Here is a 144,179-nt window from a genome sequence, read left to right on the forward strand (position 1 = left end):
GCATCTCAAGTCCATGTCATGGAAGGACCTCTGAGGAGGCCCCTAGACACGGCAGGGCCAGGTTCTGTCATTACTCCCCCTACCCCCCACACACAGTACCTGGGAGACACTGAGCTCCCTGCCTTAGGGTCATCAGAAGCTCTGGGTCTGGAGTTCTCCATCCCACAACGGTGCAGCTCCTTCATTCCCAGCTTTCCAGGTGCTGAACACCTGGCCCACCAGATCTGAATAAAAAGTGGATGGAGGGCAACTGAGGATGGGAAGGGAAGCACCTCTGAGGACTTTGTGAAGGCAGTTTCCCCCTCCATCTCTGCTTCTGACAGCTCCTGCTGGAGTACAGTTTCTTTTCACCTGCAGTGAGCAGTGCAAAGATGCTTCCAAGGTGTTGCGTGCACCCCACCGAACACACAGCGGGGACCAGGGGAGCCCATCACGTCCTTTGTCCAGATAAAGCACTGGAGCCTTCACCCCATCTGCCCCATGGTCTCCCTCTCCAACACCTCCCACCCCCCCTTCCAAGAAGGCTGCTCCATTAGGAAGGGCTGGGCTGTTTTCACTTAAGCCCGCTTTCCCCCCGAATTAGGTCTCAGGTCCCTGGGGACTTTGGCGCGTCTGTGAAAGCGACTGGGGACTGGCTCCGCAGGCAGGAGCGCCGCTGTGTCCTGCAGGAGGCGTTTTCCGGGACGACGGGGCACCGGCACGTAAGGGCGGGGCGGGGAGGGGTAACTGGCGGGAAGACCCGGAGGGAGGGCGCGTCTGGCCCGTGCGCGCCCAAGTCCAAGGGCACCCGTCCTCCGCGCGCCCGAGGTGGAGAGTGTGGGCCGAGCCCAGGGAGGGAGTCTGATTCAGGAAGTCGAGCCTCTGACATCAGGGGCAGGACGGAGTTGGAGTGAAACCTCAAAAATGCGAGGCGTCGGCCAGCGGGAGGGCAGAGAACACAGAGGGCGCCTTTCTCGCAGCAGCCGCCGGAGGCAGGTACGCGCGGCGCGGGGCGGCCCGCGCTGACCCTCCACCTGGGCCTGGCCCACGCGGGGCCCGCAGAGGCTTCCGGCCGGACACCGGCGCCTCGCCCCTGCGCCCGAGTGCTGTCGCACCGGCTGCACCCGGGGGACCCCCGGGTGCCGTGCCTGCGGGAAGCCCTCCGGTGGACTCAGGTGAGTCTCAAAACTTTTTGTGGTTGGTGTGGTGTGTGTGTGTGTGTGTGTGTGTGTGTGTGTGTGTGTGTGTGTGTGTGTGTGTGTGTGTGTGTGTGTGTGTGTGTGTGTATGTGTGTGTGTGTGTGTGTGTTTAATATACATTTTAAGCTGCCCTCCGTTTGCAAGGGGACTTCTCACTCACTCCATTCTTTAGAAGGATGAGAACAGCCCCAGAGAGAAATGAAATGTAAGGATTGCTTCCAAACAGCCTCTTGCCCCTTCACAACTTCACTTCCAGCGTGCGCCCCGGCTTTGCGAGGATTCTCAGCAGCTTACATCTGCTTCTGGGCTGAGTCCACATGGGTTCCTAGCATGGGGTTTGGGGTGGCGTTCTCAGACTCCAGTTGACAACAGTTGCCGGCAGGAGTGGCTTGAAAGGGACAGAGGGACCTCCAATTTGCTACTGAAAAAGTCAAGACCTGAGACCCTCCAAAAAAGCATCCCTGATTCAGAGCTTTCTAAATAATTCTAGGTGAAGCTAAATTTTCAAGGGGGGCTAAGAAACTGGCTACAAGGAAAATACGGTCTGGAGCGAGGGCTGGAATGGGAACCTGTCTTTTATTGCCTGGGCCTCGGGGGTATTTGCTGTGACACAGGTTGCTTCCTAACTTCCTTGCCTCTCTCGACGGTTCCACTCCCAGCCCCCAACCAGCCCACGAAGGTAGAATGGAGGCAACGCGATGTTTCCCTAGTATTTTGAAGAGCTGCACAGGAATACATTATGTAATAGTAGAGTTAAATAAAGCATAGACATTAGCTAGTGCGAACACCAGCCCTGCCTAACCGAAAGGGAAACTGAAGCAGACAGGCACAGCCCTAATCTCTCCGAGAACACTGGCAGCCCCATGCTAGCTACCTTGCAGAACTGCTCCAGAGATTCTGTTGAATGAGGAAGGGCGGTACACTTGAGCATCTGAGAAGCATGTCCTTCCAAAGCTGTTGCATTTCATTCACTCAGCTGAAGTTCATAAGAACCTGAAGCTAATCTGAAGGGACCCTCATTCTGAAGTCCTGTTGGAGAAGGGGAAGCCCTGAGTTACATGGAGCAGGACTTGAAGATAGCGTTGAAGCTAGGTTGTTCCTAACCTCTGTACAAATGGTTTGCAAGTTCCACCTACAGAATTCAGCAACGATGTCACCATCCACCTCCTGGTCTGATGTGTCTACCTTTTCTTTTGCCTGTGCTGGGCTGGGGAGGCAGCTGTATTGAAAAATCTGATCAACTTCTTCATTCCGTCTGAAATTCTGGCTCCCCACCCCCACCCGAGATACAATTTTAGGAAAGAAATGTATTGCAAAACAAATGTTTCTCCACCCTTCAAACTTTGTTTATATTTAGCCTGTGGAATAAAGGATGTTTTCTGCCCTCTTCCTTGAAGACTAACCCCAAGAGAACACTCAACAAGCTGAGTCACTGCTTTCATCAAAGAGGGAGGTGCAACCATGCCATCCATTCATTCAGCAGTTACTGCAGCCACTGTGTGCCAGGCAGTACACTGGGGCCTTGGAGTCCCAAGGTGATGATACGGTTTCTGCATCTGAGGACAAGAAATCTGGTAAAGGAGACAGAGAAACAAACTATAGTCCAGAATAATACACATCACCGTGGCAATAGCGACTGGACACTGAAACAATCCAAAAGCGGGGGGTGAATAACTCCCTCAGGAATTATCTGCAGTAGTGCTGGATGAGCAGGTGTTGCAAATGATTAGACGTTCCCATGAAAATGGTATTTCAGGCCGAGGAAAGAGTATCTGCAAAATCAGTGGTGGGTTGGGGGAATTGCAGGTAACGGGGATTACAGTGCTGTACAAAGAACCCTGAGCTCTTCCCTGTAGCAGTGGGAAGTCATTTTTTAAACAGGGAAAGAGTATGGTCAGATTTGTGTTTGGAGAGAGCACGAATGGCCAGATGGAGGCTGGCTTGGAGAGATGAGGAACAGAGATGAGGAAGACCTCAACTAAGACAATGGCAGAGGGAACTGAGAAAAGGGCACAGACTTTAGTGGGTGTTTAGGATGCAGAGTCAAAATAGCTGGTAACCAAGTGAATGTGGCTAAGGAGGAACGAGTGGGAACAGGATTATAAGGTGTTGAGCTGGGGATGGCGAGGTGCATTGGGGTGATTGTAATGTAAACCACATGAACACGGGGAGTGGGCTTGGGAAGCAGATTTTGGAAGAAAACAATGAACACTTTAGACACACATTTAAGTTGGACGTACTCAGGAGATGTCGAGGTGGAGATATACGGGAAGAAACGGGTACACAGGTCTGGAGCCCAAGGAGAGGTGGAAACTGCTCCAATGTAAATTTTCTCAGGTGCTGTACCGAAAAGCAGTGTTGAGGGAAGCTAAAGAGACCTGATTACACTATCAGTGAGACCACCTGACCCTGAAGACTCTTTGTCAGTAATGGCCTACAGATATTATTTTCATATCACATGGTGACTTCCAGATGACTCTCTCTAGACTCCAAAGGTTTCCCCCAGATGCCTTGCAGGATGATACCTAAAATGTTAGCGAGGACCCAGGGTAATGGCACACAGATGTATTTAACCAAACAAGTAAATCCCCAGGAATCACTCCCCCATGTGAGAAGTGAATACTTTAGTTGAATTGTAAGATCTGCCGAGACCTCTCTGGAACTCATACCCCAAGTCTAGTCATGGCACCGGTGTGGGAGAGTCCTACCTTCATTAAAACAAGAAGGACGACTTTCTCAGACTAATTCTAAAGCTCTCTGGGGTGGTCCTTTAGGTCTGGCTCCCAATGCCCAGATCAGGATCTTATGTGACCTGGTGTGGAAGAAAAAAACCTTGAACTTGGAACTAGACAGACATGGGTTCAATTCTTGCCTTGACCACTTATTAGCTGCCCTTGAACAAGTCTTTGAATCTCTCAGCTTCATTTCCCTTGTATTTAAAATGGAGATAATTATATCTCACCAGGGTAATGGTTAGAATCGGAATCAAATTGAAAAAGAAAGTACAGTTAATGTGCTACATAAAGTGTAAGGTTCTATAAAAAGGTAAGGGGGTTTTAATATTATTACTAATCTTTTCTCTTGAAACTACCAAATCAGCTGGACTATGTAGGTGTAGAATCTGGGCAGCATCTTAGGCCCAGACTAGCAGCTTTTTAACTGCATGAAACATTTTATGGCAGTGATTATAAAAGTCTCCTTCCGTCAGAGTAATGATGTGCATCTACTCTGGCCACTTCTCCTTTTACTCCTTACCTAACGTGGTCAGAGACCAAAGAAGTGAATGCTCTCCTAGAGCATATCCAGGTTGTACAGTGCACATGGACTCCTGGGAGCTTATGAGGCTGAAAGCAGCCAGGATTCCACTTGCTGAGGCACGGACCCACCCCATTTGCAGCCAAGTCCACCCAGAGGAGACAGTTTTTTCCTGATCCTCACCAATGTGCTAGTCGAACCAGTCGTAGCCCTGAATCTGAGCATCTTTTGAGGGCTTAGATGTCTCTGTGGTTTTCCTCTCTCCCAACCAGAGAAGCCTGACATATTCCAACCCAGGGAAGCTCAAGTTTTATGCCAGCATCAAAACTTTCAAGTAAACAGTCTCCTGATAGGGGCTGGTTGTTGAATGAAGAAAAGGAAGTAACCACAGATTCAGAGACTTCAAATGAAAAAACACTTTAGAGATGAGCCAGCCCCTCCCCCTCACTTCACAGATGAGCTAACGTAAGTTCAGGGAGGGAAGTGTGTGCCCAGGTCAACAGCTGGTTAATTCTGGTTAACCAGAATCCAAGTTCAGGGATGGTGAACACTCTCTGGGATCACCTGGACCTTCTGTGCTTCACACACCAGGACACACAGACACTCAAGTGCTGGCAGAGAGGAAAAGTGAAAAGATCGTACTTGAAGGCTGAATCTTCCCCAAGTGGTCTCTGGGGATTACCAGGAGCAGACGTTCAGGAGATGTGGGCAGACCTCCTCCTTTAAGACAATCTCCATACCACATCCATCCCTTCTATTTCCTCCATGTCAGTCCTTAAACTGTTCTCAAGAATTCCCAGAGATCCCTCGAGAAGGGAAACAGCAGTGGGTGCCTTATGAACTAAAACCTGTTCCGTATTTCATGAAACTTGTTGTGAAGACTGTTTCCAGACCCGTGGGTGGGTCAGCATTACACATCGAATATGATATTCAACTTACCATTCGATGAGAAAGGCTCTAAGTGAATCACAGGAGCTCTTGAGACTCATCACAGGCACAGTAAGAGATAAAGCAGTGGCCAACAGACTTTTTCTTTCTCCAAGCAACGAAAGGAAAATCTACAGCAAATTTTTAGAAGGGCAATCCCCAGGGCCACCGACCAGCTCAGGTTTCTGACATTTCCCCCACATCAGCCCGAGCCATCTGAACAGAGCACCACCTGGGGACATGAGTGGCCCTTTAGTGGAGACCGGGCAAGGGTAGCTGAGTTCCAAAGCGAATTTCACACAAACACAAGATTCCTTTCTTAGGCCAACTCCCAAGGGGCTATGGCAGTGTCCGAATCGAATCCTGGCCCTGGGAAGAGACTTCCTCCCACGCTTGTAAGCAAACTGCTCCATGGAATTTGTTGCTAAGAAATGAAGAAAAACCAAATCATAGCCACGTTTCTCGGTCAAAATTGAAGATTGTGTTTGTAAGTCACTGCAGACTCGCCCTTGCTCTTAACTATCTATAACTCCTTCCTGTTAGGATGTTTTTCAGTAGACTTTTATTCTCCTCAAATACAACCCTAATTTCAAGCCAGATAGGCTTAAGTAAAGCCCGCCAGCAATTTTTTTTTAGTTTTCCAGGCAAGATATAAAAGAAAATTGGCAGAAGAGAGGGGGAAAAAATGTAATAGCGATAAGGATAGTTGTATGTTATAGTACTTTTAGTCTTCACATTGTCCTGAGAAGGAAAAGTCAGGGGTACATAGGTTTAGAGATGGGTGTGGAGGCTCAGGGTTGGGGGCAGAGAAAGGGCCAAGGGAAACTGGGACATTCAATTAGCTTTACTCTTAATTACGGTGCACATGCTGGGTCTTAACCTAAATGAGACGTGACTGTGGCCACCTTAACTAAGAGAGGAGGAAAGCTGCATGTGAGTCCGGAGCCTGCCTTTCCCACCCCAACCCAAGGAAGATCCTGAGGCTGTGTCCTCTTGAGGTTTCTAATCTTAGGTTCCTACGCCGCTCCACCAATGGGACAAAGTGCCAGCTTTCAAAAGCCCTTCTGCTGTAAAGGCCCCACTGTGGCCTGACAGGCCACACTGGCCCCAAATCACCCAGGAACCAATGCTAGGGTCGAAGTGACCTTCCCAGTGATCAGGGACCAAGAGTAAACAAATGTCCATCCAACTGTTCCTGTTCCCACGAATCTGTAGTATACACACTAGGCTCTCCATAGCTCGCTGTTGAATAGCGGTGCTAAGAGCTTGAGGCACACAAACGTGACAGCCACTGCTGCCTCCCGCCCACCAGGTTGCTTTACGAGCACATCACGGTTGTTTACTCAACGTTCTGCTGGAGAGAAGTGGCAAGGCTGGAAGAGAACACGCCACTCTCAGGGCCAGCCCTGCAGACATACCCCGTCTCTCAAGCTTCTTTCTTGTCAGTGGCTGATGGCTCCCACCTTCCCCTCCCTCACTCCACCTTCCACTCCTGAGCTGAAACATCCCCTCCTGCCCAAGGCCCACAGTCTGCTGAGTAGCAGTTGCCAGGGCAGCGTGGCCATGACCTAGATTAAAACCTCCAGACGCATTACGTGGGTGACCCACCCCATCCCATAATGAGAGCTCCCCTGGGAGAGGGGAGCACACTTGCACAGCACACCACCCAGACATGACCTGCTTGCTCAGAGCTCTCCTGGTTTCCAAATTAGAAACTCAGACCCTGCCCTGTGGGATATTTGGCCCAAAGCTTTCTCTGGTTCAGGAAAAAAGCAGTGATGCACCAGGTGCCTTAGGACACGTGCTGATTTCCAGCTGCTGTGTTCTTCATAGTTTTGCAAGAAGACATTATTGACCCCTCTGAAGAAAGAGCTGATTTTTACTGTGTTTTCAATGAATGGATGCACAGGTTTCCACAGCTGGATGTGGAAAGTATATCTCATTTCCAGACAGAGACACTGCATTTCCCCCTCCCTGTCTGGGATGAGAGGAAGGGACACAGTCACAGAGCATGTGACACACAGGGAAGAAGGTCCGATGCTCCTGACTGATGTTTTCCAGGAATAAGTCTTCAGTGGTTTAAAAAATATAATTCCTTCAATAAGGAATACTTCAGCCACTGAGGTATGTGGTCATTCAACATTTGGTATTGGAGTGAATGAATAAATACACACTAAAAAGATAATCAATGATGTTATACTTCTTAAACCATCAATAATGGGAACTATACCATTCTTTTCCATTTAACCACCTATCAGCTTTCAGGAACTTTTCCGTTATCTCCTCCCACTTTTTTTTATTGAGGTGAAATTCACATTACATAAAATTAACCATTTTATTGTGAACAACTCAGTGGCATTTAGTACATTCATGATGTTGCAGAACCACCACCTCTATCTAGTTCCAAATATTTTCATCATTGCAAATATTCATCATTGCATCCCCACATTCATTAAGCAGTTACCTCCCACTGGTCCCTCTTCCCAGCCCTTGGCAACTACCAATCTGTACTTATGGATTTATCTATTCCGATACTTCATGGAAATGGAACCATACAATGTATGCCCTTCTGTGTCTGGCTTCTTTCATTTAGCATAATGTTTTCAAGGTTCATTTATGTTTTAGCATTTACTGGTACTTCGTGCTTTTTTGTGGCTGAATAATATTCCATTGTGTGTATATACCACAATTTGTTTACTCATTCATCTGCTGATAGACACTTGGGTTGTTTCTACCTTTCGGCTATTGTGAATAGTGCTGCTGTGAACTTGCAGGTACAAGGATTTGAGTACCTATTTTCAATTGTTTTGGGCAGATACCTAGGAGTGGAATTGCTGGATCATAGGGTAACTCTATGTTTAACTTTCTGAGGAACCACCAAACTGTTTTCTCTTCTCCCACATTTTAATCAACATATTTATAAATTCGCTTTCCTTTCTTGAGGATAAACTGAATATTAAGTGGCATGCTTTCCCACACCTGGTCCCTTATTTTGCCTTTAATCTTATGCTTTAAGGAAAGATATTAAACCCGGCTTCTCGTTGTCCTAGAGATGCAGAGTTATTCGGATGTTTGAGATAGATAATATTTGGGTAAACTATAAATCCTTCTTGGTGTAGCTGAGTAGAAAGCAGCAGATAACACCAGCAACAGTTACAGAGGACTGTGTGTGTGCCGGGCATTGCATTAAGAGTCACATACTGCTTCTCACTGAACCCTCGTGACAGTTCAACTATGATATCTATTTTACAGAAAAGGAAAACTGAGGTCTCTAGCAAGAGCTCAGTTCTCTTCCTCTGGCTCCAGAGTATCATCTATTAGCCTCTCCTACAGAGAAACTCTGCAGCTGCAGCTGACGATGCATCAGAAGCTGTTCTATATCTTGGGAGCTTACGGTCTACTCTGGCAGGTGGATAAAGAGGCAATTATAATACAGTGTAATCAATACCATGACAGCTGTCACAAAGGGAGGATGTGCACTTAGCCCAGCTCTAGGTGACAGACTTACCAGAGGAGACAAAAATAAGGCTTGACCCTCCCCTATCCTCCCTTTGGCAACACCACCTCAGCATTCCCAGGGGCCCTGTGTCTGCCATATAGTAGCTGCTCATTAAATACAGGTTAATAAACACGTGTGCTTCTGCAGATGGACCTTCTCGCCCCTGTCACACTCTTACGGGACTCCAATGCCTGGGACCCAACTCACACACTTTCTCAAAACAGCTGTGGCCCAGGCATGAGGAGAAGGAAAGGAGAAAAAGCCTAGGATGGCTTCCGTTGTTCTATGTCTGAACAGGCTCATGTACGTGAGGAAACAAGAGAAGAGGGGACAGGAGGGTGGGGAGAGGGGCGGGACTGTGAAGACGTCTCCCCATGCCTAGGTGAGGAGTCTGTAGAGGCGCCTGGGATCCTGAAGCAGAAATGGAATGAACTGCTAAACCACTTTCTAAAACTGTACATTCTCCATTTCATCTCAAGGTTGTATTGTTGCTTCAAGACTCCTAGCTGGTGGCTATCTGGTATCTGAGACAGTTCACCTCCCCAGCAGGGACCAGAATCAGTAGCCTCACAGAAAGGTCTAGACTCTCCCCAGTTGATAATTCTCGCTTCTCTTCCCCAGGGGTTTTCAGTGAGACTGGTTCACGTTCAGCTCCTCTCTACAAAAGGAGAACTGTAAAAACGCTTAGGAGCCCTGCTGGCCTTGCTTTAGAAGTCAGACGCTGTCCCAGCGTGGCTTTGGCTGCATTTTTTTTCATACACATCTCTTACATGTCTTTGTGTGTGCCAGACACTATACTGGAGGCCATGGGGAATTTAAAAAACAAAAACAGGCACAGATCCTACCTGCAGGGCCCTACCTCCTATGCCTAGGAACCTGCCAGCCCCCAGCCACAGTCCTGCTCCCTCATCCAGAGGTAGAAGAAACAGCCTCGCCCCTGGAATTAGAGCCTGTCCTGGGGTCTCTGCTTGCTGGTGCCACCATCTCTTAACCCACCACCCAGGCTCCACACGGTATGGCTCTCAGCATCCCTGACACCTGCTTCATCCCTGCTCAGCTGGCTCTCCAGGCTCTGACCAACTTACCTAAGCCATAAGCTGCTGCTTCGGGCTCCTACCCCAACTGTGAAAGCAAGGCCTTCTTGTTCTGCATGGGCCCCAGTCCTGGCCCCCTCCATGGCTATAGCCCTACCCTGTTACAGCACCTGTGACCTGGCCCTGCAGAGGCCAATGCAAAGCTTGTGGAGAGATGACAGTTCAAGCTCCCAGGGATGACTGTGGGCACCCTGGCCTGGAGGAAGTAACATACAGCCTCACACAGACACACTCAACTCTGGGTCTTTTCCATCCAACAACCTTTCAGTCAGTTCACTAATCAATCGACAAGCATTTATTGAGCATGTACTATGTGCCAATACTGAACTAGGCACAGGGGATTCCTAGAGGAAAAAGCTCTCAAAGAGTCCACAGTCAAGTGGGAAAGCAGATGTGAACAGCATTTGTACCAAAAGTCGACAATAGTAAGACAACATTAGCATCCAACAGAATCTTTCACGCGTTGTCAAGGAGGTGAGGTAGGAGAGAGGGACAGAAATTTTCAACCATGATGATCTCTATGTAACCCGTGATTCCAGAAAAGGCCCTCAGGCCACTAAATTCTCCTTCCTCTTACCCTGTCTGGTGGGCGCTGTACACGGGTAAATCTTTGCTACAGTTTTACAGGTCCAAGCATCCCTCCCTGGCTCTGCCTGAGATAACCAAAGGTGTCTTGCCATGCTGCACACAGGAGTCATCAATCACCGTGGTCCCTTCTGCATCCTTGAACTTTCCACCGCTGGGTCACAGCAGGGGTCGCAAGCTCAACACCCACAAGGTCTGATGGATAAACCTAACATCTATGAATACTTACTCTGTGCCAGGCTGCTTTAACTGCATGATACAGATGATTTAACTCATCTGATTTCCATAACAATTCAATGACATAGAGTCTATTCTGATCCTTCTTTTATACTTGGGGAAACTGAGGCACAGAGAGGTTAAAGGGAATTTCCAAGGTCAGACAGCTAGTGAATGGGGGAGGGGCAGCCTTTGGCCCAAGCTGTTCCACCTAAAAGAGTAACACAGGTGGTGTGTGAATATGGGGAGGACGGGCTGTACTGGAAGCTGTGGCACAAACAACCTCTCTTCTCTGGTCACATCTACCTCACGGGCTTCCAGCTTGCAACCTGTGATCTAGGTTTGCCCTTATTGCACAAAAATCTCATTTGGTTTCTACCAACCTCGGGCTAAATGTTAACAGTATTATTACATGGGTAGGCTGAGTGTGTGTGTGTGTGTGTGTGTGTGTGTGTGTGAAAGAGAGAGAGAGAGGAAGAGAGGGAGGGAGAGATTCCTTTGAACTTGCGCCACATGGAACCGGCTTTGGTTACCCTTGTGGCCCCAGATTTGAATTCAGGATTATCACCAAATTTAAGAATATACAAAGGAATAAAGCATGTTTGGAATTGAGAGGGAAGGAGGCAGAAAACTCACTCTCCACTCAAATTTTCTCACACAATAATCTGCTTTCATGGTTAAACATGAAAAACATCCTCTGCAGGTCCTTGGCCCAGCGCACCATCAGTCACCCCCGGCCCTGTCCTTGGACATTCAAGTCATAATAAGTAAGGAGGTGAGGAGAGAGAGAAAATCTCCCAGTATCGGCCCTTACCCTCAGACCACAACCTTGAGGAACCCTCACCTTGGGCCAGGCTGTTCCCTGGAATGCCACAGCTGAGAGCAGCTGCCTGGGAGAGGGCTGGGCAGGAGTGAGCTGTTTGTTGCCATGGTAACAATGGGAGATTCAACGTCCCCAGATCTGGGCCTGGTGCCTGGGCCACCTTGATTGGATTCTTTCTCTGAGCCAGCTGTGCCTTCTTGAGCAGCCTGGTATCCCTTCATTCTCATCCTCTCCCTGCAGGTGCCAACTCAAATCACACCCTCCTTGAAGCCTTGCCTAGATTGCTCGTTGGAATTAACAGCTTCCTCCAGGCTGTTCCCATACCCGTTTGTTTGTATTTCCCTTGGGACACTTAACTAGTCATGCTTCATAGCTCCCCCGTGCTCATCCATTTCCCAAACAAAAAATTAAATTCCTTGACTTCACAGTCTGTGTCGTTAGTTCAGTTTGGAATCCCTTACCCAGGTAGTTTGCAGGTTTCTACATCTTGTTAGGCAGCGTTAGCTGGGAGAGCCTTAGAAAAGAGAGAGGTTCCTTGTGCACATAGTAGGTCCTCAGCAAATGTGCACTAAATTGAATTGTCTGCTGCTGTGCTGCAGAGAGGGGAGAGGGCAGTTCCTGGCCTCCTTGGATTCAATTGTGTCAACAACCCAGGCTCAGGGAAGGAAGAAAAAAGCCAGCAAAGGGATGTCCTCCCTTGGGAAAAAAAACGGGGAGAGCTTTTTGCAGTAATTAACAGTGAGATAGTGAGACGCTGAATGCTACACAAACGTACTCTACTCAATCAGCCTGGCATCTGAAAATTACCAAATGGTATGATATCAATTCATGACACCACAACATGTTAGGAACACAGCCAATCGGGCTGTCCAGAAACGAGGCGACAGCCTCGCTCTCAGGAGATACAATCATAATATTCAACATGGCACCCTGTGAGGCAAAGGCCCACACCCACTGGCGGCCGGCGATCTTTGGAAGTCAGGTCTCACTGCTGTCATCTCAGTTTCTTGGCCCTGACAGCCTCACTGGAGATTCAAAAGTAGCCAGTCACCAAAAGAGGCCTGCAGAGTGTGCCTGCAGTCTGGAATGTCCCAGAATATCTGGCATCTGAGCACACTCTGAGCCCAGGCTGAATGAATTCTCCAAACCCAGAATACTGAAATTCCAACTGGTAGATTTTTTCTTTACCTGAGTGTCTTCTATCTGGCCACAATGCTGGGTGCGAACCCAGAAACCAGCGTGGCAGGGCGGAATGAGCACTGGGTATTTAGGGCTAGAAGAACTGCCACATCCTCCATGATTAGCCCTGAGACCTTGGGCAACTCATTTAATTTCAGTGAATCTCAGTTTCCTCGTCTATAAACATGGTCATTCATTAATTCAGCAAATATTTTCCAAGAACAAAACAGGTCCCTGGATGCCCTAGTGGGAACAGATTCTGTCTAGCAAGGAAGAAAGATGATTAAATAAAATGATGCCTAAAGTGGGTTGTGGGCTATGGTAATAGTATAGGGACAATGACAGGGCACAGGACAGGAGCTCTAACCATAATGAGGTCACGGAAAGTTTCCCAAGGGAGATGATATTAAGTCTATGCTGAGACTAAATGCACAGAGACCCAGAGATTGGGGGGGGTATTGGTTGAGGTGGGATTGGGGGAGAGTGGAGGTTTCAGATAAAGAAGCTTGCCTGAGGCCCCAAAGCAGGAGGCACCACAAATCTCAGGGAGTCAGAAATGGAAGGCTTTGTAAACTGGAAAAGTAACTGGTTGCCATTGTTTGCTCCTCTTTTGCTGCTTTTTAGGAGTTAGTGTAGTAAGGAAAGTATCATTCTGGGAAACAGGAAAGCTAGAACCCAGTCTGCCCTCGGCCACTGACCAGCTTTACAATTTTAAACAAATTTTGAACACCCATTTCTGCTCTTTAGTTTATTCATCTGTGAAATAGGGCAAGAAATCCCTTCCCTCCTCACATTACAGTGGATTTAATGAAGAAATGTTTGCAGAAGCTGTTAAAAAATTAAAATGAGTTATAAGTTCAGGGTCTTTGCTAGGACTTTCCCTAATCATAAATAAATGCAAGCCCATTCGGGCATCATTTTGAAGACTGGAGAAGTGATTGCATCGGGGTTTTTTTCCCCTGCCTCCCTTCCCAAGGGATCAGGAGATAAATAGCAGTTTCTTTCTGATTGGTTTGGTGATATTTCATTTCAGTTCATAATCCGATTTTGTCTAAGGAAAAAGTTACGCTATTAATAAAAGGGGGTTTTTTAAAATTGTAATATTTGTGCTTACTGAGCCTAGCTGGTTAGGGCAGACTGCCCATGAGTCCAGGGTGGGGCTTAATCCTGCTCTGGCGAAGGCATACTTCAAATTACAAGGGATCAGGTAAGAGAATGTAACCTCTGAAACACTGACACTGCTACGTCTCTTCTGCTCACCTACTTTCAGGGCTTCCTTGGGGCCCGTTATACCACACCTATGTTGAGCCTTCCAAGCCCCCTGAAATCTCAGCAACCTTGCCTGTACCACCTCATCTCCCACTCTGTCCAGGAGGTTTCTTCACTGCCTTCCCAGTCCCAAACGCTGTATGTGCTGGCCTTTATACCTCTGCTCTTACGTTCCCATCCTACCAAACTCAGCCCACCTTCCCTTCTCCCACCCGAACGCCCAACCTCCATGTGATAACACCCAGCACAGGGGCCCCGCACAACCTCCATCTCCTCCAGGCAGCTTCTCCCTTAAAACCTAAGCCAACATCCATCTCTCTCCTTTCTAACCGTGCACACTTTTTGGCACTTTCTTATATTTACCTTAGCCTTTGCTTTTATTATTTTTGAAAATTAAGCTGTGAAGAGTATTATCAGTTTATAAAGAATCTCATGTGTATATTATTTGACGTTCACAACACTGGATGGTGAGTGGAGTCAGTGGGGTGATTACCTTTCCATCCAAGAGATGGGGAACCTGGGATTTGGGGATTCAGGGACCTGCATTGTCGCCTGGCAGGACTTACCGTGTTCTAAGTTTCATTAAGAAACTCTCCTAGGATGGGAACCAGGTCATACACTTCTTTTTTTCCCCTCAGCACCTTGTTGATCAAACAGCAGATACTTAACTAACATTTTTTGAAATGAAATCCATATGCGACTACCGGAAAAATAACGGGAATGGCATATTTCATTGATGCAAATCATTGCTATTAGCATTCTTAGCCTCTTCATGTATAAAGAACCTGCTTACAGCATTATTTTTTTACTGTAGTGACCCAGTAGACAACCTAAGGGAGGCTCTCACATGTTCTGTACACCCCTCCCCACCCCTGCCCCCAGCGGTCAATCAGAGGGCAGCCACTCACGCGGGTTCCGCGCCCTCTGCTCACACCAAGCAGCATGGCCCCGCCGCCTCCTGGCGAAGGATGGAATGTGCTTATCAGAACTTGCCTGGCAGGGTGGATATGCTCAGCTGGCCTCTGGAAATCTGGGGTCATTTGGGCACCTGGATGCAGGTGCATGGCCAGGTGCAAGAGCCGCATAGGTTGGGGTGGGGTAAAGGTGGGGTCCATCCATCCATTCTGGGTTGGAGGCAGGAAGACCTCCCAGCATGGGAGCCAATTTTCCAAGAATTTCAGGCCACTCTACCTGGCAGAACTGAGGAGTGATGTTTGTTGCCGTGTCCCTACATCTGCCTTGAGTAATACCAAATATGACTCTAATTATCTGTACAGTTCCTCACAGCCTAGGAGCACTTTCACATGCACTGCTGCTTTGATACAAGGACCTTTCCTGCCAGGGAGGTACTCACTTCCAGTTGGTTGCTGACTTTGAAAAGTGCCTGCATACACTCAGACCTTCAGAACTGTACCAAAGGACTGAGAGGAAAGCCAAGCTCCCTCCCACCCTGCCCCCGATGCCTTTCCGTAGAGGCGAGCGATGCTATCTGTTGCTTTCCTGTGTCCCTTCCCAGATTTCCCCTATTTTGGAGATGAAGAAGCTGAGCCCCAAAGCAACTGAATGACCTTCCCAAGGACACACACTAAGTTACGGGTGAGAGTTTGAACTGGCTTCTCACACCACTATGAACTTCCCCTGCACTCCCAGGCTATCTTTTAGCCAAGAATTCAGCTCATGAAAATCTACAAGACTGTAAACAAATAAAACCAGATAAAAGTCAAAGCCAGAATTGGACGCCTGGAGCCCCACTGGCTGTCCACTGAGGAGCAGAGCTGCCTAACCCTTCCTCTCAGGACATTCCAAGGGCACTCCAAGCCCCTTCTCTGGCTGCTCCAAGCCAGCTCCCATCTCCAGGACCCTCTCCTGCTTTCCAACTAGCAGGGGCGGGACCATACATCCTGACCGTTTTGCTCTATCGAAGTGTTCCCACCCAATGTCCTATTTCTTCAAGACCCTGATAGTTTGAGGGTTGGTCTGATAACAATATATATGTGCAAATATATATATATATATGCATGCACGCACGCGCACACACACACACACACACACACATATTCTGGGCTGCTAAGGAAAGCTAAAGCTTAAGGCTGGTCCAGGCCTGAGGCCACAGGTGGAGAGCTGGGAAACAAGGTCAGAGTTTCCTGGCCTCTCCCACCATCCCCCCACCTCCCAGTGGCCCCATGTGTTTTCCAGAGAGTCTTCTATAAAGCTTTGAGGTCTCTAGGCAAGGACAGGACAGAGGTGGTGGATGGGGAGGAGTGAGGGGGTGGGGCCAAGGGAAGAGTGAGAGTGTGAGTGTGTGTGTGTGTGTGTACACTTTAGTATCTATGGGGAACTCCCCTACCCCCACAATCTGCAGCTTAAGCAGTTTCTTCCAGCCATACTCCCAAATCCCTAATGGGCAATACCTGCAGCCTCCTTTGGGAAGGTCATTTCAGGGGTGGAGAGGAAGAGAAGATATTTGGGGGCAAAGGCAGGCAAATTGAGGGCATCAGGGGTGAGATGAAGCCAGTGGCAATTCCAGAATTTCTCTAGAACAGGGGCTTAGGGGTAACAATCTATTTGCACAGAAGCACCTAAAGATGCATTTGATGAGACTGAGCAAGTATCATCTGTATCAAAGAAATAGGGTACTGAGGCAAGGAAAGGGGTGCTACTTGCCTGAGTGGGTGCTCAGTAAATACTTTAGCAAACTCATATATGTCCTGTGCATTCACCAAGTTATTTATCAAAACTGTAAAAAAATATCTACATGCAGAGTTAGGGACGCAGATGTAAACGCATACAGACAGGAAGTGACGGTTCATTCTCCAGCAACATCGACTCTGCCCTACCCGCCCTCTGGATGGAGCCTGTGGCCCAGAGTCTGATGAACCTGAAATATTCCACACTGTGCATTCCACAGGGGTGAGTTATGATTGGAATGAGAGTATTTCTGCTCACTCCCTCTATGGCTTGGCCTTCACATTTTAAGCCTTAATATTACAGTAAGGTAGCTCTCAGTTTTTAATTGGCCTGAACTTTTGTTAACATTAAATGGAGGAAATGGAAAGGAAAATAAAAGCGTATCTGTATTGCTTTTGAGTTGCATAATTGTATATTTTTGCCACCCCATTAGTTTTCAACTATTCCAGCCTAAAAACCTCTCCCCCGCCACCACCGAGGAAAATAAATGTCAGTCATTTGGTTATTGCTGCAAAGTCTGCCAAACTCTAAGTTCTCTAACATTAAAGAGAATGATGCAACTTTATAAATTCAGAGTCTATTTTTTAATTACCACCTGTGGGAGACCCTGAGTCACACAAGTGCTTCGTTGTCTTGCTTTTTCAAAAAACACACCTTCCCTATAAGCAGATATGGCGTTTGAAGACTTAAACATCAGTTATTGGAGTCAGCCACAGAGTGTCCCCTTTATTTGGGGACCAGAGAAGGCACCGCCCCTCCCCAGCCACTTCTAACTCAAAGATGACCTCAGAGCCTCAGCTCACACTTTCCAAAAATAAAACTTTGCCTCGGTGCTTTACCACACCCACAAAAATTGGCTCCAAAATCTTTTACCAAATAGTTTCGAAGAGTGAAAATAAGAAGAGTGTAACCCAGGTATGTCACTGTAACCATGGCTACAGGTTTTATTAGCACTAATACCAGGATGTGGTCAGATTGGATATATACAGACGGCAAACACAAGCCTGAGTGTTGTCAGAATGTGGGCCCGTAAATTCTCCAAATTGGAAACGTAGCCCTTAATGACTATGATTCACAAAGGACCTGGGGCGGACAGAGCTGGGGATGGCAGCAGGGGTGGTGGAGGGAGGAGAAGGTTTAGGGTGGAGGGAATCATCAGTGAGAGAAGTCAGGGTTCTGATTTTAGCTGAAATTCAGCTTTTTCATACAATCTTCTAACATGCCACAACCTTGCATTCAGATTGCAATTTTCTCAGTGTTCTTTCACACATCTTACCTGTTCTTCACAACAATCTCGAGAGATATCTGAGATGGCTAATAGCCTCACTTCTCAGATGAGAAAAGGGTTCAGAAAGCTTAACTGATTTGCCCAAGGTCAGAGGCTTGGAGGACTACTGAACCGGGACTAGAACTGGGTCTTCTTAATACTCTTTCCACTGCACCGCTGGGCCAGCATTTTGTTTTCTGCTTGGGACATTTTTTTTTTTAATTGGTTGCGTTGGGTCTTCGTTGCTGCACATGGGCTTTCTCTAGTTGCGGTGAGCAGGGGCTACTCTTCATTGTGGTGCACGGGCTCCTCATTTTGGTGGCTTCTCTTGTAGAGCACAGGCTCTAGGCAAGTGGACTTCAGTAGTTGTGGCACATGGGCTCAATAGTTGTGGCTCACGGGCTCTAGAGCACAGGCTCAATAGTTATGGCGCACGGGCTTAGTTGCTCCAAAGCATGTGGGATCTTTCTGGAGCAGGGATCACTCGTGTCCCCTGCATTGGCAGGCAGATTCTTAACCACTGTGCCACCTAGGAAGTCCTGCTTGGGACATTTTGATACGTATTAATTCCTCTTGCAAACGTCCTTCATCCTTATCATTTGTCTAATTAGCCAGAGATCAGGATCAAACTGGAGGTGACAGCTGGAAAGTAAGGCTTGCCTTTTTCAAGCCCCCTGCGTGGTTCTCCCCTACACAGATGACAGCACAAAGAGTAGGTAGTGTCATCCCTATTCCGGAGAGAGTGTGTGGTCCAGGGGCTACAAGCTTAGCATGCCTCCAGGGGCCAGGTAGATGTCAGGACTGGGTGAAGCCAACAGGATGGGGACTGGGGTACAGGATGGGGGAACATCAGTCCTTCTAAAACTCCAGGAGATTGTGGCTATGTGGGAGGTTGGTGTGGCCAAATTTTAGGCCTCGCTAAAGATTGAGAATTTTATATGAAATCAGAGGAGGAAAAAAAGTAAAGTAAAATAGAAGTATCTGTGGGTTGGATATAGCTTCTGGGCTGCCAGTGAGCACTCTAAGGAGTTTTATGCCTTTGGGTCCCCAGTGTCCACTGTCATATGTGACATATTGCACTTCTTATATTTTTGGCCCTATTAAAATGTGAGCTCCTTGAGGTCACAGAAAGTATCTTAGGTCATCAAGAGTGTATCCACAGGGTTGGCACACATGGCAGGCTTTCAAATGCTTAACGGATGAATGACTGGTGAATACTCCTTCATCCTAGAAGAGAGGGTCCAGAGACTGAAGTCCTCAGCGTCCGGAGAATGGCAGCTCTAGAGCATAGTGGTTACAGCAGGATCTTTTGCACTTTAGTAGCTCCATGGCCTTGGGCAAATTACTTAGTCTCCTGATAGCCTCAGTTTCCTCATCTGTATAATGGGGATTAAAAGACACACACCTTCTGAGTTGTTTAACGAGGTCATGTCTGTAGAGCCTTGATTACCCATGCAGAGTTGCGCACTTAGTAAGAACACAACAAATGCTGGCTTTCGGATTCAACAGATCATGCCCTGTTCCTGTGAAAGGTGATAGGATATTATGCCAATCCTCTGCTTTTGAGGCTTTGGCCTCCTGAGGTATCTATGTCAAAAGATGCCAGTCAAAAGAAAATAAGTCGGCATTCTAACTGAAATGAAGAGGAGAAAGTTGATAGTGACGGACAAAACAAGGCATCACTAAGAAACTAGATCCTGGAGGTCAGGAGGGCAGAAAGAGGGGTGGCAGCTGAGAATGAATGGAAATAAAATTAGCAAGAAAGCAGGGGAAAGGCAAATGAGTCTGCCCTGATTCCTAGGACTGGCTGACTCACTCTTTAAACTGGTTCACAGAAAAACTGATCAAACTCTGCTTACGAATTCTGTAATGAATGGCTGTTTTTGCCTTTCACACCATATGAGTAGTATGATAATAAAGTGAGTGCTGTATGGTTTTCTGGGCAATTCTGAGGCACCCACTGTATGAACTGTACTGAGGCTACAGGCTTTACACACATTATCTTTACACGTGTTATTCATTCACTCCCTCATTCATTCATTCATCCAACAAATGCTCATTGCCAGTCCACTTTCTGCCAGGCACTGTGCTAGGTATAAAGGATAAAATGATGTAGCACAATGGAAAAAAACACCGCACCCTCTGAGAAATGTACTAATATCTCTGTTTACAGAAGAGACACTAAACTCAAAGTGCTTAAGTGGCTGTTGCCCAGACTCCACACCAGTGTTAGTGAAGGAGGCAAAATTCTTGACTGTGTGTCTTCTGGTTTAGGAGAAGAAAAATCAGGAAGCTTCCTTGATGACCTAGGGACATTAATATGAGGAAGTTTGTAACTTGCTACCAGGATGGGGATATTGCATTCCATCACATGTAGCACAGCTGGAATGTTCAGAGTATCACTGAGACGTGATTTTTAGTGTTAAATCCTAAGAGTGACTGAAAACGACTAATTATTGTCAGAGTCTATGACATGGACCCTTTGGAGACAATGTAATTAGGGATGAGAATAGAGAAAAGGAAGGGAAGGGGGAGGAAGGAAGAGTAAAGGAGAATAAAGGGAATAGAGATTTTGGCCATCCATAACAGAAAGCCCAGATGAAAACCCTTTTAAACTCTTTTCATTGTTCTTAGATTATTCGCTAATTATTTTCCTCGCATCATCTCTGAGTAGAGAGAAGGTGTCTTTTTCCTCCCCTGTATTTCCTAGCATAGCTTAATTAATACTTGATTGATTGAAAGATCGACTCATTTGAACCTGGAGTGAAATGGAGCTTTTTAATTTTCTTTTCTGCTGAACCTGAAATAGAGCATATAGTAATTAGGAAAGGATCCCTTGTTATCAGAAAGTCCCAGCCACAATGAGCTCTTTGTAACCGAGCAAACGGAGGGTAGATGATTATTTAGGAGCTGATAAAGCACACTCCCCACTCCCTCCTGCTTTCAGTGATATGGGAGTTTCTTAAATGAGTTACTGGGCTGGAGGATCCGTCTGGACGGTGGGCTAAATGGTGGATAACTGTCATCAAAGTCCGGCCACGGATGTGACCAATGGCCTCATTTCTATGCCTTTCTTGCCCCTGCCCTCTCCCCAATGACCTGGGTTGACTACTTTACACTTTTTTTCAAGATTTCTTTTCTTGCAGAACCCTCAGGTTAACCAGCATGGCTTTGTTCATTCATCCAGGGACATGCCTGACTCTGGGCATCTAAATAGAATAAGACAGGCAAGGGCCCAGTTCTCACTGAACTCATTCTCCAGAGCAGGAGGACAGTCCATAAATGCATACACTACAGGGACGAGAGCATCACGTGTGAACGAGAAATTTCAGAGTGGGAAGAACTACCAAGGCCATAACACAGGATGGTGTGGCAGAGGTTGATGGGGGCTGGGCTTCTTAGATAACTTGGTTAAGAAAGGCTTTGTGTTAACATCTGGGGTTACAAGTGAGTAGAAATGCCTTTATGTGGAGCCCTGCATGTTGTCAGTCATGCCAAGATCTGAGAGAACACGTACCAGAGGGACAAACAAGGTCCTGAAGGGTGGACAGCTCTGAAGCAGGTGTGTCCAGCGCACGGTGAGTGAGAAGGGGGTACAGGATGAGGTTAGAGATGGAGGCAGGGCCAGCTGATGGAGGTGCCTTTGGGGTATGGCAAGGACTTTAGACTTTACTCCACAGGCATTGGGAAGCCGTGGGGGTGGGGGTGACGTGATCTGGCTCGTGTGGGGAGAAGAGGCTATAAAGAGGGAAGAGTAGAACCAGAGAGACTGGTTAGGAAGCTGTGCAGTAATCCAGGTGAGGGGTGATGGTGACCTCGCCACGAAATGGAGAGACGTGGATAGATGCAGGATATAGTTTGGAGATAGGGGCGATGAGAGCAGCTGAGGGATGGGGGTGGAGTGAAGCAAGAGGGGGATGTGAGTCTCCCGGGGCTACCACGACAAGTGCCACAGGCTGGGTTGGTTGAACAACAGAAATGTATTGCCTCACAGTTCTGGAGGCTGGAAACCTGAAATCAAGCTGTTGGTAGCAGGGTTGGTTCCTTCTGGAAGCCGTGAAGGAAGGATCTGTCGCAGGCCCCTCTCCTTGGCTCCGCAATGGTCATCTTCTCTAAACGTCCCCTCCCTGTCTTCCCTCTGTACAAGCTACCTCTGTGTCCAAATGTCCCCTTTTCGTAAGGAAACCAGTCATATTGGATTATGGACCCACGTTACTCCAGTATGACCTCATCTTAACTAATTACATCTGCAAAAATGCTGTGTCCACCTAAGGTCATATTTTGAGGTAGGGGTTAGGACATCAACATATAACTATATCCTATACATGCATATATATATGATTCTTTGTGCTTTGCTGCATTCTTTTAATTTTTCAAAGGAAACAAATAATTACAATATAGTCAGACAAGGGCTGTGATGGTAGGTTATTGGCTCCATGAGCGCTCAGAAGAGAAAGAAATGGATTTGGGGAGGTTTTCGGGCAGAGGACTGACTGTCACAGAAGACCTCCCAGAGGAGGCTGCAAGGACAAGGCGTTTCCCTGTGAATGGACCGAGGGAAGAGGTGAGAAGACACTCCCACAGGTGGAACAGCACGTGCCAAAGCACGGCAGCGCGAGACAGCAGGATGCTTAGGAGACTCCGAGGAAGTGTGGCGATAAGGTTGGTGGTGGGAGGCGAGTCTGGGATGAGAGCAGGGACCACCAGCTCCCAAGAGATCTGTCCCCCTTGCTAAGGAGCTGGGATGAGCACACAAGTGGTGAAGAGTCAAAGGCAGGCTGAGCAGGGGGAGCATGACCCCATCTGGATTTCAGAAGATGAGCTGAAGGAAGCAAAGCTAGAGACCAGTCGGAGGGCTCAGATGGACGCGACAACAACGAGGGTGAAGAGGAGGGCTCCCGGGCGTCTTGGGATCCTTTCTCCGCTTCTCCACTCTCTGCCCTCTGTACTCACAACGCCAGAGCTGCCTGGCTTGCACCTGGCTTCACCTGCGGTGCTCTCGGGCTCCAGCTCTCTCCTAGACTACGCCACGCTCTTTCCCACTTCCGGGCCTTCGCCCTGCTCTTTCTGCCACCTGCGCACAACTGGACCCTTGTCATCCCCCTGACCTCAGTTCAAAGTCACCTCCGCAGAGGCCTCACCGACTGTTTCCTTTATAGCCCCAACAGCATATCTTGGTTCCTTTGTTTGTGCACCTGTTTACTATCTGCCTTCTCCCTGCAGAAAGTAAGCAGCTTTACCTTATCTGTGTTATTCATGACTATATCCGCACGCAGTGCCTGGGAAGGAACTGACACACACGAGGAGCTCATTAAATTGGCAGAAGGAAAGAAGTGAGAGAAGGAGGGAATGAAAAGAGAGTTTGGTGTTGAGGAAGGATGGAGGCTTGTGCCCCACTCTGCCCAGTGATGTGAGGTCCACAGAGCCAGGGTGGAGAGGCTGTATTCACAGCCTCATAGCACATATTTTAATTCTGAAATGGTTGCTTTGAAAAAGAATGATGACTGGAATGGAGTAAGAGTCTCCTTACTGCAGGAAAACCAGAGGAAGGAGGAAAAAATGCCTTTAAAGGAGATCTAAAAAATTAAAGTCATGACTCCAGAACTATCCCAAACTCCTAAAAAGGCACACAAAATCATCCTTAGCTGAGAAGTCGAGGGTGTTTCTTTGGCCGGTCTGTTCATTTGGGATCAAATGATAAGCGCACACATCTATTGCCAGGAGTGGCTCCAAGAGGCTCTACATCTACTGACTCGTTTAGTTTTCACAACAGCCTACTATTATCAGCTCCGTTTTACAATGAGGAAAGTAAGCCCCCAGGTTAAGTGACCCGCCCAAGGTGACAGACTTAGTGAGTAGCAGCATCAGGATTCAAACCCAGAATATTTCGTCCCAGAACCAGCACTCTGAAGCACTTAGCTAAACCCCTATTGGGTCAAAGCTGCCCTACAGGAGAGTTGTTAAACATATCGCATATTTGTTATAACCATGTGGGTGAGTCAGGATGGGCTCACTGCTATAGCAAATCATCCTTAAATCTCAGTGGCCTCCCCCAACAAAGGTTTCTTTCTCATTCTTCCACTGGTCACTGTGGCCAGCGAGGTGCTCTGCTAAGACAGTCGAGGAACATCTTCCACCTCTGCTGTTCCGGGGGCCCTGGAGTCCTCTCCTGGGCCCTCTGCATCTGGGCAGCCAGTGAGTAAGCAGAGAGAGAGCGTGGAGGACCCTGGGGGAGATTTCAGGGGCCAGGCCCACGTTCCCTTGGCCAGAGCTCAGTCACACAGCCCCAGAGGTGCAGAGGCTGAGAGGCATAGACTAGCCTGAGCCCCGGATGAGGACGTGGTGGGCATCTTGCCGAGTGCCGCCTCAGTGCTTACCTGTAAGGACCTTTTCAGGGGAAAGCTGGCAGGAGGGGGTGCTGGGAGTCAGAAGACATAGGTTCTGGCCCTGACCTTACCCCAGCTGTCAACTGTGTGACCTCCAGCAAGTCACAGCTTCTTTTGGTCCCAGATTCCTTATCAATAAAGTGAGGGAACCCAACCAGGTGACCCATCTCTGGATTCTTCCAATTCAGGATGTCTATACGGCAAAGCGTCATTTTATTATTTTTAATAACCATGGTGCCTTAATCATTTCGGTACTGATTTGTACTGTACTATTTGTGCTTTTGTTCAAAATTGCAACCATAATTATAACATTGATTCTGAGGGAAAAGACTATCTATTTTCCTCTAATACTCAATATCTAGTTCCACACCATATATGCATACTCTGGGAAGGAAAAAAAAAAAAAAAGAGGATCCAACTTTGTATTTACACTAGTTACTTGAAGCAATTAATTACATTGGGGGAAATACAGATTTCATCACGCCTTGAGCCAGGTTTTAAGTTCTAAACATAATGCTCCACTATCCACTAGCAGGTTATTTTCTGTTATTTGACAATTTTTGTACAAAACAGTACTTACATCTATTAGAGGGCATCTGAGCATGCCAGGTTAGCAAGGTGAGGACCATCAAGAAAATATTTATGCAGAGCGGCCGAGTTAATAACTGCTGACTGAGGTTCCACCGGTGCCCTCGCTCCAGAGCCTTGGTTTCTGAAGTGTGTGATATTGTCGTAACCACAGGGATTTTGCAAGGACTGCAGGGTGCTTTTGAGAGCTGGGGCAAGGTTTGGGCAGGCAGGGTGGAGAGGCCTGAGGCTGAATAAGAGGTTTTAAAGCCTCAGGAGAAATGGCGAAAGTCAGGTAGAGCCTGTAGGATGAGATTCCTATCTCAGTAAAATATACCAGAGTCAGAGATGGGAGAGGAGACTAGGGCCAGAAGAAGAAGAGCAGAGCACAGCCTGACACAGTCCTCACGTCCCCCAACCTGACCGTTCTCTCACCACATCTGCTGGAGAACACCCAAGTCAGCCGGCTTGTCCCGCCCGCAGCCACCACCCTCACCCTCGTCCCACTGCCATTTCCCCGGAACGACTGCAATCGTCTCCTCCGTCTCCTGCCCTTGCCGGTCTGTTCTCTCTCACCCCAGGGACCGTGTGCTTTATGAAACACAGGTCGATTCTGTCCCCTCCTTGCTTGAAACCCCATGGCCCTTACAGCACCCAGCAGACACTGACGTGGCTCAGCAGGCCCGGCAGGTATTGGGCCACCTGCCTCGTGGGCTTCCCGTCACCCCGTCACCCCCACTCACTGCTGCTGCATCCAGCCACACTGTCCTTTCAGGTCCTTTTCAGGAGAAGCAACAGGTCCGACTGTTCGTCTGCAGAAAAGCACAATGAACACATTATTTCCTGTGTTTCCAGACTTTGGTGGGAGGACACTTTATTAACAATTGAACTCATTGCTTTAAATTCAGAGGCACTCCATCTGAAAGGTGTTGGAGAGTTGAAGGAAAACACATCATGCATATTACCTGAAAGTGCTTTAGATAAGTTTAGTCTATGTCTCGAGACTTTTCAGACACCCTGACCACATGTTTGCTGTTTTTGTCATTTAGATCTCAGGGAAGCCATCCCCACCCAGAGCCTGCCCTGGCTTCCGTGATGGGTACCACTCCCTTTCACAGCATCCCAGGCTTCTCCTTCATAGCACTTGCTATGATATAACTTGCACACCTGTCTGCAGGGTTCTTTGATGAGTGTTTGCTTCCCACACTAGACTTTGACACCCAGGACCCAACACAGTTCCTGGCGTGTACTAGCTGCTTCATTAGTAGTCACTGAAGGGATGACCGAGCAGACTCTGTCCTGACTGTCACTTCCTTTTCACCTTTTAATCCCCTCCAGGCCAGCTTGCTTACTCCTTCCCCTGTGCTGCTCCCATGCCCTTCACACAGAGTTGGACCACAGGACTCGTGATCACACTGTGCTTCTGCTATTTTTGTTTCTGCTCCTTACTAGACAGAGAGGCGCTTGGGATCTGAATGCACAGTACCAGACACATAGTGGGTGTTCCGTGAATGTTTATGGCATTGAACCGTGATCTCCAGGAACGTAGCTCTGGCCTAGATGCCCTAACTACACAAGAGCAAGAAGTAACACCCAAGGAGCCTTCCCGCAGCAGGCCACAGTGCTGCTGAGTATGAAGATAAACCTCTTCCCCACCTCTCCTCGCCCACGATCCACCCATTCTCTCACCCAGCACATGGCTTCTGAGCTTGTGGAAAGGGTCATCAGCTCAACCTGCTCATTTAGCAGTTTTTGAACCTGATAATTGTCCAGAAAACACTTGCGTTGTTTGTTACAGACATAAATTCCTGGGCGTACCCAAACCTACTGAATCAGGGTCTCTGGGAGTGCAACTCGGGAACCTGCATCCCTTGGCGACACTTGGGCAGCCAGCCTGGCCAGAAGGCCATCCTACCGTCAGCTGAGATCTTTGGGTGAGGAGAAAAGGCAAGCACAGTGATGACCACAACCTAAGGCGTGGGCTCAACGGAACATGTGAGGGAAGGTCTTTGCCCCCGACGTACAGTTCTGAGGTGGCCCCCACGCACACCCAGGAGTCTGCAGCTGCAGCAGAGGCAGCTTTCAAGGTTCCGAGAGAGACCTGAGCCTCCTGCTTCACCCCACCCCCTACGAGAAGGCCAAAGATTGAACCCATTTGGAAATCCCTCCGGAGAAGGTCTCAGGGATTTCAACTGGGTGCCATCGTGATCCTTATTAACTTCTGCAGAGAGCATTTGCTCTCCGACAGACACTACTCTCCAGCTTTACACGTATGATTTCACCTCACAGACAGAAACAGCAAGAGGCTGGTGCAAAGCAGAATGCCCTTCCCCCTTCTCGGGGAGCTCCAGAAGGAACAGCAGTCGGAGGGCCAGCCCTGGACACGACTCCGGAGCAGCTCTTGGCTCTTAGGGATGGATCAGACATCCCTGTGGCAGGAGCCATCCCTGTCCATTTCCAGGCGTCCCAAAGCCTGGAGGGAGGCTGGGGCCTGCGGAGGGTGAGGTGCTCTCCCCAGGCCTCACTTTATGAGCTCAACAGTCCTCCAGACACCATCAGATGTTCCCCAAGCAACCCTTCTCCATCCCTGTTGCTGGATGCCGGTCTAGAATTACAGCCACAGAACTGCAGACCAGCTCTAAGCGGGGAGGTCACCTGTGAAGCCCTTTTCATTTGAATGGGGTAGGGGTCCATGGTTCTCTGACTATGAAGACTAGGCTAGAGGGGAGGGGTGGGGAAGAAAAGCTCAAGGCTAGAATTAGTCCATTCTTATCTGGAGATCACTCACTGTTTTACAGATTATGTTTTATAGTGTTTTACAGTTTACAAAATGCATTAAACATATTGAGCTCTTAATCTTCACAACCTCATTACAAGGGAAGCTCATTAGCTTCATTTTCTAGCTGAAGTCTGATAACTGGCTGAGGTCACAAGAGTTGACCCAGGGCCCAAACCCAGGTCTTCTGGCTCCAGGATTTGGTTCTCCATCAACACGTCACCTGTGGGCAGATAGACGTTCATGGGAAGAAAGAATGAATGGATGACTCTCTCCCCAGCTAGACAGTACGGAGAATACAGAGATGAATACTGCTCGGTTTCAAGAAAACCGAAAGGAACTTTTCCCCTCTTCTCTCTCCTCACAACCACCCCCACAACCACAATCAAGGTTGGTTAGCACCTACTGTTGGTTTTACAAGAACAGATGAATTGTTTTTCAAACACTGTCAGCAATACTTGAGAGCCAACAAAAGGATGGGGTCCCCCAGAGAGCACTTCTAAGTCCCAAAGTGTGGTTTCTTTTGCAAAAACATTCGTAGAAGCTCTAACTTTTAATTCATACCACCAAGGAGATATTTGATTGTTTCCTGGAAATGCTAATAATGCAAAGCTCATAAATACTAATGAAACACTATAGATTAGCACAGCTCAGCAAGTGACCTGGGGGGCCTAGAAGAGAATTCTTAGATTAAAACATATAAAGAATACCTTTTAATCGAATTTTCCCCAGACAGGGTTCCCAAATGTTAATGAATACTCTCTTTGGCTGTATGGAGGATAGACTCAAATAAGTACCTTTAGGAATCCAGAAGTGAATTATTGACTTAGCTTTAGCTTGAAAAGAAATCTGTTTATTCGCCGGCTATTTTAGGTGCCATGGGATGGATGAGTTTGAGACAAAGGTTAGGAGGGGTGGGAGGGCCTGGAACATTGAAATAAAGACGTAATTCAAATGCATGCTTTTATTTCATCCAACTAAGCAACCTAAGTTGGAATTTGCTTCTTCTATTTGTCAACTGACACGATCCCTCAATGGTAATAAGACCCCTGGAATGTATGAGGCTCCACGTTATCAGAAACCGTCCTTGTCATTCATTCCCAAATCCTCAGTACCTAACACAGTGTGTGGCACATACTGGGTGCTCAATAAGTGTTTGCTAAGTGGATGAAGTGCTCTCTTAAAACATCTTCCAGAGTTTCTCAGATGCTGTTTTCTTTTCCTGAAGGGCAGCTCTGATCACACCCTCCTGTTATAAAGCCGCCCAAATAAACACACCCCGTAAAGGCCCTCTCTACCCTGGCCACAGCCTACAGTCCTTCCCTCTCCCACCCTGAGCTCCAGGCTCACCAGAAGTGCCCCCCCCCCCCAGTCTCCTGCTGATGTTCTAGAAGTTTCTCTGCCTGGAATCGTTGAACATCCTTTTCACGCATGTTTCTCTATCAAGATCCTACTCATCTCTCAAGGTGCTCTACTGTCAAGTCGCTCTACTTCCATGAAAACAGCCCTAATATTCTCCAGGGGCTCGATGCCCTTCTTCTCTCTCCCCGGCTGAACCCAAGAGTGGGCCCTGATTCACATATGCTCCCCACAGAGACCAGCATGACCCTGGGCACAGAAAGTTTGTCAGCAAGTGTGGTCTGTTGTCATCTAATTTGAATCACAGAAATGCAGTGCAAGGAGCACTGGGTCCCCGAAAGTGTATGTGTAGGGTCAGGTTAGAGAAAAGCACCCAACAACAGAGCAGCAAAATCCCTCTGGATGGGCCAAAAATATGGGGCTGTACAAGGCTGAGGTCAAAGCAAAGGGTATAGCAAAGGGAGAAGGAGAATCCAGAGGAGAGGAGAGTGGTGTGAGAGGAGCAGGCAGTGAAGTGGCCCCGCTGAGGGGCTACGGGGAGACCAAGGGTGGGTTTCCTCTGTAAGGAGCCTGTGTGCTTGATGGTGTGTGGGCAGGTCCATGGCGTGTGATGCTCCCAGACACTCAGAGGGGCTCAGGCAAAGCCTCCAGAGGGGAGACATAACTTCTCAGGATGCTCTTCTTTGCTGCATGTTGAATTTAAGTTCAGGTGTCATATGCTTTCCATAAACCTCCACTTGGGCAGGACTGGATTTTTACTGTATGTATCTTTATGCATTTGTGAGGATCTGACAATGGGAGATAAATCTCTCTGTAGTCTGTTTCTACAGCAGACTGGGATAAATGTTTCAGTCAACCTGGGGGATAGCAAAGGATCATAAGATTCTATAAATCCTAGGCTACTTGCCAAAAATGGGTAAATTCCACACGAAGGAATAGGAGGCCCAGAGCAACACCTGTGAACAGCTCATCCCTTGGGGATCCAGAGCCAAACTTCCCAGAATCCGTAAGGCCAGCTCTGCCGCTCACTCCCCGTGTGACCTGTGCCTCTGTCTCTTCAGCTGTCGGATGGGGAAATAACTGTACCCACTTCATAAGGTTGTGATGAAGACTAAATGAGCCAATGGGTGCACAGTGCCTAGAGCAGTGCCTTGCATGTAATAAGTGCCATCTTATAGCATGATGTCGGCTCCATGGGCCAAACGGCACAGAAGCAGGTGCCAGTTTATACAACTGCATAAACCGTATAAGTAATGCTATGAGGGGATGGTCCACATGCCTGCAGACCAGGACGGAGACCCTGGGTGGGGCTTGGATGGACACAATGGGCACTGGGTATGTGGGACACTTATAGACTGTGTTATCCAAGGAATTAGACCCCCAAGGACAACCGCTGGGACACCAGCCAGGTGTGTAACACACGTATTTATGCTCCAGTGCAGGACAACACAACGAAGTCCAGATTTCAGAATGATTCTGGACCCAGGTCCCCCAGTGCCTCCCCTCACAGTGCACCATCCCGTTGCTTACTTAAAAGATATAATTCCCATGAAGATGACCTAGAAAAGTATCAAGTAAAATACCAATATAAAGTAATGTCATCATCCTTAGTTGTTCTGCTTGCCCAGCAGCCTTGGGAGACTGCTGGACCCACTGTTCAGAGGTCTGGGTGTTCATCACAGCTCTGTGTGTTCTCAGACATGTCACCTCACCACTCTGGGCCTCAGATTCTGCATCTTTAAGTGAGAGAGTTGGTCAGGATGATTTATAAGGTCTCCACCCTGAAAATCAATGACTCTTTGATCTTTGGGTCCTGGGCAATGTCTTCTTCTTTCCTGAGCAATGTCTTATGCCAAGGGGTCTCTTCAATTTGTTTGAATCATGCCTGTCCTCCAAGTCTTGTTCAGACCCAGGAACCTGTGGATTCCAGAACTGGAGGTGCCTCTAAGACCTTATACTTGAGAGATGAGTCCTGGGATATATGTGGAGCATTGGAGAAGGTGCCACAGGAAGAGGGGCCACTCTGGACAAGCGACCAGAACAGCCCCAGCTGTAAGCTGAGCTCAGGATAGGAGTAGAGGGGCATCCGGGGACCCCATCCCAGTTTCTAAGCACCATCATTGATCAGCCTGCAAAACTCTTTCCACTGCAGAGAAAGGGAACAGGCAGGAGAGGAGACTTGGGAACCTTTGGTTGGGGGACAGAAAGCAGGGACAAGGGTAATGAGGGAGAGGAAGGCAGAAACAGAGAGAACTGGTTGCCCAGCCAAAGCCCCACGAGTCCTTGCCAGGCACAGGAGTGGGGTATAAGGAGCCGGGAGACAGTGGAGCAGGGAAGAGAGCGTGAAGGGACAGTAAGGAAGGCAGGAATGAGGCAGGATGAGGACCGATGACCTCCTAGCCTGGGGAGGTCCAAGTCCCCTGGGACAGCCAGCAAGACTTGGACATTCTGTCTTTTGCTTAAGCTTTAATTAGGGTTGAAAATGGCAAGCTGTGTTCACAGAAGGTCAGATATTGAGCGCTCTTGTGGGGAGCAGGTATTCAGCACCCATTAGGTGAGCTGCAGTGGAGAAAAGCAGAGAACTACTCCTGTAGAGGGTCCAGGGAGCCAACCCCCTAAGCAGAACGCTGGGAATACACACACTGATTTATGTATCTAACAACTGTGGAGCACTTACTATGTGCCAGGTCTGACAGACTATTAATTTTTGTATCCTAAGCCCCATATAGTGTGTACACAGCAGGAATTAGTTAACCCTTAATTGACTGAATGCATGCGTTGATCTTGTTTATTGAGTCTCAATACAATTTCAGCTAACTCTGGAAGTCTCTGATTTCCTCCCCTTTCCTAAGCCTAAAATCAATGATGTTATTAAAGACTGCCGACCATTCCCACTGCATATCTCCTACATTATCTGCTTTCCTCTTTAGGTGCTATCCGTGGCATGCCCAGACCCAAGGCTAGAAGCGGAATAAGTTACACGTGGGCAAGTCGGCATCCTCTCACGCCCAGGCCTTGCGGGTGAGCGGAGAGGCTCCCCCGGCCCCGTCCGGCCAGGCGCCATGGAGAAAATCAGCGCCTTCCTCAGCGCCCTCTGGGACACCGTCTCGGCCAGACACCAGGAGGGCCTCTTCAACAGCATCTGCCTCGGCATCCTCCTGGGGCTGCCCCTGCTGGTGGTCCTCACCTTCCTCTTCATCTGCTGCCACTGCTGCTGGAGCCGCGGGGGCACGCGTGGCCAGCCGCCCGAGCGAGACAAGGGCAAGAAGAAGAAGAAGAAGAAGAAGGCCGAAGAAGACCTCTGGATCTCTGCTCAGCCCAAGCTCCTCCAGATGGAAAAGAGGCCGTCCCTGCCCGTCTAGTGAGGCACGAGGCAGACGTGTCCTCCCCTGGGGGCTCAGCTGCCTTCCAACCACACACAGGGTAGGGAGCACAAGTCCCTGAAGTGATGCCCTCACGTCCACAGAGGAACTACTCAACCAGGGAGCAAACCTCAGACTGAGTGTCCCCGTGGAGGGCATTCCCGGGGTGCTGTCTTGGGTGCTGTCGCAGCATCTCTGTTCCAATAGCAATGCTCTTTACTACAGACTCAGGCCTGCCTTCCCCCCATCTCTGGCACACTCCACATGCAAAAGCACAAGGAACATTTATCCACACACCGTGACGTATGCCCCACACGCACGTGCACACACACAAAGTTAGGCAGCAGGGACCTGGGCAAATATATACCGTTCATCAAATGGTCACCAAATGTCTACTTTGTCCAAGGCACTAAACAAGGCAGTACATTATCTGCTCTTGGAAAAACATCTCATAGGAAAGCCTGGCAGATCCGGGCACACACGCACAATTACATATAACAAGAAGCCTGCGCACGGTCAGTGCCACACACCACTCAGGTTAGAAAGGTATGCTCTTCTGTTCCTGTCCCCACATAGCCTTTTACTGGAGATCTTCATATTTGGACATTCCAGCAACCTGGTACAGTCCCCATTCCTGTATACTGATAATAGACACACCGAGTTCCTGTGCGTCTGACCTCTCACGCAGGTGGGAAAGTTTAAAGTGTGATGGATCAAACGTCCTCAAAAGCTACTGTCTCGCAACTCATGACAAGGTCCTCATCACCACGGATGAGTGTTTAATGTAGACCAAAACCTCTCTTTGAGACGCTGCCCCCAGAACCACTCAGCAAGGCTCCCCTCTCCAGGCGAGACCAAAGGGCTCCTGATGGTGACTGCTGGAAGGCTGTGGAGACCAGGTGTGTGCCGTCCGCTTCAGTGGGCTGCCGCTGTGTACTTGTGCAGTGTATGTTTCACAGATGGAAAGGGGATGCTACTCCGAGCTAGGGATCACCTATGAAACCGAAGGTTTTCAGCGGGGAAGGAATTAAGACAATCACAGATACAGTCCCACAGAAGGCACACTGGAAACAATTTCATATGGTTGTCATGGGTGCATGGTATGTTGAAGATGGGATGTAGATGTTACAGAGATTAAACGAAAGTAGGGTGAAGCCATATAGAGGTTAATATTTATCTTGAAGCTCAGGCAAGTGCCTTGCACACAGTCAGTACTCAACTGTCTGTGGAGGCTGTCAGATGTGTGATGATGTTAAGGGTAAACTTGTAATACCTCGCCCATTCCCCCAAGTGACCTTCACTTCTAAGTGAGCCCACTAATTGCTGCAATGGATGGAAGTTAGGTATTGAATTCTGCAGGAGGGGGGCGCATGCAGGACCAAAGGTCGGGGTGACAGGTGTGCCCTGAGATGCACAAGGACATGTAAGCTAGGTCCGCGGTGAGTTGAGGAGAGCATCTCCCCACTGGGCTGAGGTTGGGAGGCTGAATTAATCCGCTCATAGGGTGAACTGGTTGGTACTTTGATTGTATTATGACCATATCGCAAAGATGGGTAACTCCCAGCTTGGGAGCAGGTTGGGCTCTAAAAGTTCATTTGCAAATCTGCTGGGTAGCTCTCTTGAAATATTTTCCCATGGAAACTCTTCTAAATGGTGGTGAAACTGCAACTTAACAATGTAGCTAAACTATGATATTTATAGAAGCAAAAGCTAAATTCTGTAAGATTGTGTTCATGGAAAAATGTACTCTGCTCACTTGGGCTAGCTGGTACTCACCTGTCCTCCAGGTAAAGTCCAGGTCTAGTCCTGTGGAGGGGAGGTATGTGGTGGTAAGTGCTGTACCAAGGTCTTCTGTCAGGTGACCCTGTGGAGGATAATTCAGGCCTGCTTATATTCTAAAACCAGTCATGTTCACCCTCTCACCCTAAGCGGCCTTCAGTACCCTGGGCACTCAGGCTCCTCATGCATAAACCCCAGAGATCAGACAAAGAAGCACCCTCTGATGCTCTGTCCCCTTGTCATATGGAGAGCTTGTCGTGGAGCATCTAGCTGTCCCCTTCACATCCCAAGATGACTTATTATCTCCCCACATAACACACACAGGCCTCCCCACATCCCCTGCTGCCCAGCAGGGTGAGTGGCTCTGTCTCCAGCTCTAAGCCCCCTAACACTGATGACTTGGGGGAAACAGGAGATGTGGAGGCTGATGGCTGAGACTGGTGTCAGATATCATCTAGGAGAGCAGATCTCCGAGATCAGGGACCTCACACAAGTACCATGGTTGCCATGGCAACCGGCTGCTAGTTTGAATTAAGACAGCAGTCAGTTGTCATCGCCATGGCAAGGCATCTGTCTCCAAGTGCAGTGCCCCACTGTCTCCTGACTGAATGGACCTGCTCTACCTCCAGGTGTGAAACACCTGGAAACACACTTCTCGGTTGCTTCCGTACCCAGATTTGGAGACCCAAACCCTGAAAGAGGCTTATCTTTTCCCCACCCAACCTCCCCCAACAACTGTCACTGGAGTACCCAGAACAGTCCTGGTGTGTGATACAACCTCAAATCTCTGTTGAGTACGTGCGTGTGTGAAAGGAGCTCGAAGAAATCATTGGCGTCCAGTACCTTTTCTTCCCACGTCATTCTCATCTTCCTCTCCCGTTTTCTTCTCTTATTCCCCTCCTCTCTGGGCACCACCCCAGCTCCATCCCTCTGTCCCTCTCCATTTCTACTCCTTCTTCTCAGCCTCTGTCCCAGAACTGCCACTGGCAGCCAGGGGTGCCTCTAGACTGGAGCCTGCTTGGCCCATCTTGGGGGGCTTAAGCTAACAGAGGGCAAAATGGATGGTAAAGAAGAGGCCTCCTAAACCAGCCCAGGCCTGGGAAGGAGCCCCCAGGCCCAGGACTTCTGAATGGTCAGAAGAGGTCTTTCTCTCGCTGCTTAATGGATTTGCTTTGGGTTTCTTGTGGGGAGGAGGGAGGGATAGATGTAGAAAAAGGGCTGTCACCTTTTCAAGAAGATATAAATGATCCAAGTTGTATAGTATTTGTCAGTATTTTTTTTCTGGAAAATTCAAACACACCAAGAGAAAAATTTATTTAAATAAAATACTTTGAAAATGAAAAGCCATGCCTGGCCTCCTTACTTATAGAATCAGATAGTTATTTTCTTGACATTAGAGATCACCCTCTCTCAGACATCACTCAGAATGATGGATGCAGCGACTTCCTCTGGGACACCAAAGGCCCAGCCGTCCCCAGGCACTGCCTTCCCCGACAGAGTCAGAGGTCCGAGGACCAGGGGTGAACTCTTGCACCACTGCCTGCAGAGCAGACACCTCGGAGACGAGGCACCCTCAGAGGTGCCAAGTGCAGAAAAACACACTGATGTTCCTTGCCAACACTTCGAGAACATTCCCATCAACGAGGTCAATCAATGTCCTCTTCAAGGAAAAAGGGGAAAACAGCGAAGACTGAGTAAAAACAGACATCGGCGTTACATCCAGTGCTGGGAAGGGGAGAGACTGAAAGCCTCTATAGTAGCTGCAAGGGAGACAGATAAATAAATGAGAGTAGACAGACAATGGAGAGACAGACAGACGTGTGTGAATGTATAAATGTACATCTTTTTCAAGTCACCCGCAGCTTTGCATTGGTGAAGACATGTAATGAGTTGGATGCTGCTGACTCCCCCCTTGATGAGGCTAAGCGGCCACTGAAGCAGAAACCACTGAGAGCAGTGCTGTCCACCAGAACTAGGAATGGTGGAAATTTTCATACCTTGTCCAATATGGTACCACCAGCCATATACACCTATTTAAATTAATTAACATTAAATACAGTTAAAGCTCCAGTAGCTGAGGTACACCAGCCACATTTCAATTGCTCAACAGCCACATACAGCCGGTGGCTACCATCCTGGAGCACACGGACCTCGAAGCTTGTGGGGGGAGCCGTCAAACACGCTGGCAAAGCACCATGTTTACTGCACTTCAAGCACCCAGGCAGCCCTGCACCTCATCTCCCCCAAGGCAGGCTGATTATTCCTGTAGTTGTAGTTGATTCCTCGGCTCCCTTCCCCATCACCACAGATTCCATGACCACCTGAGGACAGAGACCCTTCACTCAGCTCTCTGCTCCTCCCTCCAGGACTTCCAAAACTTTCCACTGTAGAGGAGGGAATGTTGCCCAGACAGCATCTGGGGGGAGGGGCAGCTGCCGCACACCTGAGCAGATGCCAGAGCTCAACGCCATCAGCTCCACCTGCCCAGGCTCAGCCCTGACCTTGGGGGAGTGAATGTAAATTTGGACAGTGCTACGGGCGTTCTCAGCTCACCAGAACACTCTGCACTGGCCCCTTGCCCTCTGCCCTTAGTATTGTTCACAAATTCAAAGCCACAGGATTACAAGCCTGAAGAGTCCCTTTAACACAGCCTGCCGTCTCCACCACAGGTCCAAAGGGACGTTTACAAATACCCGTGATGCTTCATTCTGGAACGGCCACGCATGCAGGTACCTGACTCCCTCCTGAGGTTAGGCAGCAGCAACAAAAAGTCATCCAGAGGGGCTCACAGCCTGGCTGCAGGGACAAGCAAAGAGGCCATGATAATATGGTGTGGTCACTGCTCCTGAAAGGGGAGTTCCAAAGCTGGAGTCAGGACGGGCTGGGGGTGGGGGAGGCCCCCAGAAGCTGTCACCCAGAAGAGAGCTGCAGAGGAGGAAACTGGGAGAGGAGGGCACCATTTGCACGGCCTGCAACCTGAAGGTGCCGCCTGGTGAGGGCCACCGTAAGGGCGGGAGGCTAGGACTGGGGTTGTCCCGGTTCTGAGGCTAACGCCAGCTCCCGCTGCTGTGCGGTTTAGGCCCGTGACTTAACCTCTGTGCAGAATTAATGACAGTACCTAGCTCACAAGGATGAGAGGATTAAATGAGATAATGCAAACAAGCATTTAGCACAGGGACTGGCTTACTGTAAGTGCTCAGTAGATGTTCATTGTTATTAAGGACAGAAGGAAGATCCTGAGAGAGTTGTGTCCTAGAAGTCAAAGGAGAAGAAACTTTCAAGAAGAAAGCCAAAGTCCGTGGAGTCAAATGGTGCAGACAGGTCAAATGAGATAGGGATTGAAAATAATGTACATCTTCTATTCCTGTTGATGTAACATGTTCCCTAATTTCACTACACACTACCTTGTCTACAGTACCATCAATACTCTTTGAGTTAAGGGCTCCCACTTTGCAGTATGTGACAGGTGAACTTAAGCAGCTATCCTGTCTCACCTCAAGCCCCTCAGCCCGCAACCAAGCCACCTTAGGGTGACAGTGCCTCTAGGTGGCCAGATCAAGAGAGAGTTTGTGTCAACATCTTTTTCACCTTACAACATCATCTTAGAACATCAATCCAGCTATGTCACTGGTCCTTAGACTAAATGTGCTCAAGACTCACTGGGTTTTATGTGACAGTCACAAATCTGTAAGGGTCAACAATGCCATGCTCATTTGCTAGATAAGGGATTTTCATAACCCTAAGTCTAATAGCTGTTACAAACACATTTCTGATGAAATATTCCAGATTTCACATCACTGCCTAGGAAAGCTTCCCTAACCACACAGGTCTTCCCAATCATAAAAAGATCACACTATCTGGTAACCGTGTTCCTGTGTTCCCAGCACTCCACACCATTCTCACCTGCATTAAGAGTTAGCCTTTATGAGGCCAGACTTCCAACTGTCTTATTCACCACGTATCTTCAACACCTAGCATGGAGCCTGGTGCATTCTATACACTAAACAAATGCACTGATTAGGGGAAAAAAGAGAAAGAATCACTGGGTGTTTCTCATAAGTGCAGAGCCCCAGGCCCTTTCTGTGTTTCTGCTGGATTTATTACATCTTGGACGGGACCAGACAACCTGCTCTTCTAACAAGCACTGTAGGTAAATGACAGCGGTCTCTGAACCATACCTTGAGAAATATTATCTAGATATTCAGAAGCCAAAAGCACTCTATGGTCAAACAAATTTGTACAGCACTGCATACCATGATTTTCCCACTCCTCGTTGCAATGTGCAATGCAGGTATCACATTAAAGGTTCTAATGGGTACTGGGGTAACTCCGCTGGACTCAGTTTTCCCAAGCTTATTTGACCATGAAACCTCTTCTTTGAGCACATCTGGAAGAGCAAGGGCTCCAAGGAACACCGTTTGGGAAATGGTGCCGTGGGGGGTTTGCATACCCCCATGCTTCCTCTGTTCGTCTTTTACTGCTAACACCTCAATTCATATCGTCCCCAAGGAAACCGTTTTCAAAATGTAGACAGATTCTCCTTTACCTTTACTAACCTTTCTTTCTCACTCTGCCCTTTCTTTCTTCTGTAAGCTGTAATAATCCTATTGGTGGTTATTCATAGCAAATATACCTTCGAGCTAGCTAGAGATACACTTCTCTCAAGGAAAAACAAATCCAAAAGTTTTGAGTGAGGTTATGGAGTGAAGACTACAGATGCAAGGCCTCTATCTTACCATTCCAGAGTGCTTCTACCTCATAAGGGCACTTTCAATACCTCATTCGACTCCTGCAGCATCTGACGCAGTGAGTAGATCGGGACTGACATCATCCCCACTTTATAAAGGAAGAAAGTGAGGTCCAGAGAAGGTAAGCAATTCACCCAAATGTGGAAACCTGAAGACCAAAGTCTTCAGACTCCTGTCCTAGTGCCCCTTGTGTACACAGGGCCTTGTGATTCAAGCCAGTCTGCTGATTTGGGCTCCTCAGAGACTGTTAACTTGCAGAAGCACCTCCTTTGGGTCAGAAACTTATAGAATCCAATAAAGGGCTCTGTCCACAAGCCTTTAGACACTCAGTTGTCTCCTTCAGACGTTCCGCTGTGTAGTGTGAACCCTGACAATTCTGTGCTTTCTTTTTGGTAATCCAAGTGCCTGACTTAAGCTTTGATTGCAGAGGCATCCATTTCAAAGAGGCACCCACTTCAAAGACCGCTATGCAGGATAAACACATTGCCAGCCACACAACCAGACAAGGACCCAGGCCACCTCTCCCACCGCGGCTTGTTTTAGAGATCCTGGTTGATTTCAGTAACTGACCGTTTGGGCCACTTGATTTTTTTTTCTTTTCTTGTGCTTTAAATTCCCGCTCCTATGTTTTCAATTCACCAGTAAAGAGTGTGCCCTGGAAATCCTAGGCCCCCACCATGGACCCCAATAAAAGCAGAAACCGAGGCTCGTTTGCTCTCCTGAGCTCGTTTCCACTCTCTCTCCCCCACTTTGCAGCACCTCGCTATGTGGCCCCAGGTGTGTGGTGTAATTTCCAGGTCTCATAAGAAATAAACCTTTCTCTTTTTCAAAGTTTCCTGATGGTTATTGCTGAAGGGTGTCTTACGATCATAATAAGAACTGCAAGGGCCAGTTCAACCAACACACTGGTTCTTGGCAGGCTAAGACCAGCACAGAACACACCGCCGGCCTCTTCTGCCTCCTTATCCATCTCTAATCAAACCTAATTTTCTTCACTTGCCGAAATGAAGAACTGTTTTCATTCCATTTTGTTTCCTTTTTTAAATTTAAACTGCAATACTACGATACCTTTGTTTTCTATTTCTGTCATTATAAACCCCCTGAAATTTGTATTATAGGAGAACAGGCTTTTCTGGGCTAACCTGAGAACCTAACGTCTTCATATACCACTGTAACCGGAACGCAGCCCATCTCCCCTGTAGAAACCACCAACTAACAGAAGGACTCTGGGAAGTGGATTCACCTGCACAGTAGGAACTGCCTAAAACCCCTCCCGGGGTTGTCCCCATCCCCTTGCCGGACCACCAGCCCAGGAGATCAGGTGGGGGGACAGCGTCCCAGTCTCACTAGGTAATCTCTTCAGGGTGTTTCCCAGTTACCTGTTTTGTGCAGCAACACTGCCTGCGCAACCACCAAGCACTGGCTGGAGGCTCAGCCGTACCCCACAGGCTGACTCTCAGGTCATTTCACCCAGGAAGGAAGAAAAGTGAAGACCCCCCAGAACTTCGCTTCCTGGAGGAGAGGAGAGTGGCTTTGAGGCTAGAGGTTCCCGGCAGGCCCACACTGCCACCTGCTGGCGAGGCCGGGTACAGCGGGCCCCCTGCGCCGGGCCGCTCGCGCCGACCGCATTGATTACTCCGCGGTCTTTATTGAGAGAAACGCCTTCAGACCCTCTCCACCGCCCCGGTGAAGGGCTTAAGGGAAACACCTGGAAACTTTTTTAGCGGAAGACTTTCTCCAGTAAATGACTACGTTTCGCCGACAGCATTTCATTACTTATACTTGTTTTTCCACTGCCCAGCTGTACCCCTGACACCACCCGGCCCACAGCCTCCCTCTCTTCCTACACCACACCTGGTCCTTCACCGCATCCCTTTGATCACAATTCCTTGGGTCCTTTTTTCTCTTTCTCCCTGGCTCCTTCAGCATTTTCTGGCTTTAATGATTCTTGAATTCCTGAGAATTCCACGGTAAAAAGCAGAAGTTGGCCTTTCTCACCTTCTGAGATGGCCCACACTCTGTCTGCAGAGTCTGTTTCTCTCTAAATCTCTAAAGAAAATTCTTACCTATCAAAAAAAAAAAAAAAAAGCAGAACTCTTTTGTTTGTTTTGGTTTTTTTTTTTTTTTTTGGCCACCCAGCTTGAGGGGGGATCAACCAGGGATTGGACCCTGGTCCTCACCAGTGAAAGTGCAGAGAGGCCTAACCAGGGAATTCCCGAAAGTAAAACTCTTGACATCATGTGACAAACACAACCATTGGGATCCTTTTCCCAGAGGAAGCTACTGTCAAGAACAACCAGCACTAAACTCTGCCATGAAAGGATGCCTCCCCTCCCTTTACCACCCATCCTCCTCAAATCCCGTCAATCCTGCCTCCTAAATAGTACTTAATCTGTGCCCTTCTTCCCTTTCCCATCATTTCTGCCACAGGCCAAGAAAGTCAATACCCACTGCCTACTGCACTAGCCCTTAACTTGTCTGTGAATCTCCACGCTTTTCCCAAAACTTCCCTCCACACCTCCGCCTTTCTCTATGCTGTCATTAGACTGATGTTTCCAAACTACAAGCCTCACTACAAGTGTCACTTGAAGGTTTAAACACCCCTGAGTGTTCTCCACTGCCCCACCCCCCCTTTCATCTTAGCCGTGGTACTCAGCCCCAGTTGCATGTTAGAAGCCGCTGGAGCTTTAAAAAGCTCAGCTGCACAGGACTCAGCTGAGACCCATTAAAGCAGCATCTCTGAAGGTGAAGTAGGATCTGGCTCCGTAACAGCTCCAGCTGATTCTGATGAACAGTGTGCGCTGAAACAACAGTGTGAGCTGAGACCACAGGGCTCACGTGGCTGAGGCCAGTCCCTGCCCATCTCTCCAGCGTGGCTCCCCACCAGTCACTCCCCAGCCCACCAAGAAACCATCTTCCTCCAACACACCACACTCCATCCTTTCTCATCTTTGCCATCAAGTATCCTCATCCCAAGGTGCCCTGCCTCCCCCAGGCCTTTCACTTCTCTCCTGGCAAACTCAGATTCATCCCTCCAGACGTAATGCTGACACCACACCCGCGACGCTTTCTGCGGCACCCCGCTCTGCTCACAGCACTCTCCCCATCACAGTGCCCGCTGTCATGGTCTGTCCCCATGGCCATCCCCACCACGCTGCCACAAGGGGCTGTGTTCTTCTCATCAAGATGTTGCTATTCCCTTGCACAGAATAGGCAATGGCTCAGAGACTTTATCAACTGCTTGTGATACTTCTATCCTCACTTTTACCCTAGTGCCTGGCTAAGTTGCCTGTCCCTTCCATGACAGTTTTTGTTTTCTTTGGTTTGTCCTAACCAGTAGGAATTGTCCCTTAAGCTTCATGGCTAAGTTGCCTGTCCCTTCCATGACAGTTTTTGTTTTCTTTGGTTTGTCCTAACCAGTAGGAATTGTCCCTTAAGCTTCAAAACCTGATGGCTCTATAACCTGGCTCTCAGAAAAGTGTCTGACCCTCAGAAAAGCAGGTCCATCTAGAAATCTATGCAGGGGCCTATATTCAGCTACCAGAGCAGGAGCTGCCAGAGCTGGTCACGTTAAAATGAGCTTAGGCACAGAGGCTTAGGTCTGGAATGTTCTCCTGAGTCAGACAAACATCCTTTGAAAATGAGCTTCCCCCTACTTCCTTCTTTGCCCCAGTGGAATCCTTGAAGGGGCAACGGAGGTTTTCTCTGCCCTGTCCCTTCAGGGCAGCAAAGATCCTAAAGGAGAAAGAATGCAAGAAACAACTCCAGTTTCCCACAAGTCCTCTTCTTGGCCCGCGGTGGGAAAACGCCAGGGTTGGTGAACACAGGCCTGTGCTGCTGCCTTTGTAGACACCTCCTGAGCAAACAGGCCATCAGAGGGTGGCCCCCGACGCCAGAGCTACTCAGAGAGAAGTCACCCACCCAGCACAGCCCCTGTCCAGACCTGCTGAGTCAGAAGGGCTGGGGCCCAGCAATCCTGCTTCCCCAGACACGGCTGAGAAGCTGGTTAAATTTGGGAAGCACCGCCCACCATGCACCCCGCCCCCACCCCCGCTCTGAATCATGCCGGGGTTTGATCCACTTTGCAAAAGAGGCTCTTCTTTCTAAAAAGGCTGCACCCACTGGGATGAGCGCAGGGCTTCTGAGTCACCCAGGTGAGGACTATGTGCAAACAGGAGCCCAGAGGCCTCGGAACTGAGAAACTGTGCAAAAGGAGCTTTAACACCGATGAGGAAATGAGCTCAGGCTCCAGCCCTGGGGAAGCGGGAGCACACTAAAGACATCCGTCTGGTCTCTGCAAATACCTACGCCACAGAGAGGCCCGCGGAGTCCCCCACTTCTACCACCAATCTCCACCTCCATCTCTTATTCCTGCTATACCTTTCTTCCGTGGCACTCATCACTTCTGGGAATTGTACATGTATCTGTTATTTATTGTCAGCTTGCATCAATAGAATATAAGCATAAGGGGAGGAACCTTGTGTTTGGCTCACTTCTGTAGCAGCAGGGCTTGGAGTGGAACGCAGCCCATAAGAGGGCTTAATCAATATTTGTTGAATAAATGAGTGAGGGAATGAATGAAGGGATGACAGCACACATAATCCAGTCGTGCAAGGACCATGTCTGGCTTGCTCACTTCTGTGAGCTCACCTGTCTCCCCAGTGCCCAGCACGCTGCCTGGTAAGCAGGCAGACACAAATTCTCCTTGAATCAGTGAGCGAGGTGCAAGCATGTTTTTTAAGGATCAGCCCGAACACGGACACCATACTTCATCCAGACCACAGGTTTTCAGACTGAGCAGTTACCAGGGCATTGCTGAGTGCGTGTGTATAGGGAGCCAAGGGGATGCGGAAAACTTTAAAGGTTGACAAGCACTGTTTCGAAAGTATGGCCTGGCATCCGGCCAGAGGTTAAAACCTGGAGGACCCGAGGCAATAAACGCCTCCAGCATCCTAAAGGAGGACCTCGGCTTTTAGGGCATTTGTCTTCCTCCCCACTCATCCACTTCTCCTGGTTCCAAATACCATTATTTGCCATCAGGCCAGTAAGAAGACACTGCCAACCAAATTCCACTGTCATGCACAAATTGTACCTTTGCTTACACTTAGGTTCAATTTAGAATTCAAGTGTACTCATGTGGGGAAAACAACACACGGCAAATTTTTTTTAATCAAGTGTTTTTTTTTTTCTTGAATAGGAATTTGTTTCTTCAATGGTCACTGACTTTGCTACAGGAAAACCTTCCAAAGTGATAGGAAAATAAGCCAAAAGGATCTGACCTTGCCAAGTGTCCATTCAAACAATAAACCTCTGGTGCTTTCAAAAAACAGAGCCGGGGGTGGGGGGAGGAGAAGTGCGGGTGGGGGGCGAGGGGAGGCTGAGGACTGGAAAGTATGAAAGGGAGTCACAGAAAAGAGTCTTTGGGAGGAACCAATTAGCAAGAGAGTCAAATTATTTAAAGTTGAAATAAGTGAGAATTTATTCACAACATATGAAGATCTACAAAAGTGATTATGCAGATGGCTGGAAAGGGGGCACGTAAAAATAGTAGTAACATGGAAGCCGGGGGTTCCAGTATGCCCGATACTAGTCAGAACTTAGCAAAATTCAAATCCCTCTTGGTCCCTTACGGTTGCCTTTATTCTTCCCCATAACATCAGCAATTTTTTTTTAAAAAAAGAGGAAGATTTATGCCTTTTTCTCCATACCCAGTAGTAATGGAAGGTAAGTTTCAGGCTGCCTCAGCCCCTTGTCATCAAAGAGAACCCCTCTTTGGTGCTTCCTTTTAGACAGAAGATTTGCATTAGCAAAGCCCTGAGTATACATATACCAATTTCCAGAGATTTCCAATTGATAAAGTATTAGGTGATTCTTTTTCCACTTTTTTTTTTGCCCTAATCCCGTATATTTGTTACTGAAGATAGAATAGAAAACCTTGCAGTTCCAGTGCTGTCTCTCCTATATACACTGTGCAGCTACTTTTGTGTTGATTTTCAGGCTCCCAAATATAGGTGGGCAAAATGTGGGTGACAGGGAAGTGAGCTATATGGTTGGAAGCTTGGTGACATGCTTTGTCCTGCAGGTTATCCAGCCATCTCAGAAGCCAGGCGCTATGAGCAACCTCAGACTTCCATCAGCCAGTCATCACTACCCACCCCACCCCACACTTACACAGCCCCATCCCTGGGCTGCTCTCCTCTTGTGTGATAAGTGCACAGATGGGCCATCAGAACGTTCTGGAATTTTCTCCCAGTGTCCGCTTCTTTCTGCCCAGGACATGCTCTGCCCTGTAGCCATGAGGGCGGATCTTCAGCTCCACAAAAGGAATGGAGAATTCATGTCCTTTCCATGGCTCCCAGTTCACCCCCTACATTAAACAAACAAACAAACAAATAAGCCAACATCAAGAAGAGGCACCTGGGAGAGGGTAGGGTGGGTTATGGTACCAAGGAATGTTTCTTGCCGGGGGAAACCACGCCCTCTCTGCTTAGGGGAGAGACAGAGAGACTGGGGTAGTTATAAAGGATGTGAGAGAGGAATCTGGAAGTGTGCGCCCTCTGCAGGGCAGCTGAGGTTAGACAGGCTGACAACGGTGTGAGCCCAGGAGGTGGGTGAGGCCAGAGCAGTGGCAAAGATTACACGGGGCCAACCTGGCCAGCAATGATCAAATTATCTTTGCCTCACTCTTTTCCTTTACAAAAAATTAAAGGCAAAAGAAAGCATATTAATTGGTCAATTGTGTAAAATCATTTTCAATTTAGACTATTTAGATATTAGCTCTGGGGTAATGAATAGCCTGCTGAAAACTAAATTTCACTTTATGACTTTTGACTGGTAAGCACAATAATATTTAATTCACTTAATAACCTTGCAACCTGGCCAATAAAGAGCCCAAGTGACCAATTTTGTGTATTTTAATTTGTGAGGTAAATAATAAACAAGAAGCTAAATGCCTTGCAGACTGTGAAAAGCACATTAACCAGATGAATGTCTTTTATTAGCAAATGCAGGGATGGTTTAGGGCATGCTGGCTGCTCATTTCAAATATTTGATCTCTGATCACAGGCTTCCCTGAGTCGGCCCACATGCTGCCACTATGATTCATGGACCCGCCCTCCTTGGCTCCCCTGGGGGCGAGTTTCTTCTTCCCTTCGAAAAATCACAGCAGGATTGAGAGTCCCTGCTGCCTGGTTAGGACCAAAGGAATCAACATGTACCTGGACTCTAGATGTACAAATAATTACAGTCATATGGGTACAAGGTGAGTTCTGGGGAGAGGTCACTCCCTGAAGGCTGGGATCAAGACCCAGAATGGGAAATGAGAAACCCAGGAAGGGCTGAGTTCATGGAGAGGATGGGTTAATGATGAGTAGGGACGAAGATGCGATTTTCAAGACGCTGTGAGGGAGCAGACAGAGGATGCCTGGTAGCTGGCCAGGAGTCCAGATGATGTTCACAGGGCATGCGGATTCAAGAAGGCACTGATGGGAAAGTTTCGGAACAAGGCAGGGGCGGGGAGCCCTCGAGAGCCGTTGGCCCTGTGTGCACACTCCTGAAGTGGAGAAGCCGGTTTAGCACAACACTCTGGGCAGACTTTGGGAGGCTCTGCGTGAAGCGGATCCAAGGGTGGGTCTGACCTAAGGCAGGAAACTTTGTCTTCCCCATGATCAAAAGGACTGAGAAAAATAGCTCTGGTCTAACTGGATGAACGACTAGAAAGAATTCTGAAGCATCCATTACAGATAAAATGCTTGTATTCCCCACCCCCCAAAATGCACATGATGAAGCCCTAACCCCCAATGTGACAGTGTTTGGAGGTGGGGCCTTTGGGAGGTAATTAGGGTTAGGTGATGTCATGCGGGTAGGTCAACCATGGTGGGATCAGTGCCTTTATAAGCAAAGGAGGACAGACCAGAGCTTTCTCTCTCTCCACTATGTGAGGACACAGTGAAAAGGTGGCCATCCACAAGCCAGAAAGAGCTCTCTTCAAGAACTGAATTTGCTGGGAACTTGATCTTGGACTTCCCAGCCTCCAGAACCATGAGACGTGAACGTCTGTCGTCTAAGCCACCCAGTCTATATTGTTTTGTTACAGCAGCTTGAGCTGACCAAGACAGTGTCCATGTGTGAACTTGTAAAGTGAGAGTGTATGTATCCCATATCATCCCTATTAAGCAGTGGGCAGCCTGAGTACCCCGCCTGCACTGAGTAAGGGTGCAGCACTGGTGGGAAGGCAGAGTGGGGAGGGGCTGCAGCAGATGGGCAGGGAGGGCCTTGACCTCAAGGTCATGGAGCCTGGAGAAGAAGCCCTACCGCCCTAACTGCTGGCATCAGAAGGAGAGAGGCAGCCAAAGCAGCATGGAGGGTGTTCCCGTACTCTGGAAACAGAATATGGGCAGAGCATGGGCCAAAACAGGTGTTCCCCTGTCACCCACCTCACTGTGCTTGGTCTCCCCGTATCTGCCATTGGGGTTGGCCAAGTGGCAGTTCTTGTACCACCAGCCGCCATGATGCGTCAGGGCACAGTTGCTCAGGGCGATATCGTTGTCTCTGTCAAAGGTTGTAAACTTCCATCCATTGTGGTAAGTAAGAGCGTCGCCTGCAGGAGAGAAGACATGGAAGGGGAGAGCCCAAGTTTCCCCGATTAGGGCCTGATCAAACTCTGGCCTGAAAGAGGACTCGGCAAGAAAACCTCGAGGCATGAAAATTCCAGGGATCCGGTCAGTTATGCCACAAGGAGCCACTCCTTTCTCGAAATCACCAAGATGACAACATGATACAGATGAACAGACTCTCTCTCCTGGCATGTCACCCAGACTTCAGGCCTGTTTCTCTAATAGCTTTAAAAGCATTTTCATGTAGAGGCTTCACAGTAAAATATCCAAATATCCAAACCAAACTCCTCAATGCTCCTCACAGTACCTGATCACCCTCACACAACTAACCCCCTTTCTGTGCCTGTCTCTGCTCAAGCATCCTCCCAGTCACCCAGACTGGGTACCCCTGAGCCACGCTGGCCATCCAGTTGTACCTCATTATCAAGCCCTTCCTTCTGCAGACCAATCCTATATACCCCTGCTCCCACGGCTGACACCCCGGGCTGTGATCTCTCCAGGGCTGTGATCTCTCCAGGGCTGTGTTAACACAACGGTCTTCCTAGCCCTTCCGAAGCTCACGCATGCATTTACCTCCTCTCAGGCCTACTTCCTCCTACATGGAGTGAATTACTCCTCCTGGCTTTGCAGGCCTGTACCTTGGCTGCACCCTTTGCACAAGCTCACAGCCCACTGTCCTTACAGGCACCCTCCACGTGTGGAGTGGACGAGTCCACCGTCCATGCCTCTGCTCACCGGTTTCTCTCTGCCCTTCATCAGTCCAGATCCTCACCATTCCTCAAAGCCCAGCTCAACCCCACTCCTGAGGAAGATACTCCTTATTAATCCTCCCACACGCCCTCTTAACACACACACCTGAACTTCCAGAGCCCTTCTGGGCACATAGGTACAATTAAGCATTTCATTAATCCTATCTAGAAACCTGCCTTAATTGTTTTACTCACATTCTATTATTTCCCCATCACATTTGTCATCCTTTTATAAGTTTACTTTTTAATTCAGCTCATAAAAGGCAATAAGGGTGCACATCAATCCCAAGCTTAATCAAGTTCTGTTCCTACAATGACAATACTTCCACTGAATCTTATCTCTGAGTTACCCATCACCTTCACATACACATTCTCATTTGATGCCCACAACAAGCCTGAGGGGTGGGTCAGACAGCTCTTAATCCCAGGAGGAAACAAACTCTCAGAGGTTAGACTCTCCAAGGACTTGTCACGGTCCCACAGTCCACAAGCAGCAGAGCCAGGACTCAAATCTCCGACCTGAGATTCCAAGCCCAGAGTTCTTTTTGAGACACCGATTCCCCTCCCTGCAGCTTCCTTATTTCAACAGCAGGCTTTGATTATGTCTAACAAGAACAAGCCGTCTCTGACCATCGACAACAATGGTTCTCAAAGTGCGGTCCCTGGACCAGAAGCATCAGCATCACCTGGGAACTTGTTAGAAATGCACATTCTCAGGCCCGCCCCAGACCTACAGAACCAGAAACTCCAGGGTCGTACCCCACAGTCTGTGCTTTAACAAGCCCTTCAGATGACAGCAAGCCCTTCTGATGCAGCTAAAGCTTGAGAACTTTTGTCCTGCAACCTCATTCATTCATTCCTTCAGGAAACATCAGGTATACATGGCCCAGCACCACACTAGGCTCTGGGAATACAAACAGGGGTCCTTGCTCTCAAGAACTTAGTTGCAGGTGGCTGAGGGCAGATATATAAAGAGCTGACAGCACACTGTATGAAGGGAAGGTTCCAGTTTGTCCCTCTGACTTGGGAGCTCAAACAGTGGCTCCTTCATGCCTCACTTAAGACACAGCAAAACCTCTGCCCCCATTAATTTTCTCCAATCAATGAAGGGCAAATTGTCACGTCATCCATATACACTTCCTCCTCTCCTCAGATTTCCTGCAGGCAGTTCCCTACAGCTCGAAATACCACACAATGGCTCCCTTAGCAACACTTGCCATGAAAACAGCTTACCTAACCTGCACATAAGTTCCCAGAGCTGTTTTCTAAGAACCCGTGCAGAGGCTATTTCTCACGGATCTCTTTGTGGTTATCTAACCTTGGGCATTGGGATAAAGAAAGGTAAAACAGGTTGTGGCCTGAGTGTGAGAGTTTTTCCCCCCACAAATGGACTTTCTGCCTTCTAGAAACTGAAGCCACACTAATGTTCCAAGTGTAGATAATGCGTGTTCTCATAAATCAAAAACTAACTTTTCTTTGGTCCTCAGGCCCTGACCGAGACAGTATTCTAATTTATTAAGCTTATCTCTGCAAGAAAAGAGAGAGTAGAAAAGTCAGTGGTGGTTAGACTCCCTCCATTCTGCTGGCGTTTTAGGAGAAAACACTGATGAGAGATACGCACTCCACTTCTAGTCTAATGGCCGTGGGTGGGAGCTCACTCTTCTCAGGTGGTGGGTGGGAGGGGTTGGTGGCAGGCCCATAACAGATCTGAACCCAAGCTCAGCTGGGGCTGCTGAGCTGGTCAGCACCCATCTCATCAAAATATCACTGTGGGACCAACTCTTCTCCTCTCGTACTAGGAAAGATGCCCCAGGCAGCTGAGCCATCTCAGACCAGAAAGAGCTGTTAACATCATTTCCCTATAAATCACACACAGACACGGGACCACGCGTCTGGACCTTGAACATTTTCTACCCTGGGACCAGGAATGGGCCAATGAAAGAGTGACCCATACCATCTCTAGCTTTCCCTTCTGTCCACGTGTTCAACAATTTTTTCTGTCTTTTCAAGTGCCAGTACTTAAAAATCCACTTCAAAGCTCGGAAGGTACTGGCACTTGGGGTGGTAGCATTCTTCACTGTGGGTATTTAGCATCCCTAGCCCCAGCCCACTGAATGCTGGTAGAGTTCTCCAGTCACATTTCCAAGTGCCCCCAGGGGTGGACCATCCCTGCTTGAGTGGCTCTGAGTCTCCGGCAAGTGGGACTTGAAATCAGCTATAAATGATTGGCTAGCCCGTGGAAGGCCTTTGCACCACTCCGAATGTCTACCGATTTATGTTTTCATTATAATCTCCAAACAGATGAAGCGCAGCACCTTGAAGGCAGGGTTCATAGAAAGTCCTACCTGTCTCATGCCAAGATTCAGAATCAGAAAGTCAATTTACACGGCATTACCTTGCTGGAGTTTCCTTCAGGGAGGAATAATGGGCTTTTTGATTTGACTTCTGTGGAAGCAAAAGTGCAGGGCCCACCTGGACAGTCTGAGGAGGGGAAGAGTCTAAAACCACACTTTTCCATCAGAGCTGTACATCTCTAGTTCCAAAAAGAGCAATAACAGGTTTAAAAGCTGGGGAGAACTGGCAGGTGCCTGGAGATATCAAAATGTTCCGTTTCTATTTGAATGCCATGTCCTCTAAACAGTACCTCATCATCTAGGACATAAGTAGCCAGAAGCTTCCTAAATTTCAAAATCCTCCTCGGGGACCAATCAGCACATATAAGGAAAGCGAAAACTCCACTAACCTCACCACTGTAATTCCAAATTTAAAAGTAAGAATGATCGTACACAGGGGAAGACTAGACTGCTGCCTAAATGCTGCATGAACTCAGTCTCCCAAGGCTTCCTGTTAAAAAATACAACCTCCACTGACCAGCACTGTTGGCCTGAACAACCTTAGAATGGGAATTACCCCCTAATCACAGTTAAAATGCAAATAGAGTCCCCGGGAGGAGAATCACAGTAATTCATGAATATGTTGACTCCTTTTCACTCATTTTCTCATTAGCATCAGTTCATTTACTGGATTAAGACAGACCTCAGAAAAGGTACATTTGAATAATAGAGGGAAGGGGACTGGGTAGCCTGGGAGGGCAGGCCTGAGTGAGGTCCCCAGCAGAAGGCCTGTGAGGGCAGTGGGTTTCAGGAAGAGATGTGCACACAGGTGCCAAAGGGAAACAGCCCAACCCCATATGTCTGCAGAAGGTCCCAGGCAAGGAGTCTCTGAAGACTGGGATTCTTCAGCCTGAGAAAGGAAGGCTGACTGATCACTGTGGTCAAGACTGAATGGGGTATTGGGAAGAAAAGGGATGACCAGATATTTGCCACGTGGACTGAGATCAGAGCAGGAGGAGGCCCAAGGGGTCTGATGAAATAAAGTTCATATTTTACGGCAAGACACGAAAATTTTTTAAATAAAATTTTTCTTTGCCCACTTGGGCCTCTTTCCTCCCCTTTAGCGTGTACCGTGCATCTGCATCAACCAGATCTCCTCAGGAGATAACACGCCTCTTAATCTCACCAAGGGGCCATCATGACCCTTGACCCACTGCTTTGTACCTGTAGATCTGGATTGTGTAACCTGTCAATAATACATCTTTTGAGGTATAAGCCTTTGTCTCAAAATTTATATAACTGTGCTTTGACCTCACAGAACAGTCCTTAGAGCTTTCCGTAAGACTCCCTCCCAGGTTAAAATCCTCAGGTTGGCTTGAATAAAATTTTCCATTTCTTTTTTAGATTGACTGTTGATTACTTTATTTCATTGACAAGTCTAAGGGAGATTGCAACGTCCACATCCCTTCCACCTACCGGCTGGGAGAGCCAACGCAATCTGATCTTAGCTACAGCTGGGGGGTTGGGGAGGGCAGGCAGTGTGCTTAGTCTTACAAAAGGGCATCTTTAAATCCCCCTCGTTCGATTAATATCCTTATAATCATCTGAATGTCCCTCTGTTTCCCAACTGTATTTTAACTGGCTTTTTTCAATGCCCGACTTGCATGTTTTATATGATACTTTGTACACTATAAAACAGATGCCCAGCTTTTTTCCAGCCTATGGAGACCAAGACCAGTGTGGAAAGAAAGGATAGAACCCTAAGCAGTGCAGGCTCTTCTAGCTGCAGTGGCTTTTTTCCCAAGGATTGTTTTTCCCTGAATCAGCTCTTTGCACACTTTCCCCTACCCCCGACCCCTACTCGGAAGCCTTGAAAGTTTACCCACGTCTGTCACCCAAACTCCTCATACTCTGGCAGGTGCCTACCCCTCCCACTCTGTCTCCTCCCATGTCACCATGTCACCAAATTCATCCTTTCACTGACCCTCTGAGAGCTCTTTTGGGTCTCAGATTCTATTCTTTACAATATAAAACATCCATAAGATTATATAGAAAGGTCATACAAGCAGGATCATCTTTCAAACTCACCTACTCTGTGCCAGGCTCCACACTAAGCACTGGGAAACAAGAGCAAATGCAAAATTCATGTGATTTTTTAAAAATTAAATAAATTATAAGACCTGAAAGAAATTTTGCATCAGTAGTTGGCCACTTCCGGTCATGGCCCCAGACACTCATGAGTGTCTGTTCACAGTCCTCCACCATCAGGGGGTTCTCAAGTAGACAATTTTGAGATGTCTTGCAGGCTTCAAGGGTACATCTCAATGTCCTTGCATCTGCTTAGCCTTTGCTCACCCCTGGACTCCCCCAGGCCTGGAGAGCACACCCCCTCTTTGCTCCTGAGTTCTATCCTTTCAGACCCAACTCCAGCCCACTGTCCCACAGGAAGCTTCCAGCAATCACTTCAGTCCTCAGTGCACCCGTACCTCTCCACACTCCTGTAGCTCTTTATTCTCCTTCCCGTGTATCTGACTCTTTGCAGAAGTTATTAATTTGTATTATTTATGTATAATAATTATAATAACTAATTATCTATTTACATGTGCGTCTAAGGAGAGAGACCATGTCTTACACAGTCAGTCAATTTGGCTGCTAACACATTTCTACATAGTTCCACCAACGTCAAAAACTTACTAAGTCAAACACCAGACTTACTTGTTAGGGTTTAAAGACCATAAATATAGGTTTAAAGTAAACTATTAAAACAATAACCACGCCTTGCCTCTTAAAGAAAATACTCAGTGATATAATTCCAGTATTTCTGTCACGTTGCTTAATTTTGTTCTTTTCCTTCACAGTTGAACACACCACCAACTGGCTTAAATCCAATGAGCAGCTAATCAAGGCTAACATTCCCCTAACATCAGCTCAACTGCTAATTTCTGTGTTATCATAGTTGTGTGGAGTTAATGAGACCCATACTTCTTATCGTTTGAATCAGCACTTTCATTCTTGGTCTTTATTTATAGCAAAGTGCCATAAAATACTTAAATAATGCACGCGCGCGCACACACACACACACACACACACACACACACACACACACACACACTGCTGTGCAGGAATGGCAGTCACACTGCTGAAGCCGTAAGAGTGGTGGGCAGACACCACGAAATCTCTCAGCATGTGGGTTCATCAGCTAATGTACAACAACCCGAACTGCGGGGGTATAACAGGAGGGATTTTACTGGCGGGGACTCCGTGTGCAACGTACAGAAGTTCCACACTGTAAAATCCACACCTCGATTTTATGATGGTCAAAGAGTGCTTTAACGATTCTGGTTAAACCCCTGCAGGGAGCGGGGCCTCAACTGTCAGTGAGGACCATTCCCCTTCGCAGAACAATATCCCATCCCCCAGGCCCATGGCAGGTGGCCAGCCCATCCTCAGACACACGGAGCAGGAGACCCTAACAGGAAGGACACGTTTCGTCTTACCTGCCGTGCCTGTGTATTTCCCCACTGTGAGCCTGTACCGCTCCTTGCTGGAGGCCACTTGGAAGGAGTCGTACACGGCATAGGCAGATTCGTTGGCCGTCTGTAAGTCCACTCTCACCTCATAGCGGGTGGGCGTGCCCATGGTGAGGTTGTGTAGCTTGTCAAGTCCTAAGAATAAGGAATGGAATTTCAGTAACCAATCAACTGGTGTGTGTGTGAGCACCCACTACTTTTATCTGAGACTTTTAGCCTCCAAAGCTGCCTTAGCCTTTACCTCCTCTGCTCATGGGGGCCTTCCCTACACCGTCTCTTCTGGGGGCTCATTTTCTCATCCCATTATGTCTTTTGCTCAGTCATGCTTCTGAGTGTGGAAACCACGTCCTCTGGGAGGGAGCAGTGGTGGGGGTAACCGTGGGGTGAATCTGCCCCCATGACTCCTTCTCTCTCAAGCAGAGGCAGTTCTATTTATCACCCATTTATCTCACCAAGTGGGAGAGATCAACTACTGACTCTGAGGTCACTGAAGGGATTTTGGTACCCAGCAAACCACAAACATCATCTACTCTATCAGACACTGAGAATCCAGATTATGATGTCTTAATTCTTCATTTCCCAGTTGCTGCTTTTGGCTATTTCGTTCTCTTTGAACATCTGCCCCGGAATAGAGCAGAAGGAAAAGGGAAAACAATACCATCATGACTGGCATCACTAGCAGAATTTAGGGACTTGTATGACCTCCCAGGGAGAGCCCAGGGTCCCAACCAATCAACTCCTTTTCTCCTCCTGTGGTTCTGGAGAAGTTCAGGCTGCAGGCAGATTGTGCAGGGCTTAGACGCAGCATAAAGCCCACCCACCTGTGACAGTCCCACCCTCTCACACGCCCAGAGCACACGAGAACCCCCCCAGAGACACGGCCCCACCAACACCCTGGTGGGCAGGTTCCTCCGAGAGTCCCTGTCGCTTGGAGCGCTTCCTGAATGTGGTGAGCTTCCTCAAGCTGCCTGACCCGCTTTTCAGGGGGAAAGCTCCCCTCTGCACCCCAGCCTTCACGGATGCTCAAAGGTCATACCAAGCCAGAACTCCTTCATGGGGTTCCCAAAGCCTTCCACGTAGGTCCGCCAGCGCTTGAAGAAATCCAACTGCCCGGTGTTCCTCCTCTGGAAGACCTGAAGAGGGAGATGGACATTTTCCCCTGACACACCTGAACAGACGTGACTGAGTGAGAGAGGACAGCACAGTGGACTGGGGGCTTCCCTGAGGATGGACAGAGTGGACAAAAGTAAAACCGACAGATGTGCTGATGGACCAGAAGTAGAACTGAGAGAGAGGAGGATGTCAAGACTGCCCCTTGTGGTTTGGGCTCACAGCCCTGAGGGTGATTCACTCAGCCGATCTCTGGGAAAGGGGCTCTGAGAGAGGACAGTTTCCATGAGTGCAGTGGAGCTCATCTGGGGACCTGGTAAGTGTGATGTATCCTGGGGAATGAAGGTGCCACAGGAGCTGCTGAATGTAAGGGCTAGACTTCTCAGGAGAGAGCCAGGCTGGACTTAGAAGGTGAGCATGTGTCTGAGACGGTGCTAGGTGCTCACCACGTCCTGTTTCATTCTCCGCTCCCCCGGGACACTGGGAGACTCTCCTCCTCAGCCTTTCTTATGGTTAGGCTAGAACCATGTGACTTGTTCCAGCCACAGGACTGTAAGCTGCAGCACTGGGTGCGGGGTGGAGGTCTCCCATTGCCCTGGGCCACGCGGCCATGGTGAAGGCCACGTGGTGACAGGGAAGAGCCGCAGGCTGGAATCAGCCTGAATCCCTGAGTCACCACTTAGAAGTGACTGCCAGACCCATAGAAGACATTGCACATGCGAGAAAAAACCTTTAATGGGTTCAGTCATCAGAGTTTGGTATCAGTTTGCTACTACAGCGAAGCCCCTTCTGTCCTAACTAATATAGAAAGCCACCTGGACGTAGAGAGGAGGATGAAGCCATTGGAAGGATGAGACCACCCCGGAGGCAAATAGGAACTGAAAAGAGAAAGCGGCCTAGAATGAAGCCTGTGGACCCCAAGATATAAGCGCCAAACAGAGCGGGAGAAAGAGGAGCAACGAGTGATGTGACGGACAACTGGGAAAACGCGGAATCCCAAAGAGCACGAGAGAAAGGCTGGTGAGAAGTCAGGTGACGGGGAGAACTCAGGGACCGTGAAGCCCTAACTGTTCACAGACTCTGGTGACATGATGCCGGCGACTTGCGCACAGGCTGTGCTTGTGTGTGACGAGGACAGAAGGCAAACCAGACCGGGCTGAAGCGTGAGTGAGAAGGGACAACATGGAGACGGAGTTGGAACTGTTTCCTGAGAGTACAGGCTAGTTTCTTTTCAAAAATTCCTCTATCTGGGGAAGGGAGGCAGCTCCAGTTCAGAGTACATTGGATTCTTTTCTATGAAGTAAACTTAAAAAGCACCTAAAAGCTAAACACACCTATGCATGCTAACCCCTCCTGGCCTTGGGGGCCGCGCTAGACACCATCCTAGCTAACCGCACAGGGGAGTCTGGAACTCCCCAAGGCTGCGGTGCCCTCTTCCTCGCCACCTACTTTCCATTGTGTTCATTCAAAGGCAGGCGCCCCAGCACAAAACCCACCCCCCCCTCCTTCCCACCATGCTTCACAGCAGGTGCCTTGAAGTCTAGCACTTTATCTTGAATGTGATGAGGTCAACCTCCTGATACTTGAGCATTCTTGACACTTTTCTCTGGGAAGAGATGGGGAGGGAGGAGAGAGCAGGTTGAAGCCCCAAGCCCTGTCTGCCGGCCTGGGAGGCACTGAATGAAGGCGGCAATGGCTGGGGGTCCTGGCAGGGAGCTGGCGCGTCAGTCATTTCTCTTCCTGAGCCTCAGTCGGCCTGCTGTCCACCGGGGTTAGCAGTGGGAAGCAGGTGTCTGCCTCAGAGGTGCTGGGAGGACGCATGAGACGGGATGTGTGAAAAGGCTGCCGTCTCTGAGCGGAACTTAGCGGTGGTCGAGGCGAACAAGGACCCGCTGCACTAACACTGCTCTTCCCTTTCCCCTCTTCTCACCTGTCCATCTTTTCGGGACATCCCCTTCCTTTCCTGGCTTCCTTCGTTTCTTTTTTCATTTACTCACTTAACGTAACAACTGCTTGTGGAGAGTTGGTTACGGGCTGACTCCAGGGCAAGAATATACAATGCCATTCTACAGATGTGAAAGTTCAGAAAAGCAAATAGCCAGAGTCACACAGCTAACTATTCAGTGGCTGATGCAAAGATAAAACACTGCCTCCTCATCTTTCCATGAGAAAGTTTGAAAACACCAGCTCTACGGAACCTATTGTTCAAAAAGCATGTCTTAAGATTCTGAGGCTGACTGTTAATTTCCTAGCACGGCACCCGGGACTACTGCTGTATCACCGACAGTGGGATCCTAGGGCAGATGTGGGCACTAATGTTTGGTTCCACACACCTTGCGTCAAATTCCGTTCCCACTGATGTAATTAGTTCCACTGTAAGGTCAGGCTCAAATCTGATGCTGTCCTCCTAAGACAGAAACTTTACAAAGCCATTTGGTCTCCATCTCCAATCAATGAATGTAGTGCCCAAGCATTTTTTATTTGTCTGTCTGTTTTAACAATGCTTCAGCTTGGCTAGGGAAACTCCAAAAACATGGCTGTGATGCTCTTTACAACACAATTTAGACCCACCTATACACTTACTAGTGGTGTCCTTGGGCAAGTTAGTTAACCCTGACAAGCCGCACTTCTCTAAACTATTAGATCAAGATGTTAATAGCCCATTTGTCATTCTCTTAAATCAAGGCTTCAGCAAGGTCATTAATCATGATAAATCATATAAAGTATGGAGGCCAGTGTCTGGCACATACAGATATAGTAAGTGATTATTGTATCTCAATAAATGTTAGCTTGCATTTTATGATATCAGATGCCAAATGAACTCACCCATGGGGATCATTTGTACATCTGGATCAGGCAGCCTTAATTGACTCACTCAGAATCTAGTCCAGTCACCTCTGAGGTGAGAATATCTTATGTTGACCATTTGGGATAACAAAAGCCCCTTAGCAAATAAGTCTCAAAGGAGAAAAAAAATAATCTCTTCCTGTCTGGTTCTACAAGACAGTGCTTCACTGCACTCTAGAACTTACAGTCCTGAATGACTAAACCGAGAAGAAAAATAAAAATCTCATTTAAATGCCTGTGGAAAGAGCCTCTCATGTAGTCCTTAGGACTTGCAAGATGGAAAACAAAGATGGAAATACTTGAGACACTTAAGTGTTGCCTAATGGTCTTCACTCCAGCCTCCCACCCGTAGCCTCGGTTTCCTCAGGGCAGAGTTCTGGCCTGTGAATCAAAGTGGGTTTCTACTGCCTGAGATGGAGAAGAATTTCCTTAAAGGGATTTGAGAAGCTCAATTTATAAGAGCAGTATATTGATACTAGGATCATCTTTCAATGACAGAAGACTCTTGAAGCCCCCAAAACATGGAAACTGTCAGTAAAAAATTTAGTGGAAAAGGTTTCACGACTCTATGCATTTTCTGGAGTGTGGTGGCTTTGAGAAGAACCCTACAGAATCTCAGTTCATGGACTATCTTCAGGAGTCTGGGTGAGAAAACAAGACTTGGGAGGGGGTGAGGGACTGGCATTGGTTAGAACCCAGAGTGATCCTGTTATTTCTGGAACTGACCTCTGTGTTCCGGTAAAAGTCACTTTGCACGGGCAAGATGTAGAAGGCAAGGTCCTTGAGGTCAGGGGTCTGTTCGGTTCACTGCTGGTTCTCAAGTATACAAAACAGTGCTTGACACATAGTAGGTGCTGAATAAATATTTGTGGAAAAAATCATGGGTACTCCCAGGCAGACAGACTAGCAGGTCTCTTTCAAAAGGTCCTCCCCTATTGGAAGCTGGCTTTCAAAAAGGCCACACTGGACAGTACAAACACCCTGCCCTTGGGCAATTACAGGGACAAAGGCAGGGACTGGCTTCAAGCCTGAAGGGACAGAATGCTTAGAGTTACAAGGGAGCTGATGAGAAGCAGCGGCTACAGCCCTACGAGTCTGGTCGGGGGAAGGCCTCCCACGTTACATTCTGTTCCATTATTTTTATAAATCAATCAGGAATTTCCCCCATCCGATCCCATTACTGCCTCTCAGCCATCAGATGCAACTGTGTGGATAATAAGTTTTCTCCTTTGCTGCTTATCAGATGGTATCATTTTATCCGTGGCTGCTCAAGTGTCTTTGGTCTCGCAGGACCCTGAGCGACTGTGTAAATGAACATAGTTTGAGCTCTGTGAGACTGTGCTTTCTCCCGCAGTGAGTGGTGGAAGCACAGCAGGTAAGGCTGCAGGCTGGTTTGGAGCAGTGAGAGCCTCTCTCTGTTCAGGTACAGGGAGAAAGGGGGTGGGGGGAGATGGAAAGATCAGACTGAAACTCTCAAAAGCAGCTCATCATATAACTGGATCAGGCAGATGCAATCAAAGAAGGTACCATGTGGTTTAATGGCCCACAGAGAATAAAACCTCCACGCGCAAGAGGGACGATCAGAACATTGCCAAGTTTCCCTCTTTCAGGTTTTAGCCTTTCGTATCAAAGTTCCAAAGGCCTTGCCTCTGCACTGTGGAGCGAGGATGCAGAACTTGGACAATGGGCTCCAGTTCAGAGGACTGAGCCCCCAGAGAGGCCATGTGTTTCCATCTTGGATGACCTGAGGTGGCCCATGGGGAAGTCCAATGACCTAGGAGGCTGGAGTTCTAAAATCTGGTCCCAAATCTGTTATTAACTCCCGTGACTTAGCCAAGGCACTTTTCTTTCTGGGCTTCAATTTACCTACCTATAAAGCATGAACAATAATCTCTCTCACTTACTCTGCAGCTTATACGTGAGGGTCATGTTTCTGAGAGTGCTTTGCAGAGAGTAAAATGTAGGTCACGCATGTGTAAAGGGCATTAGCAGATGGTGGTAAACCCACAAGCCTTCCCAATCGTCAGCCTCAGTTTACAAAGCCTGCTCTATCCTAGGAGCGAAGTACTTCCGGCTCTATTCTTACAGTGGGGAGGGATCTCTTTAAAAACAGCTGCAAGCCACCAAAGCTCCCCTCTCCCACGGATGAAGAAGAAATAAGAGTCCCCTGGGCTGAGGACACTGCCCAGGGCTCTGTGTGACTCACAATCCAGCCGCCTCCATCCGTGTCCATGTCACAGTACACCTGCAGGGGCCGGCTGGTGTCCCCGTTCAGGTAGATGGTGTAGAGGCCACTGGCGACATTGCTGTTCTGCTGAACTTGACTGCAGTCTGAAGGGTGTGGAAAACGGGCACCAACTGGGAGCCAAGCAGAGGGACAACGTCATTAGGAGAAAGGCAAGGGAGGAGGGCAGCGTGGCTAGTCCCCTCTTTTAAGGTAATTTATTTTGTTTAGAAATGATTTCGGAACCTCCTACTACTTTGCTTCTCCCAGCTCTTCACTCACACCTTATTTTTCTCATTCACTCTGCTCTCATCAAAACCTCCAAATGAACCAGAAATAAGGTCAAGTCCACATCACTTCCTCCTCTGACTCAACCCCCTCCCCGCCCAAATAACACTCCATTTCACTCTTTTCCTTGGTCTCTCTACCACGGGATGAGTTTCTTTTGAATCCATGACCCCATGTCCATTGCCCCATGTCTAGAGGGATCCAGACCCCTGTAGCCACTTGCGCTACCTTGGACACCTTTTCTGGCCTCTCCAGTGCTTGCCATCTACCGCATTCTCACTCAGAGTGCACGAGCCCACATTACCTGTGGAAAAGGTGGTGGACACACTCCTGCTCTGGCGATCACCCTTAAATGCCACCAAGGAGACGGGGAGGGTGACACCCTGCTCAAGGCCTTGCAACTGAAACCTCAGGTCCCCTCTTCCAAGCTGCACCTCCTATCAGACAAAGGAGACAACAGACAGTCGTCACCCTCAGCACCCTAGGCGTCAACAGCAGCTCATGCCAGAAGCTCCCTGGGAGGGTGGAGTTTTGTCTCTTTGAGGGCTCAGTGGCAACTCAGAATCCAAGTAGGTTCCAGCCACTTCTCTGAAGGGCTGTGCCGCGGAGATTTGGCACTTCTGGGAGCTCCAGCTGGGAACCAGCAGCTGGCACTGCCACTGGGGGAGCACCCGCTAGGTCTCCTGGTGACCTCTGTCCCCCAAATACATGCTGAGGCACCAACTACAGCCACCACTGGCAGCAACCAGCGGGCAGCACCAGGCTGAGAAGTTAAGGGGGATGGAGAAGCTGGCCACTGATATCTGTGAGGCAGGGAGATAGCTGGTTTTTCAATAATCTTTCTTCTGGATCTGTCTTACTCCCTCTGTAAACACAGGGTGAACTTTCCTAGCAGGGACGTTTCGTAAGCATGAACAGAGGTGATGAGTAAATCAAGGGGCCCTTCCTTTCTTCCTTCCTCCCTTTTTTCTTCCTTGTCAAGGAAAGAGAATAATAACTTTCCACTTGGACAAGTTACAGAAACATGCTGACCTTCAGGTTCCAGGTGGGAGGTACCATTCTTGAAATAAGGGGTAATTGGTCCATTCAATAAATACTTACTGAACACCAACCGTGCTCAAAGTTCCAAGCACTTTAGATACAAGAATAGGCAAAGCAGACAAAAACTCCCTGTCCTCATGGAGCTAGCATTTATTGGGGAAGACAGACATTAAACAAAATAACATGGGGCAGATGTGTGGACGGTGGATACGTGACAGTCAGCTAGGGAGGCGCAGGCACAAAGGTTAGTCCTATAAAATGAGACCATATGTATATTGTTCACAAATGACCGAGTTTAGCATTGTCCCTTGCACACAGCTGGTGATCAATAAGGATCAGTGCATTTATCAGCAGGTTGCCATGGGACCAGCTATCACGCTGGCTGTCCCCAGTGAGTTGCTTCATAGGGAGGCTGGGCAGGGGCAGAAGAGAAAAAAGACAAGGAACATCCAGTACCTTGACAGTTCCATCTGGCAAGTGGTAGGTCAGAACATAGCCATCGATCTGAGCAGAGGGTGGTGTCCAGGTCAATACCCCACCAGACTGTGTTACAGCAGACGGATGGAGGTTTTGGGGAGGGTCAATGTCTGTATATAAAACATCAGGTAATTATTATTACTAAGGTAATGAGGTGAGGTGATTTTTAAGGTGTCGGCTTATATTTTTCTCCCTACATATCCTCCCATTTTTCTTCCTCCTGTCAAGTAGGTAGCAGGCTCCACTCTTCCTTGCCACAAGGCTTTTAGGATCTGTGTTTCTTAAAGTATAAACCCATTGAGGACAAGCAGGTTAAGGAACAGGGAGTTGGGTGAGTCCCAGGGGGAGTGAACCTGGGCTCCCACTTCCCCACCAGATCTCCAGAGAGCAGTGGGTGTGTGCAATCTCGACCAGCAGACAGATTCCCTGAGACGGCAACACTCCCGGAGTGCCAAGGAAGGATGAAGAAGAGCAGATCCGAAAGCATCCTGCACACAGAACCAGGGGCACTCTGCGCCGCCCGCCCAGAAAGATGCCCAAAATACTTGATGGGACCCCATGTCTGGCCTTGGAAAACCACCCAAGACTTTACATACAGCCCTGGGGAAGGAGAATGACTCCCAATAAACTGAGTTTGCCAAATAACAAGCGGAATGGGAGCTTATGATGGAAATTGTTAGTACAGAAATATAAAACTCTATGTCTTACATAAGTACACAGCCTTCAATGCATACCCCGTACAGAATGGGGAAGCAGGGGAGGTACTTGTATAAAGGAGGAGAGAAAGGAAGAAAAGGTAGTAGAGGTGTAGGAAAAGCAGAGATTTCTTCTGGTTCCTACGCACTTTCCCATTCAAACGCCAGAGGGAAAGTGTGGGTACGTGTGTGCACTGTAGACCAGGAAAACTAAAACTCAGCAAAAATTCCAGTCGACACCACAATAATTGGTCTGACGACTCATTTTTTTTAACCAAACAAGATATGAATGGAAATTTCCATTTTGAAAAATCATTATCATAGAAGGTGATTTTAATTTAGAAGTTTCCAAAAAAGATGTCTCCAGGCTATTTTCTACCCGGTAGCATTTCAGCTGAGAATTGAATTGCAGTATTTTAATAGACATCAGGCAGCTGTTGTTTTGAATTAGGATGTTTTGACAAATTTTGAATTTCTGTAACAGCAGCTTGGTGTGAGTTTCTAAAGCATAACTTCTGGTATGGATTTTATTCCATTCATCACACGGAAAAACTGCATTTCCTGTTTTCAAAATCAAAGCAAAACCTTAACTACTTAAATATCTGAAGTTGGATCCTGCCACTGCTTTGACTGCCCACCCACCCCAGGGTTATGAGCTTGAGATGCGTCTTAGTTATTTCCACATTTCTACAACGTGGAAAGATGGAATATTTTTGTGTTTAAAAACGGGGAAAGTGAAGCAAAGAGAAGATAAAGAAGGAAGAGAGGAAGGAAGAAATCGAGGAAAGAGGAAGAGAGAGGGAGACTGAGAGAGAGCGGAAGGAGGAAGGGAGGGAGAAGAAGGGAGAAGGAGGACGGAAGATGCTGGTTGCCCCGGGAGAGCAGCACTGAGTATCAGGGAGTCTAGGATGTGGAAAAGAGTTTCTCTTTCTATACGCTTTTGTTTAGTTTGAAAATTTTTACTATAAGCATGTGTTACTTTTTTGATTAAGAACTTCTGTTCATTGTAACTAACAAAAATAATAAAGAAATTCAAGGCACCTCTAACTCCAGTGGCCACACATGGCGTACTCAGCCACACAGGGGACGGCCCAGGCCTTGCCCAGACTGTCTAAAGTGGCCCACAGACATCAGGATGGGCTCAGTGATCCTGTCAGGTCCCTCTGAGGCCTGACCTCTGTGATGCCCAGCGAGACCAGGGGCCTCATCACACACATAAAACACAAGCAGTCCAGGCCCCTTTGGTCGCCAACGGGAGACGGACAGTGAGAGGCGATGCCCCAGTCTGGAGGTGGAAGTAGAAGAGGCTCCTTGCCTCCCTCCTCTCCAAACTGAGGCCCAACCAGGTTCTCATATCCAGGGCAAAGAGCCTGGGAGCTGGGCTGGGTGAGGGGTGGTAAGGGAGGCTACCTTTCACACAACCGTCTTGAAGAGTCACACAGTCCTGCTTCACACTAAGCCTTCTAACACGCTCTCATTTTAATCTAAACGGTCCTGCCAACGTCCAGTAAGTCCCCGACATACGAACGAGTTCCATGCGTAAATCCAATTGGTTCATAAGTCCAACAAAATTAGTCTAGGTACCCAACGAACACAATCAGCTATATGGTACTGTACGGTCATAGGGTTATAACACTTTTCACAGAAGTAAGACATAAAAAACAAACACAAAAAATAAAGAAAACATTTTTAATCTTACAGTATAGTACTTTGAAAAGTACAGTGACGTACCAGCCACATCACCACCACTTTTAAGCTTGCTTGCAGACATCCTGGGCTTGAAATAAAGACACTGTACTACTGTACTCTATACAGAACTGCACCATAAGGCACACAAAGGCACAACCACTTGTAGAGGATGCACGCACGTGACAATGTACACCAGACACGTGAACTGACTTATGTGATTGGACATGTAAATGCAGGTTCACATTTTGAAAGTTCACACCTTGAAGGTTTGTATGTAGGGGACTTATTGTATTACCCTAAGAAGGTGAAAACAGAACCACTTTGAAGGATGCCCTCAGATGAAACACTGTGCTCCCTGCTCCCCTCCCCAGCCCAGATGTGGAGGAAGGCTGCCTCCTGTTAGGTGTGAAGAGTTCAATGTCCCCGTCCTTCACAGTACCTGTCAGGGCCTTGGTGTCAGCCTTCCTGCTCTCCCAGTCCCCCTTCTGGGCCCACACGTGGACCGTGTACTCCATGCCTGGCCTCAGGCCCGTCAGGACGGTGCTGCTCTGCTCCTGCCCCACCGGGACCTCCCTGGTGTCTCCATCAGCAGAGGTGTAGCGCACCATGTACCTGTCGATCACGGCCTGCACCGGGTCCCAAGAGACAGTAGCTGTGTGCTCTGTCACGCGGTTGGTCACCAGGTTTTGGGGGCTGTCAATTTCTTTTCAAAAAGTAAAGACTAAATTTTAGAGTCAAGGGGGACATCCCACCTCCCCATCACCATTCACATTATCTTTATTAATCATATGATTCCATTGAAAACATTTTCCATATCATCACTCTGGCCCAAATAACCTTTTAAAAATGAGGGAATTCCTGGCTGTCCAGGGGTTAAGACTCCATGCTTCCATGTCAAGGGGCACGGGTTCTATACCTGGTTGGGGAACTAGGATCCTGCATGCTGCACAGCATGGCCAAAAAATAGAAATAATAATGATAATAATACCACATCATGCCACTATCCTTCTAATAGATATAGCATGCTCCCTCTTCGAGGCACCATGTGATCCTTTATGATCTGAACTTTCCTCCTCTCCCCATCATCTCATGCCACTTTCTCTCCCACCCTCTGTGTTCCAGCACCAGCCTCCTTTCAGGTCTTCAACCACCTCATGCTGTTCTAGGCTAGGGCCATCACACATATTCCTCCCTCTGCCCAAAATGGCTAGTTTTCCAATACCCATGCTGCCTTTCCTCTACAAGCATACTGTCCAATAGATCTCTCTGCAGTGATGGGGACAGTCTATCATCTGCACTGCCCAATACAGTAGCAATTAGTCACACGTGGCTACTGACCATTGGAAATGTGGCTAGTGCGACTGAGGAAATAATTTTTAAATTACTGTTAATTAATTAAAATTTAAATAGCCACATGTAGCTAGTGGCCACTGTGTTGGGTGGAACAGTGTAACAGAATTGCAAGCTGGGCACACAGCCCACCGGCTAAAGACTTCATTTCCCAGCCTCCCCCTTATAGTGAGATCTGGAACTGTGTCTTGGATCTGGCCAGTGGAATGTGAGAAGTGACGTGTGCCTTGCAGTCATGCTCTTTCCTTCTCATGCCCCTTTCCACTGGCTGGTGTAAGGATAGGTGATGACCACATAGATGCAGGCAACTCTCTAGGAATGGCTGAGCAACAATATGGAAGGAGCCTGGGTCTCCTGTACCATGGAGCTACCCTATGAGCCTTGGTCCCTTACACTCTGACCATTCCAGAAGAGAGAAATAGATTTCTTTCTTGTTTAAGCCACTGTTATTTGGGTGTTTCTGTCAATGTGTATCTTAACGAGTACTCCCCCATTCCATCCTTGCCCTGATACTCTCTACATCTACACCATGTTCATCTCATTCACAGGACTTATTATATTTTACACTTATAAATATGTTTGCTTATTGATTGTCTATCTTTCCCACTGGACTTCAAGAGAGTAAGAAGCATATTTATTTTGTTCACTGCAAGAGAGTAGGAAGCATATTTATTTTGTAGCCCAGGCTTGGCTACAAAATAAATACAAAAGGTTCATTAAAATTTAGCTGCATGTTGAAACGAACACAGAGCTCCAGCTGCCAGGGGTAACACTTGTTCCTTTAAACTAAACAATATATATTAAGTAAAAATTAAAATAAAAGAGCTTGCCACAAAAAAGTACTTTAACCCAGTGTTTTTAAGAATTTCATATTGGCTTTACCTTATTGCCTATGATTTTCTATAACTGAGAGACACAGAGATTAAAACCACAGGCTTGGGACTTCCTAGGTGGTGCAGTCATTAAGAATCCACCTGCCAATGCAGGGGACACAGGTTCAATCCCTGCTCCAGGAAGATCCCACATGCCGCAGAGCAACTAAGCCTGTTAGCCACAACTGTTGAGCCTGTGTGCCGCAACTACTAAAGCCCACGCACCTACAGCCTGTGCTCTGCAACAAGAGAAGCCACGGCAATGAGGAGCCCATGCACCACAACGAAGAGGAGCCCATGCACCACAACGAAGAGTAGCCCCTACTCACCACAACTAGCTAAAGCCTGTGTACACCAACGAAGACCCAACACAGCCAATAAAATAATTAATTAATTAATTTTTTAAAAAACCCACAGGCTTTGGAAAACAATTTTAAGACATTCTTGGGACCACTCAGTACTGAGCCCATTACTATGCTTTGTTCTTTCTTTAGGTGAACCAAGTTTTTTTACAGCAAACTCTCTTAATATAGTCCATAGCTCTGAAGGTCACGGGCCACAAAAGCAGCAGTGCCATGGTTCAGCGGCAGCAGACCAGCCCACAGCGAAAACCCTGCTTTGTTGCTCTCTTCCCTCCTGTTACCTGTCGGGGTCTTGGTGTCGGCCTTCCTGCTCTCCCGGTCCCCCTTCTGGGCCCACACGTGGACCGTGTACTCCACGCCCGGCCTCAGGCCCGTCAGGACGGTGCTGCTCTGCTCCTGCCCCACTGGGACCTCCCTGGTGTCTCCATCAGCAGAGGTGTAGCGCACCATGTACCTGTCGATCACGGCCTGCACCGGGTCCCAGGAGACGGTGGCCGTGTTCTCTGTCACCCGGTCGGTCACCAGGTTTTGGGGGCTGTCAATGTCTGAAAGGAAAAATGCTGATCAATTGCACTACTAATAGGCCACAGAGTGCAGAATAGGCTCACAGCCTATTTTGCTTGGGGTGACACCCCTTCATAGTTTGTGGGTCTTCCACCTTGCATGCGCTAACTGTGACATGGACATATGTCTTCTCTCCCCAGAAAGATCTTGACTCCTCAAGGAGAAAACACAGGAGACCAAAATCTGAAAAATACTATTACCTCTACCAAGAGTTTAGCAAAACAAATTTCTTTATTCATTTAATAAGCATATACCAAATGTCTACTACATGCAAGGCATGGGACCAGGCAGTGTGCAGGGTCCATGTGAAGAAGACATGGTCTCTGCTCACAAGCAGCTAATATTGATAATTTTGTTCCTAGCATCATGTCAACAAAGATCTCCCATCTCATACAAGAAGATTCTATCAGTCAGTTGCAAACATAAGCTCCTAGAGGAACAGGGTTGTATTCTACTCCCCTCGGGGTTCCCGCTGCCTGGTAGGGAACAGGGCCCATGGAAAACGCTCAATATGTGTTGTTAAATGAATCAGCAAAGTTAACATCCAGTTTTAATATCTGTTAGCATATGACAGATTCACTTGTAATGCTGGATTGCTGGCTAAATCACAGTACAGAAATATAATCATACATCTCTTTCACAATAAGATGAGAATATACCCTAGAAATTACACCTGACAATAACACAATATTGTTACTCAACTATACTTAAATCAGAAAAAAGAGCATGACATAGATGTTATCCTTACCCTCAAAACTAGTATTATCATATGATTCATTTATAGTAAAGAAAACCACATACAACTTACTCTGGTAGATGTAAAGTCTACTTTTTTGAAGCTGAATTTTGAACATATTATGATTAATATTAATGACTTGATTTTCATTTCCTGTTTCAAATCACAAACTCAATAGGAGACCCTCATACAGAGCAAAAGATTCACACACTCAGAGGAACAGTGGCTGGATGTGACTTTCCAGTCATGGCAGACTTCCAGCTTGGAGACTGCCAGGTGGACCTGATTTGTAAAGAAACCAGTGAAAGGGAAACGAGAGACGGTGTGTGTGGTCCATGACGAAGGAGGGCCATCATAGAGCTCTTCAATAAATCATCAACTTCCAGTGTCAGTTCAGGAAAACAAAACTTGACCAGCCATAGGCTTAACAGGACAGGGCTTACATTCCCAAAGAACGATGCTCCATTACCTGTCAGGGCCTTGGTGTCGGCCTTCCTGCTCTCCCGGTCCCCCTTCTGGGCCCACACGTGGACCGTGTACTCCACGCCCGGCCTCAGGCCCGTCAGGACGGTGCTGCTCTGCTCCTGCCCCACCGGAACCTCCCTGGTGTCTCCGTCAGCAGAGGTGTAGCGCACCATGTACCTGTCGATGATGGCCTGCACCGGGTCCCAGGAGACGGTGGCTGTGTTCTCTGTCACCCAGTCAGTTACCAGGTTTTTGGGGCTGTCAATGTCTGAAATGAAAAATGTACTATTAATAAGCACCAAAGAGCTAGACCATGTTGCTTGGGCCGAGGCAGTCTCCAATCTTATGGTTTTCTCATCTCCTTTGTGGATTTTCCGTTGTTTCCTGGACATAGATCCAAGCTCTGTGTCCAAGACCTAGGACCTGGACTCCTGGATCCTCAAGGAGGCAGCACAGCACAGCAGAATGAGCACTAGATCCAGAGTCAGAAGAGCTACATTCCAGTCCCAGCCCAGAGAGGCAGAGTGGAGGAGCAGGAGGAGCCTTGGGCTGGAGCCAGCAGACCAGGGATCTAGGCCCAGCTCTGCCAGCCGCCAGCTGCAGCCCTGGACAGCTCTGCTGCCTCTGGCTGGGTCTCCGTTCCTCATTTGTAAAATGTAGGCCTTGCCAAATAGATCTTAAGGTACCATGAATATTCCACAAGTCTGACTCCATGAATCATCAGCTAACTTTGTGACTTGTGGAAATCATTCACTTCTCTGTATTTGAGGTTTTGCAACCGTAAAATGGGGGTATTGATTCCTGTTCTACCTGTCTCAACAAATTCCTCTGAGTACCACCTAAATGAGGAATATAATTCTCATTCATTGCTGGTAGGAATTAAAACAGTGCCAGCACTCCGGAAACAATTTGGCATCTCCTCAAAAAGTTAAACATAGAATTATTACATGACTTAGCAATTCCACTCCTAGGTATATAGCCAAAAGAACTGAAAACATATGTCCACACAAAAATTTGTACACAAATGCTCACAGCATCATTATTTACAATAGCCAAAAAGTGGAAACAACCCAAATGCTTATAAACTGACAAATGGAGAAACAAAATGTATTATATCCATATAATGGAATATTATTTAGCAATAAAATGACATATTGACACAAGCTACAACATGGATGAACCTTGAAACTATTATGCTTAGTGAATGAAGCCAGTCACAAAAGGCCACATATTGTATGAATCTATTCACATGAAATGTCCAGAATAAGGAAATTTCTAAAGGCAGAAAGCAGTAGTTTCCTAAGGCTAGAGGAAGTAGGGATGTGAAATGACTGCTAATGGTATGGTGTTTGTTTTGGGGGTGATGAAAATATTCAGGATTAGAGAGCGGTGATGGTTGCACAACTCTGCATATACTAAAAACCACTGAATTACACACTTTAAAAGGGTGGGTTTTATACTATGTAAATCATAACTCAATAAATCTGTTGTTAAAAAATGAGGAAATAGAGATGAAAGAGCTTTAGAAATTATGAACCATTATTGTATAAAAGTGCAGCCCTAGGATCTTCAGAACTGAGCACACAGCACGCAAAAGAGGATTTATCTACTAAGAAAGCAGTAACACTTCCTTGTTCCAAAGAGATGACAGCAAAAGCCATTTCCCTAAAGAACTTAGCTCACAGATCCTTACACGCAGTTTCTTTCCATTTCTTCCCTTTCAAGAAGAAATATTTAATGATTGATCACAAAGGAAATATACAATTGGAGAAACAGCGGGGGGATAACACCAATCTCCATTTATCTTTACAAGATCAAAGTACAAGGCCACATAGGAGCTTCACTGGATATAATGTGTCAAAAGGATGTGACGGGTGGTGTGTGGTTTGACAGAAGTCTACCCTCCATCTCCTCCATAAGTCATCAATTCTGCCAGTTGCGGAACAGGAAACCAAAACTTGACCAGCCATAGACAGCAGGACAGGGCTTACATTTTCAAAGAACAATGTACCATTACCTGTCGGGGCCTTGGTGTCGGCCTTCCTGCTCTCCCGGTCCCCCTTCTGGGCCCACACGTGGACCGTGTACTCCACGCCCGGCCTCAGGCCCGTCAGGACGGTGCTGCTCTGCTCCTGCCCCACCGGGACCTCCCTGGTGTCTCCATCAGCAGAGGTGTAGCGCACCATGTACCTGTCGATGATGGCCTGCACCGGGTCCCAGGAGACGGTGGCCGTGTTCTCTGTCACGCGGTCGGTCACCAGGTTTTTGGGGCTGTCAATGTCTGCAAGGCAAATAATGATCAGTAAAAACTACTAATAGAGTGAGACCTTGTGGCCAAGTTGCTTGGGGTGAGGCAGCTTCCTGTTCTTGTAATTTTCCTATCTCATATGTCCATTCTCAGTTGTTTCAGGGATGTAGACTTGTGGAATTTCAAGGAGGCAGCACAGGACAGCAGAACAAGCAGGAGGCCCAAGTCAGAAGACCTGTGGCCCTGACACCCCAGCTGCCTCTGGCTGGGCCTCAGTTTCCCAAACGGTAGACCTAGGTCTCAGGTTGGATGGACACTAAGGCTCCCCCGAGCACTAATGTTCCACACGTGCATCTAATTCCACAAATTATTAACTTGTTTTGGGACCTTGGGCAAGTCACTGCACTTCTCCACATTTGTAAAATGAGTTTCTTAATAGTTATCATACATAGAAAATGTCATGTAGAAAGGGGCCTTGAAAATATTCAAGTCTCACAGTGTTTATAGGAAAAAAAGCCGAGGGAGATAATGTTAGTGTGTACCCTGCAGAGCTGGGTATTACATGAGTTAATAACATGCCTCTTATGACATCTCCCAGCAGAGAGTGGATGTCCAATGACCATAAGGTAGTTTAAATGATATTAGCTTGTTGATATATTATGAATGTACAAGATTATGTTCCTCTATACTATACACAGAGAAGGTATTCAAAAAATGTGTTCACCAGGAAAATAACAGCACATCTTTGTTCCAGATACAGGCGTGCCTCGTTTTATTGTGCTTCTCTATAGGTGCATCATAGATATTGAACTTTTTACAAATGGAAGGTATGTGACAGCACTGCATCCAGCAGGTCTATTGATGCAATTATGCATTTGCCAACAGCATTTGCTTGCTTTGTGTCTCTCGGTCACATTTTGGTAATTCTCATAGTATTTCTAACATTTTCAGTACTATTACATTTGTTATGGTGATCTATGATCTGTGATCTTCGATGTCACTACAATTCACTGAAGGCTTACATGATGATTAGCATTTTTAGCAATAAAATATTTTTAGATTAACGTATATGCATTTTTAAACATAATTCTCTTGTACACTTCATAGAGTACAGTACAGTGTAACTGTAACTTTTATATGCACTGGGAAACAAAACATTCATATGACTTTCTATATTGGGACTTTCACTTTATTGCAGTGGTCTGGAAATAAACTCACAAGATTTTTGAGATATGCCGCTAGTTCGTTGCAAAAGCCATTATCCTAAGGTCCTATCATGTGTGTGTAATGCTATGTTCAAGTGGGACTATTCTTATCTTGCTTTAGGTGCAACCCCGAGAAAACTGCTATCTACATTCCAACCTGAGGATCCACATCCAAGGCGAGACCAACACTTTTGTGGCCCTTGACGGACCAACCATCTACAGACTATGAAAGAGGTTGGTGAGTACAAAGAGGTGGGACTGAAAAGAGTGGATTCCTTTGGAGAGAGTTGCACTGTGAGTCTCATGGGTGAGAGCCAAGCCTCGAATAAACAGTTGCAATGAGATCCCTTACAGAACTGCTTAGGTACACTCTGGAGCAAAACTTCTCAACCAGGGGTGATCAGCAATGTCTGGGGACATTCTCGGTTGTCTCAGTTCAGTGTGGGTTGCAGAGGCTCCTGGCATCAAGTGGGTAAAGGTCAGGGATGCTGCTACACATCGTACAGGGCACCAGACAGACCCCAGCAACAAAGAGTTACCAACAGTGCCAAGGTGGAGAAACCCTGCCCAAAGCGTGGGGAGCACCGTGGGCTGGTGGCTGCCATGTGCCTAAAATATCTGAGAGGTGAGAAAATGGCTGGTTTGTGCTGCTACCGAGCAACGAGAGGCTGCAGCATTGCAAAGGGCCCGTACATCTGGGTGCATGGACAAGACATGCATGTGTGCTCCCCATGGACCAGATGTGGGCCAAGGAAAGGAGAGCCCACCTGGGATTGTGTTGGAAGCTGTCCAAGAGGATCACCCAGAGGGGCGAGGTGACCCCACCAGAAGGGCCCTGGAGGGCACCCCCAGATGTGTGGGCAGAGGAAAGGGAGTAGGAAACCAGGAGGGGAGATGCATGTGTCCACCGGATCCCCACACTGAAGGATCAGAGTGAAAGAGGACAGATGATTTGTCTGAAGAACTCAAGGAAGTGCTGTATGAAGGAAAAGTTAGTTTTACCCCTTGTCAGGCCTCACGACGGACCCCAGCCAGCTGTGACTATTCTACTCAAGCAAGACTCCTCACCTCTCCTGCCTCCTGACCTCTTACCTCTCTCACTGCCAGCTGTACCAAACATAAATGGGTCAGAAAGTGCAGTCAGCGCTCTGCAAGGACAGTGCTTGAAGCCTGGAGGTGTTAATAACAAAGCAGGTGCACAGGCAGAGAACAAAGGACAAGGAGCAGTAATGTCCAGGGTTAAAGACCAAACTTTGGTCTTGAACCAAACAGGACAAGCTATGCATTCTAAGAGAAGCCATTCCATGGAAGAAAGGGGTACACAATTTACTATGCAAGGATACTGGCCTGCTCATCCTTGAGCCTCTTCTAGCTAAGGTTAGAGAAGGAAAACCAACCTAGACAGACATTAGCTTAGCAGTGACACAGTGATGATGCATGTTCCATTACCTGTTGGGGCCTTGGTGTCAGCCTTCCTGCTCTCCTGGTCCCCCTTCTGGGCCCACACGTGGACCGTGTACTCCACGCCCGGCCTCAGGCCCGTCAGGACGGTGCTGCTCTGCTCCTGCCCCACCGGGACCTCCCTGGTGTCTCCATCAGCAGAGGTGTAGCGCACCATGTACCTGTCGATCACGGCCTGCACTGGGTCCCAGGAAATGGTGGCCGTGTTCTCTGTCACGCGGTCGGTCACCAGGTTTTTGGGGCTGTCAATGTCTGCAAGGCAAATAATGATCAGTAAAAACTACTAATAGAGTGAGACCTTGTGGCCAAGTTGCTTGGGGTGAGGCAGCTTCCTGTTCTTGTAATTTTCCTATCTCATATGTCCGTTCTCAGTTGTTTCAGGGATGTAGACTTGTGGAATTTCAAGGAGGCAGCACAGGACAGCAGAACAAGCAGGAGGCCCAAGTCAGAAGACCTGTGGCCCTGACACCCCAGCTGCCTCTGGCTGGGCCTCAGTTTCCCAAACGGTAGACCTAGGTCTCAGGTTGGATGGACACTAAGGCTCCCCCGAGCACTAATGTTCCACGCGTGCATCTAATTCCACAAATTATTAACTTGTTTTGGGACCTTGGGCAAGTCACTGCACTTCTCCACATTTGTAAAATGAGTTTCTTAATAGTTATCATACATAGAAAATGTCATGTAGAAAGGGGCCTTGAAAATATTCAAGTCTCACAGTGTTTATAGGAAAAAAAGCCGAGGGAGATAATGTTAGTGTGTACCCTGCAGAGCTGGGTATTACATGAGTTAATAACATGCCTCTTATGACATCTCCCAGCAGAGAGTGGATGTCCAATGACCATAAGGTAGTTTAAATGATATTAGCTTGTTGATATATTATGAATGTACAAGATTATGTTCCTCTATACTATACACAGAGAAGGTATACAAAAAATGTGTTCACCAGGAAAATAACAGCACATCTTTGTTCCAGATACAGGCGTGCCTCGTTTTATTGTGCTTCTCTTTACTGTGCATCACAGATACTGCCCTTTTTACAAATGGAAGGTTTGTGGAAACCCTGCATCCCGCAAGTCTATTGGTGGCATTCTGCATTTGCCAACAGCATTTGCTTGCTTTGTGTCTCTGGGTCACATTTCGGTAATTCTCACAATATTTCCAACGTTTTCAGTACTATTACATTTGTTATGGTGATCTGTATTCTGTGATCTTCTGATGTTACTATAATTTGCTCAAGGTTCACATGATAATCAGCATTTTTAGCAATAAAATATTTTTAAATTAACATATGCATTTTTAAACATAATTCTCTTGTACACTTCATAGAGTACAGTACAGTGTAACTGTAACTTTTATATGCACTGGGAAACAAAACATTCATATGACTTTCTATATTGGGACTTTCACTTTATTGCAGTGGTCTGGAAATAAACTCACAAGATTTTTGAGATATGCCGCTAGTTCGTTGCAAAAGCCATTATCCTAAGGTCCTATCATGTGTGTGTAATGCTATGTTCAAGTGGGACTATTCTTATCTTGCTTTAGGTGCAACCCCGAGAAAACTGCTATCTACATTCCAACCTGAGGATCCACATCCAAGGCGAGACCAACACTTTTGTGGCCCTTGACGGACCAACCATCTACAGACTATGAAAGAGGTTGGTGAGTACAAAGAGGTGGGACTGAAAAGAGTGGATTCCTTTGGAGAGAGTTGCACTGTGAGTCTCATGGGTGAGAGCCAAGCCTCGAATAAACAGTTGCAATGAGATCCCTTACAGAACTGCTTAGGTACACTCTGGAGCAAAACTTCTCAACCCAGGGTGATCAGCAATGTCTGGGGACATTCTCGGTTGTCTCAGTTCAGTGTGGGTTGCGGAGGCTCCTGGCATCAAGTGGGTAAAGGTCAGGGATGCTGCTACACATCGTACAGGGCACCAGACAGACCCCAGCAACAAAGAGTTACCAACAGTGCCAAGGTGGAGAAACCCTGCCCAAAGCGTGGGGAGCACCGTGGGCTGGTGGCTGCCATGTGCCTAAAATATCTGAGAGGTGAGAAAATGGCTGGTTTGTGCTGCTACCGAGCAACGAGAGGCTGCAGCATTGCAAAGGGCCCGTACATCTGGGTGCATGGACAAGACATGCATGTGTGCTCCCCATGGACCAGATGTGGGCCAAGGAAAGGAGAGCCCACCTGGGATTGTGTTGGAAGCTGTCCAAGAGGATCACCCAGAGGGGCGAGGTGACCCCACCAGAAGGGCCCTGGAGGGCACCCCCAGATGTGTGGGCAGAGGAAAGGGAGTAGGAAACCAGGAGGGGAGATGCATGTGTCCACCGGATCCCCACACTGAAGGATCAGAGTGAAAGAGGACAGATGATTTGTCTGAAGAACTCAAGGAAGTGCTGTATGAAGGAAAAGTTAGTTTTACCCCTTGTCAGGCCTCACGACGGACCCCAGCCAGCTGTGACTATTCTACTCAAGCAAGACTCCTCACCTCTCCTGCCTCCTGACCTCTTACCTCTCTCACTGCCAGCTGTACCAAACATAAATGGGTCAGAAAGTGCAGTCAGCGCTCTGCAAGGACAGTGCTTGAAGCCTGGAGGTGTTAATAACAAAGCAGGTGCACAGGCAGAGAACAAAGGACAAGGAGCAGTAATGTCCAGGGTTAAAGACCAAACTTTGGTCTTGAACCAAACAGGACAAGCTATGCATTCTAAGAGAAGCCATTCCATGGAAGAAAGGGGTACACAATTTACTATGCAAGGATACTGGCCTGCTCATCCTTGAGCCTCTTCTAGCTAAGGTTAGAGAAGGAAAACCAACCTAGACAGACATTAGCTTAGCAGTGACACAGTGATGATGCATGTTCCATTACCTGTTGGGGCCTTGGTGTCAGCCTTCCTGCTCTCCTGGTCCCCCTTCTGGGCCCACACGTGGACCGTGTACTCCACGCCCGGCCTCAGGCCCGTCAGGACGGTGCTGCTCTGCTCCTGCCCCACCGGGACCTCCCTGGTGTCTCCATCAGCAGAGGTGTAGCGCACCATGTACCTGTCGATCACGGCCTGCACTGGGTCCCAGGAAATGGTGGCCGTGTTCTCTGTCACGCGGTCGGTCACCAGGTTTTTGGGGCTGTCAATGTCTGCAAGGCAAATAATGATCAGTAAAAACTACTAATAGAGTGAGACCTTGTGGCCAAGTTGCTTGGGGTGAGGCAGCTTCCTGTTCTTGTAATTTTCCTATCTCATATGTCCGTTCTCAGTTGTTTCAGGGATGTAGACTTGTGGAATTTCAAGGAGGCAGCACAGGACAGCAGAACAAGCAGGAGGCCCAAGTCAGAAGACCTGTGGCCCTGACACCCCAGCTGCCTCTGGCTGGGCCTCAGTTTCCCAAACGGTAGACCTAGGTCTCAGGTTGGATGGACACTAAGGCTCCCCCGAGCACTAATGTTCCACGCGTGCATCTAATTCCACAAATTATTAACTTGTTTTGGGACCTTGGGCAAGTCACTGCACTTCTCCACATTTGTAAAATGAGTTTCTTAATAGTTATCATACATAGAAAATGTCATGTAGAAAGGGGCCTTGAAAATATTCAAGTCTCACAGTGTTTATAGGAAAAAAAGCCGAGGGAGATAATGTTAGTGTGTACCCTGCAGAGCTGGGTATTACATGAGTTAATAACATGCCTCTTATGACATCTCCCAGCAGAGAGTGGATGTCCAATGACCATAAGGTAGTTTAAATGATATTAGCTTGTTGATATATTATGAATGTACAAGATTATGTTCCTCTATACTATACACAGAGAAGGTATACAAAAAATGTGTTCACCAGGAAAATAACAGCACATCTTTGTTCCAGATACAGGCGTGCCTCGTTTTATTGTGCTTCTCTTTACTGTGCATCACAGATACTGCCCTTTTTACAAATGGAAGGTTTGTGGAAACCCTGCATCCCGCAAGTCTATTGGTGGCATTCTGCATTTGCCAACAGCATTTGCTTGCTTTGTGTCTCTGGGTCACATTTCGGTAATTCTCACAATATTTCCAACGTTTTCAGTACTATTACATTTGTTATGGTGATCTGTATTCTGTGATCTTCTGATGTTACTATAATTTGCTCAAGGTTCACATGATAATCAGCATTTTTAGCAATAAAATATTTTTAAATTAACATATGCATTTTTAAACATAATTCTCTTGTACACTTCATAGAGTACAGTACAGTGTAACTGTAACTTTTATATGCACTGGGAAACAAAACATTCATATGACTTTCTATATTGGGACTTTCACTTTATTGCAGTGGTCTGGAAATAAACTCACAAGATTTTTGAGATATGCCGCTAGTTCGTTGCAAAAGCCATTATCCTAAGGTCCTATCATGTGTGTGTAATGCTATGTTCAAGTGGGACTATTCTTATCTTGCTTTAGGTGCAACCCCGAGAAAACTGCTATCTACATTCCAACCTGAGGATCCACATCCAAGGCGAGACCAACACTTTTGTGGCCCTTGACGGACCAACCATCTACAGACTATGAAAGAGGTTGGTGAGTACAAAGAGGTGGGACTGAAAAGAGTGGATTCCTTTGGAGAGAGTTGCACTGTGAGTCTCATGGGTGAGAGCCAAGCCTCGAATAAACAGTTGCAATGAGATCCCTTACAGAACTGCTTAGGTACACTCTGGAGCAAAACTTCTCAACCCAGGGTGATCAGCAATGTCTGGGGACATTCTCGGTTGTCTCAGTTCAGTGTGGGTTGCGGAGGCTCCTGGCATCAAGTGGGTAAAGGTCAGGGATGCTGCTACACATCGTACAGGGCACCAGACAGACCCCAGCAACAAAGAGTTACCAACAGTGCCAAGGTGGAGAAACCCTGCCCAAAGCGTGGGGAGCACCGTGGGCTGGTGGCTGCCATGTGCCTAAAATATCTGAGAGGTGAGAAAATGGCTGGTTTGTGCTGCTACCGAGCAACGAGAGGCTGCAGCATTGCAAAGGGCCCGTACATCTGGGTGCATGGACAAGACATGCATGTGTGCTCCCCATGGACCAGATGTGGGCCAAGGAAAGGAGAGCCCACCTGGGATTGTGTTGGAAGCTGTCCAAGAGGATCACCCAGAGGGGCGAGGTGACCCCACCAGAAGGGCCCTGGAGGGCACCCCCAGATGTGTGGGCAGAGGAAAGGGAGTAGGAAACCAGGAGGGGAGATGCATGTGTCCACCGGATCCCCACACTGAAGGATCAGAGTGAAAGAGGACAGATGATTTGTCTGAAGAACTCAAGGAAGTGCTGTATGAAGGAAAAGTTAGTTTTACCCCTTGTCAGGCCTCACGACGGACCCCAGCCAGCTGTGACTATTCTACTCAAGCAAGACTCCTCACCTCTCCTGCCTCCTGACCTCTTACCTCTCTCACTGCCAGCTGTACCAAACATAAATGGGTCAGAAAGTGCAGTCAGCGCTCTGCAAGGACAGTGCTTGAAGCCTGGAGGTGTTAATAACAAAGCAGGTGCACAGGCAGAGAACAAAGGACAAGGAGCAGTAATGTCCAGGGTTAAAGACCAAACTTTGGTCTTGAACCAAACAGGACAAGCTATGCATTCTAAGAGAAGCCATTCCATGGAAGAAAGGGGTACACAATTTACTATGCAAGGATACTGGCCTGCTCATCCTTGAGCCTCTTCTAGCTAAGGTTAGAGAAGGAAAACCAACCTAGACAGACATTAGCTTAGCAGTGACACAGTGATGATGCATGTTCCATTACCTGTTGGGGCCTTGGTGTCAGCCTTCCTGCTCTCCTGGTCCCCCTTCTGGGCCCACACGTGGACCGTGTACTCCACGCCCGGCCTCAGGCCCGTCAGGACGGTGCTGCTCTGCTCCTGCCCCACCGGGACCTCCCTGGTGTCTCCATCAGCAGAGGTGTAGCGCACCATGTACCTGTCGATCACGGCCTGCACTGGGTCCCAGGAAATGGTGGCCGTGTTCTCTGTCACGCGGTCGGTCACCAGGTTTTTGGGGCTGTCAATGTCTGCAAGGCAAATAATGATCAGTAAAAACTACTAATAGAGTGAGACCTTGTGGCCAAGTTGCTTGGGGTGAGGCAGCTTCCTGTTCTTGTAATTTTCCTATCTCATATGTCCGTTCTCAGTTGTTTCAGGGATGTAGACTTGTGGAATTTCAAGGAGGCAGCACAGGACAGCAGAACAAGCAGGAGGCCCAAGTCAGAAGACCTGTGGCCCTGACACCCCAGCTGCCTCTGGCTGGGCCTCAGTTTCCCAAACGGTAGACCTAGGTCTCAGGTTGGATGGACACTAAGGCTCCCCCGAGCACTAATGTTCCACGCGTGCATCTAATTCCACAAATTATTAACTTGTTTTGGGACCTTGGGCAAGTCACTGCACTTCTCCACATTTGTAAAATGAGTTTCTTAATAGTTATCATACATAGAAAATGTCATGTAGAAAGGGGCCTTGAAAATATTCAAGTCTCACAGTGTTTATAGGAAAAAAAGCCGAGGGAGATAATGTTAGTGTGTACCCTGCAGAGCTGGGTATTACATGAGTTAATAACATGCCTCTTATGACATCTCCCAGCAGAGAGTGGATGTCCAATGACCATAAGGTAGTTTAAATGATATTAGCTTGTTGATATATTATGAATGTACAAGATTATGTTCCTCTATACTATACACAGAGAAGGTATTCAAAAAATGTGTTCACCAGGAAAATAACAGCACATCTTTGTTCCAGATACAGGCGTGCCTCGTTTTATTGTGCTTCTCTTTACTGTGCATCACAGATACTGCACTTTTTACAAATGGAAGGTTTGTGGAAACCCTGCATCCCGCAAGTCTATTGGTGGCATTCTGCATTTGCCAACAGCATTTGCTTGCTTTGTGTCTCTGGGTCACATTTCGGTAATTCTCACAATATTTCCAACGTTTTCAGTACTATTACATTTGTTATGGTGATCTGTATTCTGTGATCTTCTGATGTTACTATAATTTGCTCAAGGTTCACATGATAATCAGCATTTTTAGCAATAAAATATTTTTAAATTAACATATGCATTTTTAAACATAATTCTCTTGTACACTTCATAGAGTACAGTACAGTGTAACTGTAACTTTTATATGCACTGGGAAACAAAACATTCATATGACTTTCTATATTGGGACTTTCACTTTATTGCAGTGGTCTGGAAATGAACTCACAAGATTTTTGAGATATGCCGCTAATTCGTTGCAAAAGCCATTATCCTAAGGTCCTATCGCATGTGTGCAATGCTATGTTCAAGTGGGACTATTCTTATCTTGCTTTAGGTGCAACCCCGAGAAAACTGCTATCTACATTCCAACCTGAGGATCCACATCCAAGGCGAGACCAACACTTTTGTGGCCCTTGACGGACCAACCATCTACAGACTATGAAAGAGGTTGGTGAGTACAAAGAGGTGGGACTGAAAAGAGTGGATTCCTTTGGAGAGAGTTGCACTGTGAGTCTCATGGGTGAGAGCCAAGCCTCGAATAAACAGTTGCAATGAGATCCCTTACAGAACTGCTTAGGTACACTCTGGAGCAAAACTTCTCAACCCAGGGTGATCAGCAATGTCTGGGGACATTCTCGGTTGTCTCAGTTCAGTGTGGGTTGCGGAGGCTCCTGGCATCAAGTGGGTAAAGGTCAGGGATGCTGCTACACATCGTACAGGGCACCAGACGGACCCCAGCAACAAAGAGTTACCAACAGTGCCAAGGTGGAGAAACCCTGCCCAAAGCATGGGGAGCACCGTGGGCTGGTGGCTGCCATGTGCCTAAAATATCTGAGAGGTGAGAAAATGGCTGGTTTGTGCTGCTACCGAGCAACGAGAGGCTGCAGCATTGCAAAGGGCCCGTACATCTGGGTGCATGGACAAGACATGCATGTGTGCTCCCCATGGACCAGATGTGGGCCAAGGAAAGGAGAGCCCACCTGGGATTGTGTTGGAAGCTGTCCAAGAGGATCACCCAGAGGGGCGAGGTGACCCCACCAGAAGGGCCCTGGAGGGCACCCCCAGATGTGTGGGCAGAGGAAAGGGAGAAGGAAACCAGGAGGAGAGATGCATGTGTCCACCGGATCCCCACACTGAAGGATCAGAGTGAAAGAGGACAGATGATTTGTCTGAAGAACTCAAGGAAGTGCTGTATGAAGGAAAAGTTAGTTTTACCCCTTGTCAGGCCTCACGACGGACCCCAGCCAGCTGTGACTATTCTACTCAAGCAAGACTCCTCACCTCTCCTGCCTCCTGACCTCTTACCTCTCTCACTGCCAGCTGTACCAAACATAAATGGGTCAGAAAGTGCAGTCAGCGCTCTGCAAGGACAGTGCTTGAAGCCTGGAGGTGTTAATAACAAAGCAGGTGCACAGGCAAAGAACAAAGGACAAGGAGCAGTAATGTCCAGGGTTAAAGACCAAACTTTGGTCTTGAACCAAACAGGACAAGCTATGCATTCTAAGAGAAGCCATTCCATGGAAGAAAGGGGTACACAATTTACTATGCAAGGATACTGGCCTGCTCATCCTTGAGCCTCTTCTAGCTAAGGTTAGAGAAGGAAAACCAACCTAGACAGACATTAGCTTAGCAGTGACACAGTGATGATGCATGTTCCATTACCTGTTGGGGCCTTGGTGTCAGCCTTCCTGCTCTCCTGGTCCCCCTTCTGGGCCCACACGTGGACCGTGTACTCCACGCCCGGCCTCAGGCCCGTCAGGACGGTGCTGCTCTGCTCCTGCCCCACCGGGACCTCCCTGGTGTCTCCATCAGCAGAGGTGTAGCGCACCATGTACCTGTCGATCACGGCCTGCACCGGGTCCCAGGAAATGGTGGCCGTGTTCTCTGTCACGCGGTCGGTCACCAGGTTTTTGGGGCTGTCAATGTCTGCAAGGCAAATAATGATCAGTAAAAACTACTAATAGAGTGAGACCTTGTGGCCAAGTTGCTTGGGGTGAGGCAGCTTCCTGTTCTTGTAATTTTCCTATCTCATATGTCCATTCTCAGTTGTTTCAGGGATGTAGACTTGTGGAATTTCAAGGAGGCAGCACAGGACAGCAGAACAAGCAGGAGGCCCAAGTCAGAAGACCTGTGGCCCTGACACCCCAGCTGCCTCTGGCTGGGCCTCAGTTTCCCAAACGGTAGACCTAGGTCTCAGGTTGGATGGACACTAAGGCTCCCCCGAGCACTAATGTTCCACGCGTGCATCTAATTCCACAAATTATTAACTTGTTTTGGGACCTTGGGCAAGTCACTGCACTTCTCCACATTTGTAAAATGAGTTTCTTAATAGTTATCATACATAGAAAATGTCATGTAGAAAGGGGCCTTGAAAATATTCAAGTCTCACAGTGTTTATAGGAAAAAAAGCCGAGGGAGATAATGTTAGTGTGTACCCTGCAGAGCTGGGTATTACATGAGTTAATAACATGCCTCTTATGACATCTCCCAGCAGAGAGTGGATGTCCAATGACCATAAGGTAGTTTAAATGATATTAGCTTGTTGATATATTATGAATGTACAAGATTATGTTCCTCTATACTATACACAGAGAAGGTATTCAAAAAATGTGTTCACCAGGAAAATAACAGCACATCTTTGTTCCAGATACAGGCGTGCCTCGTTTTATTGTGCTTCTCTATAGGTGCATCATAGATATTGAACTTTTTACAAATGGAAGGTATGTGACAGCACTGCATCCAGCAGGTCTATTGATGCAATTATGCATTTGCCAACAGCATTTGCTTGCTTTGTGTCTCTCGGTCACATTTTGGTAATTCTCATAGTATTTCTAACATTTTCAGTACTATTACATTTGTTATGGTGATCTATGATCTGTGATCTTCGATGTCACTACAATTCACTGAAGGCTTACATGATGATTAGCATTTTTAGCAATAAAATATTTTTAGATTAACGTATATGCATTTTTAAACATAATTCTCTTGTACACTTCATAGAGTACAGTACAGTGTAACTGTAACTTTTATATGCACTGGGAAACAAAACATTCATATGACTTTCTATATTGGGACTTTCACTTTATTGCAGTGGTCTGGAAATAAACTCACAAGATTTTTGAGATATGCCGCTAGTTCGTTGCAAAAGCCATTATCCTAAGGTCCTATCATGTGTGTGTAATGCTATGTTCAAGTGGGACTATTCTTATCTTGCTTTAGGTGCAACCCCGAGAAAACTGCTATCTACATTCCAACCTGAGGATCCACATCCAAGGCGAGACCAACACTTTTGTGGCCCTTGACGGACCAACCATCTACAGACTATGAAAGAGGTTGGTGAGTACAAAGAGGTGGGACTGAAAAGAGTGGATTCCTTTGGAGAGAGTTGCACTGTGAGTCTCATGGGTGAGAGCCAAGCCTCGAATAAACAGTTGCAATGAGATCCCTTACAGAACTGCTTAGGTACACTCTGGAGCAAAACTTCTCAACCAGGGGTGATCAGCAATGTCTGGGGACATTCTCGGTTGTCTCAGTTCAGTGTGGGTTGCGGAGGCTCCTGGCATCAAGTGGGTAAAGGTCAGGGATGCTGCTACACATCGTACAGGGCACCAGACAGACCCCAGCAACAAAGAGTTACCAACAGTGCCAAGGTGGAGAAACCCTGCCCAAAGCGTGGGGAGCACCGTGGGCTGGTGGCTGCCATGTGCCTAAAATATCTGAGAGGTGAGAAAATGGCTGGTTTGTGCTGCTACCGAGCAACGAGAGGCTGCAGCATTGCAAAGGGCCCGTACATCTGGGTGCATGGACAAGACATGCATGTGTGCTCCCCATGGACCAGATGTGGGCCAAGGAAAGGAGAGCCCACCTGGGATTGTGTTGGAAGCTGTCCAAGAGGATCACCCAGAGGGGCGAGGTGACCCCACCAGAAGGGCCCTGGAGGGCACCCCCAGATGTGTGGGCAGAGGAAAGGGAGAAGGAAACCAGGAGGAGAGATGCATGTGTCCACCGGATCCCCACACTGAAGGATCAGAGTGAAAGAGGACAGATGATTTGTCTGAAGAACTCAAGGAAGTGCTGTATGAAGGAAAAGTTAGTTTTACCCCTTGTCAGGCCTCACGACGGACCCCAGCCAGCTGTGACTATTCTACTCAAGCAAGACTCCTCACCTCTCCTGCCTCCTGACCTCTTACCTCTCTCACTGCCAGCTGTACCAAACATAAATGGGTCAGAAAGTGCAGTCAGCGCTCTGCAAGGACAGTGCTTGAAGCCTGGAGGTGTTAATAACAAAGCAGGTGCACAGGCAAAGAACAAAGGACAAGGAGCAGTAATGTCCAGGGTTAAAGACCAAACTTTGGTCTTGAACCAAACAGGACAAGCTATGCATTCTAAGAGAAGCCATTCCATGGAAGAAAGGGGTACACAATTTACTATGCAAGGATACTGGCCTGCTCATCCTTAAGCCTTCCTTTCAGCCAAGGTTAGAGAAGGAAAATCAGCCTACACAGACATTAGCTTAGCAGTGACACAGTGATGATGCATGTTCCATTACCTGTTGGGGCCTTGGTGTCAGCCTTCCTGCTCTCCCGGTCCCCCTTCTGGGCCCACACGTGGACCGTGTACTCCACGCCCGGCCTCAGGCCCGTCAGGACGGTGCTGCTCTGCTCCTGCCCCACCGGGACCTCCCTGGTGTCTCCATCAGCAGAGGTGTAGCTCACTATGTACTTGTCAATCACGGCCTGCACTGGGTCCCAGGAGATGGTGACTGTGTCCTCTGTCACCTGGTCGGTTACCAGGTTTTGGGGGCTGTCAATTTCTTTAAGAAAACGTTTGTGAAACCCTCAGCTTTGAAGTCATGTAAGAGATACCCCTCACCCCATCAACAAGACTTTTATCTCCTAGAGCCCTCTTAGCACAAGGCAATGATATTCCCATCCGAATTCCTGGTGGAAGTCGAGGCAGAAAGAAACACCTGGTTCTCCGTGTCAAAGGACTGCTCATTATAAACTTGACATTGCTTCTTGGCTCTCAGCTCCCAAAGTGTGGGAGGAACAATGTCTTCTTAGCAACATCACCGCACATCAAAACAATCAGTTAAACATCTGTCATGACTTCAGGGTATCTCATTTATTATTTTATCAGGGGCTACTTCCCAAGCCGGCATTCTAAAAGTATTATCACAGGCATGGCAACGCCCAGATCCTATCAACGTCTTTGCTGAGTCTGCTGAAACATGGCTACTGCACAACTTTACCTCTGTCTTCTAGTTGAATGGTCCGCAACCTTTTTGGCACCAGGGACCAGTTTTGTGGAAGACAATTTTTCCATGGCGGGGGGGCCAGGGGAGAGGATGGTTCAGGCAAAAACGGGAGCAATGGTTCAGGTGGTAACGCGAGCAATGGGGAACAGCAGACGAAGCTTCACTAGCTCACCTGCCGCGCACCTCCTGCTGTGCAGCCTGGTTCCTAACAGGAGTTGGGGACCCCTGTTCTAGTTGGTTGAGTGGTTCCATGAGCAGCTGTCATGGTCAGGGAAGAGCAGCACTTGAGATCACCAGTAGAACTCACTGTCTTCTTTGATCTTTAAGATTTTCTTTACAAAGTCTCTCAACACAAGCCATATCTTTGGGTACCATGCACAGCCAAATGCACACCCTCAAGATTCAATTCTAATTAACCATCTTTCTCTTATTACCTGTCGGGGCCTTGGTGTCAGCCTTCCTGCTCTCCCGGTCCCCCTTCTGGGCCCACACGTGGACCGTGTACTCCACGCCCGGCCTCAGGCCCGTCAGGACGGTGCTGCTCTGCTCCTGCCCCACCGGGACCTCCCTGGTGTCTCCATCAGCAGAGGTGTAGCGCACCATGTACCTGTCGATCACGGCCTGCACTGGATCCCAGGAGACGGTGGCTGTGTTCTCCGTCACCCGGTCGATTACCAGGTTTTGGGGGCTGTCAATTTCTTTAAGAGAGATGAAAGAGTGTACCATTTGCCAACTCTATAACTCATGAAAAGCCAGTACACAAACAACCAAAATGATGACCTCAACAAATTTCAGAGTCTGTCATATGCCAATGGTTGGGATAACTTCAGGCTTTAATTAAGCATGTGGTCTGAAATTTCCAAGAATGAGCTATTTGCATTTAATGAGAAGTAGAGTTTTCCGACAAAGCCAATGTTCAGTCTCAACTCTATAAACTTTTTCCACAAGTTGCCTTTGGATAAAAAGAATTCATAAACAGATTTCTCCTTTACACTGGATTTATGTAATACACTCCTTTAGCTCCTGACTGCTTGTACCTGAAAGCAATTATACTTCAATAAATCTTTGCATTAGCTCTAATATTTTCTTTTGGAAGAAAAATATCCCGGAAGTAGCAGCTGTCAGTTCTTTCCATATAAAACATTATGTCTGAGGCCAGAGAACTGAGAAAATTTTAAAGTGAAGGTATTTGAGATCTAGGCTGATAAAAAATAATCCTACTTGTAGAATCTGTCTGGGTTTCTATGCAGTTAAACTGGGTTGAAACCTGGGCTCCACTCTTTCCTGGTTGCTAACTTTGCACAAACTGTGTAACTCAAGTCTTGGTCTTCTCACCTCTTCAAAGGAGGAAATATCAGTACCTACCTCTTGGTTATGGTGAAAAGTAAATGAGATATTGCATAGTAAATGCTTAAATATGAGCTCTTTGTTACTACGAATGTCACTTGAGGTATGGAATATCACTTTCTCCTCAAAAATATAAACCCTTAAAAAGTCAAAAATCCAAGGAATTGGATGCAATGACTAGCATGCCTTTATTATCCTATTTCAAAAACCACCTCCTTAAAAGACTGGGCTTTCTGTGAGAGCAGCTGCATTTCAAACCTGCGAACCATCACTTGCCAGCTTGCTGGGATACGTAGCCAAGGGAGAACTTGCCAGAAGGAGCACAGCAGCTCAGAATGCACCACAGACAGCTGATGTGAAAGGACAAACAATTTACCCTGGGATCCTGAGGTGGCTTCAATGCCCCAGCCTCATCTTTCCCTACGCCGTGCCTCTCACAGATCCACCCACCATACACACCACTAAAGATGACGTTATTAACATAAGTGCATATTAAGACGTGATAGAAAACCAACCTGTCATATTCCCACACCTTAGATCTCTGCACATGCTGCTCCCACTGCTAACAGCCGCCCATCCCTCTAGATTCCGTTCAGGTGTCACCTCCTCCTATAGGCTGCCATGACCCCTCCCACCCTCATCTTTTTTCAGATTCCCATAGTTTCATGGTTATTTGTTTGCCCTAGAACATAACTCGCTGCACTTTGTCTTTTTCACTTGTCTTCTCTACCCAGAGGATTGTGAACGTCATAGGAGCACAAATTGTGTCTTTTACCTTTGTACCCCCAGAGCCTAGCTCCATGCCTGACACCCCCGGCAATACCACACCCCAGCACTTCCCCGTGATCTAGGGTGCTTACTCACACCACCCCCACCTGTGAGAGGGGAAGCCTCTTCTCTGTTCCAACTTCCACTGTCTTAAAAAGGCTGACCCATATGCTCTTTCTTTTCACGACACTCAAAATCCTAGCAAATGGATGGCCATGTGAACTATAAACCAGGAGCTGGTAATCTAGAGCCCATGGACCAAATATGACCCACTGCCTATTTTTATAAATCAAGTTTTATTGGGACACAGTCATGGCAGCTCATTTCCATACTGTCTACGGCTGTTTTCTCATTTCAGTGGCAGAGTTGAGAAGTTGCAACAGAGACTGTATGGTCCCTGAAGCTAAAAATATTTACTATCTGGCCTTTTACAGAAAGTTTTTTGACCTCAACTTTAAACAAATCTAGATCTCACCATCCTTACTGTCAACTTGGTATTTGGAGCTGGGACCTTTGGGAAGTAATTAGGTTAAGATGAGGTCATGAGGGTGGGGCACCTGTGATGGGATTAGTGCCTTCCTAAGAAGAAGAGGAGACCACAGCCTCCTCTCTTCGCCATGTAAGGAAGAAGGTGGTCATCTACAAATCAAGGAGGGAGCTCTCACCAGTAAATGAATCAACTGGCACCCAGATCATAGGACTTTTCAGCCTCCAGAACTTCAAGAAGTTAAGAAATAAGCATAACTATCATTTATGTAGCACTCTCTTGAATTTATGTAGCACTTCCATGAATTAACTCATGTAACCCTCACACTAACCTAATAATGTAGACATTCATATGCCCCATTTTACAGACAGGAATCTGAGAAAGACTCAGTTGCTGGGGAGTCCTTGCCCCAACTCAATCCTCCAACACACTGAGAATCTCCTGACTGCCACACAATTTCCATCCCAGACCCCCTGAAGAAGGGGAGGGGTTTAGGGAGCCCTATCATATCATGTACCATCAATAAAGCACACTGTACCCACCCCCCAAAAAAGAATCTGAGGAACAGAGGTGAAGTAATTTGCTCCAAATCAATCAGCTAGTAAATGATAGAGCTGTGATTAAAACTTGGACAGTCAAGCTTCTGAAACCACTTTCCTAACTAATTATTAGCTTCTCTGAGAGTCTCTACACTAAGTGTCCAAAACAAAGGCCAATCAAGGGACTTCCCTGGTGGTCCAGTGGTTAAGACTCAGCTTCCACCGCAGGCGGCACAGGTTCTATCCCTGCCAGGAGAGATCCCGCATGCCCCGTGGTGTGGCCAAAAAAATAAATAAGTAAAATGGTTAGTTCCTTAAAGAAAAAAAAAAAAGCCAATCAATAAGTGAATCCTTTTCTATGACTCCTGTCAAATGTTTGGAACCTCAAGTGGACTCCAGGATGAGGCTTCTCTGAACTCAGTGAAGCCTAATCAGCGCCAGAGGAGGATTAAGCAGAAGGAATGTCTGGGATACACCCCCATGCAGCCTCAGGGCACCTGCAGGGCCTCAGCCAAGCAGAACAACTGGATGGAGGAAGGGAGCCCTTACAGTTTCTGAAAGCTTAAAGTCAGAATCAGTACATTTGGTAAATGTCGACTCAGGAGGTAAACAATTTCCATGGTCTGAAAGGGAGCTCCAGATGATATGCAAAGTGCCTGTACAGCCACTGCAAACTGAGATAAGCATTCAAACTCACTGTCAGCCAAATGTTTTGAGTTTTAATGTCCAAAAAATGAAAATTAGAAAGTGTTCCTCTATTCCAAGCGAGTTGCATATGGAATTCTAACCCAAACAAGCATGACCCTCTGTATCAAATAAAAAGGATGGTCTCTTTTGCTGGAAGTTAAAAAAGAAAAATTCATAATTACGAAACTTGAAATTGCTTTTGCAACCCCCTCCCCTACACCTGGAAACAAAAGAGCTGATGGTAGGTAGGAATGGACCTCCCGATTCAAAAATCAACCTTCTCCCTGCCATGAGGAAACCTGTTTATTTGGAGATGGGAGAGAGTAAGAATGAGAAAAGACTCCCATCCTTCTGTTACCTGTGAGGGCCTTGGTGTCGGCCTTCTTGCTCTCCTGGTTGCCCCTCTCAGCCCACACGTAGACGTCATACGCCTCTCCCGGCATCAGGCCCCTCAGGACAGTGCTGTTCTGCTCCTTGTGCACTGCTGTGTCCTTGGTCTCCCCGTCAGCAGAGATGTAGCGCACCATGTACTTATCAATGACAGCCCGGACTGGGTCCCAGGAGACCACTGCTGTGTCTTCTGTCACTCGATCAGTAACCACATTGGTTGGACTATCAATTTCTTCGTAAAATATACGAGAAAGAAAAATTAGAGAAGGCATCTGGCTTGTCAAGATCACAAATGTTTCAAGACCAAGTTCATCTGGGTGACCCGGTCCCATAGTCTATGCAAAGCAAGGGCCCACTCCATCATCTGTGACATGTGGACCACTGGCCTCTGCTTGAATCATAAGCTGAGAAAGGTCTTCCTGATGGACTGCCGTTTTCAGATCACTGAGAACATTAGAGAAACTCCTCCAAGTATGGCCACTTGAAGTATAACTCCTTCAAGTATGTCTACCCTCGGTGAGCATAGAGAATACACCTAATTCCTCTTCCTGGGAACCAGCCAGCAAGTATTCAAGAATAGTTCTCATTCTCCTTCCTAATTCTCCTCTAATCAAAACAGCTCTCCTAATGTATGCACTTATAAGTTAAAAACTATTATAACATATATTATAAACTTACATTATCAACTTCCCAACTTTCAACTTATAAAAACAATTATATTATATTATATTATATTATATTATATTATACTATATGATATTACAAACATATATTATCAACTTCCCAACTTCCATCTTACAGTTTCTAGACATGGCACTTATATCTAAACATGCTCTTGTCTTTCCCTTTTCAGAGAGAAATTCCCCAAACTCAGTTCACTCATTAAACAATTCATTGAGCATCCATCCCATGCCACGGCCATGTAATGGTGCTCAGGAATCACCAATTAACAAAACAGAAGTCCCTGCTCATGCAGACATTAATTCTAGAAGGACCAACCCAGAACAAAATGCCCTCCATGTCCCAGTCACTTTACCCCCCAATAACACAGCCTCAGCCCACAGCCTCAGAACATCCCTAAGTTATTTCATACTTTTCCCAGTTACCCCAGGGGTTCTCATCCTGTCAGAGCTGGACACCTACTAAGTACCACCACCAGAGGGCCTACTTCAGAAGGTCTGAGACGCCCTGACATCTCTATTTTCAAAACAAATAACCAAAACTCCACAGGTGATTCTGATGTACATCAAAGGTAGAGAACTTTCACATTAAGCCACATCTTCCCCATTTTTTGCATATGATACATGTCCTGGACCCATCATTTATCCTCATTATATTTTATCTTACAGATTCCATTTATAATTTAGTCTCTCGTCCAACATGCCCGCTTTCCTTTCCAGCTTCTTACCATTTGCAAACTTAATAAGTAAGCCATCTGAGTGCACTCATCAAGGTCACTGGTAAAGATGCTTTGCCCTGAGACCCCTCCTTACACATAGATGGTATCTTTTTTGGGTAAAGACACACAAAAAGTCTCTTACTCTCAGAAATCTAAGCATTTTCCTTCTTCCCCACTGTGCTCTAGTTCTCTTGGCCAAGGGTTTTCCAGCAGAGAAGTTACAACTTTACATAGCAACATTCTTTCACATTAGCTACAATGCATCTTTTCCAAGCACAGTGGTGGTGTTCTATTTGCGTGCAAGGAAATGAAATATGTTCCATCAGAGACAGTGCATATTTTATTTAATAAATCAACTGCCATTTATTGACCACATATTAAGTGCCATGTACCTTTCATACATTACTTTATCAGACCTCATAGTAACAGCATAAGGCATTTATCAGATTCTCCATGCACTAGTTTGAAAAATTAATAACGGTTACCATTTTTAGACTGCTAATTATATGCAAGACTCAGAAAGATGAGATAATTTGCCTAAGGTCACACAGATAGTAAATGGTAGTCCCTGACTTATTCTTTAAACAATCATTGAGTGCCTATTTGGAGCTGGGGACTCAGCGATGTTATAAGTTAAATTGTGTCCCCCCCCACCACCAAAAAAATAACCCCCAGCACCTGAAAATGTGACCTCATTTAGAAATAGGGTCTTTCTAGAGATAATCCGGTTAAAATGAGGTCATTAGGGTAGGCCTGATCCAATATGATTGCTGTCCTTATAAAAGGGGGAAATTTGGACACAGAGACAGACACATACAAAGGGAAGACAAAATAAAGACACACAGGGAGAAGACAGCCATGTGAGTGCAGTGCTTCATCTACAAGTCAAAGAATGCAAGGATTGCCAACAAACACCAGAGGTTGGAAGAGACAAGGAAGGATTCTCCCCTTGAGCTGTCAGAGAGAGGGTGGTCCTGCTGACACCTTGATTTTAAACTTCTCGCCTCCATAACTGCAAGACACTCAATTTCTGTTTTAAGCCACCCAGTTTTTGGTACTTGGTTACAGCAGCCTCAGGAAACTAATGTAAGCAATGAAGAGAATAAAGATGCTCTACCAGGGAGCTTACGTTCTCCTGGCAGAGCCAGACAATAAACAAGTGGGGATAGTATAATCTAGGAAGCCCAACAGGGCAAGGTAAAGGAATTAGAAAATGAGGAACAAAAGATGTTTGTGATTTTTGAAGGAAGGTCAGTGAGACGGTAACATTTGAGCAAAGACCGAAATGAAATGAGGCAGTGGGGCCACGTGCAATCTGAGGAACCACATTCCAGGCAGAGGGAGCAGCAAGTTCAAAGGCGCTGCTCCACATGTTCCAGGAACAGCAGGAGGCCAGTGCGTCTGGACAGAGTAAGTGAGGGGCTCCAGTGGCTAGAGGCGAGGCCAGTGAGGTGAGAGGGCAAGTGGACACCTTTGAAAGTCATTGTAACAACTTGGCTTTTACACTGAATGAGATGAGAAGCTTCTGGGGGGTTTTCCCGAAGAATGGCATGATCTGACTCGTGTTATAAAAGGACATCTCTGGCTGCTGGAGAGAGTACTGACTGTTGCAGGTCAAGCGTAGTGGTCACCTAGGAGGCTGCTACACCAGTTTATGTGTGAGAGGACAGGAATGTGGACAACTGTGGCAGATGAAAGTAGATTGGGGAGATTTCAAAGACAGAGCTGCCAGAATCTGCTTATGAATCTGATGTGTGCTATAATGACGTATTGGTTTGGGTCTCGAGCAATTTGCGGAAAGAGGTGACCATTTACAGAAATGCGGAGATCTGAGGGAGGGCAGGATTCGTGGTAGAGGCTGGGGAGAGGAATGGCATCAAGGGTTTGCTTTTGGACATATTAACTGGTAGTGCCAAGATTTGAATCCAGTCCTACCTACCAAAGACTACACGTTTTCACTTTATACCACTATAGGCTAAACGGCAATACCATCAGCCTCTTCTTGTGGAACTACTACTACGGCTAAGAATAACAGTAATAAATTACAAACAAAATAAAGTGTGATCTGAAAATTTCTTGCAACCTGAAATCCAGCAGCACTAGTGGATTAGAACTAGGCGTGGCAACTAGAAAGAGGAAATGGTCCCAGACTATCGCCTCTAGGAGACAGGGACTGGGGCATACCCCACACCCACTTGGCAAAGTGGGCCTCTTGGGATGAAAGGGCAGTGCAGTCAGAACACAGACACCAACAGGGCCATGTCCTGGGCCTCTGGAGGCTCGAGCACGCTCTAAGAGGATGCTCAGGAGAACGTGTGCACAGCAAGGGAGAGGACTCCCTCCTTACCCTGCTGCCCCCTTCTGTGCATAGCATAATTTCGCACATGACAGGCAGGGAATGAAGAGAGCCTCCAATGGTGATATGTCAATCGGGGGAAATTAGTGCTGAATTGGGACTGGGGACATTTCGACTCGAAAAGTGAGGATGGAGAACACCCAGATAGTACTGCCTCTTGAAGTCCCTGGCCCTCATCCTCTCCCACATCTGTACAAGCCATGATCCCAGAAGTGCCTCCCACCACTTCACCCTGCCCCAGATCCGTGCTTGCCACCACGGCTGCCAGGACCCTCAGCAGAGGCCCAGAGGGTCAGGGCTGCCAGTGTGTACAGTCCTCTCAAGATCCATCACATCCACATGAGTGGATGGAGGAAGCAGTAACCTCCATGGGTGGATGGAGGAATCCTTATGTTATCATTATGAGGCTTGATAGAGTAATGTCTGAAAAGCACCTGCTACATAGTATGTGGTCAATCAATGGCAGTTGGTTTTTTAGATACATTATAGTTTTATAGGTTATTTGCAAAAAGTGAGCTTATGTAGCACATCTTTTCTTAGAGATAAAAAGCACATAAGGAGTCAACATGAGATGAGGGGCCACCTCTGGGAATGATACAACAATTTAGCTCTGTGGCAGCCACTATAATACTCTAATATCTGGAAAGGCAGAGACCTGAAAGATGAGAGAATGACCCTCAAAGAAGAAACTGAAAGTTGTCTTTCCATCAGTTTCTGTGGATTGAGGCCAGTCCTAAAGAGACTTGGTAGACTACGCCCATCCCCTCAGGCTGAACAGGGCTAAGCTGCCAGCAGTGATTACGGGAACCAATTCAGGAAAGTATAGATCTCTGACACACAGCCCTGAAGCTCCTTCCCCAGCCACCCAACAGTCCCAGAACCCCCAGGAATAGAGAAGAACCAGGAAAAGGCATCTTGGCTATGAAGAGTGAGAAGGTAGGAAGGAAAAATAGAATCATACCATGTCCAGGATACAGAGACCTAGCCCAGAGAGGAGATGTGACTTCTCCAAACTCAGAAAGCCAGTGAGAGGCTGGGCCAGCCTGGAACTCAAGGCTCCCTGCCCCTCTTCTCTCAATTCCCTAACAACAACAACAACAAGAACTTAAGTCGTTAGGAGCCTCTTCAAAGAGCTGCTCTTCTTCTTGATAAATTTCAGGATGGGAATCAGATGCCAAGATACAGATGTAGGAGGAAAGCCTCAGTGATAGGACCCCCCACAATACACCACATCATTGGAAGAAGCCAGCTTAGCAGGACGAAAACCGCCCTCTCTGCCAAGAAGGAATGTGGGGATCATAAACAGTTTTTTCCATGGAACAAAGCCTTTCAGGAGCTGCAGCAGCTGGCCAAATCCTAGATGAGTCACAGCAGCAGCCTCCACGGGGAGACTGGCCTTCCTGCCCTGGCCCCAACTTCCTCCTTGGGCTGCAACTTCCCACCTGCTGGACACTGGCAGCCCTGGCGGGCCTTTCTCAGGGCCATTTGAGGTTAGGGAGATGTAAAATGAGACTTACTATCAATCACCTGAAAAAAACTGTAAAAAATACAAACACATGGAAACTAAACAATACTCTATTAAACAACCAAGAAATCACTGAAGAAATCAAAGAGGAAATCAAAAAATACCTAGAAACAAATGACAATGAAAACACAACCCAAAACCTATGAGACTCAGCAAAAGCAGTTCTAAGAGGGAAGTTGATAGCTATACAGTCCTACCTCTAGAAACAAGAAAAATATCGAATAAACAACCTAAGCTTACACTGAAAACAACTAGAGAAAGAAGAACAAAAAAACCCCAAAGTGAGCAGAAGGAAAGAAATCATAAAGATCAAATCAGAAATAAATGAAAAAGAAATGAAGGAAACAATAGCAAAGATCAATAAAACTAAAGGCTGGTTCTTTGAGAAGATAAACAAAATTGATAAACCATTAGCCAGACTCATCAGGAAAAAAAGGGAGAAGACGCAAATCAACAGAATTAGAAATGAAAAAGGAGAAGTAACAACCGGCACTGCAGAAATACAAAAGATCACGAGAGACTACTACAAGCAACTCTATGCCAACAAATTGGATAACCTGGAGGAAATGGAACAATTCTTAGAAAAGTACAATTCTCCAAGACTGAACAAGGAAGAAATAGAAAATATGAACAGACCAATCACAAGTACGGAAATTGAGACTGTGATTAAAAATCTCCCAACAAACAAAAGCCCAGGGCCAGATGGATTCACAGGTGAATTCTACCAAACATTTTGAGAAGAGCTAACACCTATCTTTCTCAGACTCTTCCAAAATATAGCAGAAGGAGGAACACTCCCAAACTCATTCTAGGAGGCCACCATCACCCTGATACCAAAATCAGGCAAAGATATCACAAAAAAAGAAAATTACAGACCAATATCACAGATGAATATAGATGCAAAAATTCTCAACAAAATACTAGCTAACAGAATCCAACAGCACATTAAAAAGATCATACACCATGATCAAGTGGGGTTTATCCCTGGGATGCAAGGATTCTTCAATATACGCAAATCAATCAATGAGATACATCATATTAACAAGTTGAAGGATAAAAACCATATGACAATCTCAACAGATGCAGACAAAGATTTTGACAAAATTCAACATCTGTTTATGATAAAAACTCTCCAGAAAATGGGCATAGAAAGAAATTACCTCAACATAATAAAAGCCATATATGACAAACCAACAGCCAACATTGTTCTAAATGGTGAAAAACTGAAAGCATTCCCTCCAAGAACAGGAACAAGACAAGGGTGTCCACTCTCACCATTTTTATTCAACATAGTTTTGGAAGTTTTAGCCACAGCAATCAGAGAAAAAAATGAAATAAAAGGAATCCAAATTGGAAAAGAAGAAGTAAAATTGTCACTCTTTGCAGATGACATGACATTAAACATAGAAAACCCTAAAGATTCTACCAGAAAACTGCTAGCACTAATTGATGAGTTTAGTAAAGTAGCAGGATACAAAATTAATGCACAGAAATCTCTTCAATTCCTATACACTAACAACGAAAGAGCAGAAAGAGAAATTAAGGAAACTCTCCCATTTACCATTGCAACAAAAAGAATAAAATACCTAGGAATAAACCTGCCTAAGGAGGCAAAAGACCTGTACTCAGAAAACTATAAGACACTGATGAAAGAAATGAAAGACTATACAAACAGATGGAGGGACATACCATGTTCTTGGACTGGAAGAATCAATATTGTGAAAATGACTATCCTACCCAAAGCAATTTACAGATTCAACGCAATTCCTATCAAATTACCAATGGCATTTTTCACAGAACTAGAACAAGAAATCTTACGATTTGTATGGAAACGCAAAAGACCCTGAATAGCCAAGTAATCTTGAGAAGGAAAGACAGAGTTGGTGGAATTAGGCTTCCTGACTTCAGGCTATACTACAAGGCTACAGTGATCAAGACAGGATGGTATTGGCACAAAAACAGAAAGGAAGATCAACGGAACAGAATAGAGAACCCAGAAGTAAACCCACACACATATGGACACCTTATCTTTGACAAAGGAGGCACGAATATACAATGGAAGAAAGACAGCCTCTTCAATAAGTGGTGCTGGGAACATTGGACAGCTACATATAAAAGAATGAAATTAGAACACTTCCTAACACCATACACAAAATAAACTCAAAATGGATTCAAGACCTAAATGTAAGGCCAGACACTATAAAACTCCTAGAGGAAAACATAGGCAGAACACTCTATGACATACATCAAAGCAAGATCCTTTTTGACACACCTCCTAGAATAATGGAAATAAAATCAAGAATAAACAAATGATACATAATGAAACAAAAGCTTTTGCACAGTAAAATAAACCATAAACAAGACAAGAAGACAACCCTCAGAATGGGAGAAAATACTTGCCAACGAAGCAACTCCAAAATATATAAGCAGCTCATGCAGCTTAACACCAAAAACGCAAAAACTGAATGCAAAAATGGGCAGAAGACCTAAATAGACATTTCTCCAAAGAAGACATACAGATGGCCAACAAACACATGAAAAGATGCTCAACATCACTAATCATCAGAGAAATGCAAGTCAAAGCCACAATGAGGTATCACCTCACACCAGTCAGAATGGCCATCACCAAAAAATCTAGAAACAACAAATGTTGGAGAGGGTGTGGAGAAAAGGGAACTCTCCTGCACTGTTGGTGAGAATGTAAGCTGGTACAGCCACTATGGAAAACAGTTTGCAGGTTCCTTAAAAAACAAAAAATGGAACTACCATACGACCTAGTAATTCCACTCCTGGGCATATACCCAGAGAAAACCATAATCCAAAGAGAAACATGTACCATAATGTTCATTGCAGCAGTATTTACAATAGCCAGGACATGGAAGCAACCTAAATGCCCATCAACAGATGAATGGATAAAGAAGATGTGGCACATATAGACAATGGAATATTACTCACCAATAAAAATTAATGAAATTGAACTATATGTAATGAGGTGGATAGACCTAGAGTCTGTCATACAGAGCAAAGTAAGCCAGAAAGAGAAAAACAAATACCGTATGCTAACTCACATATATGGAATCTAAAACAATGGTACTGGTGAACCCAGTGACAGGGCAAGAATAAAGATGGAGATGTTGAGAATGGACTTGAGGACACGGGGTTGGGGGGGGGGTGCAAAGGGGAAGCTGGGATGCAGTCAGAAAGTAGCATAGACATAGATACACTACCAAGTGTAAGACAGATAGCTAGTGGAAACTTGCTGTATAACATAGGGAGATCAACTCGATGACTGGTGATGCTTTACAGGGCCAGGACAGGGTGGGTGGGAGGGAGTCGCGGAAGGGAGTGGATATGGGCATATATGTCCAAATATGGCTGATTCACTTTGGTGTACTTCAAAAGCTGGTACAAGAGTGTAAAGCAATTATATTCCAATAAAGAGCTTAAAAAAATAAAAAATAAAAAATTTAAAAATTTAAAAAAAAATGAGACTTATGAGGCTTGATAGGTAAGATTCACTTTTGAGTGCGTGTGTTAGAATAAAGGTGAGGCCCACTTTAAAGAGGTCTAATTTATAAAACTGGAGATACAGAAAAGGCTAATGAGGAGCTTCAGGCACATCAGGAAAGGTTATTCCACTTTATAACAAGATCCACCAAAGGGCTGGGTAGGGTACGGCTGTCCTCAGTCTATGCTGGCACTTGCAACAGCATGGGTCCACACTCCAACCCACAGCCACAGGCATTAGGGACAGCATTCTCCACTCACAACAGCCACTTGTGAGTCACCCAGTTGGCATGGTGGAAAATGGCAGAGCCAGGGGGTATGGACATGGGGGCAGGGATGGGGGACAGGGCCTATGCTACAGGTTTGAAGGTGAGTTCACAGAAGAGGAGCCTGTGGACTATAGCAGCTGTGCTTTCTCAGTTCTCCTCTACTGCTTTTCATGGTGGCAAAAAAATTATTCAGGGACTTCCGAGGTGGCACAGTGGTTAAGAATCTGCCTGCCAATGCAGGGGACACGGGTTCGATGCCTGCTCCAGGAAGATTCCCACATGCCATGGAGCAACGAAGCCCGTGAGCCACAGCTATTAAGCCCATGTGCCGTAACTACTGAAGTCCACACGCCTAGAGCCCGTGCTCTGCAACAAGAGAAGCCACCGCAGTGAGGAGTAGTCTCCCCTACCCCACAGAGAAAGCCCGCACAAAGCAACGAAGACCCAATGCAGCCAATAAATTAATTAATTAATTAATTAATTTTAACAGAATAAATAAAATAAAATAATGCAAAAGGCACCATTTGTTAGAGGATGTACTCAGAGAGATCAACCCATCTTCCTGCTGCCCTCTAGCTTTGCTTCTGGAAAGCGACCCTGAATTCAAATGCCATTCACTAGTTCACTCTGAATCTCCTAAACTTCGTAGGCTTCCATTTTCTCATCTGTAAAATGGGAATAATAATGCTTACAGTGCTATTAGAAGGACCAAAGATAATGTTTACGAAGCCCGGCGGTACCTAGAACACAGTGGGTCCTCAAATGCTAGAGATCTTCATGATTTTTCGGCCACTGGGTGACGTGTGGGGTTGCTGTGAAAGACAGGAGTTGTAAATGTTGACAGGGGCTCATCTTTAAACAAGAAGGAGTTTGAGAAGGAATGTTTTAGGGGCTGGGCCATTTCAAATGAAACATTGTGTTAGGGAAGCAATAAAAAGTGAAAAGGATAATGAGTTGCCAAAACTTCTATTTCATAGCCCAGTCTCAGGGGAAAAGTTCTGAGAAAATTGTTAACAAGTGAATATGCTAGGCCCTATGCTCTGCTGTGCATGGGAGCATGTGAGATTATTACAAAGCAAGCAGTCCTTTGTTTTAGACTCACCATGGAAAGGCATGAATTATAGATGTTATTAAAAAATCATAATCATAAAAAAATAAGAGAAGGGACTTGAAACTTATTTAGTCCAACTTTTCATTTTACAGATGGAGAAACGAAGGGTAGAGGGATCGCATCACCTCTTAGTTAGGAGCCTGCCTCTCTCATCATTTGATGTGAAGTGGCTGCGAGGGTCTGATGGAGGAGTTCGGGGACATTTCTCCAGGGAGATACTGGCCTGGCCAGTGCTTGCTTCTCCGGAAGCTGACCTGTTTCTAAAGCCTTGCCTTTCTAGAAGTGCCTTTCAGTGCACTTTGAGTATGTTAACAGGGTGAGGATTTCCAATCAACCCTTCCCCTTTTGTAGTATCGGTTCCACTGAGTGACTCGCGAAATGGAAAATACCTGAACTGTGCCATTTCCTCCCTGCTCATGCTGACGCCATTCTTACATTCCACTGTGTTTTTCCATCTCACGGGATGCAAAACATCTGGAGAAAAGAGAGATTCTTCTTTTTTCCCCTTACATTAATTAACAGTCTAGCCAGCTCTGGGAGTGTTTCCTGACCTTAGAAATTATCGTGTCTTTTTTTTTCATGTTGGAAGACACATGACACAAATTTATTTGCAATTCAATAAAACATCCCACCCTGCTTTTAGAATATAATTGACAATAAAAACATTTCTTGGACTTCTCCGGTGGCGCAGTGGTTAAGAATCCTCCTGCCAATGCAGGGGACATGGGTTGGAGCCCTGGTCCGGGAAGATCCCACATGCTGAGGAGCAACTAAGCCCGTGCACCACAACTACTTAGGCTGCGCTCTACAGCCCTCGAGCCACAACACTTGAGCCCGTGTGCCGCAATTACTGAAGCCTGTGGGCCTAGAGCCCTTGCTCTGCAACAAGAGAAGCCACCGCAATGAGAAGCCTGTGCACCGTAACATAAGAGTAGCCCCTGCTCGCAAGAACCAGAGAAAGCCTGTTCATAGCAACAAAGACCCAACACTGCCAATAAATACGTTAATTAATTAATTTTAAAAAAACACTTCTTGAATGTTCATCTGCTAGCTGGGGTAACATACTTGAAAGGTTAACTAGCAATTCAAGGCTGTATGTAATTAAATGCTCTAGGAATTGAGGGGCAAAGATGGCTGCCATTTAACACGGTCCTAGAAGGCCTCAGTGGAGCAGCCAGCATCCGAGATGACCCTGGAAGGATGAGTGATATCACTGCTGTGAGCCCCTGAAGGGCAAGGACCAGAGCTCATCATCCTTAGAAGTATCTAAAGGGGCTGTGTCTCTGGGACTCAGTGGTACTCTGCAATTAATGTTTGTTGAACTGAATTAATTGATAGCTAGAGATAACAGTGGAGAATTTTCTAGACGGGGTAACAACATGAACAAACCCACGAGGTAGAGATAAGTTTTCTGTGTTAGCGCACCCCAGGAACAGTCCAGCTGCCAGAAGGCTTCCTGTTGGGAAGTTTTGAGAACACCAATGGTCCAGGTTGGAGGGGCCCACAGAGGCCAAGATAAAAGAATCTATGTTAACCAAAGACCATGAGGTGTCACAGAATTTTTTTTTTTTTTTTAGTTAAGGAGTAAAGAGTGTGAAAATTAACCAGAAATAATGAACAGGGAGATAAAAATAGGTGGCATTTTAGTTTTACATCCACCAAAGTTGACATCCTGGGTTCTAATCCCAGCCCTGTCATTTCCTGGCTGGGCAACCTTGAGCTTAATTTCTCCAAGCCTCGGTTGTCTTATATGTGACTTGGAAATAATAATAGGACCTACCACATTGGATTATGATGAGAACTAAATGAGATAATTCACGAGAAGTGCTTAGTTAGGATAATGCTTGGCACATGGTAAGCTCTCAATTAATTCACAGCTAAAGAGAAAGCCACTAGAAGCAAGGAAGGACTTGCGATTTTCCAATTCACCAACGTGCTTCACTAGTCCACCATTCAGGCAGGCTGCACAGTCTACATTGTATGGTTGAAAATTAAAGTGTATTTTATCCTCTATAATTACCCAACTCTTTCACACTCCAGAAATGCAATCTGTTAGGCAGCTGAAATAGCAAATTCAATTCTTGCACCATCTCACCCTTGTTCTCACCACCCCAACCAGCTCCTGCCAGGGCTGAACTGAAAAGAACTACGAAACTTTTCAGGGAAGTCTCAAAATTTAAAGAGCCCTTCTTTGCCGGCTCCAAGGATTAGCCTCCACCTGGCGGCATCATGCTCTAGATCAGGGGTCCCCAACCCCTGGGCCGTGGACCAGTCGTGGTTCTTGGCCTGTTAGGAACCGGGCAGCACAGGAGGAGGTGAGTGGCAGGCAAGCAAGCGAAGCTTCATCGGCCGCTCCCCGTCACTCACATCACCTGCTGAACCATCCCCCTCACCGCTGTCCGTGGAAAAATTATCTTCCATGAAACCTGTCCCTGGTGCCAAAAATGTTGGGGACTGCTGTTCTAGATCACCGCCTCCCAACTTGACTTGGCAGGAGCACAGAGTGATTGCAGGAGGCTCACAATTCAATACTGACTCCAGCACTGTCTAAAAACTAAAAATCACACATGACATCTTGCATATATAACTACAATAATTTCAAATTCCTTTCTGATTAATAAATTACAAACTTACCGCCAAATGTTACTGATTTATAGCAATGTTTGTCATTATACATTTTCTCAGTCCACAGATGCTAAATCTATTGCTGTTCCCATGCAAAAGTCTTTAATATCTTTTGACATTTTAAAGCAAACTCCCTGACTGTGTTTGTCATGAAAAAAACACAGAAATGACAAGAAAAAAAAAGTTATAAATCACCTGTCTTGGGTAACATGGAGCTGTGTGCCTAGGTCAAAGATAATAAATGCCTTGAAAATAACCCAGTGATTGAAGTCATTAAAATAACCAGAAAGGTATCGGAAATGGCCTTTCCCCTTGACTCCGAGATCCTGGCAGAGATTTTCAACGGCAAGAAAAATCTGAAATAGGAGAAGCTTGCCTCCCCTCTCCTGTCCCCCAAAAGACGTCAGTATACAAAGAGGCAGGCTGTCTCTGCACACAGATCTCCAGAGCTTTTATCCAAAGAGGAGTCAGCCAAGAAAATATCAGAATGCAAACACGAGATGCGTCCGTGGTGCCTCCACGTGGTCCTTACCTGTCCTGCCATTCAGGAGAATCGGCTTGCCCTCGAGGTCTCCCCTCATGGGGACGACTGTGATCTTATATTCCGTGCCCGGCTGCAGACCTGAAAACAAGCAGCCCGTGCTGGGTGTGAGTACAGGCTCCGGACCCTCGCGCCCCAGCACTGTTCTTCCTGGGATTTCTCCTGGGGGGGGGGGGGTCTATGCGTCTCACCTCCAGACGACAACCTCCCTAAGGCAGCAGAAGAGGGGCGGGACCAGCGGAATACGAGGCATCACTGAGGGGCTCGTCGGTCATGGAGGGCGGGCCAGACTCAATGAGAGGAAGTTGACGGAGCTCCAGTCCCTTCTTTGGACCACCGAGCACTTATTTCCCGCTTGTATTTACAGCCCAAATGTTCTCCTGTTCCCAAAGATTCTTTTCCCTCAAAAGTTTCTTTCCTTCCCATTGTGATAATTAGCCTAAGTTTCCCTCTTTCTTTTCTTTTTTTTTTTTTTCTTTGCTTTACTTTGCCCCTTCTTTTCCTTTTTTTTCTTTATTTTCGGTTGTGATTTCTCTGGAGTGGCAACTGGAGTGACCGCCCCTCAGGGCACAAATATTCAGACCTCAGTGGCAAAATGCAGGCAAACAGCAGCATGTATGAGGTACGCTCACGACTTGCCACCCACGAAACATCGAGAACCCCAGGATGACCTCTCGAGACAGAATTCAGGGAGGGGAGGGCAGCACAAGGCCCCAGAGGAGGGCTCCTCGTGCAGCCAAAGAGCCTCAGGGCCCCTCACCTGCATCAGCCTCTTCCAAGGCCACGTGCGGAATTGCTATTCGTGCTTGTGTATTACTTTTCTTAAAGAGGGCCCTGAAAACTGTACAAGCTTTCGGTGTCACAAAACATTACCCAGCCCTGCGTGGCCCCGTTCCGTCTGCCACCATCTGATGTCCGGCTCTCCCAGCGTTAGCTCAGGCACCTGGGACAAAGAGCCTCCCACCCCTGGCCGCCCAGCTCAACTCCATCCACACGTGGCGCCGAACAAACCAACCTCAGTTAAACAATTTCTCAATCTCTCTCTCTCTCTCCCCTCCCCCGCCACCACACGTCTTCCAAAAGAAATGCCTGTGTACCATTAAATCCACCCTGAGACACAGAGGGGGGCTTCCAGAGGGTTAGCTGACTTGGGAGAACACTTCGGATGCGTAACCTGCTACCCAAGTGCTCCAAGATTCTGGAGTCAGCCCTGGGATGCTGGAGCAGAGGCCTCAGGCCCCCCGAGTGGGCTCGCCTCTGGGAGTTCCCAGAGTCAGGGTGCAGGTGATCCCCAAGGCCCAGGACCTTGAGCGCTACAGAGGCTGATGCCCTCGGCACACACGGTCCCCGCCTCAGCATCCACGGCAAACACCTCACATCCCCAGTGTTGGCTCTTACCCGTGATGTCATATCGGCTCTTGGGGTCACTGCTCTTGGGCACAGCGACCTCGGCCACCTCCTGCCCTGTCAGGGGGCCATACTGCAGCTTGTAGTAGTCCACCTCGGTGAGAGGGTTCTCCCACTCCACGTCGAGGGAGTTCTCGGTCTCATCTGTCACCCAGGCAGTGCCATGTACAGCAAGATCTAGAGCAGGGGTCAGGGAGGGCAAGAGAAAGCCGTGAAAGGCAGGGGCCCAAAAGTCTGTAACAGGCCATTGGCTACCACGTCAGCTCCCTTTCTTGACACACTGAAAGCAGGCTTCAGCCCCAGGACACAGTCCGTAAACGGTGTCCTGGAACTACCCAAGTAGCAAACAACTGTTGGTTTTCACACTGTCCACGGAGGACAGACTGTCTTCCAGAAAAGCCTCTTCCCCATCCCACCCCTTCATTGCCATGCAGCCCTCCCCATCCATTCTGCCATGGTCAAGCCCTGAACCTCACCTCCTAGGCCACCCAGACAACACACTCAGCCAGGGCTCACGCTGCTCTGAACTAAACACTCACCCTTTAGCTGCAGCACCCCTGCCCACAGAGACTCAACCCCAGGATGAGAAGCTCAAGGCCCCTCCACACAGAATTTGGGACATGCATTTCAAATTTCCTGGAGTGTAACACTGGTAATACAACCAGCTCCTTCTTCAGTCTCCCAAATTACAACTCCTTCCCCTTCTCTCAAATTCTCCTATGAGGATTGCACCTACGCAAAACTATAAGGTAGGAGAATCTTAACTTCGTCCTTCTGAGTATTCTTCCTGAGTATTCTTTTCTACCAAATTTTAGCACCGCCACCAGGTACCTGGTGTCCTCAGCTGCCCCACCTGTCCATCCTGGGAAGGAAGAGAGTTACTATACACATTTATTCATAGTAAAGTATTAATGGCTACACATATGCCCCTCCACCCAGAAAAAAAATGAAAATGTAATGGTTATTACAAAGGAATGGATCACTGATGTGGCTCTGTGGGATAAACTTTTGGGTGGTGTTGGAGAGGAGACTGGGGTCTCTGGGAGCGCTTTGAATCCCAGGCTGAGGTCACTTGGCCTGAAGTTTAGAACAAGAAAGAAAAGGCCCCAGACTCTCAGTCTCACCCCCTTCCTCGCCTCCAGTGCGTTGGTTCTGAAGTTGTTCCCACTAGGCTGTCTGACCCCTTTTCAAGGATGCAGGACAGAGAATTTCTGCATCAGTCAAGGCGTGAACTCAGTGTGCTCCAGGTCCTGTCGCTCTGAATGTTTCTGGTTTCCTTTGTTATGGATAAAGAACCTCACGGAGGCTTCTCTCTGAAGCACTCCCTCCCAAGCACTGCCTTCCATCTGCCAGCCTCCAGGTTCTTCCCTCAAAGATGGGAATTCCTTGAGGGAACAGGTCAAGAGGTAAGTAATGAAACTGACTCAAGGATTACAGAAAAGGCCCTACACGGCTCGCAGGTGAAAAAGCAGGAACTTAATGAAAATGTTCAAGGTGATTATGGGGATAAGTGTCTCTCAGGCTGAAGCTCGCTGGAGGAGCAAACCAGAAGTGCTTTCCCTTGAATCAGATTAGACAGAAAGTCGACTTCACAGTCGCAGGATTTTACAAGCCCCTAGAGCAAGAAGCCAAGAGGGGTTGCTAAGACTTTCAGAACAGGTGTCTCTGCTCTTCACTGAGAGGCTGTGGGCACTGTCCTGTCTGAAGGCAGAGGCAGCCACAGACAAAAATGGGGAAAGAGAAAAGCAGCCTGACAGCTGGGAGCTGGCGGGGCTCTTACAGAGAGGCCTCAGTGTTCTCCCATTGAACACAAACAACTTCACAGGCCATCAACAGCAGACAAGGTGCTCCGTGGCCATGCCAAATCAAGACCAAACAAGACCATTCCAAGATCACGTTGGCACCCAGGCAAAACATGAACCAAACCTTGTCCAAGTCACCAAAATGACTAAACATCCTCCCTCCCGATTAGTATGAGTGACTGTTCCTTTTTTACCAATGACCGCTTTCGCCTCCATCCAGTCTGCCCTCTTTCTAAACAAGATTCACTAAGATACCAATCATAGGATTACCCCCCCGCCCCATTCCTGACAGTATGCAAATCTTGCATCCTTAACTCTTCCCCCAAATCACCTAACACAAGCCCAACTTCTACACCAGTCCCCCCTTACCCTGTGGTACTGAGACACCCACGGTGCCCCATGGTGTGTGTTCTCCAACACTGAAACAGTCAATAAGTTCAACTTGTTCAACTACAGGGGTGTCCTGACAGCTCTTTGGCTGGAAGCCGCTGACAAAGGCAATCACACATTGTCCTCCCAAGGATGACAAGTCCTTTACGGCTCTTTCCAACATTGAGCAACCCCTACCCTATTCTATCCTTACCACCAAAAAGGACAGGCAGCCTGATGGTTCTGCAAAGACACTGCATGCCAAAGGCCCACCCATCTGGATTTTCCTCAAGAGTTTAGGGCAAGACAGAGGCAGCTCATTTTTATTAGCATCTAGAACAATGCCTGGCATATAGTACATGTTCAATAAAGTACGTTGAGAAAAGGAATGCATCTGAATCACTCAACTAGTTTCTCCAAACCCTTGAAGATCTAGGCTGTCTCAAGTACTTTCGTAGGAAACAAGAATTTCTAAAGAATAAGCAATGATGCTTGTCCTTCCAAACATTTTGATAGCATTTAGTGGTGCCCTGGAGACTCCATTTGTCCCTCCAGATCCATCCTCCTTCCTGCTCTGTATCCCAGATTATGATCTCTATGAAACGCGTTAGACAGGTTCCCTGGCCCTCTGGTTTCTGGTCATGTCTGGCCAGTGAGAGTCACCAGAAGAGGGCAGGAGAGAGAGTTTGGGTAACTGATCTCCCTCACTCCCTCCTGGTGGGGACACAGCGGACCGCCTGCATCCCTCTACCAAAGGCACCTCATCAGGCAGCCGTCTCCTAAAGCCCTTTCTGGGTCCCAGTACCAACTTCCATCCCCTGCCCGTTCAGACTGGGGTGGATCCCCACTGATACTAGTCTTACAGTGTTTCATCATCCAACCCCTACCTATGCCTTTATAAATAACCTCTAACCTCTTCATTAAACTTTCTTCAGCTACCCTGTTTGTTCCCTCTCTTTCCTGCTGAGATGAATCTAATTGATACAGGTGGCTTCAGCAGACCCCATCCATACCAACTGGACCTTGCTGAATGGTCTCTGTGGCTCAGTGAGGGCCTGTGGCTACAGGTGTACTTCATGGCTGCGTGTATGTGGGTGCAGGGCAATCAGACCTTATCAGTCTCAGGGATGGAAGAGGCCCTGTGAGCCCCAACACAGCAGGCTCCATCCCTGGCTTGAAGGACCCAATAAGCATGAGAGAGAGGGGAACAAGAATGGAGAGTTTTCTTCAGAATGTAGGATTGCAGCAGCTGTGTTTTTCAAACCCCAAACCAGGGCAATGGCCTGAGTAGTAGAAGGGTACTTGTGGGGACAACGGAAGAAAATGTTTAAACCAGGGCCTCTCCTGGGAAACCTGGGGCATCTGGTTGCTTCCTCACCTGTGGTGGCGAGTAGATGCTGTGGGCTGCTGGAAATCTCTTTCTTCACGTTGCGCAGGGTGACTATGTACTTGGTTCCAGGCAGCAAGCCAGGGATCTCATAGCTGTGCTGCTCCTTGGGCACTCGGATCTGCTTCATAGAGAGCTCCTTCCCCAGGGGGTAGTAGCTAAGGAGGTAGTGGTCCACCTGGCTGGAGGGCTCCCAGCTCACCAGCAGGGAATCCTCTGTGCTTCTGAGCAGCTGCAGGCCCTGGGGGGCAACCACTGCACACAGAACAGGAAGAGGCATGCAGACGGTGAGGAAAGAGGGGTGGGAACCCACAGCCAACACGTACACATTGAGCACCTACTTTATACTTGACACTGTGATGGTGGGGGTGGAGGATACAGAGCCTGTGTGTGGACCCGCAAAAGTTACTATCTGGTTAGGAGTTAATATTGACCCCCTATGTTGCTAGAGCTGCTCCAAGTCTTTGTTCAACACCCTCCAACCTCCACCTTTAGTGGGAGTTAACATAAATCTTTAGATTAAGTGGTCCAGAGATGAGAAAGGGAGCTACAAACAAACAAAACAACAGATAGAACCAGCTGGGACCAAGATGGCGAATCTGACCTCCAACAGACCCTGAGTCTCACTCTACGTTGACCTTACTACATTAGCATGCTAAACGACACACCTACCAGCATCCATGTCTGGGACATTAAGGACCAAAAAAGGATGAAAAGAGAGTGGCACCCCACCCCCTCGAGAGAGCACTGCCCCTTCTCAGGTAGACTACACCACATGCCTCTCCAGCCTTAGCCTCATTCCTCCCTCCTTTGTCTTTTAAATCTTTAAAATTAAATCTCTCTTGCCAGGTGGGCAAGAAGTTGAACCGTGAACTTAGTTCCCACTTCTCCATTCTTTGGTCACTGAATAAAGCTTGTGCTGCGTGGATTTCAGCTTAAGTTTTATTACTGGCTGCTAGAACCAGAACCTTGCCCCAATCAGGCAGAGAGCCTCAGCAGGGCTAGGGCCTGAGCAGGGTCCCCAAGACCTCGTTCCGTAACACCTAACACAGGCACACACCATCACGTCAGACTTTGGTGTGTTACGTGAAACCAGCAGTTATCAGCATCCCCTTGGAACTTGTTAGAAATGCAAGTTCTCGGGCCCTACCTCCGACCTGCTGTGTCAGAACCTCCGGGAGAGGCCCGGGAATCTGTGTTTTAACACGTCCTCCAGGGGATTCTGATGTAGGCTGAAAGTGGGGAGCCCCGCTTAGGACAAAATATATCTAAGGGTTACATGGTGCCTGGTGGACCGCGGGGGGCAGGTTAAGAAGAGAGACAGGCCAAGGCGCATCTCCACGCTCACCCTGGGCGCAGTCGAGGCCGGTGAAGCCCTCCTTGCAGTAGCATTCTCCCGTGTCGCAGAAGCCGTGGCCGCTGCAGTCGCCGGGGCAGCGCCGCTCGCTGCAGTCCTCGGACGTGAAGTCCTCGTGGCACTGGCACACGCCGCGCACGCACACACCGTGCCCGCTGCAGTTCTCGGGGCAGGCGGGGTAGGCGCAGTCGGCCCCCACGTAGGGCTGAGCGCACAGGCAGCGGCCGTCCACGCAGCGCCCGTGGCCGCTGCACGCGCCGGGGCAGGAGGGCCGCTCGCAGCCCATGCCCTCCCAGCCCTGCTCACAGTGGCAGCTGCACGTGTCCTGGGAGAAGGTCCCGTGGCCGCTGCAGTGGTGGTTCAGGCCTGCGAGGGAGGTGAGAGGGGGTAAAAGCAGTCAGCTGGGGCTTGAGGGCTTGTGCGTGGGGATCTCCTTCCCTGGGGACCCTAAAAGCAGGCTGGTGATTTCAGGGTCCTGCACGGCTCTGTCTGGGAGGAGGGTAGGGCCTATGGGGAAGACGAGGAGTCTGCCCCTTCCAACCTGGGCCAGTCGCAGACCTGCGAAATCTGCTATTTTATGCCTGAAAAGGCACAGGGGCCACCCTTGCCTTTCCCTTTTCATCCCAGGTGCTCCTGTGACTTCTCTTGGTTCCCTCCCCTGTGAATGGTGCTAATTATTTAGCACCTCTCTATGAAAGTGCCTTAATTGCTCCAATCTGGACATCAGGGGGCCAGCTTAGGCTAAGAGCCAGGGCTCCTGGGCAGGCAGGAAGAGCTCCAGTCTGGGTAGGAGCTTGTCCTGGTTGGAGGGGGCTGGACCTAGCAAGGCTGGGTCCTTGGGAAATGAGCCCAAACTGAAGCCTGGAAAAGTGAACCTGCAGAAGCTGCGAAATAGCCCAGTCTCATTATGGGGGTGAGAGATGCAAGAAGGAGGAACCAGGCTCCCCTCTCTAACCTCAGACAGCAAGAGGCAGTTGGAGGACGGGCCAGTCAGCCTTTCTCTTCACCAGCCCCAGCTCCTGCTTCTCAGAACACCTTCTTTCCTTCCTAAAAACTTCTGAGGTGGAGCTCCCTCAGCGCCAGTTCCACGCGGTTTTATTCGTGGCAGCCTCTTCGGTGCCTAGTTCTGTGTCTGGCCTATAGGAGGGGCTCTTAATGGTAGCAATTTCTTCAAGCATTAAAATGTATGCCAAAGTCTCACTGGTTACTATCATTTGGATCAGCCTGGGCAGTTTATGTTGAAAAAGAAAAATGTGGTGCTGGGAGTGCTCACTATTTGTAAAGTCAAGTTGTAGTGCGTTATTACTAATCAAAGTCTTACCAATGTGCTGAATAATGGGCCAAGAAATCTTCTGTACATCATCTACAGTTCCCAGAACTAGACTAGCTAATAGAATTAGCCTCCATGGACAGTTGAAGAAACTTAAGGAATTTGCCCAAAGTCACACAGCGAAAGAATGGCAGGACTGAGATTTGTACCCAGTCCTGTCTAGCTCCAAGCCCATCGCTCTTTTCTCTCTAACCCGTTGCTTTCCCTTACAGTAGAGACTGGATCCACAGGTAAAACTGCGCCCAGAAGCATTCTCATCTGGAAGCACTGACCCAAGAGCCCAGACTCACTTTAAGAGTTGCTGGTCCCCCTGCTCAGGCTTGAAGATAACCCCTGGAGCTAGTGCCAATGATGACACCCCCTAGAGAAAACCCAGAGTGAGAGGCGGAGTGCTCATGAGGCTGGTAGAGCACCTGAAGGTGCTCATCCAGTGCTTGTTGAATGAATACCAGGTGGTGAGCTCACCGGCAGCTCCTGGGCAGCAGCGCTGGGCACTACACCGCTCCTTCACCTCCGCCATCTCTTCCTCCAGCTTCTTCACCCGAGCCAGGAGGTCCTGGACGCTGCCTGCCAGCTCGCAGTCCTTCTGTGGTGTCTGCAGGCGGATGTTGTGCCTGAAGATGATGTTCTGTTCCTCGGCCTCCCCCGGGGCCAGGAGTGAGGCTCCGTCATCAAGGAGGGGCTGAGGGTCAGCCTCCACCTGGACCAGGGCAGACTTGGGCACATCAATCTTGTAGGTGTGGCTGACGGTAACCTGTTGCTCCTTCTCGCTGCAGCCAGAAGACTCGAGAGTGGCCGGGGCTGAAGCCACCAAGAGCATAGAGCCAAACAGGAGCCCCAGGCGGAAGCAGAACACCCCCTGGAGACCCATCCTTGGAAAGACAGGGAGCAGATGCTCCAGGAGGCCTGCATCCAGAAAAACACGCAAAAGAAAGCCATGGAGAGTTGCTGATGGAAACTGGCTTTTTTAATGGATTCTAAGAGTCCACAGGAAGCTGAGAAACCAGCAGAAAGATTTCATTGTGTATCTCCTGAGGACCCGAACTAGATTATTTTTTGTTCCTTCACACATGCACATTCCTGCCCCGTCTTTGCTGATACTGTTCCCACTCCCTGGGAAGCCCTCCTCTTCATTTCTAATTCTGTATTTCACCTGCACTTTCATAACAACAAGCCAGTTCTTGTGGTCAGGGCCTACTGTGTGCCAGGCTTTGCTCTCCCGCATCCCTGAGCTATACGACCACCCTGATACCATCCTCCATACTAACACCACCAACAATCATGGCTGCACATGGAGCACAAGCTGTGTGCCAGGACTATTCGAAATGTTCCACATTTATCACTTCATTCAGTCATCACAACCCTTCCTCGAATATACTGTTACCCCCATCTTAGAGATAGGGAAACTGAGGCACAGCTGCCTCAAATGACTCGCCCACGGGCACACACAGCCGAGAGTGGCAGAACTGGAACCCAGGAAATCCGACTCCACAGTGTCTTCTGGTCTCCACGACATCATGCTGCCTCGCACAGCTGAGGAGGCAGAGGCTCAAGGGGTAGAGCATGTTGACCTGGGTACCACAGCCAGGAAGGGCAGAGCCTGTACTCAGGCCCCAGGCCAGGGTCCTGCTCACCACCTCTGCCCACAAGCCAGCAAAAGAGCAGAATTTCTAATAAAATTACTTTCTCCACGAAGTCTTCTCTCACACCTGTCTCCCTCACCCCAGCTGGAAACTAGCTCTCCTTCTGGTGAGCTCTCAGAGAAGTGTGTCTGTCCCTCTCTGTGTCTCTTGGTGGTTATTCTTGTGTTGTAATTATGCTTGTATGTAGCTCGTGCCCCTGCGAGGCTGTAAGCCTTTTAAGGACAGGACCCAAGGCCGATTCCTCTCGGGGACCCCCCAAGGCGGGGGGAACACAGAGCCCCCATGTGCTGAGGGGTTCAGTCGGCTTCCAGTCCTCCAGCACTCAGTGGTTGGTAAGTCAGGCCACCTGGACCAGAGCTGGCTGTTAGGTTCTGCCACCTCTGCCGCCAGCAGGAGGTGTGAGCCTCCAGCACCATCGGTGTGCGGGAGGACCCCTCTCCCTGGTGCCCCCGCCCCCGCCTGGGATGCCACTTTCTTGACCACCAACAAGCCAAGTCAGGGCAGCCCGCAGGGATCTAGTGTGTGCCTCACATTGACTCACAGGTCTCAGTCACCAGGACACCTCTCAGTCAGGCTGTCATCTAGAAACCAACCTGCAGAGCTGCCTCTTGACGATGGACTTCTGTGATCAACTCAAGACTTATAAGCATTTGGACCACAGACTGAAGAAGTCAGGAAGCCTAATCCTTTCCCGATGGCTGTGTGCCGTGCAAGGCTCTCCCTCCCCATTATGCAAGGCGGCTGTGATGGACTGAAAGGACAAATCAGACAGATCCTAGGTGTCTAGCCTTGTGAAGGCTACTTTATCCTGAGCTTTAGTTTCCTCAGCCGTAAAGTGGGAATGACAGTGCCTGCTTGACTGCATTGTATATGGGAAGCACTTAGCGCCATGCCAAGCTCGTAGTAAGGGCTCAATAAATGTTTTGAGGGTTTGTTTTATTTTTAATCAAGTACTGAGTATGACTTCCTCTTCTCTCATCTTTTCTATTGGGAAGGATGATATCAATATTGAAAGGAACATACAACATAAATTGTATTGTTTTAATGAATTGTTATAAAGGCAATAGCCATGGAACCGCCACCCAAGTTAAGAACTAGAATATCATGGACCTGGAAGGTATTATACTCGGTGAAATACGTCAGACAGAGAAAAACAAATACTGTATGTTTTCACTTATAAGTGGAATCCAAAAAACAAAACAAGTGAATAAATATAACAAAACAGAAACAGACTCACAGATACAGAGAACAAACTAGTGGTTACCAGAGGGGAGTGGGTTGGAGGGAGGGGCAAAAGATGTGAAGTGGATTAAGAGGTATATACTACTCAGTATAAAATAAATAAGTGATAAGGCTATCACATACAGCAGAGGGAATCTAGTCAATATTTTATAAGTTTGGCGTGTAACCTATGAAGATGTCAAATTACTACTTTGTACATCTGAAACTAATATAATGTAGTAAGTTTACGCTTCAGTTAAAAATGTTTAAAAAAGAGCTAGAATATTGCCAGCATCCTAGAAGTCCCCCACGTGCCCTCATCTGATTCTGTCTCTTCTCCAGATCAGCAGTCGAAGTCAGCAAAACGCCATCTAAAGAACTGACCCAGCCAGACATCTTCAGAAAAGGAAGAGAATTCCTAGTCATGAAACCAAATTCTAATACTGTGTAAAATGTTTAATTCTTAATAGTCATCATTTATTTAGTACTACCGGAAAGTGGAGGAAATAGAGGCTGAAGGGCCATGGCAGAATTGTTATTAAAAATAATAATAATAACATTACAATAATATTAAATGTTATTTGTCAAGTTGCTTCTATATGCCAGGCACTGGCCAGGTGCGTTAACCCTCATACTTAATCCTCATAGCTGCTATGTAAGATTGATGCTACTCTCCTTAGCCTGGGTGAGGAACCAGGTGTTGAAAGTGAGGTCACTTACCAGGAGTTGCTCAACTAGCAAGCAGCACAGTCAGAATTCTAATTTAGGTGCATCTGATTGCAAGCCTGTGTTTGTTCTACATCGATACAACATTCTGATACAAATAAGAAATGGGTTCAGTATATATTATTTCTATGCAATGTCCTCCTTTGGACAAATGTCCTGTATGTTGTACCCAAAGGTCGTGCCACCACTGTGAACTAAACAGACTGACCCCAGAGGAAAGTTCTTCTTCATGTTACCCCTTTGTCTCACTCACTCCTTCTTGGCTCTTTCTATTATCCAAAGCATGTACTATTGATAATAACAGTAGTAGCTTACCTTTTCTGAGCACTTACTACATCCCAGGAACCCGACCCAGCACCTTGCAGAGGTAATGGAACAGTCATCGAGACATGTCTTATTGTCGAGTGATTTAGACAGTGGGTAATAAGTGCCCACACATTTTAAAGGAAGCTGCTCTACCGAAGATTTTCTGGAGGTGGGCGGTTGAGGTAAACAGGAGGTGGGGGATAAGAGCCCAGTGCCTGCCCTTTGCCTGGAGGACTTCAGAGATGGGATTTTCCAGTTCCAGGCTGCAGAGCTGAAACTGGTGGGAGGGGCTTGCATCCCAGAGTCTGGGGAGACAAGTATATGTAAGTCCTGCTGTGGAGGCGAGGATATGTAAGCCCTGCCACAGGTCAAGTCCATGCCACAGAAGCAGTGCAGCTGGGGCCGGAGCTGAGGTGCAGCCCCACAGCTCACCCCAGTGGGCAAACTACTGGAGGAGGTGCCCAAAGGGTAGGATGTGGACCATCTGAAGAAAAGAGGGGCCGGGTAGAGCCAGCACTGGGAGCAGCTGCCAATAGCAAGGGCATCTGATAACCAGAGGGAACTACAACAGCCCCCGCTAAATAAAAATACCTTTTCCCTTCTCTTCTGCCACCCCTCCCTGCCTCAGTCTGCAATGTGCCACTTGGAGTGGGGAGATGAAGGAAGGAAAGCAACAGGCCAACCACAGTTGCCTGCCCTCCCACTCATCTGTGGATTCCAGCATCGGCCTGAACTGGATGAAAAGACACAGCCTGGTTGGGAGACTGAGGCTCTGATACTGGGAACGGACCTGGCTTTCACCAAAGGGTTCTCTTCCAAGCCCCAGAATGACCAGAAAAACTCTGGAAACTACTTGAGATTTTTGTCAGAGGATGGAGGAGGTGAGGATCACTGGTAGAGTGAGTTGGAAGGCAGGTGTAGGAAAAAAATTACAGTATTTCACCATTGCCGTCTTCAAAAGTTCAGCCCAGTGATGAATAGTCACACACACACACACACACACACATTCGCTGCTTACTCCCTAGGATGGAAACTGAGGCTCAGAGGCAACAAGAAATATGCCCCTGATTATGCAATGGGAACAGATTGGAACCCAGGCGCATGGTGTCCACTAACTGAGCTGTGAACACCTGGGCGTTCTGCCAACCCTAATAACCACACAGATGGATCGGAAAAGCACCTACTGTGGACAGACCGCACACGTTTCCACTGTCAAAACCCCCCTTCCCAGGCAACAATACAACTAAAAAGGCAGGCTTCAGACCTCTCTGCCCACTGCTGCCATCCAACCCCCCACCCCAAGCCTATGGCTCACTGTTCTCCAAGATATAAATGGAGAGCAGATGGTTTTCTGAAGCAGTGCTGAACGCATGCAAAAAAGCCGTGGACTCTTGCCATAAACCACAGCAGGGCTGCGCATAGCCATCTCACAGTGTTTGTTTTTGAAGCCTGGAATAGGAGAAACCCCAGAAGCCCTTGTAGGAGCGTTCGCTGTCACCCGTCCTTCTGAATTGTAGCAAGTCTTCACTAATGGCAGCCTCTCGGATGCCACATGTGTGAGCTCAGATTTTCCTGGGCAGGGTGATTACTCAAAAGAAGATGAGAGCAGGAAAGTCCTTAACCTAGCACCTCTGTCAAGGCTGATGAGCAGGAGGAGAAGCCTTCTGGCTCTCTCTCCGACACGTGGCAGGAGGATCAGAGCAAGGAAGGGATGACTTCGCTTACTCTTTTATGCACAGCGACCACAGAAGCAGCTCTACAAGGATAGGGAGGGGGCAGGGAGGGCAGCTAACGTCACTCAGAGAAATGCAGGATAATCACTTTCTGAATGGGGGTGATCATTCTGTTGAGGGATAGTTTCCCATGGGAAGAGGGGTAACTGTTGTAGGAATGTATCAGGCAAAGGGGGTTCTCATGCCAGGAATGTGCATGCAGGGAACCAGGGGTCCACAAGAATCAGTCTCATTGACTGAATCTGTCTTTCATTCTGACAGCAGCAGAGGTGGTGTGTGATGTGGAGAAATGGGGGACGTAGCACATTAAGACTCAGGACAAATGCTGCCTGCTATTGCTATTTTGAGACAGGCTCTTTGAGGTGTGTTCTGCTGACCATGAACTGGATGGTCCATGAACTGGGTGGATGGTACCCTGGTTCAGCCCTGAGAGGCACACTGATGTCTACGCCCTATTCATTCTCTCTTGGTGGCCACGTCTACCCCTGTGCCTTTAATTTCCAGCCAAACACTGACAGCTCCCAAATCTGTGTGTGAGTTCCTAGCCCAGACATCCCTGTAAGCTCAGCAATGACAGTGGCCATGACTGTGTTGACCCTCTCCATACTCACAGCATCACAGCACAGTCCTGGCTAAAGTAATATTTTGTGTAAATAATAATAGCCGCTGGGTTTTCTGCATGTGTGTTCATTGAATGATAGATACTATGCCAGACGCTTTATGGACAGTATTCTCATTTAATCCTCAAAATCCTGGGAGTCAATTGATGTCATTCTTTATTACAGATGCTCAGAGAGGTTAAGTAAGTTGCCTAAGGACACACAGCTAATAAGCAGCAAAGCTGGGATCAACACCACGTCTGTCCGCTCCCCATATCTGTGTTCATCTCCCTGCTATATGTACTGCCTTGTGTGAAAAAAATCCAATGAGAAGACTACTACACGTGAAAAAAAGACCAAATGCTCTCCTTCCTAACATATTTAAGGGAAGGGTTCTCCTGAAGATAAAGGAAACCCAAGGCATACTGAGTGCTCAGTTAAACATTAATTGCCCAATAACTAAATCCTATGCCTGCACTTTCTCTGAGCAGCACAAAGGATGATCCCCTGGAAAGACAAATTAGTGTTTGTCCCATGGAGAGGTTAAATTCTGGTCACTTCTCATGAGAGGCTGGAAAATTCCCTTCCTAGGAAACACAAAGCAAACCAAGGCTTCCGTTTGTAGGGACGTTACCAAGCCTTTGGCCAGAGAAGGACGGACTCTGATCCCAGACGGTCCTCTTCAATCCTAGGGCTGATAGTCTTCGTGTCACCTCATTTTCTCCAAAGAAGGGCAGAAATAAAATATACTACTTACACCAAAGAGACTGGCAGCCAATTTCTTAGCCACCATTACAGATCTTTCTATCTAAATTTGGGGCTTTCTCGGTTTCCCTTATTACCTCATCTTGCCCTTACAGTTAACCACAAACAAATAAGAGCACTGCTTTGAGTTTCAGAAAAACTGTATTATCTTGGATTTCCAGTGGAATCACTTAAAAAGACATTCTCTCCCCAAATGACAGGGTGGACGTCATTGAAATATGAAGGAAAGTGAGGGCAGTGGGTAGCTAGGGATGCATCAATGTCACAAAAGTCCCCTGGAAATTTTATTCCTTCCCTAAACTCCCTTGGGCATATTCTACTGGTGATCTACAACTTGGACATTGAGTGACTCCAGGGTCTTTTGACCCAAATACTCAGTCTAGGAGAGCAAGTTCTCATGCAACTGAGGACTTGCCCTGGCTCAACTCATCCTGGACTGGAGATTTTAGGTAATGAGTTTCACCTCTGTATCTCATTCTCCTTCAGTTTGCAAGCACATATGATGCACAAGACAGTATTGTTTCTGTTGGGTCAAACTCCACACAAACCAAGTATATACGAACATTTTTATTTCTAGACTCTGCAACATTGAACTCTCTGCACAAGCACTCACTATTGGGATACAAGGCAGCTACGTGTGGGTGAGAATGAAAAATTGATTTTATGTAATAAGGCTTAATATAGTCACATTCAAGGCATCATCCCCTCCACTCGGCCACTCTTCTAGTTCAGTGGAATCACTCAGTGAGTGTCCAAGAGACCTCCCACCACCATGCAATACCCCTTCTCCCAAAGAATTGTTTCCATCAAGTCTGCCCATGCACCATATGCAGGAAAAAAAGTTTTCTGAACCAGCCTCAGCACTCAGTCACTTTTTCATGGGTGGCCACCAGCTTGTGTGATTGTTTTGTTCTATCAACCGAATCTTAATCCACCTTGCAAAGGCTCAAATGGGTGATGAGAATGGTAGCTACCATTTTCTAAGCACTTATTATGTGCCAGCCTCTGTGCTAAGCACTTTTAGAAGCTCTTCCTGACAGCAGGCAAAGACGTTCATTTATCCTATAGGAAGGTCACAAAAGACCTCCCTTTTGCTTTCATGGGAATGCAAGGCTCAGGCACGAGGAAAAGATAAAATGGACACGGGCAAAAATTCAGGGACCTCAAACCACATCAAACCAAACATCCAGTCTCCAAAATGACTAAGTATTACCTTGTACACAATTAGCCTATTCCCCATGGTCCTGGGGGGCATCTGATGACAAACTCTACTTCAACTGAATGATAATGAAGAGAGGCACATGATGAAAACGCTGCGATTCCTTTCTTTAGTTTAACGTGTGGTTTTCCACATATTGAAATAAGTTTAAAGTTCCAGCCTTCTATCAAAGAGGAGAGGCTTTTCTTGTTAATTTCCAAGGACTTGCACTGCCCCACCCACACTCTCTGGGTCTCTCTTTGAGACCAACAAAACATATTCAGGTGGTAGCTGGTTGGCATTAGCAGTGAGTCTACTGTGGTGAAACCCAGCAAAGCCCCTGCCCGTCCAGGGATCAGGTCTGAGATCTTAGCATCATCAGCTCAACAACTGGCGGCTCCAGCTCAGAACCTAAACCATGATCTCATGTCTGTATCCAGACCCTATAGGAGCCAAGGCTGTGGAATGAGCACTGGGTGGCCAAGAGTTTCCACTGGGTCTGAGCACAATTTCCTCAGGCATCTTCTCAGGAACAGACCTCAGTCTACCCTTCATTTCAAACCACAGAATAGGGCTGGAATGGAAACCAGAAGCCACAAGATGATTTGAAGTCATGCTGTCCTATTTTCCCTCTTCCAGGAGTCAGTTGCAGCCCACATACTTGGGGACATAGCAGGATTCAGAATTGCATACAAGAACGTCAGGTGGTTTTTTTCCCCTCCTCTCTGGGAAAATGATACTGACCTTGGTACTTTCTATTCCTTCCTGAGTCCCTTCTCCCAACACCTTGACTCTGAGTCTCCAACAAATGCCCAAATGCCAAAAATCACTGATTTTCTTTCCTTGAAGATCCTGTATTCTGCCCGCCATCAATCTATTGTCCTGGATGAGCAGGTGTCACCTGATACTCTGGTGATACTTTGGCTTCTCCAAGAACCAGCAGACTTTGGGCACTGTGGTTAACATATGTCCAGATGTGGGCAGTTTCTCATTTTTATGTTAGGACTTGTTCCTTCTTTAATGCTTATATAACCAACTCAGTTTTGTGCTTTTAAGTGATTGTTCTCACTCATTCTTTCTCCCTCCTTCCCCCCAGCTCTCTCCCAAACATAAAGATAAATAAATAGAAAAATAAATAAAAAGACCTCCAAAAATTAGCCCACCACATCATTTCTTTAAGAGTTTCAAAATCTTTTCTTTGTGGCATTGGTGAGGGTAATAGCATGAGAATTTTGAGAAAAGAAGTTGTCCTCTTACAAATAAGAACCAAAACCGATAAAATTAAATATTTGAATAAACTTCAAAGCTCTTCAAGTACATTCACAAACATCATCTTAATTGGTATATACAAAATTCAGAAAAGAAAAAAGTTGTAATAGTTTCCCAATCACAACTAAAATAAAAGTTCCATTTTAGGATTAAAAAAGTGAGATACAACAGATAAATTACAAAAAGAGAGAGAGAGATCTTTGACCTTGTCAAGAAGACAACAAAAAATAGAGATGAGAAGAACATGCTAGGCTTAAAAGAAACATTTAATATAAAAATCTATCACTCCAGGTAGAAATTTCCCTACAACACAGACTGCATCTGACCAGGTAAGAAGATTGTACTTAGCCTAGTTGGGGAACCAAGTGTACTACTGGCTATGGACATGTTACTCAGGTCTTGGGAAATATTTCGTAGTTGGGTTTTCACTCCTCATGGTGGTGATAGGAGACCAGTTACACTGCCTGGATGCTCAGGCTCGGGAACTGAGGCAGATGACTTTCATCCCACCTGGCCACCATCCTCCCTCCCACGGATAAAATCTTCAGAGATTGGTGCTCTTACCTCGGAGGCTGCTGGGCAACACTTCCAACACCTCTGCCACTCGGGTGCCAGGCCCCTGGAATTGCAGACTTTCGAGCTTGTCTGTGTCTTGTTCTTTCCTCTCCTTGGCTTCCCTCTCTGGGTTTAAATCCCATCCAGACCAGGGGAGGAGCTGAGAGGGACTCTCGGGTGTTCCCCTTTCTTCCTGGCAAAGATTCAGTTAAGAGATAATGAGAAACTTTCTTATTCTAACCAGGAAAGGAAAAAATATATATATACACATCTCCCCCTTCATTTTTACTTCGATTACATAGCAGCTAAAATTACTGGTGGCTGTTTCCATTTAAGTAGGTCCAGAATAAGTTTATTAAAAGAGTTTGCATGTCTCCTGGCCAAGAGCTGGGTCTCAGGGTTTGAGAGTGCGTTCATAAAGTCTCTTTCTCTTTTTTTCTGTTTCAGGCACTCTGGGATTTATTGCCTACCATTTTTAAAATAGGAAAAGACCTTTAGCACAGAAAGAAATGAGCAGAGACCCTCAGGGACAGAACCTCCTTTGACTGCCCCACCTCCTCCCTCCATCAGCTCACAGCTGGGAGTGGCGGAGCTCTGAGGACCCCTGAGAACAATAGCAGACCCAGGGAGTCCATTCCACAGCCCATTCTGACCCCCACCCCTTCCCAGAGGCCTCTCACCCACCAGCCAAGGAAGACCCCATCCCCAGGAAAGTGATGCCCTTTCATAGTGGTGCCCCTTCGTGACACCCTTCCCCTTTTGCCATTAGATGGCCAGGCCTTTACCCTTTCTACGAACCAGAGTTTTTCCAATAGGTCATGGTCCTACCCTCCACCCCTCTTCTGCCCTGCCTGAGGCAGATTCTGGAGCACAGATCTACAGCATATTGGAAGGAGCCCACATGTTTTCAGTTCACCTCTGTAGACATCAAATGTTGTTGGAGGCAGAGCAGGAGAAGGAAGAGGACAGGAGAGATGGGGAATCAAGGAGTTGCCCCCAGAAGTGTGAGGGTGCGTCCAGAGCCAGATTACTTGTATGTGAAGCTTGTGTCTGCTACTTGCAAATGACATTTGACTTAACCTCTTCCTGCCTCTGTTTACTTCTCTCTGAAAAAGGAATAATATGGTTATGGTAAGGATTAAATAAGTTGACACGTGTAAAGAATTTTGACTAGTCCCAGGGACACAATGATGTTTCAATAAATGTTAGCTTTGGGGGAGGGGAGGGGGAGGGATAAATTAGGAATTTGGGGTTAACAGGTACATACTACTATATGTATAAAATAAACAACAAGGACCTACTGGATAGCACAGGGAACTTTATTCAATATCTTATAATAGGGACTTCCATGGTTGCCCAGTGGTTAAGACTCTGCACCGCCTGCAGGGGCACGCTTTTGATCCCTGATCGGGGGACTAATATCCCATATGCTGCGTGGTGTGGCCAAAACAAAACAAACAATATCTTGTAATAACCTATAATGGAAAAGAATTTGAAAAAGATTTTTTTTCTTTTTTTCTTTTTCTTTTTTTTTAGTGGCCTGAGGGAAGGAAAAAAATCAAAGGAGAAGAGTTGGGTCCCTCATCAGGTCAACAGTGCACAAAGAGAAGGGAAGAGCCATAAGATGTAAGATACAGTGCAATAGAGTTCAGAGGAAGCATGGATCCAGAGTTAGACCTGACGACAGGCCATAAGCCCCTTCACTCTGTCCAGGACAGAATTCACAGATATTGGTGATGGGAACAGGCACAGAGGGTGCTTTGGATTTCCCACAGGTTGTTAGATGGACGTGGGAACTGATTTTATCTAACTCTCTGGGAAAGGTGACTTCAGCTGGCACCTAAGTTACAGGATTTCTTCTCAGGAGCCTCATCTGAGACCTGCAGTGCTGGTCGGCTTTTCCTTGTGCTTATGCAGAAGCTCCTTCCTTTCAGTATGAGCTCCTGGAGAATAAGGACTTAGTGTTCTTCTTTTCCACTCACTACCTGTGGTATTGCAAATACATAATATGTTCTCTTAAATTCCATCATTTATGCCTCAAGATGCCCCAGGACAAAGCAAATTCCCCAAACATATCAGGCCTAATCCATGGTGGAAGTCACTGTTTTGTCTGCCTCTTGAACAGCCTTGCCCATTCTCTTTCCCAAGAGAAGCCAATTGTATTTTGATATCCACTTCCTGATCTCGGGCTTCAGGGAAGTGTGCACTCCAAGAGGTGGGTTCTGACTGACCTAAAACCAGAGTAATCCCATGGTCTTTACCACTGACTGATTCAGACAGGAACATGCAGTGCGTTTGGAATCGGTGAGTTGTAGGGAGAGGCTGCTGGCAGGGCTTCACGGAAACATCTTCACTCAAAAAATAAATAAATGACCCAAAGAGGAGACAGACATCATCACATCTTTATATAATGCCTGAAACTGTGTCGGACACCTTGCAACTAAATGTAAGGGGTCTTAGCCAAAGACAAAAAAAATGTATCAAGGATGGCCAAGCGGAAAGATGGAAGAAATCTGGGGACTTCCATGGTGGCGCAGTGGTCTAGGAAGATCCCACATGCCAAGGAGCAACTAAGCCCTTGCACTACAACTACTGCGCCTGTACCCTAGAGCCCACAAGCCACAACTATTGAGTCCATGTGCCACAACTACTGTAGCCTGTGTGCCTAGAGCCCATGCTCCACAAAAAGAGAAGCCACTGAACTGAGAAGCCAGCACACTGCAATGAAGAGTAGCCCCTGCTCACCACAACTAGAGAAAGCCTGTGCGCAGCAATGAAGACTCAATGCAGCCAATAAATAAATAAATAAATAAATAAATATTTTAAAAAAGAAAGAAAGAAAGACGGAAGGAATCTGGGTTTTTATGACATTACTGAGCTGCTGAATTCACTGCCCCTCAAGTTTTCTACTTTAGAACTTTCTTGAGTTAGGATTTTGTTTCTTAGAACTGAAAGCATTTTAAGGGATTCCACATCACTCAGTTAATTTCTTGGTAGCATAGTCATTTATTGACATCCTGCTGAGAAGGTAGAGAGAGACATGTAGGGAACTGCAGGTAGAAATAGTCACAGCCAGGCACAAGCCATAACTTGGACACAGGGAAGTCAGTTTCCAAAGCTTTACTGTTCTTTTAGCTGCACTGTGTTGCCTTTAGATTGGAAGTCTATGGTGGATTTTAAATGGCCATCGATTCTTTGCAGCTTCTCCCTGCAGGAGGTTGAGTCTATTTCCCCACTACTTGAACCTGGCCTGCCTTTGTGATTTCCTTTGCCCAATAGAATGTGGCTAAGTGACACTATGAACCTGAGCTTGGGCCTCAAGTGGACTTGCAGTTTATGCTCTCACCCTCTTGGAATACAAGTGCCTTCTGAGGATGAAGGAGCACATGGAGAAAGAGGCCTCGCCATCCTAGCTGAGGCCGCAGACGCATAAATGAGCCCAGCCAATACTATGTGAGACATCCCAGCTCAGTCTACCCCAGACTGCCAGCCCACAGAATTATGAGCAAATAAATAATTATTTTAAGTCACTGTATTTTGGAGAGGTTTGCTATGCAACAATGGAAAAATGATATAGAGCCTATACCCAAACTAGGAGAATAGTTTAACTCAAAACTAATTTCAATCCGTTATTTCGTCCAAATAAGTGTAACCCATTCCAGAACAACCTGGAAAAAAACCAGAGTTGCTGGTTCAACCAACATGTTATTATATCATCTTCTTTTATTGGAGAAAAATGTTGGAAAAGTATGCCAACTGCAGTCATATTCAATTTTATTTGTCCTGAGAAATCACCCAAAACCCAGAAGACCAGTGTGCTGGCTTTGAGGGAGCTTGAATCAGTTATGCCTAGTTTGGAGACCTGGAGCTGGTTTCAGCTGGTTTGGGTCTGGTTTGAGCTGGTTGGAAGATATGTCTTCGTATCTTTAATTGGGATTCTGCTGAATCTAAAGGAACTGAAACCAAACCTGAACAGACCTCCGCTGTCAAGATCTTGTCTCAGCTCACACGCTCACTCTCTCTTCTTTAAGTTATATCTATTCTGTGCCCATAAGGGCACATTCACTTTGTGTCAGATTCTGAATTCAAACTTCTAATAGTGTGTACAGGAACGTTCCAGCTTTGACTTTACATGTGCACGTGCTTACAAAATAAACAGAACGTGGCATTCAGCAAACAGGAAGGTTTTTTACTCCCTTCAAGGCAATGGAAGACGCTGATTCTTCTTCCATCAATATTTTCTTCTCTGGGTCGATACTTTTTGTTATCTATCTCAGCAGATGTCAATATCTTCTGATTAATCTCTTTCGGCTGTAATAGTTGCTGTGAGCCCGTGTGTGGGGTGAGAAGGCTAGATTTGCAGCTAGGGGCCTTGAACCATGTAGGGGATGGCAGCTTGGTCTTTGAGAGGCTCTTCATGTATCACTTACCCATAGATCACTGTTTTCTAGACAGCGTTACTATTTTCATTATAAAAGTAATATTATTATAGACTAACTAGAACATGCAGAAACATGTAAGGAAGAAAATTAACATTTCCTATAACTCCCACAACCAGAGATAACCACTGATTTTTTCCTACACGTGTATACATATATGAAGAGATGTATGTATCTGTGCACCTGTATAAAAAAAGATTTAAACAAATAAGATTACATTATATATTTTTTTCTGCTCTTTGGTCTTAACTTTATACAGTAATTTTTTTTCCATTTTCTTATATATACTTTCAAGGACCTGCTTTTTAATGTTGCATAATATTCTAGTACATGCATCTAATATACGGGGAAACGACTGATTACAAAGGGAAATGAAGGCATTTGGGGGAGTAATGGAAATGTTCTCTATCTTGACTGTGGTGGTTGTCATAGGACTGTATACAGTTGTCAAAATTAATTGAAACTGTATACTTTAAAAGGGTAAAGTTTAATATATATAAATTATATCTCAATAAACCCAAGGGGGAAAAAAGAATTAGCTAAAGAACCCCTTCAAAATATGAACCAGTGCTACCCAGATATTGGTCTACTATTTAATTTCTGTCTTGGCAACACATGGGAATCACCTGGGAGTTTTTAATAAAATAAGATGCCAGGGTGTTGGGGAGGGAAACCAGAGACTCTGATTTGATTGGCCATGGGTCAGGCCAAGGCATTATTTTTCTGAAAGCTCCCATGATGATTCCAAAATGTGCAGCCAGGGTTGAGAACCACTGGTCTGTACAATAATTCATTTGGACCAAAGAGGTAAAAGGAGATAAAATGGAATGTGTAAATTTCAGAATCATAAAATAATTTTATAAATTTTGCAAACTAAGCATTTATTAGCCCACTGATTTTTTTTTTGTCCAATTTCAACACCCCTGCCCCGCCCCCGCCAAGGCCTGAGATAGTCCTATAAATATTTTTGTTGTAATATAATTTAAATACTACAGAATTCATCCTTGTAAAGTGTACCATTCAGTGGTTCTTAGTCTATTCATCGTGTTGTGTAGCCATCATCATTATTTATTTTGAGAACATTTTCTTCAGCCTAAAAACAAATCCCATATCCATTAACAGTCACTTCTCATTTCCCCTCCCCGAGCCCATGACAACCACTAATTTACTTGCAGTCTCTACAAATTTATCTATTCTAGGCATTTCAAATAGATGGAACCATACAATATATGACCTTTTGTGGCTGGTTTCTTTCACTTAGCATAATGTTTTTAAAGTTCATCCATGCTATAGCATGTGTCAGTACTTCATTCCTTTTCCTGGCCAAATAATATTCCATCATAACAGATACCACATTTTGTCTATCGATTCATCCATTGATGGCAACTTAGGTCGTTTCCACTTTTTGCCTATAATGAATAGTACTGCTATGAACATTTGCATACAAGTTTTTGTGTGGATGTATATTTTCATTTCTCTTGGTATTTATCCAGGAGTGGAATTGATTGCTGGGCCATATGGTAACATTATTATGTTAACTTTTTGATAAACTGTCAAATGGGTTCCAAAGTGGCTGGCACCATTTAACATTCCCACTAGCCATGTATGAGTTCCAATTTCTCCATGTCCTAACACTTGTATCTGTCTTTTATTATTACAGTCATCCTAGTATGTGTGAAGTAATATATTGAGGTTTTGATTTGCACTTCATCAAAGATTAATAATGTTGAGCATCTTTTTATGTGCTTATTGGCCATTTGTATACATCCTTTGGAGAAATGTCTATTCAAATCCTTGCCCATTTTTTAATTAAATTATTTATATATTTATTGTTGTATATATAATTGTCATATATTCTGGACACTAGACTCAATAATATACGATTTGCAAATATTTTCTCCCATTCTTTGCATTGTCTTTTCACTTTCTTGATAGTGTACTTTGAAGCACAGAAATTTTTAATTTTGATGAAGTCCAATTATTTTGTTTCTTTTGTTTCTTTTGTTTTAGATGTCATATATAAGAAATCATTGACTAGTCCAAAGTCATGAGATTTCCAATGTTTCTTTTAAGGTTTTTTTTTTATAGTTTTGGCTCTTACAAATAGGTCAATGATTCATTTTGAATTAATTCTAGTATACGATGTGAGACAAGGATCCAACTCTATTCTTTTGCATGTGGATATCCAGTTGCCCCAGCACTGTTTGTTAGAAAGACTGTTCTTTCCCTAATTAAATTGTCTTGGCACCCTGTTGAAAATTACAGTCATTTTTTTTTTTTTTTTGAGTATTTACCTTTGTTCACCTGGAAGAAGTTTTTACCTTTTTGGTCAGTTGGTTAGGAGCTCTCAGTCCAGCTGTCCATGTCCACACATCAGTGGGTCCAGTGCCTAATAGTTGTGACTTTTAAGTGCCAGGTTCCCACCAATTCCTTAACAAATACTTTTTGATAAACTGATCTTGAGGTTAATCAATTTAGCAAACATAAAATAATTTATTTCTGATCAAGTTGATTCAAGTGGCTCTCTCCAATCAGCCAAAAGGACCAAACTGACCTGTATAAGTCAACAGTCTCAGGATCAGAAAAGCGGAAGACTCCTTGAGATGATAGTTGCTTATCAAGCAGAAGTATAATTTTGTCTGTGTTACCTCTCTCCCATGGGACTCATGGTTAAATCCTGATTTAGTCTAAGCTAATCATAGTAATTTCAGTCTCTTTGACATGGTTTGATTTAGAAAGAATATTTGACCCAATTCTGTCAAATGAGGCTTCTGAAAAATTTTTCCTGTATCAGAAGAGTTGGTCCTTCTCCTTCCAGTGGCTGTCACCATGCTTGCCTGGAATATGGCAGACGTCCTATAACCATGAGGGGAGCTAAACAGGACAAAGGATGACAGAGCAGAACAATGAGAGGAACTTGGGTCCTTAACGACATTCTTGAACCCCTGAATTAACCCACCTTGGTGATTTCCTACCTTGGGATTTTCATTATCTGAGACAATATGTTTCTTCATTATTTTAAGCCCTTTGGGTCAGAGTGCTTCGTTACTTGTACTCAAATCATTCTAACCAACCCAGATGTCCTGACTTTACATAGAAAATGCTCTCAAACTGCAAAACTTCAGGTGACTGTAAAACCGAGCAGTGACCCAGGGACCTGACATTCTCTAGGGTGAGTTTCCAAACTTGGCCTCAGATGAGCTTCCCTGAGAACTGCAAGGAGACCTGACCTCCAGGCTGACGATGATGGGAAATGTATCACACGTAAGTTAAACTCCGTCCCAGCACTGAGTCCCTGGCTTTCTCAGGGAGGACAGCTCATCTCTACTGCTGTTCTTAAAAAGGAGTCGAGTTTTGGTATTCATGTGTTTTTTAATACATTCTTATCCTCTAAAAATGTTTGGCTATGAAGGACGTGCTCTTGCATTCTAAGCGAAACAACGAAATCTCAACATCTTTGGATTGAGAGGAAGCCAAGAGAAGCCATACATGTGGAGTCTCCTCCCTGATAGAAGTCATCCTGCCTACAGCTGAGACCTCCACCCAGAGATACGCACCACCTTGGTAGGAAGGAAATTTCAGTTGTATATTGAAGCCAGCATGTATGGGATTTTGAGAGGTTCCTAACTCTTCCCAGGTCCACACTCAGTGACATTATAGTGGTAACTTAAAAATCAATGAGAGTATTTATAGAATGGAAATCATCAAGGAACTTTTTCTTTCTGGAGAACCAGGTATTCAGCATTACCTGCACACCACTGGAAATTCCTCTCTCGGTCATTCTGGGGATTAGCATTTCCTTTATACAACCAAGGTATCATAACATCTCTTAAACTTCATGGTTGCAAATCAAAGAAAAGAAAGGCCCCACTGTCACTCCCTGAAGATGACTAACTGCTGAAATATGATAGGAAAATTCAATCAGTTTCTTTACAAATTTGAGTCATAGCTTCCTATCTCAAATTTTCCTTCTAAGTCCTGGCCGTTCAGGATTTTGTTTTATGATTTTTGTTTTTATTTTTAACACAACTTTGATTCTCTCTAATAGCCTAACTGTCAGCATTTTCACTTATGGGTTTGTTTTTTTTTTTTTAATTGTTGTTTTCTCGGAGTGTAGGATTACAGCAAGACTGCTGTGTGGTAACTGTTCCATTGCAAGCAAGGGCAAAGCCACAACTAATGATAAGGTCTTACTGTGGAACCGCTGAGGTCACCCATTCAAGGCCATCTGTGGTCTCTGGGAGATGAGTCTATGGGCGGCTCCCGGTGACTGAGGATACCTCTGTAGACTGCCAGCCCTCTGGCCCCGTCTCCTTCCATCTCTATTATCCCAAATCCATCCCCAGCCGGGCCTTACAGGCTCTTCTTTCTCCCACTCCCCCTTCCCAATTTACAGGTTTTGGAAAGTGGGCCAAAATCACTGTCAACCCAACGTCATCCCCACTGGAGCCTAAAGTTGAAGACAGAATTTTTCTTGAATTGTGAAATATTTCAGATATACAAAAAGGTATAGAGAAGAATATTAGAAACACTATGTACTTCCACCCAGCTTAGGAAATAAAACATAATAAACACTGTTAAAGTCCCTGCATGTGCCTCCCTGTTCATATTACCCCCGCTCCAAGAGAGAAACACTTTCCTGAAATTGGGACTATTATTCCAGTGCATGTCTATATACTTTTACTGTATACATCTATATGTAAGCCTAAACACAGTATACAGAATTGGTTTGTATGCTTTTAAGCTTTATGTGAATCATATTATATATATTGTGTCTCTTCCTGAAACTTGCTTTATATCTATTAATATTATGTTTTTCTTCATGTTGGTAATAGTTTTCTATTGCTGTGTAACAAACTACCCCAAATGTAGTAGCTTAAAACAGCACAGTTTCTGTGGATCATAGTTTTTGTGGCTCAGGAGCCCAGATGTGCTTAACTGGGTCCTCGCATCAGGGTCTCATTGGCTTTCTGCATTCTTATCTGAAGGTCTAACTGGGGAGAATCTGCTTCCAAGCTCATTCAGGTTGTTGGCATAATTCATTTCCTTGAGTCTGTGGGGCTAAGAGCCCTGTATCCTAGAGGACGCCCACTGCCCTGTCACGTGGCCCTCTACCTAGACAGGTTACATCATAGTAGCTTGCTTCTCTGCAAGGCCAGCAGAATCTCTCACTCTAGTCTGCTAAAATGGAGTCGTATAATATATAAGATTTATCCCATCAGTTTTGTCATATTCTATTGGTTAGAATCAAGGTACAGGTTCTGCCTGCATTTTAGGGGAGGAGATTGCACAAAGGCGTGGACAGCAATATATGGGAATTATTGGGATCTGTCTCTCTAGGATCGATCTGCCACAATGTTGATATATGTTACTCTGGTCCACTTATTTCTGTTGTTGTGTACATTGTGTGCATTGTATGACTGTACCACAAAAATCTACCCATTTTGTTAATGATTATGTTAGGGTGATTCCAATCACTTGCAATTATAAATAATGCTGTGCTTAATAATCTTTATACATCTCTTCTTTACATGGGAAAAACTTTCTAGACCCAGAAGCACACATGTCTTCAGCTTTACTAGATCTGGCTAAATCACTCTCTGGAGGACTTATACCTATTTCTGTTCTACCCAGAAATGTATGTCTCCTACTCTTGAAATTGACAGAATTACTTTAATTTTTTTATTTCATGGGCAATCTGGCATGTGTGAAATAGTATCTGCTGGTTCTAATTTTTATTTCCCTAATTAATAATGAGGTTGAGTATTTTTTCATATATATTTTTTTTGTTTCTCCTTCTGGAAACTGTCCTGGATTTTGTGTATCTTTCTTATCGGTTCGTAGTTCTTTATGTATCCTGGTTCTTAATTCTTTGCCTGCATTATTGCGCTACTGATATTCTTATTTGTGCTTCTCTTTTAACTTTTTTTCTGGTATTTTTATGTGCAGAAGTTTTTCATTTTAATTTGGTTGAATTTATTAGCCTTTCCTTTTATGATTTGTTCTTTTCATGACTTAAGAAATATTTTCCTATCCTGAGGTAAAAAGATAGTCACCTATATTTTCCTATAAAGGTTTTAAAGTTTTGCTTAACACATTTAGGTTTATAGTATACCTGGACTTTATTTTTCCCTCCCAGGGTAAAAGAAAACATCCAATTTTATTTTATTTTTCTATGTAGATACCTAGTTGTTTTAGCATCATTTATTAAATAGACCATGTTAGCCCCTCTAATAAGCTATATCATCTCTCAATTATCAAGTTTTCATATATGTGTGGGTTTGCTTCTCAATTCTCTATTGTTCCCTTGATCTATTTGTTTATTCTTATACCAATATACCCTGCCTTAATTATTATAATTTTATAATGTTTTAAAACCCAGTCGGGCATTTCCTACCACCTCATTCTTCTCTTCAAAAAAATTTTAGGAAATGTGACCTGTGCTCTTTCATATAAACTTAGATTCAGAAGGTTAAGTTCCATGAAAAGCCTTGCTGGGATTTCACTGAGGTGGTCTTCAATTTGTAGATTGATTTAGGGAATTTTATAGGCTGAATATTATCCTCTCAAAATTTATGTGTTGAAGTGCTTACAACCAGTACCTCAAATGTGACTGTATTCGGAGATAGAATCTTTAAAGAGATGAAGTTAAGTGAGGTCATAGGGGAGGCCCTAGCCCAATATGACTGGTGTCCTTATAGGAAGAGAAGATTATGACACTGACATGTGTGACCATATGAGGACACTGAGAAAAGATGACCATCTACAAGCCAAGCAGAGAGGCCTCAGAAGACAACAACCCTGCTGACAACTTGACCTCTTCTAGTCTCCAGAACTATGAAACAATTAATTTTCTGTTGTTTAAGCCACCCAGTCTATGATATTGTTATAGTAGCCCAGGCAAATGAATACAGAGAACTTTGATAGAGTCACAGCACTGAGTTTTCCTATCTACAAACATAGGCTATCTCTCCATTTATCTGGATCTCCTGTTAAGAAAGTTTTACAATTTTCTCCATAGGGATCTTATAGATCTTTTGTGAGATTTACTGTAAGGTACTTTATATTTTTGTTTTTATTCTGTCATTAATTCTAATAATTTTTCCATCAATTTTCACAAGTTTCTATGTAAAGACATATCCTCTAAATAAAAACTATTTAATTTTCTTCTTTCCTATTCTTATAATTTTTGACATAACGGAATAGAAGCACTGAAAGCTAGTATCCTTGTCTTGATCTTGCTCTTCAAGGTGAGGCTTTTGCAGTTGCAAGGATATACTGTACATTTTTCTGAAGGAGTTTTGCTGCCTGACATCCTACAGCACAAGCTCAGTAAAACCCTCTCCTGCCCCCTCTTCCTCTGGCTCCTTCTCACTCCCCTTCCTTCAATACAACCTGTTGTTCTGAGCCCCATGTATTAAAAATAAAGTGAAGTCGTGCGGGGATTCACACTGAGATCTGACGGCTGGTTAGCGATCAGACGGCACATTAACATTCTAAGACCGAAGTCTAGGCCCAAGGAGTAAATATGATTGTTGGGGCCTGTGTGTCAACATCTCAGATCCCAACAGTAATGGGAAACATCCACAGTCCTCTTTACACCTTGCTTGTAAAAATATCACTTCTCTCTGGGCATCCAGATCAGACTAGCTCAGATGGAACCAGGGGAAATTCCAAAGGATGGGGACTTGATGCGTCCCCTTGTTTTAATCAAATGACCCAGGTTCACACCCCGCTTACGTATGTGGCCCTGGGCGAGGTGCTTCCCTTCTCCTGTCTCAGTTGCCTGACTTGCTGGAGGGGATCATAGTAGCACCGATTCATGAGTGGGGTTAAATGAGTCATTGATGTAACTTATTGGGAACAGGGCCTGGCACATAGTAAGCACTCAATAAACAGTAGCTAAGCCCATGAGATGGCCACCTTTGCACTGCCATTCAGTTACACAGTGGGGTTTTACTTTTTTTTTTTTTTCTCTTTCCTTAAAAAATCTCAAAATATGGTATTTGAGTGTTACCCTATCCCCTCTATTCACCCTGCGGCCTGGCATAGAATACCGCTCTAGTTCATTTGTAAACGTTCATCCAACCCTCCCTGGTGACAATCACATACTCTCCTTGCCTTTTTTCTAGTATTTAGGGTTGAATGCCATTGGCTTTCAGGCCAGCTTTCCACAATGAATGAAATGCTGCGCAAGAAGCAAGCAGTCCTGAAAGGACCAAGCCGAACTTGACCACAGAGATGCTGGCACGCAGGGCCTGGTTGGCAGCTGCATCTCCTAGAAAGTCGAGTGCTGTGCTGGGGCTTCAGTAGGCCTGGTAAGCTTGATGACATTCACACCAAGGTCACAGGGAGTGGGGGTGGGAATAGTGAGCCACAGGCCTCATTTCTTTTCAGTAATACCCATTGATAAAAGAAAACTTCACAAATTGAGATATAGGGTAGTCATTCTGGCTTGCATGTGAGTTAACTTGAGTTTTAAGCTAACTAAAACAGCCTGTTTGTGGCCTATCAAACATACATTGTACATCTGCTTTAATTATTAAGGAAAAGGACACATTGACCAGAAGTAAAGAATGTCCATGTTAAAAATAAAGATTAAACGTCCCTCTTCCTGGGATGCCAATGCTGGTACTTCTTTGATAATAAGGCTCCCTTCCCAGGTGTCAAGGACGTACTGTACCTGCTGGATGTGTACATGCTGGCATGTTTTTTTGAAACCTTGAAGAAATGTATCCCTGACTTGTTTAATATTCTTTGCTCTGACAAGATATAAAACCGTGCTGAGGACGTCCCTGGTGGCACGGTGGTTAAGAATCCACCTGCCAGTGTAGGGAGTGTGGGTTTGCTCCCTAGTCCAGGAAGATCCTACATGCCGCAGAGAAACTAATCCCGTGTGCCACAACTACTGCGCCCACATGTCGCAACTACTGAAGCCCATGCACCTAGAGCCTGTGCTCTGCAGTAAGAGAAGCCAACACAATAAGCAGCCTGCACACTGCAATGAAGAATAGCTCCCCCGCTCGCCACAACTAGAGAAAGCCTGTGTGCAGCAACGAAGACCCACACAGCCAAAAAAATAAATTAAATAAATAAATAAAATTAAAAAAAAATAAATATAAATAAATTAATTAATAAAACTGTGCTGAAAACCATGCTTTTCCGGAGCAACTTCTCAGAATAATCTGCGAAGCTGGCTTTAGGGCTAGTCCTCAGTTTGGCTCAAACAAAACTCTTTTCTATTCTTACTGTTGACTATTTATTATTTTCATCGACATCAGCAAGCAACAAGATTGCTAGACTTTAATTTCAGGGAGGGCAGACAGCTGCTACTCTAGCACCATGCCTGGTACATACAGACACTTAACAAATAGACACGAGTTTGTTTTAATTTTCCCCTGCATCCACCCCTATTTAGGCCTAATGCAGGCTCTAAAGACACAATAGACAGTTAATAAATATTGGTGGGCACTTTGAGCAATGATTGTGCTGCAAAATTGGTGTTAGCCTCAGTGAGCTGAGTCACTGACAGGTATTCACCTGTCTTAAACGCTCTTCTGTTATTTTTGTGTAAGTGCACACACCCTCAATAAGTTGCTGTAGAGGAGAAAGTTAAATCACTAAACAAATGCAGCTGTGTCCGCTAAGTAAGATGTTTTGCCTACGGTGATGAAGTATCAGGTGTTACTGTCATTCACAGCAGCAGCAAGCCTGTGTGAGGAACTAAGCCAGGTTAAGAGGGTACAAAGAGGCACCAGACACCAGCCCACGAGGAAGCTCAGTGAGGCTTTGTTCAGAAGAACAGAAGGCGAGAGGAAGGGACAGAAGAAAAGGCCCGCTCTCACATTTGCCCCTACCCTTTAGAAAATCAGGAGCTCCCGGAGCTGTGGGAAGCCACCATTGATGATTCCAGCTGCCTGCAGTATCAAGGCAGGAAATTTTCAGGGGACCACCCAGCCACACAGGTGCTTCCACAGCCAGAGGAGCAATGAAAACACTCCTGCTTCTCTTTCTCACTTGAAATCTCAGGCGAATGCCGCTCATTGGAGGAATCCAACCAGGAACGCTGGAAGTAAAGGATTCTGGGGAGCGCGGACCTCAGGCTTCCAACCCCTGAGATAAGGGTGGAGTACAGAAGAGTTGTTGAGTTGTCAACAGACAATTCAGCGTGAAAGCCTTCTGAGGTAAATTCAGAAAAACAACATTCAAAGGCAGTTAACCTGTGCTCGGGACCCGAGAAGCTACACAGTCTGTGCTCAAAGACAAGCATTGTCATTACGAGGTACAAACTACTGTGTATAAAATAAATAAGCTACAAGGATTATTGTACAGCACAGGGAGTATAGTCAATTAATAACTGTAAATCGAGTTAAATCTATAAAAACTTTGACTCACCCTGCTGCACACCTGAAACTAATATTCTAATATAAGGTAAATCAACTATAATTCAATAAAATATAATAAATAAGTTTTTGAAAAAAGATAAGGATTGGCAGGAGAGTTGGAGCCTTTGAAGAAGGCTTGGTTAGAGTCAAACCCCAAGACAAGGCTTTGTCAAACAGGTAATGAAAAAGAGGAAGAGCACATGGAGGTGAGTAGGCGTATATTTACTTACTCACTGACTCATGCATTGTCACCCGTTCAGTGAATATTTATTGCCAAGCATTGGGCTGGGCACTTGGGCTTCTAGACAGTGAGGAGCCACTGATTGTTTCTAAGAAAGGAAGTAATATGATGAGATTTTTAGTGTAAGGAGATCATTCTGAAAATGCATGTGTGCACAGACATAACTGAAAGGAAACGCACTTCAGCGTAATCAGTGCTCGTCTTTGGATGGTGAGATTGTGAATAAATATTTTCTTTTATAAATCTTCCAGTATTTTCCAAACGTTCCACGATAAATGTGTACAGCTTTTATCAGAAAAAAAAAAGTTTTAAGAAAGAAGATAGAAAGATCAAACTGGTAACAATGTAGAAGAAATTCATCACACATTTGTCATGTGATGTTTTTCTGATTAGGATACCCTTGCTTTGCTTTCACTTTCTTCCTCTTCCCTTGGTTGCCTCCTAGTCCTTGCTCAGTTTTCAGTTGAAACTGTCCTTCCCTGAAAAGACTCGCCTGCCCGCCAAGGCTAGGTTAGGTGTCCATGTTTAACACTCTCAGGCCCTGGGAGTGTCTCCCACCGCTTGCTATACTTGCAAGTATGGGCTTGATGTCCGTCTTTCTCACCAGAATGTAAGCCCCATAGGGCGGGCATCGTACTGACCTTGTTCATGGCTGTTTCCCAAGTACACCGGTCACTCCACAAATATTGTTGAAATGATCAACTATGTCTATAAAAGAGGTAAGGCTGGAGGCAGGCAGATTAGTAAGGAGGTGATTATGATAGTCTGTACAAACTAAACTAAAGAAGGGGCAGAGCAATGAAGGGGAGGAAACAGCTCGTGCAGTTGTTAGGGTATCAAATCTGCAGAATCTAGTGACGACTTCTTGGATTCATTCAACAAGAAGCAACAGTTTGGGAAATATTTTGGAGGTAGAACTTAGAAGACTTTCTGATGGATTAAACGTGAGAATGATGGAAACAACTACCAAGAAGGCCTCAGGAGTTTTGGTCTTGAGCAGCTGGATGTATGGCGATACAATTTCTGGAGATGGAAAAGGCATTTGTGTGGGTGGGAGGCAGGAGGTGGTCCAAGAGTCCCAATTTTGGATAAAAAGTAAAGAATGGGGGAGAAATTTAGGGGGTAGAGAAATTTAGGGGGAACTGCCAATTTTGGCTAGGGAGTTATTCTTTTAGACAGGAAATACAGAAAGTGCACAAAGCTTGAGGGGAAATATGAATTCAGTTTCGGATACACTGAATTTGAGGAGTTCACTGAGATATCCAAGATACCCAAGGAGATTATCAGGGTCTAGAATTCATGAGAGATTTCTGGGCAGAGACAGAGATGTTTAATTAGTGGTGGTAGATGAACTCGTCAGGTGAACGAGAATACGTACAAAATGAGAAGGGCAGAAAGACACCAACATCAAACCCTTGAGAAATTGATATTTATGGAGGAAGAGATGCCCTAAAAGGAGATTGAGAGGGATTCAGAGGAGTAAGAATATCAGATTACATGCAACAAGAAATGCCATTTTGATCAAAGCAAGAGTTCAAATAAGGGAGTAGTATATTGGAGCTGTAAGGAGGAGGTCCTTGAATGCAAGGCAAAGAAGTTGACTCCTTATCCAGTGCCTTCCTGACCAGTGGTGATGACAGTGTATATGTTCTGGCTGTACCTGACTGAGCCTCCCAGCCCTGTAGGGAAATTGAGAAACATTGGTAGGTCAGGGGTCCAAAATCTTGATCCACATGGTCAAGACTTGGAGACAGGAAGTAGAGAATGGCCCATTAAGAATATATTTCTTAAACAATACGTCATCTAAACCAAGTCACCACTGACTTGTGTAAGCTAAAGAGTAAAACCCAGACTTTCAAAGCCCATCATTACTTTTGGTTGGTTCTTATAGCCAGCCCCTCAGAAAAGACAAAGGACAAAAAACATCCCCCAGGAATCCCCCTGGTCTAGCCAACTCCAAAACCAACCACAGTTCATCCAATAGCCTCTCTGATGAACCCCTTTGGCGCCCCGTGAGCCGTGTGTTAGTTTACATTCCAGAAGAAGCCATCAGACAAGTGCAGGAAATTGTCTGTCCTCCTTTCCATTACCATGTTCCAGAGGAAGAAGGAGAAGGTGGCCTGAGGCGAGGGAAAGACAGGCACCATGACTCTTCTAAACCCTGGCAGCTGGACCTTCTACCATACCACTGTGGTTTGGGTAGAGGTTTGAAGCTAAGCTTCAAAAACAATTACAAACTAAGGATCTGGCTAAACATAACCACAGAGGGAGAGGAAGATGAGTTGGATCTTTGCAGAGGGCATCAGGGTGCATGGTGAGTCTGTGAACCTGAATGTACAGATGCCTAGGTGGACAGCGGGCATTAGGGAGCACGCATGTCACAGAAGGATGCGCCTCTCTGTGTGGAACAGCAATTCTGACCAATGGAAAGAGTACCAATGATGGTTAGTAACTGGCAGTGTGTTTACGAATGTCGGCATGAGACTGCCCTTGGCATTAACACTTTGCAGACACGCATTGTGCGGCTGCTTTCAGAAAGCCATAAGTTTCAGCCACTGACAGAAGCCAGAAGCTGCAGAGACTTTACTGGGAGATGAGCTGGACAGGTCTGTTGCCCTCGAGGAAATGGGCTGGCCCTGAGAACTCTATGCTCAAGAGCCTGGCTGAGGAGAATAGGGAAGGAAGAGCAAGATAAGCCCAGCTGAATGAGAGGCTCTTTGGTCCAAGCTTTTGGTCAACTCTCTCCCTAGTCCCCAGTTTCACTTCTAGGAGAAGGCAAGGGAATAGGCAGAGAAATCTTTTAAGGAGAGAAGCCACCTCTGAGGGATGCAAAAGCCAGAGCCTGAGTAGCTCATGTTCCGAGGCACAAGAAGCCTGTGGTTGATCCCTCTTGTCCTCAAGATGCATTTTGTCGAGGCAAAAGAAACAAAAGCAAAAATAAACAAATGGGACCAAATCAAGCTTAAAAACTTTTGCACAGCAAAGGAAACCATCAGCAAAACAAAAATGGGAAAAAATATTTGCAAATGATGCAACTAACCAGGGTTATTATCCAAAATATATACACAGCTCATACAACTCAATAGCAAAAAAAAAAAAAACCCAATCAAAAAATGGACAAAAGACCTAAATAGACATTTCTCCAAAGAAGATATACAGATGGCCAACAAGCACGTAATAATATGCTCAACTAATTGCTAGATCACTAAGATCACTAATTACTAGAGAAATGCAAATCAAAACTGCAGTGAGGTATCACCTCACACCAGTCAGAATGGCTATCATCAAAAAGTCTACAAATGAATAAGAAAAAAAATCAAATTGTACACTTTAAATACATGCAGTTTATTGTATGTCAATTATATCTCAATAAAAGTTCCTAAAAAAAACTGAAAAAAAAAGAAAAAGTCTACAAATGATAAATGCTGGGGAGGGTATAGATAAAAGATAACCCTCCTACACTGTTGGTAGGAATGTAAATGGTTGTAACTGCCATGGAAACAGTATGGAGTTTCCTTTAAGAACTAAAAATAGAGCTGCCTTATGATCCAGCAACCTCACACCTGGGTATATATCCAGAAAAAAAAAAAGAAAGCTCTAATTCAAAAAGATACATGTGCTGCAATGTTCCTAGCAGTACTATTTACAACAGCCAAGACATGAGAACAACTCAAGTGCCCATCAATAGATGATTGGCTTAAGAAGGTGTGGTATACAAATGAAAAAAAAAATCCCATTAGTAGTGGAAAACTGTAAAAAAAAAAAAAAGGTGATGTGGTATATATATGGAATATTATAGACTATAATAGTGGAATATTACTCTGTCATAAAAAAAGAATGAAATATTGCCATTTGCAGTAACATGGATGGACCTAGAGAATATTATACTTAGTAAAGTAAGTCAGACAAAGACAAATACTATATGATATCACATGTGGAATCTAAAAATAATATAAATGAATCTGTATACAACACAGAAACAGACTTCAGACATAGAAAACAAACTTATGGTTACCAAAAGGGAACAGGAGAAGGGGAGGGATAAATTAGGAAAATGGGATTAACAGATACAAACTACTATACATAAAATAGGTAAGTAATAAGGATTTACTGTATTGCACAGAAAACTATATTCAACATCTTGCAATAACCTGTAATGGAATATAATCTGGAAAAATCTATAACTGAATCACTTTGCTGTACACCTGAAACTAACACAATATTGTAAATCAAACACACTTCAAGTCTTAAAAAAAAAACGAGATGTGCCTTATTGAAGACAGGCCCCTCCTCACTCTTGACTCCCAATGTGTTAAGTGAAATTGAGTAGGCAAAACAGCTAAAGGGACAGTCACAGGTAAAGAGGGACCAAGAAGGAGTCAAAGATAATAATTAGGCGTAAAAGTGAGGTCTAACGCTAAGGGTATGATGCCAAAGCTGGGGTAAAAGAGAAAGATATGTACCAGAGAGACAACATTTGCTAGTTCTTCCCAGTCCTGTCCCGTCCAACAAACACACAGAGCACCCTTCCGGGCACTGCAAAAGCCAAAAGACAAGGTTCCTGCTCTCATGGAGCTCCCAGTATTCTAGACAAACAGCCTCCTAAAAGCCTGTTAACACAGTGACTGCTGCAGGTCCAGTGTGCTAGGAACCAACAGAGGAGAAGCACAAATCCTGTTTGGGGTCCCCAGAAAAAGCCTCCTGGAGAAGACGGGTATAGGTGCTTTGAAGGCAGAAATAACACTTTGTGCACATGTGTGTGTGTGTGTGTGTGTGCATGCCCACATGGGCACATGTGCACATGCATATAATCTACATTCCCCAAGGTCCTGTAGAGCATTTTGCATGTGACAGGTAATAAAAAAGGCTGTTGAGTGAACACAAGGATTCGTTAGTTTCTCTCTTTGTGTTTTCCTAACTATTCCTGTACTTTCTTCCTAAATCTTATTTTTCTTTTCTTTTGCTGGGAATGCCCAGAGAGTTTCAATTTGAGGTAGGGTCTAATAAACTGGATGCCAATGACAATATAGAAATTGCCATTTCATGACATGAGGCAGTATTGGAGGAGAGGATACCATGGCCTACAGTGAGAACAGAAACCAAAATCATCATAGAGCATTTATTGAACACAAACACCCAGGTGCTGTTTTAAGGGCTTTAAATATGAAATGTGCTAAATCATTTTGTCCTCACAATAACACAAAGAAGTGGGTACTATTACAGGAGAAGACGTCACTTGATGTACAGACAGGTCACGTAATTGGGCAAGTTCCCAGAGAGAGTAGATGGTGGAGCCAATGCCATCTGGCTCTAAGCCTGCAACTCCTACTGCATCCCACCCCCAGGACTGAAAAGTAAGAGCAAAAGCATCTTGAGCTCACCCCCAGTGTACAGGCCAGAGACCCCTAATTATTTTAAAACTTTTTAAAGCTACATAATATCCATCAGTTCATTTTCCCTAATTGCTTCTGTGTCCCTGCAGAAATTAGCAGAGCCTAAATTCAAGGAAATTTATAGATGATCACTTTTGCCTTGAGATTTTATTCCAGTGGTAAGAAACATGTCATAAAAAAACAAGATAATACTAGGATCACAGAGCACATTGTCATCTCTATCAGATAACAGCAGCAAGCCGAGGGCCTACTGCTCTCTGGCAATAGGAGCTCAGGAGGGCCCCGGGACCAAGATAAAGGACCATAAGGTCAGGACTGGCTTTCCTGGCCTCAGGTCAGTGTCCATGCTTTGGTGTCACCATCTGAAAAATAGAGCTAATGCTCTTTGGGCCTCACTAGAGCACTGCAAGATGAACAAATTCACGCCTGTATCTGAGAAGTCTGAGTCCTCTCAGAGGAAACAATTTTCACCAAGATTAATCCAAACATGACCGGCAATGACAAGTTGGTGTCAATCCTCTTTGATTCTTCCCCAATATTAAAATCAACATTGGGACTTCCCTGGTGGCGCAGTGGTTGAGAGTCCACCTGCCAATGCAGGGGACATGGGTTCGAGCCCTGGTCTGGGAAGAGCCCACATGCTGCGGAGCAACTAAGCCCATGAGCCACAACTACTGAGTCTGCATGCTCCAACTACAGAAGCCTGTGCTCCGCAGCAAGAGAAGCCACAGCACTGAGAAGCCCTCACACTGCAACAAAGAGTAGCCCCTGCTCACCACAACTAGAGAAAAGCCCGTGTGCAGCAACGAAGACCCAATGCAGCCAAAAAAATAAGTATATAAATAAAAATAAAATAAAATAAAAATCAATATAAATCAAAACCCAACCTATTACTATTGAGGGGTGAGGGATAACTAAACAAAGCAAAAGGAAGAGAGAGAATCCTGTAAAAGTCTTCCGGGGTAACCACAGCTGTCCCATACAGGCAATCGTATTCTACAGTGAAGTGGCCACGTGTGCGGGCCTGTTCTTCCTTCTTCATTACATCAGCTTTCCCTACTGGGCTACCTCTCCCCTTCATGACTGCAGATGCTCCTCCTCTTCCAGAAGCAGACCCTTGTGGTTCCTGGAAGCATGAGGCTGAGGTTTTGTACCGAATCCCAGATCAAATCAGAGTGGGAGACGCTCGGCCTGAGTCAGACCTCAAGGACAGACGTCAGATGTATGAGAGGACAAGTCTAGTCTCTGCTGATTAACATAGTCTGTAAGCATGTACCAAATATAACCTGAACTCCATTCGTTCAAATATTTACTGCATGCATACTATGTGCTACGGACTGTTCTAGGAGATGGGGATGCAGAATTGAACAAAATAGACTCACCACCGTCATCATCACTGCCCTCTGGAGTTTACTTTCCTAGAGGGGAAGACAGACTGGCTCTCCCCATAGCAGAAGGGAATCGGTATTAGTGAAGTACCGCCCTGTGGTTCTAGGAAAGAAGTGAGTGAATGAATGGCAGTGTATGTTCTTCATGTGGCTTTTGGGGAATACACGCTACATTTCTCGGTGCTGTAAAGGAGACTAAAGACCCTACAGCTTGAATCCTATGGAGATGTGGTAATTTAGGTATTTACCATCGTACTTCTCTCTCTTTTCTTCCCTGAGCAGAGAAAGATGCTTCGTCACCATGATTTACACCCAAGAAAGAAAAAAACAAAACCCCAAGTGGACCCCTGAAAGCAGATGTTCAGTAAGTCAAACTCAATCCAGTACCTTAGATACTTGATGAAAGGCACTTCCTAAGGACCGAATGCCCGTTACGCGCTGTGCATCGTGAGAAATCCAAGAAAGTGTTGTGACATGAACCCTACCCTCAGAGAGACTACACTTGAAACAATTAGCAGATAACACCGAAGATTATATTAGCTATTCACGACGGCAAAGAGAAGAGAATGAAAAACACATCTAGAAATACGTTTTGTGGTAATTTGCATGTGTTTAAATTTTTATTGAAGTATAGTTAATTTACAATGTGTTAGTTTCTGGTATATAACAAAGTGTTTTGGTTATATGTATGTATACATATGTGTGTATATGTGTGTGTGTGTCTATATATGTGTGTGTGTGTATATATATACATTCTTTTTAAGATTCCTTATAGACTATTACAAGATATTTAATATAGTTCCCTGTGCCATACAGTAGGACCTTGATTTTTATCTACTCTATATTTAGTAGTGTGTGTCTGTTAATCCCTAGCTTCTAATTTATCCCTCCCTCCTTCCCCTTTGGTAACCCTAAGTATGTTTTCTATGTCTGTGGGTCTGTTTCTGTTTTGTAGAAACACAATTTTAATTTCCTTTTCTAAAATAAATCAGGACAAAATCCAAGTTCACCCGGTTTGCCTGACAACTGATAAACTCAGCAGAAGACAAGGCGTACCCA

General features: G+C 46.3%; 2 protein-coding genes across 3 annotated transcripts; one reads left to right on the plus strand and one right to left on the minus strand.

Annotated features, from left to right (window-relative positions):
• Positions 1 to 734: 734 nt before the first annotated feature.
• Positions 735 to 32,856, plus strand: KIAA0040 (KIAA0040 ortholog). The gene is made up of 2 exons (XM_057729669.1): positions 735 to 1,154; positions 31,999 to 32,856. Exon 2 carries the CDS (start codon positions 32,131 to 32,133, stop codon positions 32,428 to 32,430), a length of 300 nt encoding a protein of 99 aa, XP_057585652.1. The 5' UTR covers positions 735 to 1,154; positions 31,999 to 32,130; the 3' UTR covers positions 32,431 to 32,856.
• Positions 32,857 to 44,414: 11,558 nt separating this feature from the next.
• TNN (tenascin N) lies at positions 44,415 to 112,130 on the minus strand. Of its 2 annotated transcripts, none has more exons than XM_057728984.1 (18): positions 111,725 to 112,130; positions 109,921 to 110,295; positions 108,564 to 108,827; positions 105,006 to 105,191; positions 103,599 to 103,688; positions 90,243 to 90,506; positions 86,491 to 86,754; positions 82,462 to 82,725; positions 79,577 to 79,840; positions 70,922 to 71,185; positions 67,421 to 67,684; positions 62,151 to 62,281; positions 60,958 to 61,090; positions 60,348 to 60,499; positions 55,221 to 55,317; positions 54,152 to 54,319; positions 47,393 to 47,556; positions 44,415 to 45,324 (listed from the first exon to the last, which is right to left on the minus strand). In XM_057728984.1, the coding sequence occupies exons 1-18, from the start codon at positions 112,128 to 112,130 to the stop codon at positions 45,184 to 45,186; spliced, it is 3,891 nt and encodes a 1,296-aa protein (XP_057584967.1). In that variant the 3' UTR covers positions 44,415 to 45,183. The 2 variants fall into 2 exon arrangements, with proteins under 2 accessions (XP_057584967.1, XP_057584968.1); XM_057728985.1 differs by lacking the exons at positions 67,421 to 67,684; positions 70,922 to 71,185 and adding exons at positions 68,909 to 69,172; positions 76,692 to 76,955 and having other exon boundaries at positions 45,173 to 45,324.
• Positions 112,131 to 144,179: the final 32,049 nt, after the last annotated feature.

Source organism: Hippopotamus amphibius, chromosome 3, assembly GCF_030028045.1.
Source record: "Hippopotamus amphibius kiboko isolate mHipAmp2 chromosome 3, mHipAmp2.hap2, whole genome shotgun sequence".
In the NCBI taxonomy this organism is placed as follows: domain Eukaryota; kingdom Metazoa; phylum Chordata; class Mammalia; order Artiodactyla; family Hippopotamidae; genus Hippopotamus; species Hippopotamus amphibius.

Coding starts and splice junctions, on each gene's coding strand:
- KIAA0040 (XM_057729669.1), top strand. CDS start 32,131: ATGGAGAAAATCAGCGCCTTCCTCAGCGCCCTCTGGGACACCGTCTCG.
- TNN (XM_057728984.1), bottom strand. CDS start 112,130: ATGGGTCTCCAGGGGGTGTTCTGCTTCCGCCTGGGGCTCCTGTTTGGC. Junction 105,192..108,563: donor GCATCTACTCGCCACCACAG/GTGAGGAAGCAA, acceptor CCCCTGCTCTAG/ATCTTGCTGTACATGGCACT. Junction 61,091..62,150: donor TGCCAGATGGAACTGTCAAG/GTACTGGATGTT, acceptor TTTGTCTGATAG/GAGGTGCAGCTTGGAAGAGG.